This window comes from Phyllobates terribilis, unplaced genomic scaffold (assembly GCF_046119375.1).
Source record: "Phyllobates terribilis strain yellow unplaced genomic scaffold, ASM4611937v1 Scaffold_4__5_contigs__length_816908805, whole genome shotgun sequence".
Classification (NCBI taxonomy): Eukaryota; Metazoa; Chordata; class Amphibia; order Anura; family Dendrobatidae; genus Phyllobates; species Phyllobates terribilis.
Window position 1 is genome coordinate 701,126,753 of NW_027362764.1, and position 144,179 is coordinate 701,270,931.

Genomic DNA, 144,179 nt, shown 5'->3' on the forward strand with positions numbered 1-144,179 from the left:
CAGCGATTTTGGTGCCAAATTTAAACACGCTCTCCATTCCTCACTAACACGGTTCGCTGATTGGTCACGGCCGCCGCCCGCGACCAATCAGCGATTTTGGCGCCAAATTTAAACACCGCTCTGCTGATTGGTCGCGGCCGCCATCCGCGACCAATCAGCGAGATTGGCGCCAAATTTAAACAACGCTCTGTTGATTGGTCGAGGCCGGCGACCGCGACCAATCAGCAGAGCGATGCAGAGCGGGGTTTAAATTTGGCCCCAAAGTCGCTGATTAGTCGCGTCTGACGGCCACGACCAATCATCAGAGCGTTGTTTAAATTTTGCGCCAAAATCGCTGATTGGTCGCGGCCGGTGGCCTCGACCAATCGGCGATTTTGGCGCCAAATTTAAACACCGCTCTGCTGATTGGTCGCGGCCGGAGACCAATCAGCGATTTTGGTGCCAAATTTAAACCCCGCTCTGTATCGCTCTGCTGATTGGTCGCGGTCGGCGGCCGCGACCAATCAGCAGTATTGGCGCCAAATTTAAACACCGCTCTGCTGATTGGTCGCGACTAATCAGCGATTTTGGTGCCAAATTTAAACACGCTCTCCAGTCCTCACTAACACGGTTCGCAGATTGGTCGCGGCCGCCGCCCGCGACCAATCACCGATATTGCCGCCAAATTTAAACACCGCTTTGCTGATTGGTCGCCGCTGCCTAACGCGACCGATCAGCGATTTGGGCGCCAAATTTAAACGCACCTCTGCTAATTGCGCCCCGTCGGCCGCATACCTATTCTAGAATACCCGATGCGTTCGAAACGGGCCACCATCTAGTAAACATATAAAAACCGATTAAAGGCTGTGAATACTGCACTGAAATATTTTTTTATCTTCAATTGTTTTCTAAATATAAAATTTAAGTTATCTGGCACTTTATTTTTTTTTCTATTGGGCCAAGAACTTACCAACAGGTAGTCGCTGACTACTTACCTGTTCTGCCCTGTGATGATCTTTTCCTGCCTGCGATTCATCAACTGAGCAGCTATTCCTCTTCCTCTCTGCTCGGTCCGGTGATGTCACATCGACTGAGCAGCTCTTTCTGTTCCACTGTACTTTGCCAATGTCATGTGGCCAGCTGTCAACCAGCATGATATTGACAGTGACACCCCATCGACAGAGCAGATGGGGAGAGAAAGAGTTGTTCTATTGACATGAGGTCAAAGGAAGCAGAAGAATCGCCGCCTGACCTGGGAGAGATCGTTGTAGGGCAGAACAGGCAGGTAGTTAGCAACTATCTGTTGGTAAGTTCTTAGCCCAATAGAAAACAAATCAAAGTCACGGATCACCCTTCAAGCAACTTTCTAAATAGTCTTTATTAAAAAAGTCCTATTATTTTGCTGCCCTATTAATGGCTCATTTAGACAGGCCAATAATCAGGGAATGAGCGATCATAGGAACACTCATTCCTGACTATGAGACTTGTCTAAACAGGCCAGCAAACACCCGCTACATGATAAAAATGCTTGTTCCTCGGCCACAATGATTCATAACCCCTTCGCGACCTTGGGATTTTACGTTTTTGGTCTTTCGTTTTTTGCTCCCCTTCTTCCCAGAGCCATAACTTTTTTATTTTTCAGTCAATATGGCCATGTGAGGGCTTCTTTTTTGCGGAACGAGTTGTACTTTTGAACTACACCATTCCAAGTGCGGTGAAAAAAGTGCAATTCCACAATAGTTGTTTTTTTTTACCATGTTCACTAAATGGTAAAACTGACCTGCCATTATGATTCCACAGGTCATTACGAGTTTGTAGATACCAAACATGTATAGGTTCTTTTTTTATTTAAGTGGGGGAAAAAATCCAAAATTTGTAAAAAATAAAATGGCTCCATTTCCCAAGACCTGTAGCATCTCCATTTTTTTGGGATCTGGGGCCGGCTGAGGCCTTATTTTTTGCGCGCCAAGTTGACGCTTTTATTGATACCATTTTGGGGTAGATACGATGTTTTAATCGCCTGTTATTACATTTCATTGCAATGTTGTGGCAACCAAAAAAACGTAATTCTGTCGTTTTGATTCTCTTTCTCGTTATATTGTTTACCTATCGGATTAATTTTTATATTAAAATATTTTGGTATTTTGATAGATCAGGCGATTCGGAACGCAGCCATACTAAATGTATATTTTTATTTTATTGTTTTGTTTTGAATGGGGCAAAAGGGGGTTTACTGGCTTCAACAGTCACCTTAAAAGCATTCAAGGTATTAGGGAGGGCAGTTTGCTCAGGCTGGAATAGGGAGGAAAGTATATGATCCTTCTTGAGGTGTGAAATTAGATATTTATGACATTTGCTATCTGGGCTGAGTTCAAGGAAGATGGAAAGCTACTGTGGCGCCCCTGAGGGTTCAGTCGCCACAGAGGTACTGCACCTCACCCAGAGGTGTGGTGTCTCCCTTCTCTCAGGTAAGGTGGGAGTGCTGCACGGAACCCCAACACACCTGCATCCAACACTACACTACTCCAGGCCGGCTGGAGGGGCAAGACGCAATGTATGTTTCTGCTGAGCCCTGACCCTGGCTGGAGTGGGGGGAACCCAAAGGTAGGGGGAACCAGTAGTGGGTGTGGGTGGAGGAAGTAGTTAGAGGGAAGCCATCTTAGGGTGGCAGTTCAGTTCAGTGGTGGAGTAGTCGTGTCAGTTATAGGGAGCTGTTCAGAAGAACAGCTCAGGACTGTTCGGAGGAACAGTCCGGGAGCAGAGTCTCATTAGGAGATCTGCTCCACAGTTAGGGCCAGGTCAGAAGGCCCCGGAGGGGAGCAGGGAGTAGGCTCCGTTCTACAGAAAGGATCCCAGGGGGTACGGCGCGTGCAGGATGGCACCCGTACGCCCCGCATCTGTCAGAAGACAGAGGGATCGCTGCGGCATTCTAATCCCCCAGGAGGGTCAAGTAGGTCCCGGATCCGACGTACTGGAAGGACTTCAGAGCACCCGAGCGGGATTGAGAGTGGGCAGCGCATAGCAGGAGGGAGAAGGACCAGAGTAAAGACGGTAAAAATAGGAACATGAGAAAGTGGGGTTCTGCCAGGTACTCCCAAGCTGTCTGAGGAAGGATTGAACCTCGGCCTCGTGAATGCAGCGCGACGTGGGAGGACTTTACATGTATAGTGCACCTGTGAAGTGTCTAAAGAACTGTGAGTAAAATCTTGGATGACTGCACTGCCTCTGTCTATTCTTCATCGGCACTATCGTTCCCCCTGCACTACAACGCCCAGCGTGACCCACTCTCTACTACCACACTGCCCTGAGGCCTGCTCCACCTGTGGGGAGCCGTCCCATCTCAAGCTGCCCTAACATCTGCCTCAGAGGACTGTCGCAGCGCTGGTGAACCTCACCAGACACCACAGGTGGCGTCACAAACTTTCCAGTCCCATATAATAATCTTCCCCTTTTGTTGACCGCCCTGGGCCACGGACCGGGCCAGCCACCGTGATATCCCCCGGCAACCAGGTGCCCGGCTGCCGAGTACCCCATGGCCCTGGGGGCGAGTCACTACATTACTTTTTCTATAAAGTCTACATTACTAGATGCTATGTTATAGCTATACTAATAATTTTTTTTGGTTTGATCTTTTGCATTATAGCTGAAAATAAAGTGAATCCTCTAAATTGTGTGTAATAATTAGCAGAGATAGTAGAATGTATTTACCAGAAAATTAATATTGTATAAGGGAACAGGACACCAAGGTAATTTTCTACCTTCATATCCAAAAAAAAGTAACATTACCCGAAACGTTCCTTGCTGTAATTCACTTTGCGGTGTAATAACTTTTCTTAGTTTTGGGGGAAGAAAATTAAAAGCATTCAAAAATGCATTCTGTTTTGTGCCCATTCTTTGTGTGATATTCCCTTATACAATATTAATTTTCTAATGAAGTACAGAGTAATGTGGTCTGCTCCATGGGAATAAGCACCCAAGCTCTTCCTTGTAACATAAATTGGAGGTTGATCAACCCACCTTTTGTCTAATGTGAATCTTTTTACCAGTCCTGAAATTTACAACAAAGATTCTAAATAAATAGAATTTTGGAGAATCAGTGAAAAACAGGCGATTCGTTCCTCTCATGAGTTTTGCCCAATGAGAAAGTTCACTCTTGTCTTGGTGTAAAATTAGAGTGATGGCAATATGAAAACCTGGCTCCACCTAGTGGTGATCTGGGTTCATCTGACCCCAGAGAATTGAATGGCAAATGTAATCTTGAAACAATATTCAGCTTTTTTCTTTTCTTCGCTATAACTGTTTTTGCAATTCAATCATCTGTCTTCTAAATTTTGGTTATTTATTTATTTTTTACTAATTATACAAAATAGAATGCCAACATTGTTCTCTTCACATCTTACAATACTCTATATACTGTTATATGACAGATATAGAACTTTCAGTTTTGGAGTAAAGAACATTCTGCACAGAAATATTATTAGGTAGTTTAGTTACGATTCCCAATACATAAAATGTTATAGATTTAATTTTTTGCCATTGAAGTCTGCTTTCTATTGTACTAAATGTTATGTGAAAAGGTGCTCGGCTCATAAACAGATTGTATTTACAACTTTTAAACCTTTTATTACTCTAATGAACTGTAACAGATCTGGGAACACACACTATTAAGTATTATTAACTTGTTACATTTTACACTTACGTCTCCCATATTTATATTGAGTATTTCACATACAATGTAATTCTAAACGTATCACTATTTTACATGCCCTTTAGGTGTTTTTTACAGTCTGCCAAGGCAAGTGAGATTCTATGCTATAATAAATTTTGTTAGTGCGTTTAGGGAGTACATCATCCATGGTAAAATCAATAAGAATTACTCTCCCTTGAAATTTTATTATAGATTTTAACAAACAAATTCTGGTTAAAGAACTTTGGAAATAGAAGAAAAGAATATAACAAATAGGACAACTCACTGCTCTATCTATCTATTTGACCAAGTCAGAGTAAGTGTGACATGCAGAAGTAGTGCTGTTGCTTCAAAAGCATCCAGCAACTATAAGAGTTAACATAGTCACAAGAGACAGGAAGTGTTGTGCTTCAGAAGCATCAAGCAACAAGAGGGGTTAACACAGTCACAGGAGACAGGGAGTGTTTTAGCAGAGCCCCTGGGGGATTGTGGGGAAGTTGTTTACTGTTCTGGCTGGAGCTGAAGAGAAAGGTGGTGTATTATCTGTATCTCACAGATGGCAACTGAACAGGATTAAAATCAGGAAAGAAACTAAACACAGGTCAGATAAACTCCCTGAACTAACAGTGCAGAGTATTATTGGGCAGGAAGATAAGGACTGGAAGGAATTGTGTCACAGGGATCATCTACCTCATCTACCACCCCCCCCATATCCATGCAGGATAAAGAATGCTGTGTACTAGTGAGTCCTTGTGAAGGAAAAGCCTACTATTTATACATAGAAGTGTGCTGCCAAGAGATCTAATCTGTGCTGAATTATGCTACTGAAGAGACTGACGTTACTGTGCCTGCTTTATGAGACCGTACTGTAATGAAGATTGTTGCTGTAATATCCCTGAATTGCACTGGCCGTGCTTCAGATTAAATTCCACTGTTAAACTGTTGAAAAAGACTCTTGTCAGATGTGTCTGGTCAGCAACTGAATCTATCGTGTGCCTGAGAGAAGCTGCAGCCTATGGTCGCCCTGAGTAACGGTTCCCCCAGGATTCCAATGAATTCATGAAACTCGTTCGCCCTATCTGGACCTAGTGGCGTGCATCTAACCTAAGAAAACCTGATGTGGGCTTTTATTTTTGAGTGATCTACAGGATGGTAGTGGGGTGGATCACTCCCTCCAGCCCGGGTCTTACAAGTGGCTCATGGCCACAGGTTCCCATTTAAACCTCAGCAAAGCACCTCAGAGCCAAACAGCGCTACCTTCGCCAACGGCAAACAGTTTATATGGACTGTTTGGACCACCCCGCTGCGATCCAGAGGACATCATTTGCATTTAAATTGTGAGTTTTTGCAAATAAAGACATTTACTTTGAACTTTCCTTGGGTCACTGCCTCATTACCACACAGTATGAACACCGCCGCACTACAATATATATTTATTTAAAGACAAAAATGGAAGCTGCACTCAAAAAATAGTGTCAATTATAGGACTTTAACCCCTTTACTCCCGAAGGTGGTTTGCACGCTAATGACCAGGCCAATTTTTGCAATTCTGACCACTGTTACTTTATGAGGTAATAAAGATCCCACTGATTCTCAGATTGTTATTTTCATGACATATTGTACTTCATGATAGTGGTAACATTTCTTCAATATGACTTGCGTTACTTTGTGAAAAAATCGGAAATTTGGCGAAAATTTAGAAAATTTTGCAATTTTCAAACTTTGAATTTTCATGCTCTTAAATTAGAGAGATATGTGACTCGCCCCCTGGGCCGTGGGGTACTCGGAACCGGGCCTTTAGGGCAATGCTGGGAGTAGTAGTGGCAACCCGGTCCGTGGCTCAGGGTGGTCAGACCAGTGGCAGTGTAATTATGTGGTTTGCAATGTCCGACTACGCCACCCGTGGATTGCGGTCAGGGAGGACCGCCGCTGCAAGGCAGACCGCTGAGACTGATGTGGATATGCAGCACAGGGATAGGATAACTCCCCACGGGAAGAGTGTAGCCTCAGGGCAGTGTAAGTGAATGCTGGGGGTGGTGGTGCAGGGCGTCCCAGTACCGTTAGTGCTGGCGAGGTAAGAAACACAAAGACAATGTGTTGCAGTCCAGGGTCTTTTACTCACAGTTCATATACTCCAAGCCACTTCTGTACAGGTAGTGACCGCCCAAGCCGTGCTGCGTCCACCAGGTGAGGGGCTCGGTCAACCCCCAGGCAATTCAGGAGCATGGCACAGAACTCCCTTCTATCCTTTCTCTGGCCGTGCCCCACCAGTGACCAATCTTCTGTCCGGCTGCCTCAGGCCTTCTCTGGGAGAACTTGGCGCCAGCTTCCCTGGCCCTATGCGGTGCCTTCCTAGTAAGTTTAGCGAGGGGTCGCACCAATAAATGATCACGACCTCCGGTTCATGGCTGAGGATTATTTGCCTCCACCAACTTGGGATCCGGTACCCTTTTCTTGCCTGACCCATCACCCGTAATCTCCTGGGTCCTTAGGGTCCCTTCTACCTTTGTGTTCCTGGGCCTTTCTATTCTTTTCCTTTCTCTTTCTGTTCTGTTCCTTTTCCTTCTCTGTTCCGTTCCTTTTCCTTCGCTCCCTCTCGCCCTGCCTGTGTCCCTAGGCCTGGCTCTGGAGCAGAACTCCAGCGGAGCCTCTGCTCCCCTTCTCCTCCACTCTCACTTCCTCCTCACAGACTGAACTTCTTCCTAGAACTAAGATGGTGCCCACCTTTTATACCTCCTCCTCCGTGTCTGAGCTCAGGTGACCTGCATCCAATGAGCTCCTTCCTATGCCCAGAAACAAGCCCCTATCTGCTCCCACATCACTAGGGTTCCCCCCCTCCCCACTCCAGCCAGGGACATAGTCAGTTGTGCCTGCATACTAATGGGAGCACCGAAGAGCTGACCCCCGGAAATGAGGAGTGTATATGTGTGCAGCTAACTGAGCCCTGGTCCATACTCCATCCTTACCCAGGAGTGGAATACCACACCTCTGGTTGAGGTGCAATACCCCTGTAGGGGCCGAACCCTCGGGGCGCTACATATGTCACATAAAATAGTTAATAAATACTATTTCCCACATGTCTACTTTCATCAGCACAATTTTGGAACCAAAATGTTTTTCAGTTAGGAAGTTATAAGGGTTAAAAGTTGACCAGCGATTTCTCATTTTTCCAACAAAATTTACAAAACCATTTTTTTAGGGACCACATCACATTTGAAGTCACTTTGAAGGGTCTATATGACAGATAATACCCAAAAGTGACACCATTCTAAAAACTGCACCCCTCAAAGTGCTCAAAACCACATTCAAGAAGTTTATTAACCCTTCAGGTGCTTCACAGGAATTTTTGGAATGTGGAAGAGAACAATGAACATTTAACTTTTTTTCACAAAAATGTTACTTTAGACCCAATTTTTTTTATTTTTGCAAGTGTAACAGGAAAAAATGGACCACAAAATTTGTTGTGCAATTTCTCCTGAGCACAAAAATGTTTTTCAGCCCCCAATTTTGCATTTTCATAAGGGTAACAGGAGAAATTACCCCATACCATTTGTTGTGCAATTTCTCCAGAGTAAGCCGATACCCCAAATGTGGGGGAAAACCACTGTTTGGGCACACAGCAGGGTTCGGAAGGGAAGGAGTGCCGTTTGACCTTTTGAATGTAAAATTTGCTTGAATAATTAGCAAACGCCATGTCGTGTTTGGGGAACCCCTGATGTGCCTAAATAGTGGAAACCCCCCACAAGTGACACCGATACCTCATGTGTGGGGAAAAAACATTGTTTGGGCGCACGGCAGGGCTCAGAAGGGAAGGAGCACTGTGTGACTTTTTGAACGCAAAATTGGCTGGAATCGAGAGAGGACGCCATGTTTTCAGAGCCCCTGATGTGCCTAAACAGTGGAAACCCCCCACAAGTGACAGCATTTTGGAAACTAGACCCCTCAGGGATTTTATCAAGGGGTATAGTGAACATTTTGAACCCAGAGGTACGACACAGAATTTGATAACATTAGGTCATCATATTGAATATGTTGTCATTAGTCTTGAGCGCAAGTGCTCGCTACTTGAATTTGCATCGGGTACTCGGGTATGCACCAAGTATCACAGGGGCTCGAGTGACATGCTCGAGTCCCCGCCCTGCATGTTTCACGGTTGTTAGACACCCAAAAAACGCATACAGGGATTGCTCATGTATGGCAGGCAGTCCCTGCATGTTTTTTTTGGCTGTATAACAGCCGCAAAACATGTGGGGTGGGACTCGATCATATCACTCGAGCACCCGTGATACTCGGTGCATATCCGAGCACCTGATACAAATTCAAGTAGCGAGCACTTGCGCTCAACACTAGTCGCCATATCGTCATTATTTTTTTTTCCTTAACTTTTGAAAAAATCCCAACCCCAACACAACCCTAATCCTAACCGTAACCCAAATCCTAACCCCAACACAACCCTAACCCTAACACAACCCTAACACAACCATATCCCTAACACAACCCTAACACAACCCTGTCCCTAATACAACCCTAACCCTAACACAACCCTAACCCCAACACAACCCTAACCCTATCCCGAGGGATCCATTCACTATAATGAGACAGCAGAGTTACTCTGGACTCCGTCTGGCCTCTGCTTAGCAGTGTCCTTTTTTTCAAAGGTTAACAAAACTGTGGCCCACAGCACTTTTATGCACATCTAGTAAAAAGACAGACACTGTGGGATCACAGGCCAGACGGCGTCCATGGGGCCTTTATCTGCCTCATTACAGGGAGTCTTCTGCCGGGGGTTCTGTCTGAATTATGTATTTAAGAGATTTACATGGAAACCCCAATGTAAGCACTCAGCACAAAGCACAGGATAAATGTGAGCCGAGCCATACTGCGATCTTTGGGATCTTTTACTTTGTCCCACTATGAGACTTTCACTTTCTGCAGTCTGATCACAGTTATAATGTACAGCAGTGCAGGATCACTTCTATACATTATAACTTGTCAGCCCTGCAGACACAAGTTACTTTGATCATGCACTGCGCATGATCAAAGTAACTTGCTGGTGTCTGGTGACCCTCATGACGACATCAGGTCACCATGGCAACGATCGGGACCCCGCGTTGATGGCGCGGGGTCTCTGATCCAAGAGCAGAGGGGCTGATGTCCCTTTGCAGCCTCTCTGTTCTCTCACTAAATGCTGCGATCGCACCAATCGCAGCATTTAGGGGGTTAATGTGCCAGGATTCTAACAGCTGACACCCGCCTGTGTGCGGGCGCGATCGCCATGTCGTAATAGTATGTACCTGGTCCATAAGTACCAGGTCACAGGGATGTACTATTACTGAATATGTCAGAAAGAGGTTAATGGCCCATGTGGTGACGTTTCAGTTCGTAGTGTGAACCTTTCTCAAAACCCGAAATGTCGCCACATGAGCCATTAAAGTCCTATAATTTACACTATTTTTGGAGTGCTGCTTATGGTTTTATTATTCAGGTTAAGCAAATGCCTGGGAAGTTCTGCACCCCCATTTGCTCTTTTTGATATATACAGTCATATGAAAAAGTTTGGGCACCCCTATTAATCTTAAGCTTAATATTTTATAAAAATTGGTGTTTTTGCAACAGCTATTTCAGTTTGATATATGTAATAACTGTTGGACACAGTAATGTTTCTGCCTTGAAATGAGGTTTATTGTGCTAACAGAAAATGTGCAATCTGCATTCAAACAAAATTTGACCGGTGCATAAGTATGGGCACCCTTATCATTTTCTTGTTTTAAATACTCCTGCCTACTTTTTACTGACTTACTAAAGCACTTTTTTTGGTTTTGTAACCTCATTGAGCTTTGAACTTTATAGCCAGGTGTATGCAATCATGAGAAAAGCTACTTAAAGTGGCCACTTGCAAGTTGTTCTCCTGTTTGAATCTCCTCTGAAGAGTGGCATCATGGGCTCCTCAAAACAACTGTCAAATGATCTGAAAACAAAGATTATTCAACATAGTTGTTCAGGGGAAGGATACAAAAAGCTGTCTCAGAGATTTAACCTGTCAGTTTCCACTGTGAGGAACATAGTAAGGAAATGGAAGAACATACGGACAGTTCTTGTTAAGGCCAGAAGTGGCAGGCCAAGAAAAACATCAGAAAGGCAGAGAAGAAGAATGGTGAGATCAGTCAAGGACAATCCTCAGACCACCTCCAGAGAGCTGCAGCATCAACTTTGCTGCAGATGGTGTCACTGTGCATCGGTCAACTATACAACGCACTTTGCACAAGGAGAAGCTGTATGGGAGAGTGATGCGAAAGAAGCCGTTTCTGCAAGTACGCACAAACAGAGTCGGCTGAGGTATGCAAAAGCACATTTGAAGAAGCCTATTTCTTTTTGGAAGAAGGTCCTGTGGACTGATGAAACCAAGATTGAGTTGTTTGGTCATACAAAAAGGCGTTATGCATGGTGGCAAAAAAACACAGCATTCCAAGAAAAACACTTGCTACCCACAGTAAAATTTGGTGGAGGTTCCATCATGCTTTGGGGCTGTGTGGTCAATGCCGGCACTGGGAATCTTGTTAAAGTTGAGGGACGCATGGATTCCACTCAGTATCAGCAGATTCTTGGCAATAGTGTTCAAGAATCAGTGATAAAGTTGAAGTTACGCAGCGGATGGATCTTTCAGCAAGACAATGATCCAAAACACCGCTCCAAATCTACTCAGGCATTCATGCAGAGGAACAATTATAATGTTCTGGAATGGCCATCCCAGTCCCCAGACCTGAATATCATTGAACATCTGTGGGATCATTTGAAGAGGCTGTCCATGCTCGGCGACCATCAAACTTAACTGAACTGGAATTGTTTTGTAAAGAGGAATGGTCAAAAATACCTTCATCCAGGATCCAGGAACTCATTAAAAGCTACAGGAAGCGACTAGAGGCTGTTATTTTTGCAAAAGGAGGATCTACTAAATATTAATGTCACTTTTCTGGTGAGGTGCCCATACTTATTTACCTGTCAAATTTTGTTTGAATGCAGATTGCACATTTTCTGTTAGTACAATAAACCTCATTTCAAGGCAGAAACATTACTGTATCCAACAGTTATTACATATATCAAACTGAAATAGCTGTTGCAAAAACACCAATTTTTATAAAACATTAAGCTTAAGATTAATAGGGGTGCCCAAACTTTTTCATATGACTGTAACTGGAGCTGTTTTCTTTCATCTATCTATCTATCTATCTATCTATCTATCTATCTATCTATCTATCTATCTATCTATCTTAATGCACCAATGTAAAAGTCCCAGACAATCCCTGTAATTGAGTTATTTATTTAATGGCATTCAGTTTGAACTTCAAGTAACCCAGGTGCATAACTACAATAGGGGTTGCAATCGTGCCCGAGCCCTGGATCCTAAGGGACACAAAAAATCCCTTTGGCCTATATGAAAAGACCAATACTATTAAAGACTTGCAATACTTGAGGGGCCCTTTGGAGCTTTTGCATTGGGGCACATTTGTTTCAGGTTGCGCCACTGAAAAACCCGTATTCATATAAACAGGGATGTTAAAAGTAACTATGGGGACTGTGACAAAGTCACTGACAAAGTACTGGAGGGGAGATATGCATCACTGAGGTTGTTAGCTTCAGTAATATAAACATAGGAAAATTCTCCAGCACACTAAGTGCTGAGATGGGTTAATCAGCCATGCTTAGTGCTAGGTTAATTAAACAGCTGTAGAGTGGGAGGAGTCCAGAGGATAAATACCCAGTATTCTAGAGCATTCAGTGTTGAGTGGGCCTGGAGGTACATGCTCTGGAGCTGTGTTTTTATGTTAAGGAAAGCTGAACCTTGCGTTGTTTGTTCCCCAAGGGGACAGATTCCCTTAGTAACAAGGACTATGACATATATTATGTTTTTGTTTTCATGTTAGGCTGGGAAGGCCTTGTTTGTTTTGCTAACACTGCACTGGTTTATGCAATACTCTTAATAAACCAGTGAAAGATTTAAAGAGACAGTGTGTAACGGGTCCGGGAGGCGGAACCTCTGAGCTACTATACAAGGGGGCGGCCCTTGTAAGGGAGCGGGTGGCAGTCTCTGGGTGAACGGACAGGGAGTTACGGCAAGTGATCAGGGCAGTCTCTGGGTAAGGGGTAGGTACGACCTGTGATGGCAGAGCCTCCGGGTAGGCTAGCAGGCAGATGGTAGATGTGTGCTCCCAGGTGAGCAAGCGAGAGTCTCTGGAATAGCAGGTGGTCACGGCACGTGACGGCGGAACCTCCGGGCTGGCAGGCAGGTAGGTAACGGAGAAGCGCTCCCAGGTGAGCGGGCAAGAGTCTCTGGAATAGCTGGTGGTCACCGCACGTGACAACGGGACCTCCGGGCTGGCAAGCAGGCAGGTAACGGAGATGCGCTCCCAGGTGAGCGGGCAAGAGTCTCTGAGATAGCTGGTGGTCACAGCACGTGACAACGGAGCCTCCGGGCTGGCAAGCAGGCAGATAACGGAGAAGCGCTCCCAGGTGAGCGGGCAAGCTGGTCCATAGACAGACTGACCGGAGTAGTAAGGCAGACCGTCGGACCTCAGGCAAGCAGGCAGGTAGCTGATATGCGCTCCCAGGTGAGCGGGCAGGCTGGTCCTTTAGACAGACTGACAGGAGTAGTAAGGCAGACCGTCGGACCTCAGACTGGCAGACAGGTAACAAGTATTCAGGCAGGAATCAGGCAGGTAACTGGCAGGTAACTAGCAGGAAACTGGCAGGTAACTGGCAACGGGACCTGAGGGCTGAAGCACAGGTGAGACACAGGTGCAAACAACATTGCTCGGGCACCTCCATTTTGGAGGAGGTGCCTTATATATGATGAAGTCCTCCGGCCATTGGCCGGGGACTCTTTAGGGCGGCGCGCGCGGCCCCTTTAAGAGGAGGGGAGCGCGCGCGCGCGCGCCCTAAGCACAGGGGCCGGGAAGGAGCGCGCGCTGAGAGCAGAGCAGGAGGAGGACGCCGGGACGGAGCGCGCGCTGACAGCAGAGCGGGGGGAAGATGCCGGGCACGGAGCAGAGCGGTGAGGGGAGCAGCGTCCCTGCCTAGCAGAGGGCAGGGACGCCGGCACTACAGTACCCCCCCCTTTAGGCCCCCCCTTTTTTAGGCCAGACAGAAATTTAGCAAGGATGAGAGGGGCATGGATGTTCTCCCGGGGCTCCCACGTTCTCTCCTCAGGACCAAACCCCTTCCAATCTACCAGAAAAAAGGTCTTTCCTCTTACCCTTTTGGTGGCAAGAATGTTCTCTACCTCAAACTCGTCCTCAGCAGAAACCGGAGCAGGAGGCGTACCTGTAGACTTGGAAAAAGAGTTAAGCACCACAGGTTTGAGGAGAGACACATGGAAGGAGTTAGGGATCCGTAAGTTGGCCGGGAGTTTCAATTTATAGGCCACCGGATTGATCTGACTGATGACCTCCAGTGGGCCGATGAACCGAGGCCCTAACTTATAGGAAGGGATCTTGAGCCGGACATATTTGGACGAGAGCCAGACTTTATCCCCAGGGCGGAATTGAGGAGGGTCCAGACGTTTTTTGTCAGCGTGTCTTTTCATACGCTCGGATGACAGAAGGAGTGCGGACCGGGTACTCTCCCATATGGAGGAAAATTTGTTAACAAGAGATTCCGCAGCCGGATTGTCCGCCGAGGTGGAGACGGGAAACGGGATCCGAGGATGCTGACCGTAGACTACAAAAAACGGGGATTTGGAGGAAGACTCGCTCTCGTGATTGTTGTACGAGAATTCGGCCCATGGCAGGAGATCCACCCAGTCAGAATGGTGGGCATTAACGAAGTGCCGAAGGTAACTGGTCAGGTTCTGATTGATCCGCTCCACTTGACCATTAGACTGTGGGTGGTAAGCGGAGGAGAAGTCCAGGGTGACGTCCAGCAATTTACAAGTGGCTCTCCAGAAACGGGAAGTGAACTGTACCCCACGATCCGACACGATGTGACGGGGCAGGCCATGAAGACGGAAGATGTGGCGGATAAAGTCTTTAGCCAGCTCGGGTGCAGACGGAAGACCTGGCAGTGGAATGAAGTGAGCCATCTTGGAGAAGCGGTCAGCGACCACCCAAATGACCGTACAACCGGCAGAGACGGGCAGATCAGTAATGAAGTCCATCGCTATATGCTGCCAGGGGGCAGCAGGTACTGGCAGAGGTAGGAGGCGGCCGGCCGGCAGGTGTCTCGGAACTTTGTTGCGGGCGCAGGACACACAGGCAGAAACAAAGTCTATTACATCCTTGTGCAGGTTAGGCCACCAGTAGTGCCGGGTAATAAGCTGGAGGGTCTTTTTCTGACCGGCGTGGCCAGCTAGTTTAGACGAATGACCCCAGTGTAGGATCTTCTCCCGATCAGGTACTGGTACGAACGTCTTACCAGGAGGAAGACGATTTAGACTCACGGGAGCCACCTGCATTACTCTGGCGGGATCGATGATATGTTTCAGATCCTCCTCGAGATCAGACACCAGAAAGGACCGAGACAAGGCGTCCGCCTTGACGTTTTTGTCAGCCGGGCGAAAATGAAGGACAAAATCAAAACGAGCAAAAAACAAGGACCACCGGGCTTGGCGCGGGTTAAGTCTCTGGGCATGCTGGAGGTAAGCCAAGTTCTTGTGGTCAGTGTAAATTATTACCGGGTGAAGAGCCCCCTCGAGCAGGTAACGCCACTCCTCCAATGCCAGTTTGATGGCCAATAACTCTCGGTCTCCTATGGAATAGTTGCGCTCAGAGGAGGAGAAGAGTTTAGAGAAGAAGCCACAAGTTACCATCCTCCCGGAAGATGATTTTTGAGTAAGTACCGCTCCGGCTCCAGAGGAGGAGGCGTCAACTTCCAGGAAGAACTGCTTGTTGCCATCTGGGCGATGCAGCACCGGGGCGGAAGAGAAGGCCTGTTTAAGGGAAAGAAAGGCCTCCTCTGCTTCGGGTGGCCACTCTTTGGGATTAGTACCTTTACGGGTGAGCGCAGAAATTGGGGCCGTCCGGGAAGAGAAGTGTGGTATGAAGAGGCGGTAGTAGTTGGCGAAGCCCAGGAATCGCTGAATGGCCTTCAACCCCTCCGGTCGGGGCCATTTCTCGATGGCAGACAGTTTCTCAGGATCCATTTGTAGGCCGGTCTGAGAGATAATGTAGCCCAGAAACGGAAGCGAGGTCTGCTCAAAGAGGCACTTCTCAAATTTAGCGTAGAGATGGTTCTGCCTTAGCCTGAGCAGGACCTGACGAACGTCCCTCCGGTGAGTCTGGAGATCCGGAGAGAAGACCAAGATGTCGTCCAGGTACACCACTACGCAGGAGTAGAGAAGGTCCCGGAAGATGTCATTGACCAACTCTTGAAAGACGGCAGGAGCGTTACAGAGACCAAAGGGCATTACCAGGTATTCATAGTGGCCGTCCCGGGTGTTGAATGCCGTCTTCCATTCATCCCCCTGACGAATACGAACCAGGTTGTACGCCCCACGAAGGTCCAATTTGGTGAAGATCCTAGCCCCCCTCAGACGATCAAATAATTCTGGAATGAGCGGAAGGGGGTACTTATTCTTCACCGTGATCAGGTTTAGGCCTCTATAGTCTATACAGGGACGGAGAGAGCCGTCCTTCTTTTTGACGAAAAAGAAGCCTGCTCCCGCCGGGGAGGTAGATTTCCGGATGAATCCTCTGGCCAGATTCTCCTCAATATATTCGGACATTGACCGGGTCTCAGCAGCGGATAAAGGATAGATACGCCCACGGGGAGGAGTAGTACCGGGTAGCAGATCGATGGGACAGTCGTATGGTCTATGTGGTGGTAATGTCTCTGCCTCCTTTTTATTAAAGACATCTGCATAAGACCAATAAGGAATCGGAAGTCCAGGTAGATTAGCTGGGGTAGGAGAGGGACGGACGGGATGGACGGGAACCAGGCAGGTTTTATGACAGTCTTGTCCCCAGCGAAGGACCTCTCCGGTTTGCCAGTCTAGCACGGGTGCATGTCTCTGGAGCCAGGGCAGACCTAGCAAGAGGGCGTGAGAGAGTCCAGGCAGAACATGAAAGGAGATACTTTCAGAATGCAGCATTCCCACCTGCAGGGTAATGGATTCGGTGATGAGTTGAATGGGGCGAGATAAGAGGCCCCCATCCACGGCAGCGACAGACAAGGGTACAGCCAGAGGTTTGGTGGGGATGCGGTATTTCTCAACCAGGGACTGTGAAATAAGGTTCCCGGCTGCTCCAGAGTCAAGTTGGGCTAGTTCGAAATAACGGTTCTCCCCGTAGATGATCGAAACTGACAACAGCAGGGATGGAGAGGATTTATTCTTGTCTAGGTGGACCTCTCTGAGCGAACCTAGACACAGGCGTTTCCCGACCTCTCCGGGCAGGCACGGATCCGGTGCTCCTTACTGCCACAGTAGAAGCAGCTCCCCTCGGCACGGCGTGAGTCCTGACGGGTTTTGACCATCTTGGTCTGGTCGACCTGCATAGGCTCAGGAGAGTGTACCTGGGGAGAGATGGAGGGAATGACGGGTTTCTGGAAAGTAGGAGCTAAACGTGGAATCCTTCTCTCACGGGTGACCTCTTTGGCACGCTCCTGGAACCGTAGGTCAATCCGGGTGGCAAGGGTTATTAGATCATCGAGAGAGGTAGGAATGTCCCGACCAGCAAGTTCATCTTTAATACGACCGGACAGACCCTCCCAGAAGACGGATACCAGAGCGTCGTTATCCCAAGCCAGCTCCGAGGCAAGGGTGCGGAACCGTATGGCATATTGGCCCACGGTGAGACCCTCCTGACGGAGGCGTAGCAGAGAGGATGCGGATGAGGTCTTCCGTCCGGGTTCGTCGAAGACTTTCCGGAAAGCCGAGAGAAAAGCAGGCAAGTTGGACACCAGGGGGTCTCCTCTCTCCCATAGAGGATTTAGCCAGGCCAGGGCCTCCCCGGTGAGATGGGACATGATAAAGGCAATTTTGGCCCGGTCGGAATTAAACTGATGGGACAAAAGTTCAAAGTGCAGGGTGCACTGATTTATGAAGCCCCGAGCCTGGACGGAGTCGCCTCCGAAGCGAGGAGGTGCAGACAGCCGGGGACCGGGATAGGTTACCATGGTATTAGTGGGTAGCGGAGCTGCCGGGTTGCGAGTCATGGTACTGGCAGTGGCTGCAGGTGGTGCAATCAGAGTGTCCAGGCGAGTATTGACATTCCGCAGGTGACCCAGGATGGACTCCTGTTGGGACCTTTGACGGGACAGTTCATGACACAGGTCCGTGAGCGAGGGAGCTTGGGTGCCACCGGGTTCCATGGCCCGAGCAAACTGTAACGGGTCCGGGAGGCGGAACCTCTGAGCTACTATACAAGGGGGCGGCCCTTGTAAGGGAGCGGGTGGCAGTCTCTGGGTGAACGGACAGGGAGTTACGGCAAGTGATCAGGGCAGTCTCTGGGTAAGGGGTAGGTACGACCTGTGATGGCAGAGCCTCCGGGTAGGCTAGCAGGCAGATGGTAGATGTGTGCTCCCAGGTGAGCAAGCGAGAGTCTCTGGAATAGCAGGTGGTCACGGCACGTGACGGCGGAACCTCCGGGCTGGCAGGCAGGTAGGTAACGGAGAAGCGCTCCCAGGTGAGCGGGCAAGAGTCTCTGGAATAGCTGGTGGTCACCGCACGTGACAACGGGACCTCCGGGCTGGCAAGCAGGCAGGTAACGGAGATGCGCTCCCAGGTGAGCGGGCAAGAGTCTCTGAGATAGCTGGTGGTCACAGCACGTGACAACGGAGCCTCCAGGCTGGCAAGCAGGCAGATAACGGAGAAGCGCTCCCAGGTGAGCGGGCAAGCTGGTCCATAGACAGACTGACCGGAGTAGTAAGGCAGACCGTCGGACCTCAGGCAAGCAGGCAGGTAGCTGATATGCGCTCCCAGGTGAGCGGGCAGGCTGGTCCTTTAGACAGACTGACAGGAGTAGTAAGGCAGACCGTCGGACCTCAGACTGGCAGACAGGTAACAAGTATTCAGGCAGGAATCAGGCAGGTAACTGGCAGGTAACTAGCAGGAAACTGGCAGGTAACTGGCAACGGGACCTGAGGGCTGAAGCACAGGTGAGACACAGGTGCAAACAACATTGCTCGGGCACCTCCATTTTGGAGGAGGTGCCTTATATATGATGAAGTCCTCCGGCCATTGGCCGGGGACTCTTTAGGGCGGCGCGCGCGGCCCCTTTAAGAGGAGGGGAGCGCGCGCGCGCGCGCCCTAAGCACAGGGGCCGGGAAGGAGCGCGCGCTGAGAGCAGAGCAGGAGGAGGACGCCGGGACGGAGCGCGCGCTGACAGCAGAGCGGGGGGAAGATGCCGGGCACGGAGCAGAGCGGTGAGGGGAGCAGCGTCCCTGACTAGCAGAGGGCAGGGACGCCGGCACTACACAGTGTTCCTGTGTCTACCTCTATGTGCAACCAAGTGAGCCGTTCTACCACAGGACCTATAGAAAAATTTGGAATGATGCTTTACCCTATTAGGACATGAAAAACAAATTACTTTGATCTTCACATTACCCTTGTGTCTTTCTCTCCTTTGCATAGTTTATCAGGTTTATATATTCTATTCCACACTTATCACAAAAGACACCCATACATATAAGATTAAGGTCAGCATGGTGGCTCAGTGGTTAGCACTGCAGTCTTGCAGCGCTGGGATCCTGGGTTCAAATCCCTCCAAGAACAACATCTGCAAGGAGTTTGTATGTTTTCCCTGTGTTTGTGTGGGTTTCCTCTGGGTTCTTCGGTTTCCTCCCACACTACAAAGACATATTGTTAAGGAATGTAGATTGTGAGCCCCAATGGGGACAGTGATGAAGATGTCTGTAACGCATTGCAGAGTATGATGATGCTATATTTGCAAACTATAATAATAATAAAGTCAGCCAAGCCCAATGATATCAGCAGGATCTGCTTACAGTATATTATGTATAGGGAACTTACAAGAAGATGTAAGTGTTGCCCACGTTTCCCCTGAAAGACATGTGTTTTGATGTAGTATATTTTATGTGCGACCTATTTAGTAATGTGTGTTTTTAGTAATAGGTTGTGTTCTCCCCAGCAGGAGGGAGTTAATAAGGACAGTTAGGGTTAATATTTGGGAAGGAATAGTCCAGAGTGCAAGGGGATAACGTGATGGGACAAAGACAGTTTCCTGTCAGGAAGGCAGATAGGGCCCGACCTGCAGCAGAAGCAGACCTACGGTCTGATAAGTAAGGAGATCCGCATGATGTAGGTGTCTCTGGCGTGAGTGGAGACCGAGAGAACAGATAGCAAGATCCAGGAAAGAGGCAAGAGAAAGTGACAGTGTGAGGAGAGATTGTTGTCTGCCGACAGTTATTTGTTCTTTATGGGGGCTTTAAAGGGGTTGTCTGGTCTAAATCGATTAGTCTGCAGTCACTCCATGTCAGCCGGAGCCCGACGAGTGGACGCGGCCTCGTTCCATACACTTATATTGAGCAAGGCCGTGCCCTGACTAGTGATGTGGCTGTCCAGTTGGCATAGCCGACTAGAGGGCATGGCCTCGCTCTATACACGTGTATGGAGCGAGGCAGCACTCACTGGACAGGCTTTGCCAAGAAGTATCTATAACTCATACATACCCTCCGGTCCGAGCTCAGAGACGGGCGAATCTACGCAGTGCACGCACTGTGCAATGGGGGAATTCTTAAGTCTGTAGTCACACAAAGTGACTGCAGACTTATCGATTTGGACCAGACAACCCCTTTAACTGCACTTTATTTCTGAATGGAGACAAGCCTTCATTAGTTTCTAAATACCATCGTACCTGCTATATCTGCTACTCTAGTATTTGTGCCCCAGCAAAGTATTTTACTAAAGGTCTCCTGAATCCCAAAATGTATTACCGATTTTCTGTGATTTAAAGCATAATTGTCATTTAAATTACTGTATTTTCCCCATAAATCAATGTTATACTGGAAAATAAGAAACTTTGTAATATATCTTTATCAGAGAAATCTGCTTCTTTCTCCTCCTGGACTGATCTTTCATTCTGAAAATTCTCAATTCACGGGTATAATCTGTCTTTGGTGAATACAGGCTTTCCCATTACTGAGATTGGAGATGAAAGCTGGTGCTTATAAAGTTCTATGGAGAACTGTAACTACCATTTCAGGAGAACTTGCAGCAAAATGTTTGTTTCTGGTTTTTGCTTCTCCTTCCCGCTCCCATCTCGATCGACTTTCAAAAGCACCAGCTGTCATTTCCTATCTCAGTAATGGAAAAATCCGTCTTCACTGAATACAGATCGTACAGATTTTACCCATGAACTGAGAGTGAAAGATTAATCCAGGAGGAGAAAGTAACAACTTTCTTATAAGCATGTGCACTATTGATTAATAAAATAAAAATTAAAATGATGGCTATCCTTTAAGGATTATAATATGTAATGAATGCTATGGTTTTAAGTCAAGCTGTATTTTCCTTTTTTTCCTGCAGTAATTACTTGCAAAAAGCAACATATGATGTCAACTTAGAACTGGGCACCGTCCTAATGCGTTTAATGACCTTCAGAATCTCCGGTAAATATATTTCTATTAACACTCTGAATATTTTACAAGCACACTCGTCTATCAGCTACTTTACAACCCAAAGGCGAGTTATTAATATAATAATAAAATGGCAGCAATTACAATAACCCCTTGAAAAAAAACAAAAACAATTGGGGGTGGAGAAGATGAGAAACATTACAATCTGGTCTCCCCTTAAAGGACCTTTCAACTGGAAAACAAGTCTAAAGTTTATGTCAGGCTTAATGATTTGGAACATGAATTATGAAAGCAAAGTGTTCACGTAGAAGACAGATCCCAGGCTGCAGCCGTGGGTAATCCAGCACCTTTGAAGAATTACTGATGATTTGAGTTTGAAAAAATGCACAACAAATTACAATGATTTTTTTCTTCTGTCAGTGTCTTGGTTGGCAAGACGTTTGCGCCTCAACCACAGCTGGAATCAATTTCTAATATTTAAAAGTAAAAAGAAAGCAAAATGTGAAACACACACATAGATCAGTCTGTTTCACATTTAGATTTTCCCAAACATTACAGTTTAGAAATAAACTTGGGAGATATTTCTTCTGTGTCCAACTGGCATCTAGCAATGGCACGTATTGTGCTGATACATCTCCTCACATCTGTCAGAGGGCTAACCATGTAACAAGATAGATTGCTAGATGCAACCTCGTGAATATTTTCACATAAGAGAATTGACGTTTCATGATAGAATTGTTCTGTGATCTAAATTGCAATATTATCACACTGGTCCTCAGGCATATTATTATTTAATACCTGTTTAAAAAATAACTTTAGTTTCAGGTGACCTTTAGAATAGGCTGTCGTTTGTAAATCTGATTAATAGCAGTATTTCTCATCAATATGTCATGGGTCCGGAATATCAGCAGTTCAAGCCTTTGCAGTTTTCCCTGGATTAATCTGCAATGATATTTCCCATGCACAGCATACAAAGAGAGGAGGAGATTCTGTTTCCCTGTATCTCTCTCACATATTCAGTAGCAGCGGCATGTATGACATTGTACATCAGTATTAAGCAGTGTTACTGTGCATCCAGTTCTGGCGTGAGATAGCAGAACACTTATTAAAAGCTGCAGCAGAATTTCTCTATGTATTCCTCCGTTCTCTGTAGCTGCTCCTTTCTCCTCTATCTTCACTCTCTATAGACTTCCATGAATAGCAGCTGTATATGGGCTCTTTGCAGTCCAATAGCTCATGATAATGTACAATTCGACATCTTCAAGCCTTTGCAGTTTTCCCTAAATTAATCTGCAATGATATTTCCCATGTACAGCATACACAGAGTAGAGGAGATCCTGCTCCCTCCCACTATATCCATCTCTCACATATTCTGTAGCAGAAGCATGTAGGACATTGTACAGCAGAAGTAAGCAGTGCTGTTGTGCATTCAATTCTGGTGGGAGATAGCAGAACACTTATTAAAAGCTGCAGCTGGATCTGTACTCCTCCATTCTCTGCAGCTGCTCCTTTCTCTTGCATCTTCATTCTTTATAGACTTCTATGGGTAGCAGCCATCTTCTGGTCGGTCAGAGCAGTGGCGTACACAGAAAAAATAGGGCCCCTGTGCAAAGACTGCATATGGTTCGTTTTCAGTCCAATAGCTCACGATAATGCACAATTCCACCTGTTCAAGCCTTTGTAGTTTTCCCTGAATTAATCTGCAATGATATTTCCCATGCACAGCATACACAGATAGGAGGAGATCCTGCTCCCCTATATCCATCTCTCACATATTCAGTATCAGCAGAATGTATGACATTATACAGCAGTATTAAGCAGTGCTACTGTGCATCCAGTTCTGGTGTGAGATAGCAGAACACTTATTAAAAGCTGCAGCAGGATCTCTCTATGTACTCTTCCGCTCTCTGAAGCTGCTCCTTTCTCATCCATCTTCATTCTCTATAGACTTCCATGAGTAGCAGTCATCTGCTCAGCGCAGTGGCGGACACAGACGGAATAGGTCCCCTGTGCGAGGACTTTAAATGGGCCATTTGCAGTCCAATAGCTCATGATAATGCACAATTTCACTTGCTTTTGAGGTAGAAGTGGACCCATCTATCTCTTGGGCCCCTGTGCGGCTGCACAGGTTTCACCAATAACATGTCCTCCCCTGGGTCAGCAAACTGATAATCCTATTATTTTTAGTCTGTCTGCAGAAACTTCCTGAAACAGGTGCAAGAAGCTCAAAGATGGCTACGAAAAAAACATTTAGAGACACATTGTTTACATTGCTCTGCAACCAAAATCTTAGGTTGGTACTTCTGACTTTTTTTGTGGAATGTATCTGTACAATTCTTTACCTCAAAGAAAGAATCATCTGCGATCCCCTGCTGTAATGTCTGTATACTCTTTTGCTTCCCCCCCTGCCCAGGAGATGTGGTATGATCAGACCATGTCCCTGCACGGTCATACACAGCCATTACACAGTACACAGCAGGGGCACATTTATAAGATTATCTCAGCGCAGGAACATTTTATTTAATCACATCCAATTGTGGAACTTATTATTATTCCAAGATCTATTGAGTAAAGTGTTGATTGACATTAACTTTATTCGTGGGAAAACCCCTTTAAGCTTCGCCCACTTTTCCAAATTTTTGGCAAAGCTGGTCAAAGTTGCACAATTTTTGCACAATTATGGTGTAATTTCAAGCAAGAAAACTGGTGAAATTTTTTTAATAAATAGGTGCCTTAGGGCCAGTCTTAATAAAGGGCAACAGTGGAGCAATATGTACCCAATCATTAAGACGTACCCCACACTACTTAATAAATTAGGAGCATCTTATCACTTGCGTGCGCCTCCGTGCGCCTCCGTGCACCTGGCCGGAAATATTATTTCACTCAAGGATTGTAGTTCACTTCTGGAGTAAGTTAAAGTGACAATCTTTTGAAGAATTTGTCGGACAGGCTAAGGCCAGTCTCGCCCATGCTCTGCCAACTTTGGTGGTTCATGCCTGAGTTTCATGAAAACTTTGAGTTGCACAAACGTTTTCCAACTTTTCGAAGTGTTTTACTCCAAAATCAGTCGAAAACACTTTGATGAATCAGGGCCCTGGTGTTTTCTTAGCGTTACATACTGTAGTTCAGTATTACTTATTACTCTATATTCTCATTGTTCTGTATTCAGGGGTTGACAGTCATATAAATGAGGTAAGTTTTTTCCATTAATTTTAATACTGCAAACAATTTCAGTAAATAATGCTAAAAGTCTTACAAAAGATTAATACCATGATCAAAATATTTAGTGGAAGCCAGAAAATCTGATGACTTGATAGGCAGATGATGTTTTCCACATGGAAACTTTGGCAGAGCCAGAAATGTAGGCAGAGAAAGTCTGGCAGCTGGGTTGGATGAGGTATATATCTATCCATGTATGTGAATTTTTGAATCTGCTCACTGGCTAGGGAAAATACTTGCTGACAAACATGTTTTGTCTTATTTCTCTGCCAGGCAAGTAACTACTCCAAATTACACCCATATAACACAGTCTTGGTTCACCCAATAAAATGGGCATTGGCTTTGGGTTTAGCAGCCAAAGCTTTTAGTTACGGGTTAGGGTTTGACCTAATCTGGATGCAATCAAATTTTATTAGGAAGTTGTCTGAAATATGGAATTAGGAATAAGAAAGTGGATGTTGTTTTTTTTGCAAATAATGTTACTTGAAGGAATAACTACAGTACTGTATATGTTGTCTTACTTAGTCATACAATCATGTGAAAATCTAAGGATACTCCATATAAGGTCTTTTAATATTTTAATATACAGTACTGTGAAAAAGTTGTAGGCAGGTGTGCAACAAAGTGTTTTCAAAAATAATTTCAAAAATAGAAGTGTTAATAACAAAATGCAAAGTGAAGGAGTAAAAGAGAAATATAATTCACATCAATACTTAGTGTCACCGCCCTTTGCCTTCAAAACAGCATCAATTCTTCTAGTTACACTTGCATACAGTTTTAGAAGGAACTCAGCAGAGAAGTTGTTCCAAACAACTTGGAGAACCAACCACAGATCTTCTTGTGCTTGTGAAAACCCTTCTGTCTCTTCATCTGATCACCCTTTTTTTACTTTTTTCTGTATATATACCATGTATGTTTGTACCACCTCGCTATTTTTGAGGAAGGAGTCGATGGACTCTGAAACGTGTCGACAATAAACCTGCAATTTCATCTACTATAACTCATGTCATAATTCCAGAGAGCACAGAAACACTTCCAATCCAGTTACCTTTATTGATATTCTATGGACGCTGCTGTATCTGGTCTTTAGGCTCTCTAAGTATCACACAACCTTAGAAGGTGAGTGGTTTTACCTTTATTCATCAAACTTTTAACCTGGATAAGACCCTATTGCACTCTTGCATATCTTTACAGTTCATGTAATCCCAGACTGACTCGATGATGATGAGATCAGGTCTCTGAGGGAGCCATGTAATCACTTCCAGGGCTCCTTGTTCTTCCTTACACTGAAGATAGTTCATAATGACATTATATTTATGTTTAGGGTTGCTATTGTTATGATCTGCTACAAGCACTAAGGAAAAACAGGAGATCTGTCCCTACAATAGAACTAAACTGGATCCCTACGATGTAACGGGGAACCTGATCCTGCGATCAGACCCGCTAAAGTCCTCGGCTAGTCTGTACGAAGACCTATAGATGCAAGGGAGGGATCCCTACAAGAACTAGGGACTGGGATAAAGTTGGACACCTCCTAGCAGAAATTGTAGCAGAAAAAGACAAACACACAACATAGAACATAGAGGTCAGAAGACCTAGCAAAACTAACAGAGAAAGGTAACAGAGTACCAAGCTAGCTCAAGAGTAGAAAATACAATGAAGTCCAGCAAGGCCAGGAGGGCAGAGCCGGATTAAATAGGCAAAAATGGTCATGTGACCAGCAAACTAGAAAAAACCTAACAGGAGAGTTCTAACAGTACCCCCTCTTCTAAGAGGATCCTCCGGATCCCCTAGGACCGGGCTTATCAGGAAACCTCCTGTGAAACGCTCTGACAAGTCTGGAAGCAGAAACATCATCCGCCCTCACCCATGAGTTATCCTCGGGTCCGAAACCCTTCCAAGCGACGAGATACTGCAAACTCCCTCTATACCGTCTAGAATTTAGGATGCGGGAAATTTCATATTCCCCGTCCTCCACCACCGGAGGAACAGTGGCAGAGGCGTCACCTACCGACACATCAGCTTTTTTCAACAGAGAAACATGAAACACCGGATTAATCTTCCAGGAGGTAGGAACCTCCAACCTAACAGCAGATTGGTTAACTACCTGAAGCACCTTAAAGGGCCCTACAAACTTGGGACCCAATTTTTCGAAGGAATCCTCAATCGCAGATTCTTAGAGGACAACCAAACCATGTCACCAATAGCAAACGAAACCTCTTGCCGTTTCCTATCAAAGTACCTCTTAGATTTTTTGTTAGCCTCCTGAAGATTATCACGCACATCCGTCCAAACTCTCTCCAAATCACCGGAAAAACTCTCCTCCTCAGGCACAGCCGATACCAATTTGGAGAATGACCCAAAAGACGGATGTCTCCCAGAACAACAAAAAAAAGGCGAACACCCAGCAGAAGAGGATGTATGGTTGTTAAGAGCAAATTCAGCAAGTGGCAGAAACTCAGACCACCCCTCTTGATTGTCTGCCACAAAGCAACGCAAGAACTGCTCAACATCTTGGTTCTTTCTTTCTGTCTGGCCATTAGACTCAGGATGATATCCGGATGAAAACGACAAATGAACTCCCAACCTGTCACAAAAGGCACGCCAAAAACGAGCCACGAACTGAGGTCCCCTATCAGAAACAATGTCAGTAGGAACGCCATGTAGTCTGACAATTTCCTTGACAAAGGCCTTAGCGAGTGTCTTAGCGCAAGGCAGTTTGATGAAGGGAACCAAGTGACACATCTTGCTAAAACGGTCCACGACCACCCAGATGACCGTGAAACCTTCAGAGGGGGGAAGGTCAGTAATAAAGTCCATAGCCAGATGTGTCCAAGGTGCACTAGGAACCTCCAGAGGGCAAAGCAACCCCGCAGCAGGAGCATGCGAAGACTTAGATCTAGCACACAAAGTACATTGACGCACCCATGTAATGACTTCCTTCTGCCATCCAGGCCACCAAAAACTGCGACCCACAAGTCTCTTGGTCTCAGAAATTCCTGGATGACCTGCCAACCAAGACTCATGACACTCAACAAACAAATCTCTCCTAAAGGTCCTAGGCACAAACAACCTCCCATGGGGAGTGTTAGATGGGGCATTCTCCTGAGCTTTAAGAATCTCATCCTCCAAAACGGAGTCCAAAGCAGCAATCACAACACCTTCTTGTAAAATGCTCTCCTCCTCCTCCTCAGCACTGACCATGGGAGAAAAGCTGCGAGACAAAGCATCCGCTTTAACATTCTTGGTGCCCGGGATGTAAGTAACGGAAAAATTAAACCGCGAGATAAAAAGTGCCCACCTAGCCTGACGGGCATTCAAGCGCTTGGCAGCATCAAGATAGATCAGATTTTTATGATCAGTGAAAACTTGAATGGGAAATTCAGCACCTTCCAAGAGATGACGCCAGTGTTCAAATGCGAGTTTAATAGCCAGCAATTCCCGATTACCAATATCGTAATTAAGTTCAGTCTCAGAAAAATTTTTTGAAAATAAGGCACAGGGATGTACTCCATCCTTGCTTTCCTGAGACAACACCGCACCAACCCCCACAGAAGAAGCATCAACCTCAACCAAAAACGGCTTAGTCACATCAGGCTGCATAAGGATGGGAGCAGAGGTGAACCTCTCCTTTAGAAACACAAAAGCTTCAAAGGCCTCAGAAGTCCACTGAACCGCATTAGCACCTTTCCTAGTGAGATCGGTCAACGGTTTGACAATAATAGAAATTTTTTTTATGAATTTTCTGTAATAATTGGCGAAACCCAAAAACCTCTGTATCGATTTCAAACCAATAGGCCTAGGCCATTCCTGCACAGCTTGAACTTTAACCGGGTCCATCTCAAAGCCTTCACTGGAGATAATGTAACCCAAAAAACTAATTCTCTGTACAGCGAACTCACATTTCTCTAACTTAGCAAAAAGCGAATTGTCCATTAATAACTGTAAAACCTCACGTACGCTCCGCCAATGAGACTCCAGATCAGGCGAATAAATCAGAATGTCATCCAAATACACAACCACATTTTTGCCGATCAAAGGTCTAAGGATGTCATTAATAAGATTCTGAAAAAATGCTGGAGCATTGGTGAGACCAAAAGGCATAACCAGATTCTCAAAATGACCCACAGGAGTGTTAAAAGCAGTCTTCCATTCATCAACCTCCTTCATGCGCAACAAATTGTATGCCCCCCGGAGATCAATTTTAGAGAACCACTTGGCCCCCACTAACTGGTTAAACAAATCAGGAATCAATGGCAGTGGGTAAGGATTGCGTACAGTAATTTTATTAATCTCACGAAAGTCCAGACAAGGACGTAAACCGCCATCTTTTTTTTTAACAAAAAAAAATCCAATAGCCACAGGAGACTTGGAAGGCCTAATGTGACCGGCGGCCAAGCTTGTCTGAATTTATTCCTCCAAAGCCTTTCTCTCAGGAATAGTAAGATTAAATAAACGACTTTTAGGAAGAGTCGCTCCAGGGACAAATTCAATGGTACAATCATAGTCTCTATGGGGAGGCAAAACCTGCGACTCCTCCTCAGAAAAAACTCTCCAAAAATCCTGAATAGGTACAGGTAATTCCCCTCTATCCACAGCAGCAATGCGCCCGTTACAACACTTGTCATAACACTTAGGGCTCCAGGACTTAAATTCATTGGTAGACCAATCCAGTACAGGATTATGCAATTTTAACCAGGGCAACCCCAATATTACTGGAGAAGGCAAATTATTCAATACTACCAAATCCAAATTCTCTTGATGAACACCATTAATAGTGAGGGGAAACTCACAGACCTTGTGAGTAACACTCTTCAAGGGAAAGCCATCAACAGAAACCACAGCAATAGGGGATGACAAAGGTTTAGGTTTTAATGTAAGTTTTTCCAAGAATCCCCCATCAATCACATTCAGAGTAGAACCACAATCCACAAATACCCGAAATTCAATTAATTCTTCCTGAGCAGCGGTAGTAGCAGATAGGAATACTCCCTTAGTATTTAAACAGGCTATACATGCATAACTGACCATTTTTTTTTCTTTGTTCATACGAAGCACACAGTTCTTAATAAAATGACCAGAATTTCCGCAATAGAAGCACAAACCTTCAGAAAACCTGCAGTATTTTTCCTGAGAGCGGGGTGTCATCGCCCCAATCTCCATCGGCTCGCCTTTGTCAGCACAGACCCTCTCAAGACTCGGAGCTGACATAGCAGAGGATTTGCTCTCATTAACCCTTGCACGCAGTCTCCTGTCCACCCGTATAGCTAATTGCATAGCCTCCTGCAAGTTTCCAGGTGTGGGATAAGCAATCAGCAAATCTTTAACCCTTTCACCTAGCCCCGCAAGAAACAAACTTTTCAAGGCTGAATCGTTCCACCCCACCTGGGCAGACCACCGACGGAAGTGAAAACAATATTTTTCCACATTACCTGATCCCTGCCTCAAACGTCTCAATTCAGACTCAGCAGATGAGACACGATCAGGATCATCGTACAACAAACCCAAAGCAGAAAAAAAACTATCCACTGATCTAAAGCACGGATCACTAGGTTGGAGAGAAAAAGCCCATCCCTGAGGATCCTTGCGCAAAAGTGACATTATGAACCCTATGCGCTGTGATTCATCACCAGAGGATCCGGGTCTTAAACGAAAATACAATAAACAAGCATTTTTAAAAGAAAAAAAATCTTGTTGTTCACCAAAAAATAGATCAGGCAGACGTACCTTTGGCTCCAAAAAATGTGCTCCAGAACAGCTACTCACGTGTTGTTGGAGCTCGGCCACCTCCAGAGAGAGTCCCTGCAAGCGTTGAGCCAAATCTTGAACCGAGACCTTGATGGAAACTGGAGGTCTTTCCTTACAAAAATTTTTTGGGCTGGACTTACTGTTATGATCTGCTACAAGCACTAAGGAAAGACAGGAGATCTGTCCCTACAATAGAACTAAACTGGATCCCTACGATGTAACGGGGAACCTGATCCTGCGATCAGACCCGCTAAAGTCCTCGGCTAGTCTGTACGAAGACCTATAGATGCAAGGGAGGGATCCCTACAAGAACTAGGGACTGGGATAAAGTTGGACACCTCCTAGCAGAAATTGTAGCAGAAAAAGACAAACGCACAGCATAGAACATAGAGGTCAGAAGACCTAGCAAAACTAACAGAGAAAGGTAACAGAGTACCAAGCTAGCTCAAGAGTAGAAAATACAATGAAGTCCAGCAAGGCCAGGAGGGCAGAGCCGGATTAAATAGGCAAAAATGGTCATGTGACCAGCAAACTAGAAAAAAACTAACAGGAGAGTTCTAACAGCTATACTGCTGCCATGTTTCAGAAACATTTTTGAGCCAATCAGACACCTCCCTGATAGTATACCATCATGGATAAGTTTCTGACTTTATTTTTCAGCAAAGAGGACACCATTAGTCTTGACCAATTTCCCAATTCCTTTTGCTAAAATCCAGCCCCAAATTTGCAAAGCTCCTTCAACATATATCACTGTTGCCTCCAGACACTCATTATTGTACCACTCTCCAGCCCTTCAGAGATCACATTGCCTTCTATTATAGCCAAACATTATTATTATTATTTATTATTATAGCGCCATTTATTCCATGGCACTTTACATGTGAAGAAGGGGTATACATACAAGAACAATTACAATAATCTTGAACACAATGTGACAGCGACTGGTACAGGAGGAGCGAGCTCCCTGCCCGTGAGGGCTCACAATCTACAAGGGATGGGTGAGGATACAGTAGGTGAGGGTAGAGCTGGTCGTGCAGCGGTGTTGTGGATCAGTGGTTACTGCAGGTTGTAGGCTTGTTGGAAGAGGTGGGTCTTCAGGCTCCTTTTGAAGGTTTCCACGGTAGGCGAGAGTCTGACGTGTTGGAGTAGAGAGTTCCGGAGTAGGGGGGAAGCATGGGAGAAATCTTGTATGCGATTGTGGGAGGAGGAGATAAGAGGGAAGTAGAGAAGGAGATCTTGTGAGGATCGGAGGTTGCGTGCGGGTATGTAACGGGAGACTAGGTCAGAGATATATGGAGGAGATAGGTTGAGAATGGCTTTGTATGTCATGGTTAGGGTTTTGACTGGACTCTCTGAGCAATGGGGAGCCAGTGAAGAGATTGACAGAGAGGAGAGGCCGGGGAATAGCGGGGGGACAGGTGGATTAGTCGGGCAGCAGAGTTTAGGATGAATTGGAGGGGTGCAAGAGTGTTGGAAGGGAGGCCACAGAGCAGGAGGTTGCAGTAGTCAAGGCGGGAGATGATGAGGGTGTGCACTAGTGTTTTTGCAGATTCATGGTTGAGGAATGTGCGGATCCAATAGATATTTTTGAGTTGGAGTCGGCAGGAAGTGGAAAGGGCTTGGATATGTGGTTTGAAGGAGAGTTCAGAGTCCAGGGTCACCCCAAGGCAGCTTGATGGACTGGGGAGAGTGGACAGCCATTCACGTTGATAGATAGGTCAGTTGGGAGGGGTGAATGAGATGGTGGAAAGATGATGAATTCTGTTTTGTCCATGTTAAGTTTTAGAAATCTAGCAGAGAAGAAGGATGAAATAGCAGACAGACATTTGGTTAGTAAGGAGGTGACATCGGGTCCAGAGAGGTAGATCTGTGTGTCATCAGCATAGAGGTGATAATGAAAGCCATGAGACTCTATGAGCTGGCCGAAGGTGTAGATGGAGACGAGCAGGGGTCCTAGAACTGAGTGGGAGACACTGAATGTCCTGTCTGTTAGGTATGAGGAGATCCAGGATAGGGCCAAGTCTGTGATGCCGAGAGATGAGAGAGTTTGTACTAAAAGGAAATGGTCCACTGTGTCGAAGGCAGATGACAGGTCTAGGAGGAGGAGGACAGAGTAGTGTCGCTTAGATTTGGTGGTTAGTAGGTCGTTGGTGACATTAGTCAGTGCAGTTTTAGTAGAATGGTGCGGTCGGAAACCAGATTGTAGGCGGTCGAAGAGGGAGCAGGAGGAGAGGTGGGAGGACAGCTCAGAATGGAGGTGTTGTTCTAGTAGTTTTGAGGCATAGGGGAGAAGTGATATGGGGCGGTAGCTAGTCAGAGAGGATGGGTCAAGGGAGGGCTTTTTGAGGATGGGTGCAATTGAGGCATGTTTGAAGCATGAGGGGATGACACCAGTTGTTAATGACAGGTTGAAGAGGTGGGTTAGGGCTGGGATGAAGATAGTGGTAAGGTTTGGGATGAGGTGGGATGGGATTGGGTCAAGTTTACAGGTGGTGAGGTGTGATTTGGAGAATAAAGAGGAAAGTTGATCTTCCGTAATGGTGGAGAAGGTGGTTTTGGAGGAGGAGGGTTGAGTAGGTGTGGGGAGGAGCTGTGGGGGCTTTAGGCAAAAGCTTTGTCTGATGGTGTCAATCTTCTGCTTGAAGAATGAGGCAAAGTCTTCGGCTGAAATAAGAGGAGAGGGAGGAGGCACGGAGGAGAGAATTGAAGGTGTTGAATAGTTGTTTGGGGTTGTGAGACAGGGAGTATATGAGAGATGCGAAGTATGTTTGTTTTGCTGCAGTGAGTGTGGACTTGAAGGTAGTGAGGGACTGTTTGAATGCGATGAAGTGCTCAGTGGAGTGGGACCTTTTCCAATAGGCAAAAATGGTCATGTGACCAGCAAACTAAAAAAACCTAACAGGAGAGTTCTAACAGTACCCCCTCTTCTAAGAGGATCCTCCGGATCCCCTAGGCCCAGGCTTACCAGGAAACCTCCTGTGAAAAGCTCTGACAAGTCTGGAAGCAGAAACATCATCCGCCCTCACCCATGAGTTATCCTCAGGTCTGAAACCCTTCCAAGCGACGAGATACTGCAAACTCCCTCTATACCGTCTAGAATTTAGGATGCGGGAAATTTCATATTCCCCGTCCTCCACCACCGGAGGAACAGTGGCAGAGGCGTCACCATCCGACACATCAGCTTTTTTCAACAGAGAAACATGAAACACCGGATTAATCCTCCAGGACGTAGGAACCTCCAGTCTAACAGCAGATTGGTTAACTATCTGAAGTACCTTAAAGGGCCCTATGAACTTGGGACCCAGTTTTTTAGAAGGAATCTTCAATCGCAGATTCCTAGAGGACAACCAAACCATGTCACCAACAGCAAACAAAACCTCTTGCCGTTTCCTATCAAAGTACCTCTTAGATTTTTTGTTAGCCTCCTGAAGATTACCACGCACATCCGTCCAAACTCTCTCCAAATCACCGGAAAAACTCTCCTCCTCAGGCACAGCCGAAACCAATTTGGAGAATGACCCAAAAGACGGATGTCTCCCAGAACAACAAAAAAAAGGCGAACACCCAGCAGAAGAGGATGTATGGTTGTTAAGAGCAAATTCAGCAAGTGGCAGAAACTCAGACCACCCCTCTTGATTGTCTGCCACAAAACAACGCAAGAACTGCTCAAAATCCTCGTTCTTCCTTTCTGTCTGGCCATTAGACTCAGGATGATATCCGGATGAAAACGACAAATGAACTCCCAACCTGTCACAAAAGGCACGCCAAAAACGAGCCACGAACTGAGGTCCCCTATCAGAAACAATGTCAGTAGGAACACCATGTAGTCTGACAATTTCCTTGACAAAGGCCTTAGCGAGTGTCTTAGCGCAAGGCAGTTTGATGAAGGGAACCAAGTGACACATCTTGCTAAAACGGTCCACGACCACCCAGATGACCGTGAAACCTTCAGAGGGGGGAAGGTCAGTAATAAAGTCCATAGCCAGATGTGTCCAAGGTGCACTAGGAACCTCCAGAGGGCAAAGCAACCCCGCAGCAGGAGCATGCGAAGACTTGGATCTAGCACACACAGTATATTGGCGCACCCACTTAATGACTTCCTTCTGCCGTCCAGGCCACCAAAAACTGCGACCCACAAGTCTCTTGGTCTCAGAAATTCCTGGATGACCTGCCAACCGAGACTCATGACACTCAACAAACAAATCTCTCCTAAAGGTCCTAGGCACAAACAACCTCCCATGGGGAGTGTTAGATGGGGCATTCTCCTGAGCTTTAAGAATCTCATCCTCCAAAACGGAGTCCAAAGCAGCAATCACAACACCTTCTTGTAAAATGCTCTCCTCTTCCTCCTCAACACCGACCATGGGAGAAAAGCTGCGAGACAAAGCATCTGCTTTAACATTCTTGGTACCCGGGATGTAAGTAACGGAAAAATTAAACCGTGAGAAAAAAAGTGCCCACCTAGCCTGACGGGCATTCAAGCGCTTGGCAGCATCAAGATAGATCAGATTTTTATGATCAGTGAAAACCTGAATGGGAAATTCAGCACCTTCCAAGAGGTGACGCCAGTGTTCAAATGTGAGTTTAATCGCCAGCAATTCCCGATTACCAATATCGTAATTAAGTTCAGTCTCAGAAAATTTTTTTGAAAAAAAGGCACAGGGATGTACTCCATCCTTGTTTTCCTGAGACAACACCGCACCGACCCCCACCGAAGAAGCATCAACCTCAACCAAAAACGGATTAGTCACATCAGGCTGCATAAGGATGGGAGCAGAGGTGAACCTCTCCTTTAGAAACATAAAAGCTTCAATGGCCTCAGAAGTCCACTGAACCGCATTAGCACTAGTGTTGAGCCACCCCCGTAGTGTTCGAGTTCGGTTCGGTTCGTCGAACACCCGTGTGTTCGCCGAACTGTTCGTCGAACTGTTCGTCGAACACCTTCGAACACCGTTAAAACCAATGGCAGGCAAACAAAAACACATAGAAACACATAGAAAACACCTTCAAAGGTGTCCAAAAGCTGACAAACTGCTCAGAAGACACAACTAACACATGGAAAAGTGACAAGTACATATAGTCATGCGAAAAGAAAAGAGGTGGAGGAGTAAAAGGAGGGGGAGACACAGATATAGGCATGTCATGCCCTTCTAAAATCCAAAAAGTGAGAAGCCGAGACGGCCAGTCCGCTCCTGCCCGTGCCACCTCCGTGTCGCCGGGTTTGTGCCAGAGCCGCGGTGAACCCTGACGGCCAGCCCCCCTCTCCCAATACTGGTGCCTGTCCGCTGGTGGGTCGAGAGAGCCCCCCTGTGGTGGAGGCAGCTCTAAGCTTTTTAATTTAAATTGTCCCTCTAATTTGAATGAATACACTTTAAATCCATTTACAAGGATCTATTGGAGGGCAAGTCTCATGCCAGCAGCCGCGTAATTCCAGCTCCAGTAGCGTCCACTAAAGCTGCTGCAGTTAAAAAGCTTTTATAAGGATCGAGCTCGGCTGTCCACCGCAAGGCATCCTAGTGCCAGTCCCAGCCCCTATGCCTTGGGGTGCCTCCTGATGCTCTTCACTAAGTATCCCGTGGTCCCGAAGCATTTCCTTTGAAAAAATTAAGTGTCCAAACTACAGGTGGTGTAGCTTGCTTAACAGCCGGGATAATCCGCTGACTAGCAGACACTGCTACTAGGCACAAAGTATTTCCTGGGCTAGATGCAGTTAAAAATTTGTAAGTAGATACTCTCGTTGGATGCTGAGAAAGCATTCCATAGAGTCTCCTGGCACGCCATATATGATTCTCTTAAAAAGCTTGGGGTAGGGGTCTAGGGGACCCTTTTATAGCCAAAATCACGGCCCTGTATCACAATACGTCACCTAGGCTGAAGATAAATGGAACTGTAGCACCGAGGGCTCGGTTGCTACAGACGTATTGCACCTCACCCAGAGGTGTGATATCTCACTCTCAGATAAGGATGGAGTGTGGATCAGGACCCGACACCTGCATGCATTACACCACATTGCCGTGGGGCAGGGCGACCAATATGCCCCTGAGATGGGCACGACAGTCCCTGTCCCTGGCTGGAGTGGGGGGAGGGAACACTGAGGAAGGGGAACCCTGCAGTGCAGGAGCAGGGAGGAAGCAGTTCCTGGGTGCATTGAGAAGGGAGTATAAAAGGTGGGCACCATCTTAGTTCAGTGCAGAGAAGTCTGAGCAGAAGTGGCAGGGAGCAGGGGCTCTGCATGAGCTCTGCTCCGGAGGCGGGCCTAGTAACAGAGGCCCAGGCCTGCAAGAGGGAGAAGGAAGGAAGAGGAGCGGAGAAGGCTCCAGGAACGAGGAATGAAGGGATCCCAGGGGTGCGGACGGGCGAGTCGCCACCGCACGCCCGAATCCACCTGCGTGGAGGGGTCAGGCCAAAGGGGGAGACCGGTCCCCGAACTAGTGGAGGCAGGAAACGACCCTCAGCTAGAAACCGGAGGCTCTGACATTTTATGTGGCGCAGCCCCTTGCTCCACCCGCTAGGAAGGCACCACATAGGGTCAGGGAAACTGGCGCCAAGTTTACCAAGAGGAGGCCCGAGGCAGCCGGACAGAAGTGTTGGTAAGAAAGGCCAGACAAAGGACACACAAAGGGGGTCCTGTGAAGTGCTCCAAAGTTATCTTGGAGTTGTCTGAGCCCCTCACCTGGTGAGCACAGTACGACGTGGGCAGCCGTTACCTGCAGACGTGGTCTGGATAATAAGAACTGTGAGTAAAGGCCCTGAACTGCATCACTGACTCCGTGTCGTTACTGCTGCTGCCCTGCACCATCACCCCCATCCTCCGCATACACTGCCCTGAGGCTATACTCCTCCCGTGGGGAGTTATGCTACGCTCTGCTGCACCCACAACACCAGCCTTAGCGGTCTGCCCTGTAGCGGCGGTTCACTCTGACCGCAATCCACGGGTGGCGTAGTCGGACATTTAAACATCAAAACCACATAAATAGTTCCGCCACTGGTTTGACCGCCCTGAGCCATGGAACCGGATCGCCGCCACGAAGACTACAACCACCAGCATCCACCAAAAAGGGTCCGGCTCCGGGTGTCCCAAGGCCCAGGGGGTGCGTCAGAACATTTTCATCACCTTTCACAATCACCAATGGGACAAGGCAGGGATGTCCTCTGTCCCCTCTCTTATACATCCTAGTGACGGAGCACCTGCTCTCATCAATTCGCCATAACCCCAATATTAGGTGGATTGAGGTGGGAGGCACCGAGTACAAGTGCTCTCTATTTGCTGATGATGTCCTAGTATATATCACTCAATCACATATATCCATCCCTGCTGTTATGGCTGAAATAGATCACTTTGTTACATGGTAAAATTTTAAAATCAATGCAGCGAAGTCTGAGGCCCTCGGTGTCTCCCTCCCTAAATCCATATAGGATTCCATCCAGTCCAACTTTCCCTTTGCCTGGCCCTCACAGGGTATCAAATACTTAGGAATTCCTATTCATAGAGACCTCTCCCATCTATGTTATCTTAATTTTGGGCCCTTTATTGAACAATTCCATACAGACCACGGTTGGCAAGTTAGAACTGTAAGATTCACTACGTGAACCACTGGTGTTTTGTGGAAAAGCACATGTACACCGCGTTCCAAATTATTATACAAAAAGTGTTTAGGAGTGATAAGGGAAGAATTTGTTTGTTTGTCAGTTAAACTCATTGATGGTGATGTGTGTCAGGGCTCTTTATATCACTGTAAGCAATTGCAGACACCTGTGCTAATTAGTTTGGCAGGTGTGTCCAATGAAAGGCAAGACTACTTAAGAAGGCTCTCTCACATTATTAAGCAGCCTACATTTTCTGCCAAAATGGGAAAGAAAAAGGATGTGTCGGCTGCTGAGAAGCAACAAATTGTGGAGTGTTTAGGTCAAGGCATGACTACAATCAACATTGTGCGATGATCAGGATGAAGTGTCTTGGCAATCAAGAAGTATGTAGCTGATTCACAGTACACACGTGTGCGTGCTGATAAGGGCAAATTGAGGACTCTTTCCTACAGGCAATTACGTCAGGTTGAAAGAGCAGCGGCAAAAAAGCCTTGTCATAGCAGCAGACAAGTTTTTGAAGCTGCTTGTGCCTCCAACGTCCCCCGAACAACAAGATGCAGGGTCCTTCAGAGGTTTGCAGCTGTGCATACGCCATCCTGTCGACCTCCTCTATCCACTTCACACAAGCAGAAACGGCTCCAGTGGGCCAAACATTACATGAAGACTGATTTCAAAACTGTTTTGTTCACGGATGAGTGCCGTGCAGCGCTCGATGGTCCAGATGAATGGAGTGGAGGATGGCTGGTTGATGGACACCCCACGCAAACACGGCTACAGCGCCAACAAGGAGGAGGTGGAGTAATGTTTTGGGCTGGAATCATGGGGAGAGAGATTGTCGGCCCCTTTAGGATCCCTGAAGGCGCTAAAGATGAACTCCATAATGTATGTGGATTTTCTCAAACAGCACTTCCTGCCATGGTTCAAGAAGAAGAACCGTGCATTTCACAGCAAGATCATTTTTCTGCATGATAATGCACCATCTCATGCTGCACATAAAACATCTGCATCTCTGGCTGATATGGGCATAAAAGGGGACAAACTTATGGTGTGACCCCCATGCTCCCCTGACCTCTACCCCATTCAGAACCTTTGGAGCATCATTAAAAGGAGTGTCTATGATGGCGGGAGGCAGTTCACATCTAAGCAACAGCTCTGGGAGGGTATTCTGTCCTCATGCAAAACAATTGAAGCAGAAACCATCCAAAACCTGACAAATTCAATGGACGAGAGAGTTCAGAAGCTCCTTTTGAACAAGGGGTCCTATGTGAAAATGTAACATCACCTAGAATAAAGTTTTGAGTTGAAAACTGTTTGATTTCAGTTTCTAACAACCTGCTAATGCTTATAATTTCAAAAATGACCATTTTTTTGGTCTTTATTAAAATGAAAAGGTTGATCGAAAAGTTTGGGGGATCTAAGAGTGTGGCAACCCAGTAGTCATGATTACTTCGAATTCTGACAATATGAGGGTCATGCTGCAGGTAGTGCAGCAAGAAGGCACTTATGTGTCTTGCGCATCTCGGAGCCCCAAAATTATTTTCCGGGCTAGATGCAGCTAAAAATTATTTTTAATTTTAAATCTGGTGAAGCTTATTATAGATGGCCTAATAGGATCAGTGCTGCACACTGCTACAAAGCCCAAATTATTTTCCAGTCAAGATACAGATAAACATGATTAGTAATTTGAAAGCTTAAAACGGTTGGTAGGGTGATTTTAACCAATCATCAAGCTTTTACTCTCCCCAGGATGACACAGGGGTAGAAAAGTCGTTTCGGATCCATGATTTGTTCATCTTTATGAACGTGAGTCTGTCTACATTATCAGTGGAGAGCCGCGTGCGCTTATCTGTCAGCACACCACCAGCAGCGCTGAACACACGTTCAGACAGAACGCTGGCTGCGGGGCATGACAAGATCTCCAAGGCGTAAGTGGCTAGCTCCGGCCATTTATCCAGATTGGAAGCCCAAAAAGAGCAAGGGTCCAGTGACACAGTCGTGGCTTCAATGTTTACTTGGAGATACTCCTGTACCATCGTCTCTAGGCGTTGACTATGTGTCAGACTTCTTGTCTCCTGTGGCCTTGCAAAGGATGGGCTAAAAAAGTGGTGAAATGATTCCGCAAAATTGATGTTACCAGCAGATACTGTGGTTCTGTTACGGTTTGAGTGCTGAACACTTGACGGTCCCACGGTTGGCAAGTTGGAACTGTGAGATTCACTACGTGCACCACTGGTATTTTGTGGAAAAGCACATGTAAGATTCTGCAACAGTCTCTGCTGATACTCCTGCATGCGTGCATCCCTTTCTATGGCAGGAATAATTTCTGCAAATTTACTTTTGTACCGGGGATCTAACAGTGTGGCAACCCAGTAGTCAGGATTATTTCTAATTCTCACAATTCGAGGGTCATGTTGCAGGTAGTGCAGCAAGAAGGCACTCATGTGTGTTGCGCATCCAGGAGCACCAAGTCCCTGTTGTGTTGGTGGCGAGGTAACAATCATGCTTCCTTCCTCTGTCCTCTCCCCCCAACCTCGCACAACAGAAATGTGATCAAGGTCTCCCTCATCTGATGAGTCTTCCATCAGTTCGTCCTCCACTTCTTCCTGGGCTCCTGCACCTTCCTCACTAGTTTGGCTGCTACCATGCGCCCTGGTAAAACCATCTCCCCCACCCTCACATGCCTGCCGCCTTGGTGCTGCCGACCGTCTGGACCTTGCAGATGTTAGCCCTTCCGCATACAACTCCTCCTCCTCTACTTCCTCCACCTCCTCTTGTGCCACCACCTGACTCCGAATTCTGTTTAACATGTGCTCCAGCATGTAAATCACCGGAATAGTCATGCTGATAATGGCATCGTCAGCACTAAACATCTTCGTCGCCATTTCAAAACTGTGCAGAAGGGTGCATAGGTCCCTGATCTGAGACCACTCCTCCAGCGTGATTTGCCCCACCTCTGAATCTCGTTGGCCCAGGCTATACGTCAGAACGTATTGCACCAGGGCTTGTCGGTGCTGCCACAGTCGCTGCAACATGTGCAGAGTTGAATTCCACCGGGTAGGCACATCGCATTTTAGCCGGTGAAGTGGCAGGCCCAACGACTTCTGTAGAGATGTAAGTCGCTGAGCTGCGGGATGCGAACGGCGGAAGTGAGCACACAGCGACCGTGCCCTCTGCAGAAGGCCATCTAGTCTGGGATAGTGGGCTAAAAATTGCTGGACAACCAGGTTCAACACGTGAGCCATACAAGGCACGTGTGTGACATTGCCCCGGCGAAGGGCCGCACCCAGGTTTGCAGCATTGTCGCACACGGCCTTCCCTGGTTTCAGGTCCAGTGGAGACAACCATTCATGAAATTGGTTCTCCAGAGCTGACCACAACTCCTCAGCTGTGTGACTCACATTTCCCAGACATTTCAATGTAAAAACCGCCTGATGACGTTGAGCCCTACTGCCAGCATAGTAAGGAGGTGTGCAGGATCCCTTCTGCGCAGTTAGAAAGCTTGTGGCATGACCAGACAGGCTTTGGGTGCAGGTGGAAGACCGAGAGGAGGTTGAGGAGGCAGAAGCAGTGGAGGAAAAATGACATAAAGAGGATTGACGCACAACTCGTGGGGACGGCAAGACTTGGACAGCAGCCCCTTGTCCTGCTGTCACCATAGTTACCCAGTGCCCAGTCAGCGACATGTAACGCCCCTGTCCATGCCTACTCGTCCAAGTGTCTGTGGTGAAATGCACCCTGTCACACACAGAGTTTCTCAAAGAAGCGGTGATGTTGTGTGCGACATGCTGGTGGAGCGCAGGCACACCTTTCTTTGAGAAGTAGTGCCGACTGGGCATCTGGTACTGGGGCACTGCGACGGACATAAGGTCTCGAAAATCCTCTGTGTCCACCAGGCGGAAAGGCAGCATTTCTGTAGCCAAGAGCTTGCAGATGGTGAAATTCAACCTCTTAGCTTTCTCATGGCTAGGAGGAAATGGTCTTTTACTTGTCCACATCTGAGGGACCGAGGGCTGGCTATTGTGCTTAGACGGGGTTGATAAGGGTGTCCCCGGCAAACTGCCGGTCTGTGAGGAAGATGCAGGCAGACATGTTAGGTTGCCTTGATCCAAAGGTGGTGCTATCGATGTCGGACAGCGCTCAAGACCAGCTGGTGTTACCACCTCCAAAGAAAATGATGACCTGCCAATCACGCTGGCTGTTGCGGGTAAAGAGGTGGCAGGTCTGCGCCCCAAAACAGGTGTGACTGCTGTCCTCCCAGTCACAGAGGATGAAGAGGCCGCGGATGCACAAGATATGGCAGACGGTGGTTGGCCCGGCCGGCTAGACTGCATTGTAGCACACTGAGCTTCCCACTGCAACTTATGCTTCATGTCCATGTGCCGGTTCATGCATGAAGTACTCAAACTATGTATTTTTTGGCCTCTACTTAGCTTTTGCTGACAAATGTTACAGATAACACGAGTTGGGTCATCTTTATCGATCTGAAAAAATGCCCAGGCTATGCAAGGCTTAGCACCCATGCGACCTGAAGAGCCACCACGACTTGTGGTGAGAGGCAGAGTTGTGTTTGAGGATGCAGTTGTTGACGAGCTTCCAGTACTACGTCTCTGTCCAGGAAGGCGCAACCTGACCTCGTCGTCACTAGCATCTTCCTCCACCTCCTCTGCTGACCTCATCTCTTGGCTGACTGTGGGTTGACAGTAAGTGGGATCTCCGACCTCATCATCATCACCCTGTGCGTTATCACACCCGTCGTCCTCAGAGCCAACCTGTTCCTGCCCTGACAAAAAACTAAAGTTGTCGCTCCAATCAGGTATTTGAGTCTTATCATCGTCTTCCTCATTGTCTCCACCAACAGGAGTTACAGTTTGGGAATGAGGGTCTACATTATGGTCAGAACCTTCTGCGTCTGGTCCTGGATCCGACTCATAAAGATTCTGGGCATCAGTGCAGATCATTTCCTCGTCTGGATTCACAGAAGCGCTGGAGTCGACCTCTGATTCCCAGGCTATAGTATGAGTAAACAGCTCTGCAGACTCAACCATCTGTTCTACCTCATACTCAGACGGGCAGCTGGAGATTTGGGAGCTGTGAGGAAGCAAGTGCGATTTGGGTGACACCTTTGAGGACTGGAGTATTTGTGATGTTGAAGTTGATGTGGAGGAGAGCCCACTTAAAGGAGCACTTGATATCCGTTGAAGCACCTGCTGTTTTTGTGCCTCATCTGGAATTTGTAGCGATTGGCGTGGCCGTAAGAAAGGGATCTTATCACATTGTCCGCTAAAAGAAGTAGACATTTTAGTTTGGCTGGAAGATGGTCTTTCTTCTGCACCTACCCCACGGACACAACCTTTTTTCCCCTTCCCAACACGCCTATTCCCCTTTCCACCAGCAGCAGGCCTTTTTCCACTCATTTTGGTGGTTAACTAATTCACAACTCTGGAGTTGTTTGCACAAAAAAACAATGGATGGTAACCGAGCAGAGCTGAGTGGCCAAACTGTGGTATTAGGCCAAAACTATTGGCTGGGTTAGATGCAGAAAAAAAATATTTTTAATTTGCAACCTGATGGAGGTCAGTATAGATGGACTAATAGACCAAGTCCCACACACCGCTAGAAGCCCAAATATTTTTTCAGAGCTAGATGCAGAAAATTTTTTTATTCAATTTGCAACCTGATGGAGGTCAGTATAGATGGACTAATAGACCAAGTCCCACACACTGCTAGAAGCCCAAATATTTTTTCAGAGCTAGATGCAGAAAAAAATTATTTTTAATTTGCAACCTGATGGAGGTCAGTATAGATGGACTAATAGACCAAGTCCCACACACCGCTAGAAGCCCAAATATTTTTTCAGAGCTAGATGCAGAAATTTTTTTTATTCAATTTGCAACCTGATGGAGGTCAGTATAGATGGACTAATAGACCAAGTCCCACACACTGCTAGAAGCCCAAATATTTTTTCAGAGCTAGATGCAGAAAAAAATTATTTTTAATTTGCAACCTGATGGAGGTCAGTATAGATGGACTAATAGACCAAGTCCCACACACTGCTAGAAGCCCAAATATTTTTTCAGAGCTAGATGCAGAAAAAAATTATTTTTAATTTGCAACCTGATGGAGGTCAGTATAGATGGACTAATAGAACAAGTCCCACACGCTGCTAGAAGCCCAAATATTTTTTCAGAGATAAATGAAGAAAAAAATTATTTTTAATTTGCAACCTGATGGAGGTCAGTATAGATGGACTAATAGACCAAGTCCCACACACTGCTAGAAGCCCAAATATTTTTTCAGAGCTAGATGCAGAAAAAAATTATTTTTAATTTGCAACCTGATGGAGGTCAGTATAGATGGACTAATAGACCAAGTCCCACACACCGCTAGAAGCCCAAATATTTTTTCAGAGCTAGATGCAGAAAAAAATTATATTCAATTTGCAACCTGCTGGATGTCAGTATAGAAGGACTAATAGAACAAGTCCCACACACTGCTAGAAGCCCAAATATTTTTTCAGAGCTAAATGAAGAAAAAAATTATTTTTAATTTGCAACCTGATGGAGGTCAGTATAGATGGACTAATAGACCAAGTCCCACACACTGCTAGAAGCCCAAATATTTTTTCAGAGCTAGATGCAGAAAAAAATTATATTCAGTTTGCAACCTGATGGAGGTCAGTATAGATGGACTAATAGAATGATGCTATGCCCAAAAGATTTTACTTCACTAGGTGCAGTAAAAAAATTGGTATTCTATACACAGGTGGTATATCTTGCAACACAGATAGGCTACTCCACTGACTAACACACTCTGCAATAGGCCAAAAAGGATTAGCTTTGCTAGATTCAGCCAAATGCTGTGAAAAAAACTTGCACAGCACTGGCACAGACCTGCCTGGCAAAAACTGATAGGAACTGATGTAAGCTAGTCCTGAAAAGGACTCCAATTACAATTAGTCTTTACTCCCACAATCTATCTATTTAAGAGCACAGACCTGCCTGATAAAAGTCGTAGGAAATGCTGTAACCTAGTCCTTAAAAGGACTGCAATCACGACTATTCCCTACTCCCAAGCTATCTGTATATTTGTGCGAAAATTGGCTTGAAATTAACAAGGTATAGCGCACACAGCAACAGCGGTGCCGTCTAACACGCAGCTGCAGCAGTGAGAAAATGGTGGCGACGGGGAAAATGGCTTGGTCTTATAGGGCAAGGACATGTGACATACACTGCCAATCACACATGCCCTTGCTTGTGTGAAAAAAAGCACTTCGCTCCGTGTGTGCGCTCCTGATAGGCTGACAGATTGCACCTCCCCACTGCAAATGCGGGAAAGAGAAAAAAAAATGGAGATCTTCATTGTTCCTGCAGAGATCCATCCCCTGCCCCTCCCCCCGCCCCGCTGTACACTCAAACTGCGTATTAACATTAATTTTCATCATTACTGAGAAAAAATCAGTTATGATTTTGGTGCACGAACAGTTATCGAACATAACCTCGAACAGCCGAATTTTTCTCAAATTGTTCGTGTTCGCCGACCGGCTCGAACACCGCCCAAAACAGCTCGAATTTGAGATTGGCGAACAGTTCGAGTAGAACAACGCTCATCTCTAATTAGCACCTTTCCTGGTGAGATCGGTCAGCGGTTTGACAATAATAGAAATTTTTTTTATGAATTTTCTGTAATAATTGGCGAAACCCAAAAACCTCTGTATCGATTTCAAACCAATAGGCCTTGGCCATTCCTGCACAGCTTGAACTTTAACCGGGTCCATCTCAAAACCTTCACTGGAGATAATGTAGCCCAAAAAACTAATTCTCTGTACAGCGAACTCACATTTCTCCAGCTTAGCAAAAAGCGAATTGTCCATTAATAACTGTAATACCTCACGTACGCTCCGCCAATGAGACTCCAGATCAGGCGAATAAATCAGAATGTCATCCAAATACACAACCACATTTTTGCCGATTAAAGGTCTAAGGATGTCATTAATAAGATTCTGAAAAAATGCTGGAGCATTGGTAAGACCAAAAGGCATCACCAGATTCTCAAAATGACCCACAGGAGTGTTAAAAGCAGTCTTCCATTCATCACCCTCCTTCATGTGCAACAAATTGTATGCCCCCCGGAGATCAATTTTAGAGAACCACTTGGCCCCCACTAACTGGTTAAATAAATCAGGAATCAATGGCAGTGGGTAAGGATTGCGTACAGTAATTTTATTAATCTCACGAAAGTCCAGACAAGGACGTAAACCGCCATCTTTTTTTTTTACAAAAAAAAATCCAACAGCCACAGGAGACTTGGAAGGCCTAATGTGACCGGCGGACAAGCTTGTCTGTATGTATTCCTCCAAAGCCTTTCTCTCAGGAATAGCAAGATTAAATAAACGACTTTTAGGAAGAGTCGCTCCAGGGACAAATTCAATGGTACAATCATAGTCTCTATGGGGAGGCAAAATTTGTGACTCCTCCTCAGAAAAAACTCTCCAAAAATCCTGAATAGGTACAGGTAATTCCCCTTTTTCCACCGCAGCAATGCGTCCGTTACAAAACTTGTCATAACACTTAGGGCTCCAGGACTTAATTTCATTGGTAGACCAATCCAGTACAGGAGTGTGCAATTTTAACCAGGGTAACCCCAATATTACTGGAGAAGGCAAATTATCCAATACCACCAAATCCAAATTCTCTTGATGAATACCATTAATAGTGAGGGGATATTCACAGACTTTATGAGTAACACTCTTCAAGGGAGAGCCATCAACAGAAACCACAGCAATAGGGGATGACAAAGTTTTAGGTTCTAATCTAAGTTTTTCCAAGAATCCCCCATCAATCACATTCAGAGTAGAACCACAATCCACAAATACCCGAAATTCAATTAATTCATCCTGAGCAGCGGTAGTAGCAGATAGGAATACCCCCTTAGAATTTAAACAGGCAATACGTGCATGACTGACCATTTTTTTTTCTTTCTTCATGCGAAGCACACAGTTCTTAATAAAATGACCAGAATTTCCGCTATAGAAGCACAAGCCTTCAGAAAGCCTGCGGTCTTTTTCCTGAGAGCGGGGTTCCATCGCCCCAATCTCCATCGGCTCTCCATTGTCAGCACAGACCCTCTCAGGACTCGGAGCTGACATAGCAGAGGATTTGCTCTCATTAACCCTTGCACGCAGTCTCCTGTCCACCCGTATAGCTAATTGCATTGCCTCCTGAAAGTTTCCAGGTGTGGGATAAGCAATCAGTAAATCCTTAACCCTTTCACCTAGCCCTGCACGAAACAAGCTTTTCAAAGCTGAATCGTTCCACCCCACCTGGGCAGACCACCGACGGAAGTGAGAACAATATTTTTGCACATTATCTGATCCCTGCCTCAAACGTCTCAATTCAGACTCAGCAGATGAGACACGATCAGGATCATCGTACAACAAACCCAAAGCAGAAAAAAAACTATCCACTGATCTAAAGCACGGAACACTAGGTTGGAGAGAGAAGGCCCACCCCTGAGGATCTTTGCACAAAAGTGACATTATGAATAGAGATGAGCGTTGTTCTACTCGAACTGTTCGCCAATCTCAAATTCGAGCTGTTTTGGGCGGTGTTCGAGCCGTTCGGCGAACACGAACAATTTGAGAAAAATTCGGCTGTTCGAGGTTATGTTCGATAACTGTTCGTGCACCAAAATCATAACTGGATTTTTTCTCAGTAATGATGAAAATTAATATTAATACGCAGTTTGAGTGTACAGCGGGGTGGGGGGAGGGGCAGGGGATGGATCTCTGCAGGAACAATGAAGATCTCCATTTTTTTTTCTCTTTCCCGCATTTGCAGTGGGGAGGTGCAATCTGTCAGCCTATCAGCAGCGCACACACGGAGCGAAGTGCTTTTTTTCACACAAGCAAGGGCATGTGTCATTGGCAGTGTATGTCACATGTCCTTGCCCTATAAGACCAAGCCATTTTCCCCGTCGCCACCATTTTCTCACTGCTGCAGCTGCGTGTTAGACGGCACCGCTGTTGCTGTGTGCGCTATACCTTGTTAATTTCAAGCCAATTTTCGCACAAATATACAGATAGCTTGGGAGTAGGGAATAGTTGTGATTGCAGTCCTTTTAAGGACTAGGTTACAGCATTTCCTACGACTTTTATCAGGGAGGTCTGTGCTCTTAAATAGATAGATTGTGGGAGTAAAGACTAATTGTAATTGGAGTCCTTTTCAGGACTAGGTTACATGAGTTCCTATCAGTTTTTGCCAGGCAGGTCTGTGCCAGTGCTGTGCAAGTTTTTTTCACAGCATTTGGCTGAATCTAGCAAAGCTAATCCTTTTTGGCCTATTGCAGAGTGTGTTAGTCAGTGGAGTAGCCTATCTGTGTTGCAAGATATAACACCTGTGTATAGAATACCAATTTTTTTACTGCACCTAGTGAAGTAAAATCTTTTGGGCATAGCATCATTCTATTAGTCCATCTATACTGACCTCCATCAGGTTGCAAACTGAATATAATTTTTTTCTGCATCTAGCTCTGAAAAAATATTTGGGCTTCTAGCAGTGTGTGGGACTTGGTCTATTAGTCCATCTATACTGACCTCCATCAGATTGCAAATTAAAAATAATTTTTTTTCTTCATTTAGCTCTGAAAAAATATTTGGGCTTCTAGCAGTGTGTGGGACTTGTTCTATTAGTCCTTCTATACTGACCTCCAGCAGGTTGCAAATTGAATATAATTTTTTTCTGCATCTAGCTCTGAAAAAATAGTTGGGCTTCTAGCGGTGTGTGGGACTTGGTCTATTAGTCCATCTATACTGACCTCCATCAGGTTGCAAACTGAATATAATTTTTTTCTGCATCTAGCTCTGAAAAAATATTTGGGCTTCTAGCAGTGTGTGGGACTTGGTCTATTAGTCCATCTATACTGACCTCCATCAGGTTGCAAATTAAAAATAATTTTTTTCTTCATTTAGCTCTGAAAAAATATTTGGGCTTCTAGCAGTGTGTGGGACTTGTTCTATTAGTCCTTCTATACTGACCTCCAGCAGGTTGCAAATTGAATATAATTTTTTTCTGCATCTAGCTCTGAAAAAATAGTTGGGCTTCTAGCAGTGTGTGGGACTTGGTCTATTAGTCCATCTATACTGACCTCCATCAGGTTGCAAATTAAAAATAATTTTTTTCTGCATCTAGCTCTGAAAAAATATTTGGGCTTCTAGCAGTGTGTGGGACTTGGTCTATTAGTCCATCTATACTGACCTCCATCAGGTTGCAAATTAAAAATAATTTTTTTCTTCATTTAGCTCTGAAAAAATATTTGGGCTTCTAGCAGTGTGTGGGACTTGTTCTATTAGTCCTTCTATACTGACCTCCAGCAGGTTGCAAATTGAATATAATTTTTTTCTGCATCTAGCTCTGAAAAAATAGTTGGGCTTCTAGCGGTGTGTGGGACTTGGTCTATTAGTCCATCTATACTGACCTCCATCAGGTTGCAAATTAAAAATAATTTTTTTCTGCATCTAGCTCTGAAAACATATTTGGGCTTCTAGCAGTGTGTGGGACTTGGTCTATTAGTCCATCTATACTGACCTCCATCAGGTTGCAAACTGAATATATTTTTTTCTGCATCTACCTCTGAAAAAATATTTGGCCTTCTAGTAGTGTGTCGGACTTTCTCTATTAGTCCATCTATACTGACCTCCATCAGGTTGCAAATTAAAACTAATTTTTATCTGCATCTACAGTACCTCTGAAAAAATATTTGGGCTTCTAGCTGTGTGTGGGACTATTTGTATTAGTCCATCTATACTGACCTCCATCAGGTTGCAAATTCAAAATAATTTTTTTCTGCATCTAACCCAGCCAATAGTTTTGGCCTAATACCACAGTTTGGCCACTCAGCTCTGCTCGGTTACCATCCATTGTTTTTTTGTGCAAACAACTCCAGAGTTGTGAATTAGTTAACCACCAAAATGAGTGGAAAAAGGCCTGCTGCTGGTGGAAAGGGGAATAGGCGTGTTGGGAAGGGGAAAAAAGGTTGTGTCCGTGGGGTAGGTGTTAAAGCAACAGTAACATCTGCAGAAGAAAGACCATCTTCCAGCCAAACTAAAATGTCTACTTCTTTTAGCGGACAATGTGATAAGATCCCTTTCTTACGGCCACGCCAATCGCTACAAATTCCAGATGAGGCACAAAAACAGCAGGTGCTTCAACGGATATCAAGTGCTCCTTTAAGTAGGCTCTCCTCCACATCAACTTCAACATCACAAATACTCCAGTCCTCAAAGGTGTCACCCAAATCGCACTTGCTTCCTCACAGCTCCCAAATCTCCAGCTGCCCGTCTGAGTATGAGGTAGAACAGATGGTTGAGTCTGCAGAGCTGTTTACTCATATTATAGCCTGGGAATCAGAGGTCGACTCCAGCGCTTCTGTGAATCCAGACGAGGAAATGATCTGCACTTATGCCCAGAATCTTTATGAGTCGGATCCAGGACCAGACGCAGAAGGTTCTGACCATAATGTAGACCCTCATTCCCAAACTGTAACTCCTGTTGGTGGAGACAATGAGGAAGACGATGATAAGACTCAAATACCTGATTGGAGCGACAACTTTAGTTTTTTGTCAGGGCAGGAACAGGTTGGCTCTGAGGACGACGGGTGTGATAACGCACAGGGTGATGATGATGAGGTCGGAGATCCCACTTAATGTCAACCCACAGTCAGCCAAGAGATGAGGTCAGCAGAGGAGGTGGAGGAAGATGCTAGTGACGACGAGGTCAGGTTGCGCCTTCCTGGACAGAGACGTAGTACTGGAAGCACGTCAACAACTGCATCCTCAAACACAACTCTGCCTCTCACCACAAGTCGTGGTGGCTCTTCAGGTCGCATGGGTGCTAAGCCTTGCATAGCCTGGGCATTTTTTCAGATCGATAAAGATGACCCAACTCGTGTTATCTGTAACATTTGTCAGCAAAAGCTAAGTAGAGGCCAAAAAATACATAGTTTGAGTACTTCATGCATGAACCGGCACATGGACATGAAGCATAAGTTGCAGTGGGAAGCTCAGTGTGCTACAATGCGGCCTAGCCGGCCGGGCCAATCACCGTCTGCCATATCTTGTGCATCCGCGGCCTCTTCATCCTCTGTGACTGGGGGGACAGCAGTCACACCTGTTTTGGGGCGCAGACCTGCCACCTCTTTACCCGCAACAGCCAGCGTGATTGGCAGGTCATCATTTTCTTTGGAGGTGGTAACACCAGCTGGTGTTGAGCGCTATCCGACATCGATAGCACCACCTTTGGATCAAGGCAACCTAACATGTCCGCCTGCATCTTCCTCACAGACCGGCAGTTTGCCGGGGACACCCTTATCTTGGCTACAGAAATGCTGCCATTCCGCCTGGTGGACACAGAGGATTTTTGAGACCTTATGTCCGTCGCAGTGCCCCAGTACCAGATGCCCAGTCGGCACTACTTCTCAAAGAAAGGTGTGCCTGCGCTCCACCAGCATGTCGCACACAACATCACCGCTTCTTTGAGAAACTCTGTGTGTGACAGGGTGCATTTCACCACAGACACTTGGACGAGTAGGCATGGACAGGGGCGTTACATGTCACTGACTGGGCACTGGGTAACTATGGTGACAGCAGGACAAGGGGCTGCTGTCCAAGTCTTGCCGTCCCCACGAGTTGTGCGTCAATCCTCTTTATGTCAAAGTTCCTCCACTGCTTCTGCCTCCTCAACCTCCTCTCGGTCTTCCACCTGCACCCAAAGCCTGTCTGGTCATGCCACAAGCTTTCTAACTGCGCAGAAGGGATCCTGCACACCTCCTTACTATGCTGGCAGTAGGGCTCAACGTCATCAGGCGGTTGTTACATTGAAATGTCTGGGAAATGTGAGTCACACAGCTGAGGAGTTGTGGTCAGCTCTGGAGAACCAATTTCATGAATGGTTGTCTCCACTGGACCTGAAACCAGGGAAGGCCGTGTGCGACAATGTTGCAAACCTGGGTGCGGCCCTTCGCCGGGGCAATGTCACACACGTGCCTTGTATGGCTCACGTGTTGAACCTGGTTGTCCAGCAATTTTTAGCCCACTATCCCAGACTAGATGGCCTTCTGCAGAGGGCACGGTCGCTGTGTGCTCACTTCCGCCGTTCGCATCCCGCAGCTCAGCGACTTACATCTCTACAGAAGTCGTTGGGCCTGCCACTTCACCGGCTAAAATGCGATGTGCCTAACCGGTGGAATTCAACTCTGCACATGTTGCAGCGACTGTGGCAGCACCGACAAGCCCTGGTGCAATACGTTCTGACGTATAGCCTGGGCCAACGAGATTCAGAGGTGGGGCAAATCACGCTGGAGGAGTGGTCTCAGATCAGGGACCTATGCACCCTTCTGCACAGTTTTGAAATGGCGACGAAGATGTTTAGTGCTGACGATGCCATTATCAGCATGACTATTCCGGTGATTTACATGCTGGAGCACATGTTAAACAGAATTCGGAGTCAGGTGGTGGCACAAGAGGAGGTGGAGGAAGTAGAGGAGGAGGAGTTGTATGCGGAAGGGCTAACATCTGCAAGGTCCAGACGGTCGGCAGCACCAAGGCGGCAGGCATGTGAGGGTGGGGGAGATGGTTTTACCAGGGCGCATGGTAGCAGCCAAACTAGTGAGGAAGGTGCAGGAGCCCAGGAAGAAGTGGAGGACGAACTGATGGAAGACTCATCAGATGAGGGAGACCTTGATCACATTTCTGTTGTGCGAGGTTGGGGGGAGAGGACAGAGGAAGGAAGCATGATTGTTACCTCGCCACCAACACAACAGGGACTTGGTGCTCCTGGATGCGCAACACACATGAGTGCCTTCTTGCTGCACTACCTGCAACATGACCCTCGAATTGTGAGAATTAGAAATAATCCTGACTACTGGGTTGCCACACTGTTAGATCCCCGGTACAAAAGTAAATTTGCAGAAATTATTCCTGCCATAGAAAGGGATGCACGCATGCAGGAGTATCAGCAGAGACTGTTGCAGAATCTTACATGTGCTTTTCCACAAAATACCAGTGGTGCACGTCGTGAATCTCACAGTTCCAACTTGCCAACCGTGGGACCGTCAAGTGTTCAGCACTCAAACCGTAACAGAACCACAGTATCTGCTGGTAACATCAATTTTGCGGAATCATTTCACCACTTTTTTAGCCCATCCTTTGCAAGGCCACAGGAGACAAGAAGTCTGACACATAGTCAACGCCTAGAGACGATGGTACAGGAGTATCTCCAAGTAAACATTGAAGCCACGACTGTGTCACTGGACCCTTGCTCTTTTTGGGCTTCCAATCTGGATAAATGGCCGGAGCTAGCCACTTACGCCTTGGAGATCTTGTCATGCCCCGCAGCCAGCGTTCTGTCTGAACGTGTGTTCAGCGCTGCTGGTGGTGTGCTGACAGATAAGCGCACGCGGCTCTCCACTGATAATGTAGACAGACTCACGTTCATAAAGATGAACAAATCATGGATCCGAAACGACTTTTCTACCCCTGTGTCATCCTGGGGAGAGTAAAAGCTTGATGATTGGTTAAAATCACCCTACCAACCGTTTTAAGCTTTCAAATTACTAATCATGTTTATCTGTATCTTGACTGGAAAATAATTTGGGCTTTGTAGCAGTGTGCAGCACTGATCCTATTAGGCCATCTATACTAAAGCTTCACCAGATTTAAAATTAAAAATAATTTTTAGCTGCATCTAGCCCGGAAAATAATTTTGGGGCTCCGAGATGCGCAAGGCACATAAGTGCCTTCTTGCTGCACTACCTGCAGCATGACCCTCATATTGTCAGAATTCGAAGTAATCATGACTACTGGGTTGCCACACTCTTAGATCCCCCAAACTTTTCGATCAACCTTTTCATTTTAATAAAGACCAAAAAAATGGTCATTTTTGAAATTATAAGCATTAGCAGGTTGTTAGAAACTGAAATCAAACAGTTTTCAACTCAAAACTTTATTCTAGGTGATGTTACATTTTCACATAGGACCCCTTGTTCGAAAGGAGCTTCTGAACTCTCTCGTCCATTGAATTTGTCAGGTTTTGGATGGTTTCTGCTTCAATTGTTTTGCATGAGGACAGAATACCCTCCCAGAGCTGTTGCTTAGATGTGAACTGCCTCCCGCCATCATAGACACTCCTTTTAATGATGCTCCAAAGGTTCTGAATGGGGTAGAGGTCAGGGGAGCATGGGGGTCACACCATAAGTTTGTCCCCTTTTATGCCCATATCAGCCAGAGATGCAGATGTTTTATGTGCAGCATGAGATGGTGCATTATCATGCAGAAAAATGATCTTGCTGTGAAATACACGGTTCTTCTTCTTGAACCATGGCAGGAAGTGCTGTTTGAGAAAATCCACATACATTATGGAGTTCATCTTTAGCGCCTTCAGGGATCCTAAAGGGGCCGACAATCTCTCTCCCCATGATTCCAGCCCAAAACATTACTCCACCTCCTCCTTGTTGGCGCTGTAGCCGTGTTTGCGTGGGGTGTCCATCAACCAGCCATCCTCCACTCCATCCATCTGGACCATCGAGCGCTGCACGGCACTCATCCGTGAACAAAACAGTTTTGAAATCAGTCTTCATGTAATGTTTGGCCCAATGGAGCCGTTTCTGCTTGTGTGAAGTGGATAGAGGAGGTCGACAGGATGGCGCATGCACAGCTGCAAACCTCTGAAGGACCCTGCATCTTGTTGTTCGGGGGACGTTGGAGGCACAAGCAGCTTCAAAAACTTGTCTGCTGCTATGACAAGGCTTTTTTGCCGCTGCTCTTTCAACCTGACGTAATTGCCTGTAGGAAAGAGTCCTCAATTTGCCCTTATCAGCACGCACACATGTGTACTGTGAATCAGCTACATACTTCTTGATTGCCAAGACACTTCATCCTGATCATCGCACAATGTTGATTGTAGTCATGCCTTGACCTAAACACTCCACAATTTGTTGCTTCTCAGCAGCCGACACATCCTTTTTCTTTCCCATTTTGGCAGAAAATGTAGGCTGCTTAATAATGTGAGAGAGCCTTCTTAAGTAGTCTTGCCTTTCATTGGACACACCTGCCAAACTAATTAGCACAGGTGTCTGCAATTGCTTACAGTGATATAAAGAGCCCTGACACACATCACCATCAATGAGTTTAACTGACAAACAAACAAATTCTTCCCTTATCACTCCTAAACACTTTTTGTATAATAATTTGGAACGCAGTGTACATGTGCTTTTCCACAAAACACCAGTGGTTCACGTAGTGAATCTTACAGTTCTAACTTGCCAACCGTGGTCTGTATGGAGTTGTTCAATAAAGGGCCCAAAATTAAGATAACATAGATGGGAGAGGTCTCTATGAATAGGAATTCCTAAGTATTTGATACCCTGTGAGGGCCAGGCAAAGGGAAAGTTGGACTGGATGGAATCCTATATGGATTTGGGGAGGGAGACATCGAGGGCCTCAGACTTCGCTGCATTGATTTTAAAATTTGACCATGTAACAAAGTGATCTATTTCAGCCATAACAGCATGGATGGATATATGTGATTGAGTGATATATACTAGGACATCATCAGCAAATAGAGAGCACTTGTACTCGGTGCCTCCCACCTCAATCCACCTAATATTGGGGTTATGGCGAATTGATGAGAGCAGGTGCTCCGTCACTAGGATGTATAAGAGAGGGGACAGAGGACATCACTGCCTTGTCCCATTGGTGATTGTGAAAGGTGATGAAAATGTTCTGACGCACCCCCTGGGCCTTGGGACACCCGGAGCCGGACCCTTTTTGGTGGATGCTGGTGGTTGTAGTCTTCGTGGCGGCGACCCAGTTCCGTGGCTCAGGGCGGTCAAACCAGTGGCGGAACTATTTATGTGGTTTTCATGTTTAAATGTCCGACTACGCCACCCGTGGATTGCGGTCAGAGTGAACCGCCGCTACAGGGCAGACCACTGAGGCTGGTGTTGTGGGTGCAGCAGAGCGTAGCATAACTCCCCACGGGAGGAGTATAGCCTCAGGGCAGTGTATGCGGAGGATGGGGGTGATGGTGCAGGGCAGCAGCAGTAACGACACGGAGTCAGTGATGCAGTTCAGGGCCTTTACTCACAGTTCTTATTATCCAGACCACGTCTGCAGGTAACGGCTGCCCACGTCGTACTGTGCTCACCAGGTGAGGGGCTCAGACAACTCCCAGATAACTTTGGAGCACTTCACAGGACCCCCTTTGTGTGTCCTTTGTCTGGCCTTTCTTACCAACACTTCTGTCCGGCTGCCTTGGGCCTCCTCTTGGTAAACTTGGCGCCAGTTTCCCTGACCCTATGTGGTGCCTTCCTAGCGGGTGTAGCGAGGGGCTGCGCCACATAAAATGTCAGAGCCTCCGGTTTCTAGCTGAGGGTCGTTTCCTGCCTCCACTAGTTCGGGGACCGGTCTCCCCCTTTGGCCTGACCCCTCCACGCAGGTGGATTCGGGCGTGCGGTGGCGACTCGCCCGTCCGCACCCCTGGGATCCCTTCATTCCTCGTTCCTGGAGCCTTCTCCGCTCCTCTTCCTTCCTTCTCCCTCTTCTAGGCCTGGGCCTCTGTTACTAGGCCCGCCTCCGGAGCAGAGCTCATGCAGAGCCCCTGCTCCCTGCCACTTCTGCTCAGACTTCTCTGCACTGAACTAAGATGGTGCCCACCTTTTATACTCCCTTCTCAATGCACCCAGGAACTGCTTACTCTCTGCTCCTGCACTACAGGGTTCCCCTTCCTCAGTGTTCCCTTCCCCCACTCCAGCCAGGGACAGGGACTGTCGTGCCCATCTCAGGGGCATATTGGTCGCCCTGCCCCACGGCAATGTGGTGTAATGCATGCAGGTGTCGGGTCCTGATCCACACTCCATCCTTACCTGAGAGTGAGATATCACACCTCTGGGTGAGGTGCAATACGTCTGTAGCAACCGAGCTCTCAGGGTGCTACAGTTCCATTTATCTTCAGCCTAGGTGACGTATTGCGATACAGGGCCGTGATTTTGGCTATAAAAGGGTCCCCTAGACACCTACCCCAAGCTTTTTAAGAGAATCATATATGGCGTGCCAGGAGACTCTATGGAATGCTTTCTCAGCATCCAACGAGAGTATCTAATTACAAATTTTTAACTGCATCTAGCCCAGGAAATACTTTGTGCCTAGTAGCAGTGTCTGCTAGTGAGCGGATTATCCCGGCTGTTAAGCAAGCTGCACCACCTGTAGTTTAGACACTTAATTTTTTCAAAGGAAATGCTTCGGGACCATGGGATACTTAGTGAAAAGCATCAGGAGGCACCCCAAGGCATAGGGGCTGGGACTGGCAGTAGGATGCCTTGCTGTGGACAGCCGAGCTCGATCCTTATAAAAGCTTTTTAACTGCAGCAGCTTTAGTGGACGCTACTGGAGCTGGAATTACCGCGGCTGCTGGCATGAGACTTGCCCTCCAATAGATCCTTGTAAATGGATTTAAAGTGTATTCATTCAAATTAGAGAGACAATTTAAATTAAAAAGCTTAGAGCTGCCTCCACCACAGGGGGGCTCGCTCGACCCACCAGCGGACAGGCACCAGTATTGGGAGAGGGGGGCTGGCCGTCAGGGTTCACCGCGGCTCTGGCACAAACCCGGCGACACGGAGGTGGCACGGGCAGGAGCGGACTGGCCGTGTCGGCTTCTCACTTTTTGGATTTTAGAAGAGCATGACATGCCTATATCTGTGTCTCCCCCTCCTTTTACTCCTCCACCTCTTTTATTTTCGCATGACTATATGTACTTGTCACTTTTCCATGTGTTAGTTATGTCTTCTGAGCAGTTTGTCAGCTTTTGGACACCTTTGAAGGTGTTTTCTATGTGTTTCTATGTGTTTTTGTTTGCCTGCCATTGGTTTTAACGGTGTTCGAAGGTGTTCGACCAACAGTTCGACGAACAGTTCGGCGAACACACGGGTGTTCGACGAACCGAACCGAACTCGAACACTACGGGGGTGGCTCAACACTAATTATGAACCCTATGCGCTGTGATTCATCACCAGAGGATCCGGGTCTCAAACGAAAATACAATAAACAAGCATTTTTAAAAGAAAAAAAATCTTGTTGTTCGCCAAAAAATAAATCAGGCAGACGTACCTTTGGTACCACAAAATGTGCTCCAGAACAGCTACTCACGTGTTGTTGGAGCTTGGCCACCTCCAGAGAGAGTACCTGCAAGCGTTGAGCCAAATCTTGAACCGAGACCATGATGGAAAACTGGAGGTCTTTCCTTAGAGAAAATTTTTTTTTTTTTTTTTTTAGGGCTGGACTTACTGTTATAATCTGCTACAGAGACTAAGGAAAGACAGGAGATCTGTCCCTACAATAGAACTAAACTAGATCCCTACGATGTAACGGGGAACCTGATCCTGCGATCAGACCCGCTAAAGTCCTCGGCTAGTCTGTACGAAGACCTATAGATGTGAGGGAGGGATCCCTACAAGAACTAGGGACTGGGATAAGTTGGACACCTCCTAGCAGAAATAGTAGCAGTCAAAGACAAACACACAACAAGAAGCATAGAGGTCAGAAGACCTAGCAAAACTAACAGAGAACGGCAACAGAGCACCAAGCTAGCTCAAGAGTAGTAAATACAATGAAGTCCAGCAAGGCCAGGAGGGCGGAGCCGGATTAAATAGGCAAAAATGGTCATGTGACCAGCAAACTAAAAAAAACCTAACAGGAGAGTTCTAACACCAGGGTTGTCTGTTGATTGTGCGAGCTTTGGGATGTGTGAGGGGGGCGACCGAATCGAGAGCTGCAGCTGTTGTGGTGTTGTATAAAGTGGCAGCAACATCAGCATCATGTAAGGAACTAATGTCTGTAAGAGGGAGGAGGGATTCAGAGAGTGAGTGTAGGTCAAGGTGTTTGAGATTTCTGCGAGGGTACGCAAGTTTGTGGAGTGGGGATTGTTGCCCTGGAGAGGAGAGGGTAGAGAATGTAAGTAGGTTGTGGTCAGAGAGAGTGAGAGGTGAGTTAGAGAGGTTAGATAGGGAACAGAGGCAGGTGAAGATGAGGTCCAGTGTGTGGCTGTCTTTGTGGGTGGGTGTGGAAGACCACTGAGTAAGACTGAAGGAGGAAGTGAGGGATAGAAGCTTAGAGGCAGCTGAGAGGTAAGTGTCAATGGGGATGTTAAAGTCACCCATGAGGATAGTGGAGATGTCAACGGAGAGGAAATGAAGTAACAAAGTGGTGAAGTGGTCAAAAAAAAGTAGTGGTTGATCCTGGGGGTTGGTAAATGACAGCCAGTTGGAGGTTGGAGGGGGAGTAGATACGCACGCAGTGCACTTCAAAAGAGGGGAGAGTAATGGAGGGCGGCAGTGGGATATGGGTGAAGGAGCAGTTATCTGAGAGGAGGAAACCTATTACTCCACCATGCTTGCCAGTGGGGCGGGGGGTATGGGAGAGGTGGAATCCGCTGTATGAAAGTGCAGCAGGAGAGGCCGTGTCAGAGGGGGTGAGCCAGGTTTCAGTGATGCCGAGGAAGGAAAGCTTGTTAGTGATGAAGAGGTCGTGAATGTAGGAAAGTTTGTTGCAGACAGAGCGAGCGTTCCATAGAGCTCCTGTTAGAGGGATTGGGGAAGTGGGGGCTGGGTGGATGGGTATAAGGTTAGAAGGGTTACGAGAGTTTGGGATAGATCGTGGTTAGGAGGTGGAAGTGATTGTAGGGATGTGGTGAGGAGGACCGGGATGTGGAGAGATGTCGCCAGCAGTGAGGAAGAGCAGAGAAAGCGTTAGTAGGTGGGAGCAGGAGAGGGCATGAGGTGGCTGTCTGTGTTTGGAGACAAAGGATTGTATGTTGAGGAATAGCTCTGAGGAGGAGGTGAGATGGGTGGGGAGAATGGAGAGAGAGATGAAAAGTTCATTACTAGGTGTAGGGATTAGGGGTGTTTGGAAAAGGTGAAGGATTAAGGGGGTGAGAGTGAAAACAAACACAAACATTGTTTACTGTGACTTAGTATCCAGTTACCTTCAGTTCACTCCAGGTTCAATTCAGGATTAATTGATATTTCTCACACTTCAGCAATGGCCACACATAAGGTGATGGACACAGACTAGAGAGGTATAGGGAAGTCTGCATGGAAGTCAGAATGGGAAAGCTGAGTCACGTACCTGTAAGAGGAATGGATAAACAGAGATGCTGATTAGAGTGCGGTGGTGGCAGGTAAGGTACAGTCTGCATGCATCATATTATTCAGGATTAATTCATAAATCTCACACTTCAGCAATGGCCACACTTAAGGTGATGGACACAGACTAAAGTCTAACAGACTCCTGGCACACAATATATTTGTAACAGAATGCATTCAGCTGTGAACCAGAGGGGAGTGGTATGTGCTCATCTTGAGCAGCTGATTAAGGCTGAATCAGATGCTGGATAGTCAAAGGCTAAGTAAACAAGGTCATAAATGAAAGTGGGGGTAGCTGGTGTAACTTGAAGAACATACCATTAGTAAATAGGAGCAGAGAGGTATAGAGAAGTCTGCATGGAAGTCAGGATGGGAAAGCTGAGTCACGTACAATTAGTAAATAGGAGCAAAGAGGTATAGAGAAGTCTGCATGGAAGTCAGGATGGGAAAGCTGAGCCACGTACCATTAGTAAATAGGAGCAGAGAGGTATAGAGAAGTATGCATGGAAGTCAGAATGGGAAAGCTGAGTCACGTACCTGTAAGAGGAATGGATAAACAGAGATGCTGATTAGAGTGCGGTGGTGGCAGGTAAGGTACAGTCTGCATGCATCATATTATTCAGGATTAATTCATATTTCTCACACTTCAGCAATGGCCACACTTAAGGTGATGGACACAGACTAAAGTCTAACAGACTCCTGGCACATAATATATTTGTAACAGAATGCATTCAGCTGTGAACCAGAGGGGAGTGGTCTGTGCTCATCTTGATCAGCTGATTAAGGCTGAATCAGATGCTGGATAGTCAAAGGCTAAGTAAACAAGGTCATAAATGAAAGTGGGGGGTAGCTGGTGTAACTTGAAGAACATACCATTAGTAAATAGGAGCAGAGAGGTATAGAGAAGTCTGCATGGAAGTCAGGATGGGAAAGCTGAGTCACATACCATTAGTTAATAGGAGCAGAGAGGTATAGAGAAGTCTGCATGGAAGTCAGGATGGGAAAGCTGAGTCACGTACCTGTAAGAGGAATGGATAAACAGAGATGCTGATTAGAGTGCGGTGGTGGCAGGTAAGGTACAGTCTGCATGCATCATATTATTCAGGATTAATTCATATTTCTCACACTTCAGCAATGGTCACACTTAAGGTGATGGACACAGACTAAAGTCTAACAGACTCCTGGCAGACAATATATTTGTAACAGAATGCATTCAGCTGTGTACCAGAGGGGAGTGGTCTGTGCTCATCTTGATCAGCTGATTAAGGCTGAATCAGATGCTGGATAGTCAAAAGCTAAGTAAACAAGGTCATAAATGAAAGTGGGGGTTAGCTGGTGTAAATTGAAGAACATACCATTAGTAAATAGGAGCAGAGAGGTATAGAGAATAGTGTTGAGCCACCCCCGTAGTGTTCAAGTTCGGTTCGGTTCGTCGAACACCCGTGTGTTCGCCGAACTGTTCGTCGAACTGTTCGTCGAACACCTTCGAACACCGTTAAAACCAATGGCAGGCAAACAAAAACACATAGAAACACATAGAAAACACCTTCAAAGGTGTCCAAAAGCTGACAAACTGCTCAGAAGACACAACTAACACATGGAAAAGTGACAAGTACATATAGTCATGCGAAAAGAAAAGAGGTGGAGGAGTAAAAGGAGGGGGAGACACAGATATAGGCATGTCATGCCCTTCTAAAATCCAAAAAGTGAGAAGCCGAGACGGCCAGTCCGCTCCTGCCCGTGCCACCTCCGTGTCGCCGGGTTTGTGCCAGAGCCGCGGTGAACCCTGACGGCCAGCCCCCCTCTCCCAATACTGGTGCCTGTCCGCTGGTGGGTCGAGAGAGCCCCCCTGTGGTGGAGGCAGCTCTAAGCTTTTTAATTTAAATTGTCCCTCTAATTTGAATGAATACACTTTAAATCCATTTACAAGGATCTATTGGAGGGCAAGTCTCATGCCAGCAGCCGCGTAATTCCAGCTCCAGTAGCGTCCACTAAAGCTGCTGCAGTTAAAAAGCTTTTATAAGGATCGAGCTCGGCTGTCCACCGCAAGGCATCCTAGTGCCAGTCCCAGCCCCTATGCCTTGGGGTGCCTCCTGATGCTCTTCACTAAGTATCCCGTGGTCCCGAAGCATTTCCTTTGAAAAAATTAAGTGTCCAAACTACAGGTGGTGTAGCTTGCTTAACAGCCGGGATAATCCGCTGACTAGCAGACACTGCTACTAGGCACAAAGTATTTCCTGGGCTAGATGCAGTTAAAAATTTGTAAGTAGATACTCTCGTTGGATGCTGAGAAAGCATTCCATAGAGTCTCCTGGCACGCCATATATGATTCTCTTAAAAAGCTTGGGGTAGGGGTCTAGGGGACCCTTTTATAGCCAAAATCACGGCCCTGTATCACAATACGTCACCTAGGCTGAAGATAAATGGAACTGTAGCACCGAGGGCTCGGTTGCTACAGACGTATTGCACCTCACCCAGAGGTGTGATATCTCACTCTCAGATAAGGATGGAGTGTGGATCAGGACCCGACACCTGCATGCATTACACCACATTGCCGTGGGGCAGGGCGACCAATATGCCCCTGAGATGGGCACGACAGTCCCTGTCCCTGGCTGGAGTGGGGGGAGGGAACACTGAGGAAGGGGAACCCTGCAGTGCAGGAGCAGGGAGGAAGCAGTTCCTGGGTGCATTGAGAAGGGAGTATAAAAGGTGGGCACCATCTTAGTTCAGTGCAGAGAAGTCTGAGCAGAAGTGGCAGGGAGCAGGGGCTCTGCATGAGCTCTGCTCCGGAGGCGGGCCTAGTAACAGAGGCCCAGGCCTGCAAGAGGGAGAAGGAAGGAAGAGGAGCGGAGAAGGCTCCAGGAACGAGGAATGAAGGGATCCCAGGGGTGCGGACGGGCGAGTCGCCACCGCACGCCCGAATCCACCTGCGTGGAGGGGTCAGGCCAAAGGGGGAGACCGGTCCCCGAACTAGTGGAGGCAGGAAACGACCCTCAGCTAGAAACCGGAGGCTCTGACATTTTATGTGGCGCAGCCCCTTGCTCCACCCGCTAGGAAGGCACCACATAGGGTCAGGGAAACTGGCGCCAAGTTTACCAAGAGGAGGCCCGAGGCAGCCGGACAGAAGTGTTGGTAAGAAAGGCCAGACAAAGGACACACAAAGGGGGTCCTGTGAAGCGCTCCAAAGTTATCTGGGAGTTGTCTGAGCCCCTCACCTGGTGAGCACAGTACGACGTGGGCAGCCGTTACCTGCAGACGTGGTCTGGATAATAAGAACTGTGAGTAAAGGCCCTGAACTGCATCACTGACTCCGTGTCGTTACTGCTGCTGCCCTGCACCATCACCCCCATCCTCCGCATACACTGCCCTGAGGCTATACTCCTCCCGTGGGGAGTTATGCTACGCTCTGCTGCACCAACAACACCAGCCTTAGCGGTCTGCCCTGTAGCGGCGGTTCACTCTGACCGCAATCCACGGGTGGCGTAGTCGGACATTTAAACATCAAAACCACATAAATAGTTCCGCCACTGGTTTGACCGCCCTGAGCCACGGAACCGGATCGCCGCCACGAAGACTACAACCACCAGCATCCACCAAAAAGGGTCCGGCTCCGGGTGTCCCAAGGCCCAGGGGGTGCGTCAGAACATTTTCATCACCTTTCACAATCACCAATGGGACAAGGCAGGGATGTCCTCTGTCCCCTCTCTTATACATCCTAGTGACGGAGCACCTGCTCTCATCAATTCGCCATAACCCCAATATTAGGTGGATTGAGGTGGGAGGCACCGAGTACAAGTGCTCTCTATTTGCTGATGATGTCCTAGTATATATCACTCAATCACATATATCCATCCCTGCTGTTATGGCTGAAATAGATCACTTTGTTACATGGTAAAATTTTAAAATCAATGCAGCGAAGTCTGAGGCCCTCGATGTCTCCCTCCCTAAATCCATATAGGATTCCATCCAGTCCAACTTTCCCTTTGCCTGGCCCTCACAGGGTATCAAATACTTAGGAATTCCTATTCATAGAGACCTCTCCCATCTATGTTATCTTAATTTTGGGCCCTTTATTGAACAATTCCATACAGACCACGGTTGGCAAGTTAGAACTGTAAGATTCACTACGTGAACCACTGGTGTTTTGTGGAAAAGCACATGTACACCGCGTTCCAAATTATTATGCAAAAAGTGTTTAGGAGTGATAAGGGAAGAATTTGTTTGTTTGTCAGTTAAACTCATTGATGGTGATGTGTGTCAGGGCTCTTTATATCACTGTAAGCAATTGCAGACACCTGTGCTAATTAGTTTGGCAGGTGTGTCCAATGAAAGGCAAGACTACTTAAGAAGGCTCTCTCACATTATTAAGCAGCCTACATTTTCTGCCAAAATGGGAAAGAAAAAGGATGTGTCGGCTGCTGAGAAGCAACAAATTGTGGAGTGTTTAGGTCAAGGCATGACTACAATCAACATTGTGCGATGATCAGGATGAAGTGTCTTGGCAATCAAGAAGTATGTAGCTGATTCACAGTACACACGTGTGCGTGCTGATAAGGGCAAATTGAGGACTCTTTCCTACAGGCAATTACGTCAGGTTGAAAGAGCAGCGGCAAAAAAGCCTTGTCATAGCAGCAGACAAGTTTTTGAAGCTGCTTGTGCCTCCAACGTCCCCCGAACAACAAGATGCAGGGTCCTTCAGAGGTTTGCAGCTGTGCATATGCCATCCTGTCGACCTCCTCTATCCACTTCACACAAGCAGAAACGGCTCCAGTGGGCCAAACATTACATGAAGACTGATTTCAAAACTGTTTTGTTCACGGATGAGTGCCGTGCAGCGCTCGATGGTCCAGATGAATGGAGTGGAGGATGGCTGGTTGATGGACACCCCACGCAAACACGGCTACAGCGCCAACAAGGAGGAGGTGGAGTAATGTTTTGGGCTGGAATCATGGGGAGAGAGATTGTCGGCCCCTTTAGGATCCCTGAAGGCGCTAAAGATGAACTCCATAATGTATGTGGATTTTCTCAAACAGCACTTCCTGCCATGGTTCAAGAAGAAGAACCGTGCATTTCACAGCAAGATCATTTTTCTGCATGATAATGCACCATCTCATGCTGCACATAAAACATCTGCATCTCTGGCTGATATGGGCATAAAAGGGGACAAACTTATGGTGTGACCCCCATGCTCCCCTGACCTCTACCCCATTCAGAACCTTTGGAGCATCATTAAAAGGAGTGTCTATGATGGCGGGAGGCAGTTCACATCTAAGCAACAGCTCTGGGAGGGTATTCTGTCCTCATGCAAAACAATTGAAGCAGAAACCATCCAAAACCTGACAAATTCAATGGACGAGAGAGTTCAGAAGCTCCTTTCGAACAAGGGGTCCTATGTGAAAATGTAACATCACCTAGAATAAAGTTTTGAGTTGAAAACTGTTTGATTTCAGTTTCTAACAACCTGCTAATGCTTATAATTTCAAAAATGACCATTTTTTTGGTCTTTATTAAAATGAAAAGGTTGATCGAAAAGTTTGGGGGATCTAAGAGTGTGGCAACCCAGTAGTCATGATTACTTCGAATTCTGACAATATGAGGGTCATGCTGCAGGTAGTGCAGCAAGAAGGCACTTATGTGTCTTGCGCATCTCGGAGCCCCAAAATTATTTTCCGGGCTAGATGCAGCTAAAAATTATTTTTAATTTTAAATCTGGTGAAGCTTATTATAGATGGCCTAATAGGATCAGTGCTGCACACTGCTACAAAGCCCAAATTATTTTCCAGTCAAGATACAGATAAACATGATTAGTAATTTGAAAGCTTAAAACGGTTGGTAGGGTGATTTTAACCAATCATCAAGCTTTTACTCTCCCCAGGATGACACAGGGGTAGAAAAGTCGTTTCGGATCCATGATTTGTTCATCTTTATGAACGTGAGTCTGTCTACATTATCAGTGGAGAGCCGCGTGCGCTTATCTGTCAGCACACCACCAGCAGCGCTGAACACACGTTCAGACAGAACGCTGGCTGCGGGGCATGACAAGATCTCCAAGGCGTAAGTGGCTAGCTCCGGCCATTTATCCAGATTGGAAGCCCAAAAAGAGCAAGGGTCCAGTGACACAGTCGTGGCTTCAATGTTTACTTGGAGATACTCCTGTACCATCGTCTCTAGGCGTTGACTATGTGTCAGACTTCTTGTCTCCTGTGGCCTTGCAAAGGATGGGCTAAAAAAGTGGTGAAATGATTCCGCAAAATTGATGTTACCAGCAGATACTGTGGTTCTGTTACGGTTTGAGTGCTGAACACTTGACGGTCCCACGGTTGGCAAGTTGGAACTGTGAGATTCACTACGTGCACCACTGGTATTTTGTGGAAAAGCACATGTAAGATTCTGCAACAGTCTCTGCTGATACTCCTGCATGCGTGCATCCCTTTCTATGGCAGGAATAATTTCTGCAAATTTACTTTTGTACCGGGGATCTAACAGTGTGGCAACCCAGTAGTCAGGATTATTTCTAATTCTCACAATTCGAGGGTCATGTTGCAGGTAGTGCAGCAAGAAGGCACTCATGTGTGTTGCGCATCCAGGAGCACCAAGTCCCTGTTGTGTTGGTGGCGAGGTAACAATCATGCTTCCTTCCTCTGTCCTCTCCCCCCAACCTCGCACAACAGAAATGTGATCAAGGTCTCCCTCATCTGATGAGTCTTCCATCAGTTCGTCCTCCACTTCTTCCTGGGCTCCTGCACCTTCCTCACTAGTTTGGCTGCTACCATGCGCCCTGGTAAAACCATCTCCCCCACCCTCACATGCCTGCTGCCTTGGTGCTGCCGACCGTCTGGACCTTGCAGATGTTAGCCCTTCCGCATACAACTCCTCCTCCTCTACTTCCTCCACCTCCTCTTGTGCCACCACCTGACTCCGAATTCTGTTTAACATGTGCTCCAGCATGTAAATCACCGGAATAGTCATGCTGATAATGGCATCGTCAGCACTAAACATCTTCGTCGCCATTTCAAAACTGTGCAGAAGGGTGCATAGGTCCCTGATCTGAGACCACTCCTCCAGCGTGATTTGCCCCACCTCTGAATCTCGTTGGCCCAGGCTATACGTCAGAACGTATTGCACCAGGGCTTGTCGGTGCTGCCACAGTCGCTGCAACATGTGCAGAGTTGAATTCCACCGGGTAGGCACATCGCATTTTAGCCGGTGAAGTGGCAGGCCCAACGACTTCTGTAGAGATGTAAGTCGCTGAGCTGCGGGATGCGAACGGCGGAAGTGAGCACACAGCGACCGTGCCCTCTGCAGAAGGCCATCTAGTCTGGGATAGTGGGCTAAAAATTGCTGGACAACCAGGTTCAACACGTGAGCCATACAAGGCACGTGTGTGACATTGCCCCGGCGAAGGGCCGCACCCAGGTTTGCAGCATTGTCGCACACGGCCTTCCCTGGTTTCAGGTCCAGTGGAGACAACCATTCATGAAATTGGTTCTCCAGAGCTGACCACAACTCCTCAGCTGTGTGAGTCACATTTCCCAGACATTTCAATGTAAAAACCGCCTGATGACGTTGAGCCCTACTGCCAGCATAGTAAGGAGGTGTGCAGGATCCCTTCTGCGCAGTTAGAAAGCTTGTGGCATGACCAGACAGGCTTTGGGTGCAGGTGGAAGACCGAGAGGAGGTTGAGGAGGCAGAAGCAGTGGAGGAAAAATGACATAAAGAGGATTGACGCACAACTCGTGGGGACGGCAAGACTTGGACAGCAGCCCCTTGTCCTGCTGTCACCATAGTTACCCAGTGCCCAGTCAGCGACATGTAACGCCCCTGTCCATGCCTACTCGTCCAAGTGTCTGTGGTGAAATGCACCCTGTTACACACAGAGTTTCTCAAAGAAGCGGTGATGTTGTGTGCGACATGCTGGTGGAGCGCAGGCACACCTTTCTTTGAGAAGTAGTGCCGACTGGGCATCTGGTACTGGGGCACTGCGACGGACATAAGGTCTCGAAAATCCTCTGTGTCCACCAGGCGGAAAGGCAGCATTTCTGTAGCCAAGAGCTTGCAGATGGTGAAATTCAACCTCTTAGCTTTCTCATGGCTAGGAGGAAATGGTCTTTTACTTGTCCACATCTGAGGGACCGAGGGCTGGCTATTGTGCTTAGACGGGGTTGATAAGGGTGTCCCCGGCAAACTGCCGGTCTGTGAGGAAGATGCAGGCGGACATGTTAGGTTGCCTTGATCCAAAGGTGGTGCTATCGATGTCGGACAGCGCTCAAGACCAGCTGGTGTTACCACCTCCAAAGAAAATGATGACCTGCCAATCACGCTGGCTGTTGCGGGTAAAGAGGTGGCAGGTCTGCGCCCCAAAACAGGTGTGACTGCTGTCCCCCCAGTCACAGAGGATGAAGAGGCCGCGGATGCACAAGATATGGCAGACGGTGGTTGGCCCGGCCGGCTAGACTGCGTTGTAGCACACTGAGCTTCCCACTGCAACTTATGCTTCATGTCCATGTGCCGGTTCATGCATGAAGTACTCAAACTATGTATTTTTTGGCCTCTACTTAGCTTTTGCTGACAAATGTTACAGATAACACGAGTTGGGTCATCTTTATCGATCTGAAAAAATGCCCAGGCTATGCAAGGCTTAGCACCCATGCGACCTGAAGAGCCACCACGACTTGTGGTGAGAGGCAGAGTTGTGTTTGAGGATGCAGTTGTTGACGTGCTTCCAGTACTACGTCTCTGTCCAGGAAGGCGCAACCTGACCTCGTCGTCACTAGCATCTTCCTCCACCTCCTCTGCTGACCTCATCTCTTGGCTGACTGTGGGTTGACAGTAAGTGGGATCTCCGACCTCATCATCATCACCCTGTGCGTTATCACACCCGTCGTCCTCAGAGCCAACCTGTTCCTGCCCTGACAAAAAACTAAAGTTGTCGCTCCAATCAGGTATTTGAGTCTTATCATCGTCTTCCTCATTGTCTCCACCAACAGGAGTTACAGTTTGGGAATGAGGGTCTACATTATGGTCAGAACCTTCTGCGTCTGGTCCTGGATCCGACTCATAAAGATTCTGGGCATCAGTGCAGATCATTTCCTCGTCTGGATTCACAGAAGCGCTGGAGTCGACCTCTGATTCCCAGGCTATAGTATGAGTAAACAGCTCTGCAGACTCAACCATCTGTTCTACCTCATACTCAGACGGGCAGCTGGAGATTTGGGAGCTGTGAGGAAGCAAGTGCGATTTGGGTGACACCTTTGAGGACTGGAGTATTTGTGATGTTGAAGTTGATGTGGAGGAGAGCCCACTTAAAGGAGCACTTGATATCCGTTGAAGCACCTGCTGTTTTTGTGCCTCATCTGGAATTTGTAGCGATTGGCGTGGCCGTAAGAAAGGGATCTTATCACATTGTCCGCTAAAAGAAGTAGACATTTTAGTTTGGCTGGAAGATGGTCTTTCTTCTGCACCTACCCCACGGACACAACCTTTTTTCCCCTTCCCAACACGCCTATTCCCCTTTCCACCAGCAGCAGGCCTTTTTCCACTCATTTTGGTGGTTAACTAATTCACAACTCTGGAGTTGTTTGCACAAAAAACAATGGATGGTAACCGAGCAGAGCTGAGTGGCCAAACTGTGGTATTAGGCCAAAACTATTGGCTGGGTTAGATGCAGAAAAAAATTATTTTTAATTTGCAACCTGATGGAGGTCAGTATAGATGGACTAATAGACCAAGTCCCACACACCGCTAGAAGCCCAAATATTTTTTCAGAGCTAGATGCAGAAAATTTTTTTATTCAATTTGCAACCTGATGGAGGTCAGTATAGATGGACTAATAGACCAAGTCCCACACACTGCTAGAAGCCCAAATATTTTTTCAGAGCTAGATGCAGAAAAAAATTATTTTTAATTTGCAACCTGATGGAGGTCAGTATAGATGGACTAATAGACCAAGTCCCACACACCGCTAGAAGCCCAAATATTTTTTCAGAGCTAGATGCAGAAATTTTTTTTATTCAATTTGCAACCTGATGGAGGTCAGTATAGATGGACTAATAGACCAAGTCCCACACACTGCTAGAAGCCCAAATATTTTTTCAGAGCTAGATGCAGAAAAAAATTATTTTTAATTTGCAACCTGATGGAGGTCAGTATAGATGGACTAATAGAACAAGTCCCACACGCTGCTAGAAGCCCAAATATTTTTTCAGAGATAAATGAAGAAAAAAATTATTTTTAATTTGCAACCTGATGGAGGTCAGTATAGATGGACTAATAGACCAAGTCCCACACACTGCTAGAAGCCCAACTATTTTTTCAGAGCTAGATGCAGAAAAAAATTATTTTTAATTTGCAACCTGATGGAGGTCAGTATAGATGGACTAATAGACCAAGTCCCACACACCGCTAGAAGCCCAAATATTTTTTCAGAGCTAGATGCAGAAAAAAATTATATTCAATTTGCAACCTGCTGGAGGTCAGTATAGAAGGACTAATAGAACAAGTCCCACACACTGCTAGAAGCCCAAATATTTTTTCAGAGCTAAGTGAAGAAAAAAATTATTTTTAATTTGCAACCTGATGGAGGTCAGTATAGATGGACTAATAGACAAAGTCCCACACACTGCTAGAAGCCCAAATATTTTTTCAGAGCTGGATGCAGAAAAAAATTATATTCAGTTTGCAACCTGATGGAGGTCAGTATAGATGGACTAATAGAATGATGCTATGCCCAAAAGATTTTACTTCACTAGGTGCAGTAAAAAAATTGGTATTCTATACACAGGTGGTATATCTTGCAACACAGATAGGCTACTCCACTGACTAACACACTCTGCAATAGGCCAAAAAGGATTAGCTTTGCTAGATTCAGCCAAATGCTGTGAAAAAAACTTGCACAGCACTGGCACAGACCTGCCTGGCAAAAACTGATAGGAACTGATGTAACCTAGTCCTGAAAAGGACTCCAATTACAATTAGTCTTTACTCCCACAATCTATCTATTTAAGAGCACAGACCTGCCTGATAAAAGTCGTAGGAAATGCTGTAACCTAGTCCTTAAAAGGACTGCAATCACAACTATTCCCTACTCCCAAGCTATCTGTATATTTGTGCGAAAATTGGCTTGAAATTAACAAGGTATAGCGCACACAGCAACAGCGGTGCCGTCTAACACGCAGCTGCAGCAGTGAGAAAATGGTGGCGACGGGGAAAATGGCTTGGTCTTATAGGGCAAGGACATGTGACATACACTGCCAATCACACATGCCCTTGCTTGTGTGAAAAAAAGCACTTCGCTCCGTGTGTGCGCTGCTGATAGGCTGACAGATTGCACCTCCCCACTGCAAATGCGGGAAAGAGAAAAAAAAATGGAGATCTTCATTGTTCCTGCAGAGATCCATCCCCTGCCCCTCCCCCCGCCCCGCTGTACACTCAAACTGCGTATTAACATTAATTTTCATCATTACTGAGAAAAAATCCAGTTATGATTTTGGTGCACGAACAGTTATCGAACATAACCTCGAACAGCCGAATTTTTCTCAAATTGTTCGTGTTCGCCGACCGGCTCGAACACCGCCCAAAACAGCTCGAATTTGAGATTGGCGAACAGTTCGAGTAGAACAACGCTCATCTCTAATAGAGAAGTCTGCATGGAAGTCAGGATGGGAAAGCTGAGTCACGTACCATTAGTAAATAGGAGCAGAGAGGTATAGAGAAGTCTGCATGGAAGTCAGGATGGGAAAGCTGAGTCACGTATCATTAGTAAATAGGAGCAGAGAGGTATAGAGAAGTCTGCATGGAAGTCAGGATGGGAAAGCTGAGTCACGTACCTGTAAGAGGAATGGATAAACAGAGATGCTGATTAGAGTGCGGTGGTGGCAGGTAAGGTACAGTCTGCATGCATCATATTATTCAGGATTAATTCATATTTATCACACTTCAGCAATGGCCACACTTAAGGTGATGGACACAGACTAAAGTCTAACAGACTCCTGGCACACAATATATTTGTAACAGAATGCATTCAGATGTGAACCAGAGGGGAGTGGTCTGTGCTCATCTTGATCAGCTGATTAAGGCTGAATCAGATGCTGGATAGTCAAAGGCTAAGTAAACAAGGTCATAAATGAAAGTGGGGGGTAGCTGGTGTAACTTGAAGAACATACCATTAGTAAATAGGAGCAGAGAGGTATAGAGAAGTCTGCATGGAAGTCAGGATGGGAAAGCTGAGTCACGTATCATTAGTAAATAGGAGCAGAGAGGTATAGAAAAGTCTGCATGGAAGTCAGGATGGGAAAGCTGAGTCACGTACCATTAGTAAATAGGAGCAGAGAGGTATAGAGAAGTCTGCATGGAAGTCAGGATGGGAAAGCTGAGTCACGTATGTAACGGGTCTGGGAGACGGAACCTCTGAGCTACTGTACAAGGGGGCAGTCCTTGTAAGGGAGCGGGTGGCGACCAGGGAAGACGGGCAGGAGGTCACAGCAGGTGACCGGGACAGTCTCTGAGTGAACGGGCTGGAGGTCACGGCAAGTGACCGGGGCAGTCTCTGGATGAACGGGCTGATGGTCACGGCAAGTGACCGGGGCAGTCTCTGAATGAAAGGGCAGATGGTCACGGCAAGTGACCGGGGCAGTCTCTGGATGAACGGGCAGATTGTCACGGCAAGTGACCGGGGCAGTCTCTAGGTAAAGGGTTGGTACGACCTGTGGCGGCTGATGATAGACGTGAGCTCCCAGGTGAGCAGGCGAGAGTCTCTGGAAGAACGGGTGGTCACAGCATGTGACGGTGGAGCCTCCAGGAAGACCAACAGACAGGCGGCAGATGAGCGCTCCCAGGTGAGCGGGCAGAAGACTCTGGACAGGCGGGTGGTCACAGCACGTGACGGCAGAGCCTCCAGGTAGGCTAGCAGACAGGCAGCAGATGAGCGCTCCCAGGTGAGCGAGCAGGAGTCACTGGACAGGCAGGTGGTCACAGCACTTGACGGCGGAGCCTCCAGGTAGACTAGCAGGCAGGTAGCAGGTGTGTGCTCCCAGGTGAGCGGGCAAGCTGGTCCATAGACAGACTGACAGGAGTTGGAAGGCAGACCGTCGGACCTCGGGCAAGCAGGCAGGTGGCTGATGTGCGCTCCCAGGTGAGCGGGCAGACTGGTCCTTAGACAGACTGACAGGAGTAGTAAGGCAGACCGTCGGACCTCAGACTAGCAGGCAGGTAGCAGATAATCAAGCAGGAATCTGGCAGGTAACTGGCAGGTAACTGGCAGGTAACTGGCAACGGGACCTGAGGGCTGAAGCAGAGTAGTAAACAGTGCAACAACATTGCTCGGGCACCTCCATTTTGGAGGAGGTGCCTTATATATGGTGAAGTCCTCCGGCCATTGACCGGGGACTCCTTAGGACGGCGTGCGCGGCCCCTTTAAGAGGGAGGGAGAGCGCGCGCGCCCTAAGCACAGTGGACGGGAAGGAGCACGCGCTGCCAGCAGAGCAGGAGGAGGACGCCGGGCACGGAGCAGGGAGGTGAGGGGAACAGCGTCCCTGCCTAGCAGAGGGCAGGGACGCCGGCGCTACAGTACCCCCCCCTTTAGGCCCCCCCTTTTTTAGGCCAGACAGAAATTTAGCTAGGATAAGAGGGGCATGGATGTTCTCCCGGGGCTCCCACGTTCTCTCCTCAGGACCAAACCCCCTCCAATCTACTAGAAAAAAGGTCTTTCCTCTTACCCTTTTGGTGGCAAGAATGTTCTCTACCTCAAACTCGTCCTCAGCAGAAACCGGAGCAGGAGGCGTACCTGTAGACTTGGAAAAAGAGTTAAGTACCACAGGTTTGAGGAGAGATACATGGAAGGAGTTAGGGATCCGTAAGTTGGCCGGGAGTTTTAATTTATAGGCCACCGGGTTGATCTGACTGATGACCTCCAGAGGACCGATGAACCGAGGCCCTAACTTGTAAGAAGGTATCTTGAGTCGGACATATTTAGACGAGAGCCAGACTTTATCTCCAGGACGAAATTGTGGAGGATCCAGGCGTTTTTTGTCAGTGTGTCTTTTCATCCGTTCGGACGACTGGAGGAGTGCGGATCGGGTACTCTCCCAAATGGAGGAAAATTTGCTAACAAGAGATTCCGCAGCCGGGTTGTCCACAGAGGTGGAGACAGGAAAAGGAATCCGAGGATGCTGACCCAAGACTACAAAAAACGGGGATTTGGAAGAGGATTCGCTCTCGTGATTGTTATAGGAGAACTCGGCCCATGGCAGGAGATCCACCCAGTCAGAATGATGGGCATTAACGAAGTGCCGGAGGTAACTGGTCAGGTTCTGATTGATCCGCTCCACTTGACCATTAGACTGTGGGTGGTAAGCGGAAGAGAAGTCCAGGGTGACGTCTAGCAGTTTACAAGTGGCTCTCCAGAAACGTGAGGTGAACTGTACCCCACGATCCGACACGATGTGGAGGGGCAGGCCATGAAGACGGAAGATGTGGCGGATAAAGTCTTTAGCCAGCTCGGGTGCAGACGGGAGACCAGGCAGGGGAATAAAGTGAGCCATCTTGGAAAAGCGGTCAGCGACCACCCAAATGACCGTACAACCGGCAGAGACGGGGAGATCAGTTATGAAGTCCATAGCAATATGCTGCCAGGGGGCAGCAGGCACAGGAAGCGGAAGAAGGCGACCGGCTGGCAGGTGTCTCGGGACTTTGTTGCGGGCGCAGGACACACAGGCAGAAACAAAGTCTATTACGTCCTTGTGCAGGGTAGGCCACCAGTAGTGCCGGGCAATAAGCTGGAGGGTCTTTTTCTGACCGGCGTGGCCAGCTAGTTTAGACGAGTGACCCCAGTGTAGGATCTTCTCCCGATCAGGTACTGATACGAACGTCTTACCGGGAGGGAGACGATTTAGGCTCACGGGAGCCACCTGCATTACTCTGGCGGGATCGATGATATGTTTAGGTTCTTCCTCGAGATCGGACACCAAAAAGGATCGGGACAAGGCATCTGCTTTGACGTTTTTGTCAGCCGGGCGAAAATGAAGAACAAAATCAAAGCGAGCAAAAAACAAGGACCACCGGGCTTGGCGCGGGTTAAGTCTCTGGGCATGCTGGAGGTAAGCCAAGTTCTTGTGGTCAGTGTAAATTATTACCGGGTGAAGAGCCCCCTCGAGTAGGTAACGCCACTCCTCCAATGCCAGTTTGATGGCCAATAACTCTCGGTCTCCTATGGAATAGTTGCGCTCAGAAGAGGAGAAGAGTTTGGAGAAGAAGCCACAAGTTACCATTCTCCCGGAAGATGATTTTTGAGTAAGTACCGCTCCGGCTCCAGAGGAGGAGGCGTCAACTTCCAGGAAGAACTGCTTGTTGCCGTCCGGACGATGCAGCACCGGGGCGGAAGAGAAGGCCTGTTTTAGGGAAAGAAAGGCCTCCTCTGCTTCGGGCGGCCACTCTTTGGGATTAGTACCCTTACGGGTGAGCGCGGAAATTGGGGCAGTCCGGGAAGAGAAGTGTGGTATGAAGAGGCGGTAGTAGTTGGCGAAGCCCAGGAATCGCTGAATGGCCTTCAACCCCTCCGGTCGAGGCCATTTCTCGATGGCAGACAGTTTCTCTGGATCCATTCGTAGGCCGGTCTGAGAAATAATGTAGCCCAAAAACGGAAGCGAGGTCTGCTCAAAGAGGCATTTCTCGTATTTAACGAAGAGGTGATTCTGCCTGAGCCTGAGCAGGACCTGACGAACGTCCCTCCGGTGAGTCTGGAGATCCGGAGAGAAGACCAAGATGTCGTCCAGGTACACCACTACGCAGGAGTAGAGAAGGTCCCGGAAGATGTCATTGACCAACTCTTGAAAGACGGCAGGAGCGTTACAGAGACCAAAGGGCATTACCAGATATTCATAGTGGCCGTCCCGGGTGTTGAATGCCGTCTTCCATTCATCCCCCTGACGGATACGAACCAGGTTGTACGCCCCACGGAGGTCCAGTTTGGTGAAGATTCTAGCCCCCCTCAGACGATCAAATAACTCCGGAATGAGCGGAAGGGGGTACTTATTCTTCACCGTGATCTGGTTAAGGCCTCTATAGTCTATACAGGGACGGAGAGAGCCGTCCTTCTTTTTGACGAAAAAGAAGCCTGCTCCCGCCGGGGAGGTAGATTTCCGGATGAATCCCCTGGCCAGATTCTCCTCAATATATTCGGACATCGACCGGGTCTCAGCAGCGGATAAAGGATAAATACGCCCACGGGGAGGAGTAGTACCAGGTAACAGGTCGATAGGGCAGTCGTATGGTCTATGAGGAGGTAGTGTCTCTGCTTCCTTTTTATTAAAGACATCAGCATAAGACCAATAAGGAATCGGAAGTCCAGGTAGATTAGCTGGGGTAGGAGAAGGACGGACGGGATGGACGGGAAGCAGACAGGTATTATGGCAGTCCTGTCCCCAGCGAAGGACCTCTCCGGTCTGCCAGTCAAGCACGGGTGCATGTCTCTGGAGCCAAGGTAGGCCTAGCAAGAGGGCGTGAGAGAGTCCAGGCAGAACATGAAAGGAGATACTCTCAGAATGCAGCATTCCCACCTGCAGAGTAATGGATTCGGTGATGAGTTGGATGGGGCGTGGTAAGAGGCCCCCATCCACGGCAGCAACAGACAAGGGTACAGCCAGAGGTTTGGTGGGGATGCGGTATTTCTCTACCAGGGACTGTGAAATAAGATTCCCGGCTGCTCCAGAGTCAAGTTGGGCTAGTTCGAAATAACGGTTCTCCCCGCAGACGATTGAGACTGACAGCAGCAGAGATGGAGAGGATTTATTCTTGTCTAGGTTGGCCTCTCTGATCGAACCTAGACACAGGCGTTTCCCGACCTCTCCGGGCAGACACGGATCCGGTGCTCCTTACTGCCACAGTAGAAGCAGCTCCCTTCGGCACGGCGTAAGTCCTGACGGGTTTTGACCATCTTGGTCTGGTCAACCTGCATAGACTCAGGAGAGTGTACCTGGGTAGAGACGGAGGGAGTGACGGGTTTCTGAAAAGTAGGAGCTAGACATGGTAACCTCCTCTCACGGGTGACCTCTTTGTCACGCTCCTGGAACCGTAGGTCAATCCGGGTGGCAAGAGTTATTAGGTCATCGAGAGTGGTAGGAATGTCCCGACCGGCAAGTTCATCTTTAATATGGCCGGACAGACCCTCCCAGAAGACGGATACCAGAGCGTCGTTATCCCAGGCCAGCTCCGAGGCAAGGGTACGGAACCGTATGGCATATTGGCCCACGGTGAGACTTCCCTGACGGAGGCGTAGCAGTGATGATGCGGATGAGGTCTTCCGTCCGGGTTCGTCGAAGACTTTCCGGAAAGCCGTGAGAAAAGCAGGCAAGTTGGACACCAGGGGGTCTCCTCTCTCCCATAGAGGATTTAGTCAGGCCAGGGCCTCCCCGGTGAGATGGGACATGATGAATGCAATTTTGGCCCGGTCGGAGTTAAACTGGTGGGACAATAGTTCAAAGTGCAGGGTGCACTGATTTATGAAGCCCCGAGCCTGGGCGGAGTCGCCTCCGAAGCGAGGAGGTGCAGAAAGCCGGGGTCCGGGGTAGGATACCATGGCATTAGTGGGCAGCGGAGCTGCCGGATTGCGAGACATGGCACTGGCGGAGGTTGCTGGTGGAGCAGTCAGAGTGTCCAGGCGAGTATTGACATTCCGCAGGTGACCCAGGATGGACTCCTGTTGGGACCTTTGACGGGACAGTTCATGACACAGGTCCGAGAGCGAGGGAGCTTGGGTGCCACCGGGTTCCATGGCCCGAGCAAACTGTAACGGGTCTGGGAGGCGGAACCTCTGAGCTACTATACAAGGGGGCAGTCCTTGTAAGGGAGCGGGTGGCGACCAGGGAAGACGGGCAGGAGGTCACAGCAGGTGACCGGGGCAGTCTCTTGATGAACGGGCTGATGGTCACGGCAAGTGACCGGGGCAGTCTCTGAATGAACGGGCAGATGGTCACGGCAAGTGACCGGGGCAGTCTCTGAATGAACGGGCAGATGGTCACGGCAAGTGACCGGGGCAGTCTCTAGGTAAAGGGTTGGTATGACCTGTGGCGGCTGATGATAGACGTGAGCTCCCAGGTGAGCAGGCGAGAGTCTCTGGAAGAACGGGTGGTCACAGCATGTGACGGTGGAGCCTCCAGGAAGACCAACAGACAGGCGGCAGATGAGCGCTCCCAGGTGAGCGGGCAGAAGACTCTGGACAGGCGGGTGGTCACAGCACGTGACGGCAGAGCCTCCAGGTAGGCTAGCAGACAGGCAGCAGATGAGCGCTCCCAGGTGAGCGAGCAGGAGTCACTGGACAGGCAGGTGGTCACAGCACGTGACGGCGGAGCCTCCAGGTAGACTAGCAGGCAGGTAGCAGGTGTGTGCTCCCAGGTGAGCGGGCAAGCTGGTCCATAGACAGACTGACAGGAGTTGGAAGGCAGACCGTCGGACCTCGGGCAAGCAGGCAGGTGGCTGATGTGCGCTCCCAGGTGAGCGGGCAGACTGGTCCTTAGACAGACTGACAGGAGTAGTAAGGCAGACCGTCGGACCTCAGACTAGCAGGCAGGTAGCAGATAATCAAGCAGGAATCTGGCAGGTAACTGGCAGGTAACTGGCAGGTAACTGGCAACGGGACCTGAGGGCTGAAGCAGAGTAGTAAACAGTGCAACAACATTGCTCGGGCACCTCCATTTTGGAGGAGGTGCCTTATATATGGTGAAGTCCTCCGGCCATTGGCCGGGGACTCCTTAGGACGGCGCGCGCGGCCCCTTTAAGAGGGAGGGAGAGCGCGCGCGCCCTAAGCACAGTGGAAGGGAAGGAGCGCGCGCTGCCAGCAGAGCGGGAGGAGGACGCCGGGCACGGAGCAGGGAGGTGAGGGGAACAGCGTCCCTGCCTAGCAGAGGGCAGGGACGCCGGTGCTACAACGTACCTGTAAGAGGAATGGATAAACAGAGATGCTGATTAGAGTGCGGTGGTGGCAGGTAAGGTACAGTCTGCATGCATCATATTATTCAGGATTAATTCATATTTCTCACACTTCAGCAATGGCACCACTTAAGGTGATGGACACAGACTAAACTCTAACAGACTCCTGGCACACAATATATTTGTAACAGAATGCATTCAGCTGTGAACCAGAGGGGAGTGGTCTGTGCTCATCTTAATCAGCTGATTAAGGCTGAATCAGATGCTGGATAGTCAAATGCTAAGTAAACAAGGTCATAAATGAAAGTGGGGGGTAGCTGGTGTAACTTGAAGAACATACCATTAGTAAATAGGAGCAGAGAGGTATAGAGAAGTCTGAATGAAAGTCAGGATGGGAAAGCTGAGTCACGTACCATTAGTAAATAGGAGCATAGAGGTATAGAGAAGTCTGCATGGAAGTCAGGATGGGAAAGCTGAGTCACGTACCATTAGTAAATAGGAGCAGAGAGGTATAGAGAAGTCTGCATGGAAGTCAGGATAGGAAAGCTGAGTCACGTACCTGTAAGAGGAATGGATAAACAGAGATGCTGATTAGAGTGCGCTGGTGGCAGGTAAGGTACAGTCTGCATGCATCATATTATTCAGGATTAATTCATATTTCTCACACTTCAGCAATGGCCACACTTAAAGTGATGGACACAGACTAAAGTCTAACAGACTCCTGGCACACAATATATTTGTAACAGAATGCATTCAGCTGTGAACCAGAGGGGAGGGGTCTGTGCTCATCTTGATCAACTCATTAAGGCTGAATCAGATGCTGGATAGTCAAAGGCTAAGTAAACAAGGTCATAAATGAAAATGGGGGTAGCTGGTATAACTTGAAGAACATACCATTAGTAAATAGGAGCAGAGAGGTATAGAGAAGTCTGCATGGAAGTCAGGATGGGAAAGCTGAGTCACGTACCATTAGTAAATAGGAGCAGAGAGGTATAGAGAAGTCTGCATGGAAGTCAGGATGGGAAAGCTGAGTCACGTACCATTAGTAAATAGGAGCAGAGAGGTATAGAGAAGTCTGCATGGAAGTCAGGATGGGAAAGCTGAGTCACGTACCTGTAAGAGGAATGGATAAACAGAGATGCTGATTAGAGTGCAGTGGTGGCAGGTAAGGTACAGTCTGCATGCATCATATTATTCAGGATTAATTCATATTTCTCACACTTCAGCAATGGCCACACTTAAGGTGATGGACACAGACTAAAGTCTAACAGACTCCTGGCACACAATATATTTGTAACAGAATGCATTCAGATGTGAACCAGAGGGGAGTGGTCTGTGCTCATCTTGATCAGTGATTAAGGCTGAATCAGATGCTGGATAGTCAAAGGCTAAGTAAACAAGGTCATAAATGAAAGTGAGGGGTAGCTGGTGTAACTTGAAGAACATACCACTAGTTAATAGGAGCAGAGAGGTATAGAGAAGTCTGCATGGAAGTCAGGATGGGAAAGCTGAGTCACGTACCATTAGTAAATAGGAGCAGAGAGGTATAGAGAAGTCTGCATGGAAGTCAGGATGGGAAAGCTGAGTCACGTATCATTAGTAAATGGGAGCAGAGAGGTATAGAGAAGTCTGCATAAAAGTCAGGATGGGAAAGCTGAGTCACGTACCTGTAAGAGGAATGGATAAACAGAGATGCTGATTAGAGTGCGGTGGTGGCAGGTAAGGTACAGTCTGCATGCATCATATTATTCAGGATTAATTCATATTTCTCACACTTCAGCAATGGCCACACTTAAGGTGATGGACACAGACTAAAGTCTAACAGACTACTGGCACACAATATATTTGTAACAGAATGCATTCAGCTGTGAAGCAGAGGGGAGTGGTCTGTGCTCATTTTGAGCAGCTGATTAAGGCTGAATCAGATGCTGGATAGTCAAAGGCTAAGTAAACAAGGTCATAAATGAAAGTGGGGGTAGCTGGTGTAACTTCAAGAACATACCATTAGTAAATAGGAGCAGAGAGGTACAGAGAAGTCTGCATGGAAGTCAGGATGGGAAAGCTGAGTCACGTACCATTAGTAAATAGGAGCAGAGAGGTATAGAGAAGTCTGCATGGAAGTCAGGATGGGAAAGCTGAGTCACGTACCATTAGTAAATAGGAGCAGAGAGGTATAGAGAAGTCTGCATGGAAGTCAGGATGTGAAAGCTGAGTCACGTACCATTAGTAAATAGGAGCAGAGAGGTATAGAGAAGTCTGCATGTAAGTCAGGATGGGAAAGCTGAGTCACGTACCTGTAAGAGGAATGGATAAACAGAGATGCTGATTAGAGTGCGGTGCTGGCAGGTAAGGTACAGTCTGCATGCATCATATTATTCAGGATTAATTCATATTTCTCACACTTCAGCAATGGCCACACTTAAGGTGATGGACACAGACTAAAGTCTAACAGACTCCTGGCACACAATATATTTGTAACAGAATGCATTCAGCTGTGAACCAGAGGGGAGTGGTCTGTGCTCATCTTGATCAGCTGATTAAGACTGAATCAGATGCTGGATAGTCAAAGGCTAAGTAAGCAAGGTCATAAATGAAAGTGGGGGGTAGCTGGTGTAACTTGAAGAACATACCATTAGTAAATAGGAGCAGAGAGGTATAGAGAAGTCTGCATGGAAGTCAGGATGGGAAAGCTGAGTCACATACCATAAGTTAATAGGAGCAGAGAGGTATAGAGAAGTCTGCATGGAAGTCAGGATGGGAAAGCTGAGTCACGTACCTGTAAGAGGAATGGATATACAGAGATGCTGATTAGAGTGCGGTGGTGGCAGGTAAGGTACAGTCTGCATGCATCATATTATTCAGGATTAATTCATATTTCTCACACTTCAGCAATGGTCACACTTAAGGTGATGGACACAGACTAAAGTCTAACAGACTCCTTGCACACAATATGTTTGTAACAGAATGCATTCAGCTGTGTACCAGAGGGGAGTGGTCTGTGCTCATCTTGATCAGCTGATTAAGGCTGAATCAGATGCTGGATAGTCAAAAGCTAAGTAAACAAGGTCATAAATGAAAGTGGGGGTTAGCTGGTGTAAATTGAAGAACATACCATTAGTAAATAGGAGCAGAGAGGTATAGAGAAGTCTGCATGGAAGTCAGGATGGGAAAGCTGAGCCACGTAACATTAGTAAATAGGAGCAGAGAGGTATAGAGAAGTCTGGATGGAAGTCAGGATGGGAAAGCTGAGTCACGTACCATTAGTAAATAGGAGCAGAGAGGTATAGAGAAGTCTGCATGGAAGTCAGGATGGGAAAGCTGAGTCACGTACCTGTAAGAGGAATGGATAAACAGAGATGCTGATTAGAGTGCGGTGGTGGCAGGTAAGGTACAGTCTGCATGCATCATATTATTCAGGATTAATTCATATTTATCACACTTCAGCAATGGCCAAACTTAAGGTGATGGACACAGACTAAAGTCTAACAGACTCCTGGCACACAATATATTTGTAACAGAATACATTCAGATGTGAACCAGAGGGGAGTGGTCTGTGCTCATCTTGATCAGCTGATTAAGGCTGAATCAGATGCTGGATAGTCAAAGGCTAAGTAAACAAGGTCATAAATGAAAGTGGGGGGTAGCTGGTGTAACTTGAAGAACATACCACAAGTAAATAGGAGCAGAGAGGTATAGAGAAGTCTGCATGGAAGTCAGGATGGGAAAGCTGAGTCACGTACCATTAGTAAATAGGAGCAGAGAGGTATAGAGAAGTCTGCATGGAAGTCAGGATGGGAAAGCTGAGTCACGTATCATTAGTAAATAGGAGCAGAGAGGTATAGAGAAGTCTGCATGGAAGTCACGATGGGAAAGCTGAGTCACGTACCTGTAAGAGGAATGGATAAACAGAGATGCTGATTATAGCGCGGTGGTGGCAGGTAAGGTACAGTCTGCATGCATCATATTATTCAGGATTAATTCATATTTCTCACACTTCAGCAATGGCCACACTTAAGGTGATGGACACAGACTAAAGTGTAACAGACTACTGGCACACAAGATATTTGTAACAGAATGCATTCAGCTGTGAACCAGAGGGGAGTGGTCTGTGCTCATTTTGATCAGCTGATTAAGGCTGAATCAGATGCTGGAGAGTCAAAGGCTAAGTAAACAAGGTCATAAATGAAAGTAGGGGGTAGCTGGTGTAACTTGAAGAACATACCATTAGTAAATAGGAGCAGAGAGGTATAGAGAAGTCTGCATGGAAGTCAGGATTGGAAAGCTGAGTCACGTACCATTAGTAAATAGGAGCAGAGAGGTATAGAGAAGTCTGCATGGAAGTCAGGATGGGAAAGCTGAGTCACGTACCATTAGTAAACAGGAGCAGAGAGGTATTGAGAAGTCTGAATGAAAAACAGGATGGGAAAGCTGAGTCACGTACCTGTAAGAGGAATGGATAAACAGAGATGCTGATTAGAGTGCGCTGGTGGCAGGTAAGGTACAGTCTGCATGCATCATATTATTCAGGATTAATTCATATTTCTCACACTTCAGCAATGGCCACACTTAATGTGATGGACACAGACTAAAGTCTAACAGACTTCTGGCACACAAAATATTTGTAACAGAATGCATTCAGCTGTGAACCAGAGGGGAGTGGTCTGTGCTCATCTTGATCAGCTGATTAAGGCTGAATCAGATGCTGGATAGTCAAAGGCTAAGCAAACAAGGTCATAAATGAAAGTGGGGGGTAGCTGGTGTAACTTGAAGAACATACCATTAGTAAATAGGAGCAGAGAGGTATAGAGAAGTCTGCATGGAAGTCAGGATGGGAAAGCTGAGTCACGTACCATTAGTAAATAGGAGCAGAGAGGTATAGAGAAGTCTGCATGGAAGTCAGGATGGGAAAGCTGAGTCACGTAAAATTAGTAAATAGGAGCAGAGAGGTATAGAGAAGTCTGCATGGAAGTCAGGATGGGAAAGCTGAGTCACGTACCTGTAAGAGGAATGGATAAACAGAGATGCTGGTTAGAGTGCGGTGGTGGCAGGTAAGGTACAGTCTGCATGCATCATATTATTCAGGATTAATTCATATTTCTCACACTTCAGCAATGGCCACACATAAGGTGATGGACACAGACAAAAGTCTAACAGACTCCTGGCACACAATTATTTGTAACAGAATGCATTCAGTTGTGAACCAGAGGGGAGTGGTCTGTGTTCATCTTGATCAGCTGATTAAGGCTGAATCAGATGCTGGATAGTCAAAGGCTAAGTAAACAAGGTCATAAATGAAAGTGGGGCGTAGCTGGTGTAACTTGAAGAACATACCATTAATAAATAGGAGCAGAGATGTATAGAGAAGTCTGCATGGAAGTCAGGATGGGAAAGCTGAGTCACGTACCATTAGTAAATAGGAGCAGAGAGGTATAGAGAAGTCTGCATGGAAGTCAGGATGGGAATGATGAGTCACGTACCATTAGTAAATAGGAGCAGAGAGGTATAGAGAAGTCTGCATGGAAGTCAGGATGGGAAAGCTGAGTCACGTACCATTAGTAAATAGGAGTAGAGAGGTATAGAGAAGTCTGCATGGAAGTCAGGATGGGAAAGCTGAGTCACGTACCTGTAAGAGAAATGGATAAACAGAGATGCTGATTAGAGTGTGGTGCTGGCAGGTAAGGTACAGTCTGCATGCATCATATTATTCAGGATTAATTCATATTTCTCACACTTCAGCAATGGCAACACTTAAGGTGATGGACACAGACTAAACTCTAACAGACTCCTGGCACACAATATATTTGTAACAGAATGCATTCAGCTGTGAACCAGAGGGGAGTGGTCTGTGCTCATCTTGATCAGCTGATTAAGCTTAAATCAGATGCTGGATAGTCAAATGCTAAGTAAACAAGGTCATAAATGAAAGTGGGGGGTAGCTGGTGTAACTTGAAGAACATACCATTAGTAAATAGGAGCAGAGAGGTATAGAGAAGTCTGCATGAAAGTCAGGATGGGAAAGCTGAGTCACGTACCATTAGTAAATAGGAGCAGAGAGGTATAGAGAAGTCTGCATGGAAGTCAGGATGGGAAAGCTGAGTCACGTACCATTAGTAAATAGGAGCAGAGAGGTATAGAGAAGTCTGCATGGAAGTCAGGATGGGAAAGCTGAGTCACGTACCTATAAGAGGAATGGATAAACAGAGATGCTGATTAGAGTGCGCTGGTGGCAGGTAAGGTACAGTCTGCATGTATCATATTATTCAGGATTAATTCATATTTCTCACACTTCAGCAATGGCCACACTTAAAGTGATGGACACAGACTAAAGTCTAACAGACTCCTGGCACGCAATATATTTGTAACAGAATGCATTCAGCTGTGAACCAGAGGGGTGTGGTCTGTGCTCATCTTGATCAGCTGATTAAGGCTGAATCAGATGCTGGATAGTCAAAGGCTAAGTAAACAAGGTCATAAATGAAAGTGGGAGGTAGCTGGTGTAACTTGAAGAACATACCATTAGTAAATAGGAGCAGAGAGGTATAGACAAGTCTGCATGGAAGTCAGGATGGGAAAGCTGAGTCACGTACCATTAGTAAATAGGAGCAGAGAGGTATAGAAAAGTCTGCATGGAAGTCAGGATGGGAAAGCTGAGTCACGTACCATTAGTAAATAGGAGCAGAGAGGTATAGAGAAGTCTGCATAGAAGTCTGGATCGGGAAGCTGAGTCACGTACCATTAGTAAATAGGAGCAGAGAGGTAAAGAGAAGTCGGCATGGAAGTCAGGATGGGAAAGCTGAGTCACGTACCATTAGTAAATAGGAGCAGAGAGGTATAGAGAAGTCTGCATGGAAGTCAGGATGGGAAAGCTGAGTCACGTAGCTGTAAGAGGAATGGATAAACAGAGATGCTGATTAGAGTGCGGTGGTGAGAGGTAAGGTACAGTCTGCATGCATCATATAATTCAGGATTAATTCATATTTCTCACACTTCAGCAATGGCCACACTTAAGGTGATGGACACAGACTAAACTCTAACAGACTCCTGGCACACAATATATTTGTAACAGAATGCATTCAGCTGTGAAACAGAGGGGAGTGGTCTGTGCTCATCTTGATCAGCTGATTAAGGCTGAATCAGATGCTGGATAGTCAAAGGCTAAGTAAACAAGGTCATAATTGAAAGTGGGGGTAGCTGGTGTAACTTGAAGAACATACCATTAGTAAATAGGAGCAGAGAGGTATAGAGAAGTCTGCATGGAAGTCAGGATGGGAAAGCTGAGTCACGTACCATTAGTAAATAGGAGCAGAGAGGTTTAGAGAAGTCTGCATGGAAGTCAGGATGGGAAAGCTGAGTCATGTACCATTAGTAAATAGGAGCAGAGAGGTATAGAGAAGTCTGCATGGAAGTCAGGATGGGAAAGCTGAGTCACGTACCTGTAAGAGGAATGGATAAACAGAGATGCTGATTAGAGTGCGGTGGTGGCAGGAAGGTACAGTCTCCATGCATCATATTATTCAGGATTAATTCATATTTCTCAAACTTCAGCAATGGCAACACTTAAGGTGATGGACACAGACTAAAGTCTAACAGACTCCCGGCACACAATATATTTGTAACAGAATGCATTCAGCTGTGAACCAGAGGGGAGTGGTCTGTGCTCATCTTGATCAGCTGATTAAGACTGAATCAGATGCTGGATAGTCAAAAGGTAAGTAAACAAGGTCATAAATGAAAGTGGGGGGTAGCTGGTGTAACTTGAAGAACATACCATTAGTAAATAGGAGCAGAGAGGTATAGAGAAGTCTGCATGGAAGTCAGGATGGGAAAGCTGAGTCACGTACCATTAGTAAATAGGAGCAGAGAGGTATAGAGAAGTCTGCATGGAAGTCAGGATGGGAAAGCTGAGTCACGTACCTGTAAGAGGAATGGATAAACAGACATGCTGATTAGAGTGCGGTGGTGGCAGGTAAAGTACAGTCTGCATGCTTCATATTATTCAGGATTAATTCATGTTTCTCACACTTCAGCAATGGCCACACTTAAGGTGATGGACACAGACTAAAGTCTAACAGACTCCTGGCACACAATATATTTGTAACAGATTGCATTCAGCTGTGAACCAGAGGGGAGTGGTCTGTGCTCATCTTGATCAGCTGATTGAGTCTGAATCAGATGCTGGATAGTCAAAAGCTAAGTAAAGAAGGTCATAAATGAAAGTGGGGGGTAGCTGGTATAACTTGAAGAACATACCATTAGTAAATAGGAGCAGAGAGGTATAGAGAAGTCTGCATAGAAGTCTGGATCGGGAAGCTGAGTCACGTACCATTAGTAAATAGGACCAGAGAGGTATAGAGAAGTCGGCATGGAAGTCAGGATGGGAAAGCTGAGTCACGTACCATTAGTAAATAGGAGCAGAGAGGTATAGAGAAGTCTGCATGGAAGTCAGGATGGGAAAGCTGAGTCACGTACCTGTAAGAGGAATGGATAAACAGAGATGCTGATTAGAGTGCGGTGGTGAGAGGTAAGGTACAGTCTGCATGCATCATATAATTCAGGATTAATTCATATTTCTCACACTTCAGCAATGGCCACACTTAAGGTGATGGACACAGACTAAACTCTAACAGACTCCTGGCACACAATATATTTGTAACAGAATGCATTCAGCTGTGAAACAGAGGGGAGTGGTCTGTGCTCATCTTGATCAGCTGATTAAGGCTGAATCAGATGCTGGATAGTCAAAGGCTAAGTAAACAAGGTCATAATTGAAAGTGGGGGTAGCTGGTGTAACTTGAAGAACATACCATTAGTAAATAGGAGCAGAGAGGTATAGAGAAGTCTGCATGGAAGTCAGGATGGGAAAGCTGAGTCACGTACCATTAGTAAATAGGAGCAGAGAGGTTTAGAGAAGTCTGCATGGAAGTCAGGATGGGAAAGCTGAGTCATGTACCATTAGTAAATAGGAGCAGAGAGGTATAGAGAAGTCTGCATGGAAGTCAGGATGGGAAAGCTGAGTCACGTACCTGTAAGAGGAATGGATAAACAGAGATGCTGATTAGAGTGCGGTGGTGGCAGGAAGGTACAGTCTCCATGCATCATATTATTCAGGATTAATTCATATTTCTCACACTTCAGCAATGGCAACACTTAAGGTGATGGACACAGACTAAAGTCTAACAGACTCCCGGCACACAATATATTTGTAACAGAATGCATTCAGCTGTGAACCAGAGGGGAGTGGTCTGTGCTCATCTTGATCAGCTGATTAAGACTGAATCAGATGCTGGATAGTCAAAAGGTAAGTAAACAAGGTCATAAATGAAAGTGGGGGGTAGCTGGTGTAACTTGAAGAACATACCATTAGTAAATAGGAGCAGAGAGGTATAGAGAAGTCTGCATGGAAGTCAGGATGGGAAAGCTGAGTCACGTACCATTAGTAAATAGGAGCAGAGAGGTATAGAGAAGTCTGCATGGAAGTCAGGATGGGAAAGCTGAGTCACGTACCTGTAAGAGGAATGGATAAACAGACATGCTGATTAGAGTGCGGTGGTGGCAGGTAAAGTACAGTCTGCATGCTTCATATTATTCAGGATTAATTCATGTTTCTCACACTTCAGCAATGGCCACACTTAAGGTGATGGACACAGACTAAAGTCTAACAGACTCCTGGCACACAATATATTTGTAACAGATTGCATTCAGCTGTGAACCAGAGGGGAGTGGTCTGTGCTCATCTTGATCAGCTGATTGAGTCTGAATCAGATGCTGGATAGTCAAAAGCTAAGTAAAGAAGGTCATAAATGAAAGTGGGGGGTAGCTGGTATAACTTGAAGAACATACCATTAGTAAATAGGAGCAGAGAGGTATAGAGAAGTCTGCATAGAAGTCTGGATCGGGAAGCTGAGTCACGTACCATTAGTAAATAGGACCAGAGAGGTATAGAGAAGTCGGCATGGAAGTCAGGATGGGAAAGCTGAGTCACGTACCATTAGTAAATAGGAGCAGAGAGGTATAGAGAAGTCTGCATGGAAGTCAGGATGGGAAAGCTGAGTCACGTACCTGTAAGAGGAATGGATAAACAGAGATGCTGATTAGAGTGCGGTGGTGAGAGGTAAGGTACAGTCTGCATGCATCATATAATTCAGGATTAATTCATATTTCTCACACTTCAGCAATGGCCACACTTAAGGTGATGGACACAGACTAAACTCTAACAGACTCCTGGCACACAATATATTTGTAACAGAATGCATTCAGCTGTGAAACAGAGGGGAGTGGTCTGTGCTCATCTTGATCAGCTGATTAAGGCTGAATCAGATGCTGGATAGTCAAAGGCTAAGTAAACAAGGTCATAATTGAAAGTGGGGGTAGCTGGTGTAACTTGAAGAACATACCATTAGTAAATAGGAGCAGAGAGGTATAGAGAAGTCTGCATGGAAGTCAGGATGGGAAAGCTGAGTCACGTACCATTAGTAAATAGGAGCAGAGAGGTTTAGAGAAGTCTGTATGGAAGTCAGGATGGGAAAGCTGAGTCATGTACCATTAGTAAATAGGAGCAGAGAGGTATAGAGAAGTCTGCATGGAAGTCAGGATGGGAAAGCTGAGTCACGTACCTGTAAGAGGAATGGATAAACAGAGATGCTGATTAGAGTGCGGTGGTGGCAGGAAGGTACAGTCTCCATGCATCATATTATTCAGGATGAATTCATATTTCTCACACTTCAGCAATGGCAACACTTAAGGTGATGGACACAGACTAAATTCTAACAGACTCCCGGCACACAATATATTTGTAACAGAAGGCATTCAGCTGTGAACCAGAGGGGAGTGGTCTGTGCTCATCTTGATCAGCTGATTAAGACTGAATCAGATGCTGGATATTCAAAAGGTAAGTAAACAAGGTCATAAATGAAAGTGGGGGGTAGCTGGTATAGCTTGAAGAACATACCATTAGTAAATAGGAGCAGAGAGGTATAGAGAAGTCTGCATAGAAGTCTGGATCGGGAAGCTGAGTCACGTACCATTAGTAAATAGGAGCAGAGAGGTATAGAGAAGTCGGCATGGAAGTCAGGATGGGAAAGCTGAGTCACGTACCATTAGTAAATAGGAGCAGAGAGGTATAGAGAAGTCTGCATGGAAGTCAGGATGGGAAAGCTGAGTCACGTACCTGTAAGAGGAATGGATAAATAGAGATGCTGATTAGAGTGGTGGTGGCAGGTAAGGTACAGTCTGCATGCATCATATTATTTAGGATTAATTCGTATTTCTCACACTTCAGCAATGGCCACACTTAAGGTGATGAACACAGACTAAAGTCTAACAGACTCCTGGCACACAATATATTTGTAACAGAATGCATTCAGCTGTGAACCAGAGGGGAGTGGTCTGTGCTCATCTTGATCAGCTGATTAAGGCTGAATCAGATGCTGGATAGTCAAAGGCTAAGTAAACAAGGTCATAAATGAAAGTGGGGGGTAGCTGGTGTAACTTGAAGAACATACCATTAGTAAATAGGAGCAGAGAGGTATAGAGAAGTCTGCATGGAAGTCAGGATGGGAAAGCTGAGTCACGTACCATTAGTAAATAGGAGCAGAGAGGTATAGAGAAGTCTGCATGGAATTCAAGATGGGAAAGCTGAGTCACGTACCATTAGTAAATAGGAGCAGAGAGGTATAGAGAAGTCTGCATGGAAGTCAGGATGGGAAAGCTGAGTCACATGCCTGTAAGAGGAATGGATAAACAGTGATGCTAATTAGAGTGCGGTGGTGGCAGGTAAGGTACAGTCTGCATGCATCATATTATTCAGGATTAATTCATATTTCTCACACTTCAGCAATGGCCACACTTAAGATGATGGACACAGACTAAAGTCTAACAGACTCCTGGCACACAATATATTTGTAACAGAATGCATTCAGCTGTGAACCAGAGGGGAGTGGTCTGTGCTCATCTTGATCAGCTGATTATGGCTGAATCAGATGCTGGATAGTCAAAAGCTAAGTAAACAAGGTCATAAATGAAAGTGGGGGGTAGCTGGTGTAACTTGAAGAACATACCATTAGTAAATAGGAGCAGAGAGGTATAGAGAAGTCTGCATGGAAGTCAGGATGGGAAAGCTGAGTCACGTACCATTAGTAAATAGGAGCAGAGAGGTATAGAGAAGTCTGCATGGAAGTCAGGATGGGAAAGCTGAGTCACGTACCATAAGTAAATAGGAGCAGAGAGGTATAGAGAAGTCTGCATGGAAGTCAGGATGGGAAAGCTGAGTCACGTACCATTAGTAAATAGGAGCAGAGAAGTATAGAGAAGTCTGCATGGAAGTCAGGATGGGAAAGCTGAGTCACATACCATTAGTAAATAGGAGCAGAGAGGTATAGAGAAGTCTGCATGGTAGTCAGGATGGGAAAGCTGAGTCACATACCATTAGTAAATAGGAGCAGAGAAGTATAGAGAAGTCTGCATGGAAGTCAGGATGGGAAAGCTGAGTCACGTACCATTAGTAAATAGGAGCAGAGAAGTATAGAGAAGTCTGCATGGAAGTCAGGATGGGAAAGCTGAGTCACGTACCTGTAAGGGGAATGGATAAACAGAGATGCTGATTAGAGTGCGGTGGTGGCAGGTAAGGTACAGTTTGCATGCATCATATTATTCAGGATTAATTCATATTTCTCACACTTCAGCAATGGCCACACTTAAGGTGATGGACACAGACTAAAGTCTAACAGACTCCTGGCACACAATATATTTGTAACAGAATGCATTCAGCTGTGAACCAGAGGGGAGTGGTGTGTGCTCATCTTGATCAGTTGATTAAGGCTGAATCAGATGCTGGACAGTCAAAAGCTAAGTAAACAAGGTCATAAATGAAAGTGGGGGGTAGCTGGTGAAACTTGAAGAACATACCATTAGTAAATAGGAGCAGAGAGGTATAGAGAAGTCTGCATGGAAGTCAGGATGGGAAAGCTGAGTCACGTACCATTAGTAAATAGGAGCAGAGAGGTATAGAGAAGTCTGCATGAAGTCAGGATGGGAAAGCTGAGTCACGTACCTGTAAGAGGAATGGAAAAACAGAGATGTTGATTAGAATGCGGTGCTGGCAGTTAAGGTACAGTCTGCATGCATCATATTATTCAGGATTAATTCATTTTTCTCACACTTCAGCAATGGCCACACTTAAGGTGATGGACACAGACTAAAGTCTAACAGACTCCTGGCACACAATATATTTGTAACAGAATGCATTCAGCTGTGAACCAGAGGGGAGTGGTCTGTGCTCATCTTGATCAGCTGATTAAGGCTGAATCAGATGCTGGATAGTCAAAAGCTAAGTAAACAAGGTCATAATTGTAAATGGGGGTAGCTGGTGTAACTTGAAGAACATACCATTAGTAAATAGGAGCAGAGAGTTATAGAGAAGTCTGCATGGAAGTCAGGATGGGAAAGCGGAGTCACGTACCATTAGTAAATAGGAGCAGAGAGGTATAGAGAAGTCTGCATGGAAGTCAGGATGGGAAAGCTGAGTCACGTACCATTAGTAAATAGGAGCAGAGAGGTATAGAGAAGTCTGCATGGAAGTCAGGATGGGAAAGCTGAGTCACGTACCTGTAAGAGGAATGGATAAACAGAGATGCTGATTAGAGTGTGGTGGTGGCACGTAAGGTACAGTCTGCATGCATCATATTATTCAGGATTAATTCATATTTCTCACACTTCAGCAATGGCCACACTTAAGGTGATGGACACAGACTAAAGTCTAACAGACTCCTGGCACACAATATATTTGTAACAGAATGCATTCAGCTGTGAACGAGAGGGGAGTGGTCTGTGCTCATCTTGATCAGCTGATTAAGGCTGAATCAGATGCTGGATAGTCAAAGGCTAAGTAAACAAGGTCATAAATGAAAGTGGGGGGTAGCTGGTGTAACTTGAAGAACATACCATTAGTAAATAGGAGCAGAGTGGTATAGAGAAGTCTGCATGGAAGTCAGGATGGGAAAGCTGAGTCACGTACCATTAGTAAATAGGAGCAGAGAGGTATAGAGAAGTCTGTATGGAAGTCAGGATGGGAAAGCTGAGTCACATACCATTAGTAAATAGGAGCAGAGAGGTAAAGAGAAGTCTGCATGGAAGTCAGGATGGGAAAGCTGAGTCACGTACCTGTAAGAGTTATGGATAAACAGAGATGCTGATTAGAGTGCGTTGGTGGCAGGTAAGGTACAGTCTGCATGCATCATATTATTCAGGATTAATTCACATTTCTCACACTTCAGCAATGGCCACACTTAAGGTGATGGACAAAGACTAAAGTCTAACAGACTCCTGGCACACAATATATTTGTAACAGAATGCAGTCACCTGTGAACCAGAGGGGAGTGGTCTGTGCTCATCTTGATCATCTGATTAAGGCTGAATCACATGCTGGATAGTCAAAAGCTAAGTAAACAAGGTCATAAATGAAAGTGGGGGGTAGCTGGTGTAACTTGGAGAACATACCATTAGTAAATAGGAGCAGAGAGGTATAGAGAAGTCTGCATGGAAGTCAGGATGGGAAAGCTGAGTCACGTACCTGAAAGAGGAATGGATAAACAGAGATGCTGATTACAGTGCGGTGATGGCAGGTAAAGTACAGTCTGCATGCATCATATTATTCAGGATTAATTCATATTTCTTACACTTCAGCAATGGCCACACTTAAGGTGATGGACACAGACTAAAGTCTAACAGACTCCTGGCACACAATATATTTGTAACAGAATGCATTCAGCTGTGAACCAGAGGGGAGTGGTCTGTGCTCATCTTGATCAGCTGATTAAGGCTGAATCAGATGCTGGATAGTCAAAAGCTAAGTAAACAAGGTCATAAATGAAAGTGGGGGGTAGCTGGTGTAACTTGAAGAACATACCATTAGTAAATAGGAGCAGAGAGGTATAGAGAAGTCTGCATGGAAGTCAGGATGGGAAAGCTGAGTCACATACCATTAGTAAATAGGAGCAGAGAGGTATAGAGAAGTTTGCATGGAAGTCAGGATGGGAAAGCTGAGTCACGTACCATTAGTAAATAGGAGCAGAGAGGTATAGAGAAGTCTGCATGGAAGTCAGGATGGGAAAGCTGAGTCACGTACCTGTAAGAGGAATGGATAAACAGAGATGCTGATTAGAGTGCGGTGGTGGCAGGTAAGGTACAGTCTGCATGCATCATATTATTCAGGATTAATTCATATTTCTCACACTTCAGCAATGGCCACACTTAAGGTGATGGACACAGACTAAAGTCTAACAGACTCCAGGCACACAATATATTTGTAACAGAATGCATTCAGCTGTGAACCAGAGGGGAGTGGTCTGTGCTCATCTTGATCAGCTGATTAAGGCTGAATCAGATGCTGGATAGTCAAAGGCTAAGTAAACAATGTTATAAATGAAAGTGGGGGGTAGCTGGTGTAACTTGAAGAACATACCATTAGTAAATAGGAGCAGAGAGGTATAGAGAAGTCTGCATGGAAGTCAGGATGCGAAAGCTGAGTCACGTACCATTAGTAAATAGGAGCAGAGAGGTATAGAGAAGTCTGCATGGAAGTCAGGATGGGAAAGCTGAGTCACATACCATTAGTAAATAGGAGCAGAGAGGTATAGAGAAGTCTGCATGGAAGTCAGGATGGGAAAGCTGAGTCACGTACCTGTAAGAGGAATGGATAAACAGAGATGCTGATTAGAGTGCGTTGGTCGCAGGTAAGGTACAGTCTGCATGCATCATATTATTCAGGAATAATTCATATTTCTCACACTTCAGCAATGGCCACACTTAAGGTGATGGACACAGACTAAAGTCTAACAGACTCCTGGCACACAATATATTTGTAATAGAATGCATTCAGCTGTGAACCAGGGGGGAGTGGTCTGTGCTCATCTTGATCAGCTGATTAAGGCTGAATCAGATGCTAGATAGTCAAAGACTAAGTAAACAAGGTCATAAATGAAAGTGGGGGGTAGCTGGTGTAACTTGAAAAACATACCATTAGTAAATAGGAGCAGAGAGGTATAGAGAAGTCTGCATGGAAGTCAGGATGGGAAAGCTGAGTCACGTACCATTAGTAAATAGGAGCAGAGAGGTATAGAGAAGTCTGCATGGAAGTCAAGATGGGAAAGCTGAGTCACGTACCATTAGTAAATAGGAGCAGAGAGGTATAGAGAAGTCTGCATGGAAGTCAGGATGGGAAAGCTGAGTCACGTACCTGTAAGAGGAATGGATAAACAGAGATGCTGATTAGAGTGCGGTGGTGTCAGGTAAAGTACAGTCTGCATGCATCATATTATTCAGGATTAATTCATATTTCTCACACTTCAGCAATGGCCACACTTAAGGTGATGGACACAGACTAAAGTCTAACAGACTCCTGGCACACAATATATTTGTAACAGAATGCATTCAGCTGTGAACCAGAGGGGAGTGGTCTGTGCTCATCTTGATCAGCTGATTAAGGCTGAATCAGATGCTGGATAGTCAAAAGCTAAGTAAACAAGGTCATAAATGAAAGTGGGGGGTAGCTGGTGTAACTTGAAGAACATACCATTAGTAAATAGGAGCAGAGAGGTATAGAGAAGTCTGCATGGAAGTCAGGATGCGAAAGCTGAGTCACATACCATTAGTAAATAGGAGCAGAGAGGTATAGAGAAGTCTGCATGGAAGTCAGGATGGGAAAGCTGAGTCACATACCATTAGTAAATAGGAGCAGAGAGGTATAGAGAAGTCTGCATGGAAGTCAGGATGGGAAAGCTGAGTCACGTACCTGTAAGAGGAATGGATAAACAGAGATGCTGATTAGAGTGCGTTGGTGGCAGGTAAGGTACAGTCTGCTGCATCATATTATTCAGGATTAATTCATATTTCTCACACTTCAGCAATGGCCACACTTAAGGTGATGGACACAGACTAAAGTCTAACAGACTCCTGGCACACAATATATTTGTAATAGAATGCATTCAGCTGTGAACCAGGGGAGAGTGGTCTGTGCTCATCTTGATCAGCTGATTAAGGCTGAATCAGATGCTGGATAGTCAAAGGCTAAGTAAACAAGGTCATAAATGAAAGTGGGGGGTAGCTGGTGTAACTTGAAGAACATACCATTAGTAAATAGGAACAGAGAGGTATAGAGAAGTCTGCATGGAAGTCAGGATGGGAAAGCTGAGTCACGTACCATTAGTAAATAGGAGCAGAGAGGTATAGAGAAGTCTGCATGGAAGTCAGGATGGGAAAGCTGAGTCACGTACCATTAGTAAATAGGAGCAGAGAGGTATAGAGAAGTCTGCATGGAAGTCAGGATGGGAAAGCTGAGTCATGTACCTGTAAGAGGAATGGATAAACAGAGATGCTGATTAGAGTGCGTTGGTGGCAGGTAAGGTACAGTCTGCTGCATCATATTATTCAGGATTAATTCATATTTCTCACACTTCAGCAATGGCCACACTTAAGGTGATGGACACAGACTAAAGTCTAACAGACTCCTGGCACACAATATATTTGTAACAGAATGCATTCAGCTGTGAACGAGAGGGGAGTGGTCTGTGCTCATCTTGATCAGCTGATTAAGGCTGAATCAGATGCTGGATAGTCAAAGGCTAAGTAAACAAGGTCATAAATGAAAGTGGGGGGTAGCTGGTGTAACTTGAAGAACATACCATTAGTAAATAGGAGCAGAGTGGTATAGAGAAGTCTGCATGGAAGTCAGGATGGGAAAGCTGAGTCACGTACCATTAGTAAATAGGAGCAGAGAGGTATAGAGAAGTCTGTATGGAAGTCAGGATGGGAAAGCTGAGTCACATACCATTAGTAAATAGGAGCAGAGAGGTATAGAGAAGTCTGCATGGAAGTCAGGATGGGAAAGCTGAGTCACGTACCTGTAAGAGGAATGGATAAACAGAGATGCTGATTAGAGTGCGTTGGTGGCAGGTAAGGTACAGTCTGCATGCATCATATTATTCAGGATTAATTCACATTTCTCACACTTCAGCAATGGCCACACTTAAGGTGATGGACAAAGACTAAAGTCTAACAGACTCCTGGCACACAATATATTTGTAACAGAATGCAGTCACCTGTGAACCAGAGCGGAGTGGTCTGTGCTCATCTTGATCATCTGATTAAGGCTGAATCAGATGCTGGATAGTCAAAAGCTAAGTAAACAAGGTCATAAATGAAAGTGGGGGATATCTGGTGTAACTTGGAGAACATACCATTAGTAAATAGGAGCAGAAAGGTATAGAGAAGTCTGCATGGAAGTCAGGATGGGAAAGCTGAGTCACGTACCTGTAAGAGGAATGGATAAACAGAGATGCTGATTAGAGTGCGGTGATGGCAGGTAAAGTACAGTCTGCATGCATCATATTATTCAGGATTAATTCATATTTCTTACACTTCAGCAATGGCCACACTTAAGGTGATGGACACAGACTAAAGTCTAACAGACTCCTGGCACACAATATATTTGTAACAGAATGCATTCAGCTGTGAACCAGAGGGGAGTGGTCTGTGCTCATCTTGATCAGCTGATTAAGGCTGAATCAGATGCTGGATAGTCAAAAGCTAAGTAAACAAGGTCATAAATGAAAGTGGGGGGTAGCTGGTGTAACTTGAAGAACATACCATTAGTAAATAGGAGCAGAGAGGTATAGAGAAGTCTGCATGGAAGTCAGGGTGGGAAAGCTGAGTCACATACCATTAGTACATAGGAGCAGAGAGGTATAGAGAAGTTTGCATGGAAGTCAGGATGGGAAAGCTGAGTCACGTACCATTAGTAAATAGGAGCAGAGAGGTATAGAGAAGTCTGCATGGAAGTCAGGATGGGAAAGCTGAGTCACGTACCTGTAAGAGGAATGGATAAACAGAGATGCTGATTAGAGTGTGGTGGTGGCAGGTAAGGTACAGTCTGCATGCATCATATTATTCAGGATTAATTCATATTTCTCACACTTCAGCAATGGCCACACTTAAGGTGATGGACACAGACTAAAGTCTAACAGACTCCAGGCACACAATATATTTGTAACAGAATGCATTCAGCTGTGAACCAGAGGGGAGTGGTCTGTGCTCATCTTGATCAGCTGATTAAGGCTGAATCAGATGCTGGATAGTCAAAGGCTAAGTAAACAATGTTATAAATGAAAGTGGGGGGTAGCTGGTGTAACTTGAAGAACATACCATTAGTAAATAGGAGCAGAGAGGTATAGAGAAGTCTGCATGGAAGTCAGGATGCGAAAGCTGAGTCACGTACCATTAGTAAATAGGAGCAGAGAGGTATAGAGAAGTCTGCATGGAAGTCAGGATGGGAAAGCTGAGTCACATACCATTAGTAAATAGGAGCAGAGAGGTATAGAGAAGTCTGCATGGAAGTCAGGATGGGAAAGCTGAGTCACGTACCTGTAAGAGGAATGGATAAACAGAGATGCTGATTAGAGTGCGTTGGTGGCAGGTAAGGTACAGTCTGCATGCATCATATTATTCAGGATTAATTCACATTTCTCACACTTCAGCAATGGCCACACTTAAGGTGATGGACAAAGACTAAAGTCTAACAGACTCCTGGCACACAATATATTTGTAACAGAATGCAGTCACCTGTGAACCAGAGCGGAGTGGTCTGTGCTCATCTTGATCATCTGATTAAGGCTGAATCAGATGCTGGATAGTCAAAAGCTAAGTAAACAAGGTCATAAATGAAAGTGGGGGATATCTGGTGTAACTTGGAGAACATACCATTAGTAAATAGGAGCAGAAAGGTATAGAGAAGTCTGCATGGAAGTCAGGATGGGAAAGCTGAGTCACGTACCTGTAAGAGGAATGGATAAACAGAGATGCTGATTAGAGTGCGGTGATGGCAGGTAAAGTACAGTCTGCATGCATCATATTATTCAGGATTAATTCATATTTCTTACACTTCAGCAATGGCCACACTTAAGGTGATGGACACAGACTAAAGTCTAACAGACTCCTGGCACACAATATATTTGTAACAGAATGCATTCAGCTGTGAACCAGAGGGGAGTGGTCTGTGCTCATCTTGATCAGCTGATTAAGGCTGAATCAGATGCTGGATAGTCAAAAGCTAAGTAAACAAGGTCATAAATGAAAGTGGGGGGAAGCTGGTGTAACTTGAAGAACATACCATTAGTAAATAGGAGCAGAGAGGTATAGAGAAGTCTGCATGGAAGTCAGGGTGGGAAAGCTGAGTCACATACCATTAGTACATAGGAGCAGAGAGGTATAGAGAAGTTTGCATGGAAGTCAGGATGGGAAAGCTGAGTCACGTACCATTAGTAAATAGGAGCAGAGAGGTATAGAGAAGTCTGCATGGAAGTCAGAATGGGAAAGCTGAGTCACGTACCTGTAAGAGGAATGGATAAACAGAGATGCTGATTAGAGTGTGGTGGTGGCAGGTAAGGTACAGTCTGCATGCATCATATTATTCAGGATTAATTCATATTTCTCACACTTCAGCAATGGCCACACTTAAGGTGATGGACACAGACTAAAGTCTAACAGACTCCAGGCACACAATATATTTGTAACAGAATGCATTCAGCTGTGAACCAGAGGGGAGTGGTCTGTGCTCATCTTGATCAGCTGATTAAGGCTGAATCAGATGCTGGATAGTCAAAGGCTAAGTAAACAATGTTATAAATGAAAGTGGGGGGTAGCTGGTGTAACTTGAAGAACATACCATTAGTAAATAGGAGCAGAGAGGTATAGAGAAGTCTGCATGGAAGTCAGGATGCGAAAGCTGAGTCACGTACCATTAGTAAATAGGAGCAGAGAGGTATAGAGAAGTCTGCATGGAAGTCAGGATGGGAAAGCTGAGTCACATACCATTAGTAAATAGGAGCAGAGAGGTATAGAGAAGTCTGCATGGAAGTCAGGATGGGAAAGCTGAGTCACGTACCTGTAAGAGGAATGGATAAACAGAGATGCTGATTAGAGTGCGTTGGTGTCAGGTAAGGTACAGTCTGCATGCATCATATTATTCAGGATTAATTCATATTTCTCACACTTCAGCAATGGCCACACTTAAGGTGATGGACACAGACTAAAGTCTAACAGACTCCTGGCACACAATATATTTGTAATAGAATGCATTCAGCTGTGAACCAGGGTGGAGTGGTCTGTGCTCATCTTGATCAGCTGATTAAGGCTGAATCAGATGCTGGATAGTCAAAGGCTAAGTAAACAAGGTCATAAATGAAAGTGGGGGGTAGCTGGTGTAACTTGAAGAACATACCATTAGTAAATAGGAGCAGAGAGGTATAGAGAAGTCTGCATGGAAGTCAGGATGGGAAAGCTGAGTCACGTACGATCAGTAAATAGGAGCAGAGAGGTATAGAGAAGTCTGCATGGAAGTCAAGATGGGAAAGCTGAGTCACGTACCATTAGTAAATAGGAGCAGAGAGGTATAGAGAAGTCTGCATGGAAGTCAGGATGGGAAAGCTGAGTCACGTACCTATAAGAGGAATGGATAAACAGAGATGCTGATTAGAGTGCGGTGGTGTCAGGTAAAGTACAGTCTGAATGCATCATATTATTCAGGATTAATTCATATTTCTCACACTTCAGCAATGGCCACACTTAAGGTGATGGACACAGACTAAAGTCTAACAGACTCCTGGCACACAATATATTTGTAACAGAATGCATTCACCTGTGAACCAGAGGGGAGTGGTCTGTGCTCATCTTGATCAGCTGATTAAGGCTGAATCAGATGCTGGATAGTCAAAAGCTAAGTAAACAAGGTCATAAATGAAAGTGGGGGGTAGCTGGTGTAACTTGAAGAACATACCATTAGTAAATAGGAGCAGAGAGGTATAGAGAAGTCTGCATGGAAGTCAGGATGGGAAAGCTGAGTCACATACCATTAGTAAATAGGAGCAGAGAGGTATAGAGAAGTCTGCATGGAAGTCAGGATGGGAAAGCTGAGTCACGTACCATTAGTAAATAGGAGCAGAGAGGTATAGAGAAGTCTGCATGGAAGTCAGGATGGGAAAGCTGAGTCACGTACCTGTAAGAGGAATGGATAAACAGAGATGCTGATTAGAGTGTGGTGGTGGCAGGTAAGGTACAGTCTGCATGCATCATATTATTCAGGATTAATTCACATTTCTCACACTTCAGCAATGGCCACACTTAAGGTGATGGACAAAGACTAAAGTCTAACAGACTCCTGGCACACAATATATTTGTAACAGAATGCAGTCACCTGTGAACCAGAGCGGAGTGGTCTGTGCTCATCTTGATCATCTGATTAAGGCTGAATCAGATGCTGGATAGTCAAAAGCTAAGTAAACAAGGTCATAAATGAAAGTGGGGGATATCTGGTGTAACTTGGAGAACATACCATTAGTAAATAGGAGCAGAGAGGTATAGAGAAGTCTGCATGGAAGTCAGGATGGGAAAGCTGAGTCACGTACCTGTAAGAGGAATGGATAAACAGAGATGCTGATTAGAGTGCGGTGATGGCAGGTAAAGTACAGTCTGCATGCATCATATTATTCAGGATTAATTCATATATCTTACACTTCAGCAATGGCCACACTTAAGGTGATGGACACAGACTAAAGTCTAACAGACTCCTGGCACACAATATATTTGTAACAGAATGCATTCAGCTGTGAACCAGAGGGGAGTGGTCTGTGCTCATCTTGATCAGCTGATTAAGGCTGAATCAGATGCTGGATAGTCAAAAGCTAAGTAAACAAGGTCATAAATGAAAGTGGGGGGTAGCTGGTGTAACTTGAAGAACATACCATTAGTAAATAGGAGCAGAGAGGTATAGAGAAGTCTGCATGGAAGTCAGGATGGGAAAGCTGAGTCACGTACCTGTAAGAGGAATGGATAAACAGAGATGCTGATTAGAGTGCGTTGGTCGCAGGTAAGGTACAGTCTGCATGCATCATATTATTCAGGAATAATTCATATTTCTCACACTTCAGCAATGGCCACACTTAAGGTGATGGACACAGACTAAAGTCTAACAGACTCCTGGCACACAGTATATTTGTAATAGAATGCATTCAGCTGTGAACCAGGGGGTAGTGGTCTGTGCTCATCTTGATCAGCTGATTAAGGCTGAATCAGATGCTGGATAGTCAAAGACTAAGTAAACAAGGTCATAAATGAAAGTGGGGGGTAGCTGGTGTAACTTGAAAAACATACCATTAGTAAATAGGAGCAGAGAGGTATAGAGAAGTCTGCATGGAAGTCAGGATGGGAAAGCTGAGTCACGTACCATTAGTAAATAGGAGCAGAGAGGTATAGAGAAGTCTGCATGGAAGTCAAGATGGGAAAGCTGAGTCACGTACCATTAGTAAATAGGAGCAGAGAGGTATAGAGAAGTCTGCATGGAAGTCAGGATGGAAAAGCTGAGTCACGTACCTGTAAGAGGAATGGATAAACAGAGATGCTGATTAGAGTGCGGTGGTGTCAGGTAAAGTACAGTCTGCATGCATCATATTATTCAGGATTAATTCATATTTCTCACACTTCAGCAATGGCCACACTTAAGGTGATGGACACAGACTAAAGTCTAACAGACTCCTGGCACACAATATATTTGTAACAGAATGCATTCAGCTGTGAACCAGAGGGGAGTGGTCTGTGCTCATCTTGATCAGCTGATTAAGGCTGAATCAGATGCTGGATAGTCAAAAGCTAAGTAAACAAGGTCATAAATGAAAGTGGGGGGTAGCTGGTGTAACTTGAAGAACATACCATTAGTAAATAGGAGCAGAGAGGTATAGAGAAGTCTGCATGGAAGTCAGGATGCGAAAGCTGAGTCACATACCATTAGTAAATAGGAGCAGAGAGGTATAGAGAAGTCTGCATGGAAGTCAGGATGGGAAAGCTGAGTCACATACCATTAGTAAATAGGAGCAGAGAGGTATAGAGAAGTCTGCATGGAAGTCAGGATGGGAAAGCTGAGTCACGTACCTGTAAGAGGAATGGATAAACAGAGATGCTGATTAGAGTGCGTTGGTGGCAGGTAAGGTACAGTCTGCTGCATCATATTATTCAGGATTAATTCATATTTCTCACACTTCAGCAATGGCCACACTTAAGGTGATGGACACAGACTAAAGTCTAACAGACTCCTGGCACACAATATATTTGTAATAGAATGCATTCAGCTGTGAACCAGGGGAGAGTGGTCTGTGCTCATCTTGATCAGCTGATTAAGGCTGAATCAGATGCTGGATTGTCAAAGGCTAAGTAAACAAGGTCATAAATGAAAGTGGGGGGTAGCTGGTGTAACTTGAAGAACATACCATTAGTAAATAGGAACAGAGAGGTATAGAGAAGTCTGCATGGAAGTCAGGATGGGAAAGCTGAGTCACGTACCATTAGTAAATAGGAGCAGAGAGGTATAGAGAAGTCTGCATGGAAGTCAGGATGGGAAAGCTGAGTCACGTACCATTAGTAAATAGGAGCAGAGAGGTATAGAGAAGTCTGCATGGAAGTCAGGATGGGAAAGCTGAGTCATGTACCTGTAAGAGGAATGGATAAACAGAGATGCTGATTAGAGTGCGTTGGTGGCAGGTAAGGTACAGTCTGCTGCATCATATTATTCAGGATTAATTCATATTTCTCACACTTCAGCAATGGCCACACTTAAGGTGATGGACACAGACTAAAGTCTAACAGACTCCTGGCACACAATATATTTGTAACAGAATGCATTCAGCTGTGAACGAGAGGGGAGTGGTCTGTGCTCATCTTGATCAGCTGATTAAGGCTGAATCAGATGCTGGATAGTCAAAGGCTAAGTAAACAAGGTCATAAATGAAAGTGGGGGGTAGCTGGTGTAACTTGAAGAACATACCATTAGTAAATAGGAGCAGAGTGGTATAGAGAAGTCTGCATGGAAGTCAGGATGGGAAAGCTGAGTCACGTACCATTAGTAAATAGGAGCAGAGAGGTATAGAGAAGTCTGTATGGAAGTCAGGATGGGAAAGCTGAGTCACATACCATTAGTAAATAGGAGCAGAGAGGTATAGAGAAGTCTGCATGGAAGTCAGGATGGGAAAGCTGAGTCACGTACCTGTAAGAGGAATGGATAAACAGAGATGCTGATTAGAGTGCGTTGGTGGCAGGTAAGGTACAGTCTGCATGCATCATATTATTCAGGATTAATTCACATTTCTCACACTTCAGCAATGGCCACACTTAAGGTGATGGACAAAGACTAAAGTCTAACAGACTCCTGGCACACAATATATTTGTAACAGAATGCAGTCACCTGTGAACCAGAGCGGAGTGGTCTGTGCTCATCTTGATCATCTGATTAAGGCTGAATCAGATGCTGGATAGTCAAAAGCTAAGTAAACAAGGTCATAAATGAAAGTGGGGGATATCTGGTGTAACTTGGAGAACATACCATTAGTAAATAGGAGCAGAAAGGTATAGAGAAGTCTGCATGGAAGTCAGGATGGGAAAGCTGAGTCACGTACCTGTAAGAGGAATGGATAAACAGAGATGCTGATTAGAGTGCGGTGATGGCAGGTAAAGTACAGTCTGCATGCATCATATTATTCAGGATTAATTCATATTTCTTACACTTCAGCAATGGCCACACTTAAGGTGATGGACACAGAATAAAGTCTAACAGACTCCTGGCACACAATATATTTGTAACAGAATGCATTCAGCTGTGAACCAGAGGGGAGTGGTCTGTGCTCATCTTGATCAGCTGATTAAGGCTGAATCAGATGCTGGATAGTCAAAAGCTAAGTAAACAAGGTCATAAATGAAAGTGGGGGGTAGCTGGTGTAACTTGAAGAACATACCATTAGTAAATAGGAGCAGAGAGGTATAGAGAAGTCTGCATGGAAGTCAGGGTGGGAAAGCTGAGTCACATACCATTAGTACATAGGAGCAGAGAGGTATAGAGAAGTTTGCATGGAAGTCAGGATGGGAAAGCTGAGTCACGTACCATTAGTAAATAGGAGCAGAGAGGTATAGAGAAGTCTGCATGGAAGTCAGGATGGGAAAGCTGAGTCATGTACCTGTAAGAGGAATGGATAAACAGAGATGCTGATTAGAGTGCGTTGGTGGCAGGTAAGGTACAGTCTGCTGCATCATATTATTCAGGATTAATTCATATTTCTCACACTTCAGCAATGGCCACACTTAAGGTGATGGACACAGACTAAAGTCTAACAGACTCCTGGCACACAATATATTTGTAACAGAATGCATTCAGCTGTGAACGAGAGGGGAGTGGTCTGTGCTCATCTTGATCAGCTGATTAAGGCTGAATCAGATGCTGGATAGTCAAAGGCTAAGTAAACAAGGTCATAAATGAAAGTGGGGGGTAGCTGGTGTAACTTGAAGAACATACCATTAGTAAATAGGAGCAGAGTGGTATAGAGAAGTCTGCATGGAAGTCAGGATGGGAAAGCTGAGTCACGTACCATTAGTAAATAGGAGCAGAGAGGTATAGAGAAGTCTGTATGGAAGTCAGGATGGGAAAGCTGAGTCACATACCATTAGTAAATAGGAGCAGAGAGGTATAGAGAAGTCTGCATGGAAGTCAGGATGGGAAAGCTGAGTCACGTACCTGTAAGAGGAATGGATAAACAGAGATGCTGATTAGAGTGCGTTGGTGGCAGGTAAGGTACAGTCTGCATGCATCATATTATTCAGGATTAATTCACATTTCTCACACTTCAGCAATGGCCACACTTAAGGTGATGGACAAAGACTAAAGTCTAACAGACTCCTGGCACACAATATATTTGTAACAGAATGCAGTCACCTGTGAACCAGAGCGGAGTGGTCTGTGCTCATCTTGATCATCTGATTAAGGCTGAATCAGATGCTGGATAGTCAAAAGCTAAGTAAACAAGGTCATAAATGAAAGTGGGGGATATCTGGTGTAACTTGGAGAACATACCATTAGTAAATAGGAGCAGAAAGGTATAGAGAAGTCTGCATGGAAGTCAGGATGGGAAAGCTGAGTCACGTACCTGTAAGAGGAATGGATAAACAGAGATGCTGATTAGAGTGCGGTGATGGCAGGTAAAGTACAGTCTGCATGCATCATATTATTCAGGATTAATTCATATTTCTTACACTTCAGCAATGGCCACACTTAAGGTGATGGACACAGAATAAAGTCTAACAGACTCCTGGCACACAATATATTTGTAACAGAATGCATTCAGCTGTGAACCAGAGGGGAGTGGTCTGTGCTCATCTTGATCAGCTGATTAAGGCTGAATCAGATGCTGGATAGTCAAAAGCTAAGTAAACAAGGTCATAAATGAAAGTGGGGGGTAGCTGGTGTAACTTGAAGAACATACCATTAGTAAATAGGAGCAGAGAGGTATAGAGAAGTCTGCATGGAAGTCAGGGTGGGAAAGCTGAGTCACATACCATTAGTACATAGGAGCAGAGAGGTATAGAGAAGTTTGCATGGAAGTCAGGATGGGAAAGCTGAGTCACGTACCATTAGTAAATAGGAGCAGAGAGGTATAGAGAAGTCTGCATGGAAGTCAGGATGGGAAAGCTGAGTCACGTACCTGTAAGAGGAATGGATAAACAGAGATGCTGATTAGAGTGTGGTGGTGGCAGGTAAGGTACAGTCTGCATGCATCATATTATTCAGGATTAATTCATATTTCTCACACTTCAGCAATGGCCACACTTAAGGTGATGGACACAGACTAAAGTCTAACAGACTCCAGGCACACAATATATTTGTAACAGAATGCATTCAGCTGTGAACCAGAGGGGAGTGGTCTGTGCTCATCTTGATCAGCTGATTAAGGCTGAATCAGATGCTGGATAGTCAAAGGCTAAGTAAACAATGTTATAAATGAAAGTGGGGGGTAGCTGGTGTAACTTGAAGAACATACCATTAGTAAATAGGAGCAGAGAGGTATAGAGAAGTCTGCATGGAAGTCAGGATGGGAAAGCTGAGTCACATACCATTAGTAAATAGGAGCAGAGAGGTATAGAGAAGTCTGCATGGAAGTCAGGATGGGAAAGCTGAGTCACGTACCTGTAAGAGGAATGGATAAACAGAGATGCTGATTAGAGTGCGTTGGTGGCAGGTAAGGTACAGTCTGCATGCATCATATTATTCAGGATTAATTCATATTTCTCACACTTCAGCAATGGCCACACTTAAGGTGATGGACACAGACTAAAGTCTAACAGACTCCTGGCACACAATATATTTGTAATAGAATGCATTCAGCTGTGAACCAGGGTGGAGTGGTCTGTGCTCATCTTGATCAGCTGATTAAGGCTGAATCAGATGCTGGATAGTCAAAGGCTAAGTAAACAAGGTCATAAATGAAAGTGGGGGGTAGCTGGTGTAACTTGAAGAACATACCATTAGTAAATAGGAGCAGAGAGGTATAGAGAAGTCTGCATGGAAGTCAGGATGGGAAAGCTGAGTCACGTACGATTAGTAAATAGGAGCAGAGAGGTATAGAGAAGTCTGCATGGAAGTCAAGATGGGAAAGCTGAGTCACGTACCATTAGTAAATAGGAGCAGAGAGGTATAGAGAAGTCTGCATGGAAGTCAGGATGGGAAAGCTGAGTCACGTACCTATAAGAGGAATGGATAAACAGAGATGCTGATTAGAGTGCGGTGGTGTCAGGTAAAGTACAGTCTGCATGCATCATATTATTCAGGATTAATTCATATTTCTCACACTTCAGCAATGGCCACACTTAAGGTGATGGACACAGACTAAAGTCTAACAGACTCCTGGCACACAATATATTTGTAACAGAATGCATTCAGCTGTGAACCAGAGGGGAGTGGTCTGTGCTCATCTTGATCAGCTGATTAAGGCTGAATCAGATGCTGGATAGTCAAAAGCTAAGTAAACAAGGTCATAAATGAAAGTGGGGGGTAGCTGGTGTAACTTGAAGAACATACCATTAGTAAATAGGAGCAGAGATGTATAGAGAAGTCTGCATGGAAGTCAGGATGGGAAAGCTGAGTCACATACCATTAGTAAATAGGAGCAGAGAGGTATAGAGAAGTCTGCATGGAAGTCAGGATGGGAAAGCTGAGTCACGTACCATTAGTAAATAGGAGCAGAGAGGTATAGAGAAGTCTGCATGGAAGTCAGGATGGGAAAGCTGAGTCACGTACCTGTAAGAGGAATGGATAAACAGAGATGCTGATTAGAGTGTGGTGGTGGCAGGTAAGGTACAGTCTGCATGCATCATATTATTCAGGATTAATTCACATTTCTCACACTTCAGCAATGGCCACACTTAAGGTGATGGACAAAGACTAAAGTCTAACAGACTCCTGGCACACAATATATTTGTAACAGAATGCAGTCACCTGTGAACCAGAGCGGAGTGGTCTGTGCTCATCTTGATCATCTGATTAAGGCTGAATCAGATGCTGGATAGTCAAAAGCTAAGTAAACAAGGTCATAAATGAAAGTGGGGGATATCTGGTGTAACTTGGAGAACATACCATTAGTAAATAGGAGCAGAGAGGTATAGAGAAGTCTGCATGGAAGTCAGGATGGGAAAGCTGAGTCACGTACCTGTAAGAGGAATGGATAAACAGAGATGCTGATTAGAGTGCGGTGATGGCAGGTAAAGTACAGTCTGCATGCATCATATTATTCAGGATTAATTCATATTTCTTACACTTCAGCAATGGCCACACTTAAGGTGATGGACACAGACTAAAGTCTAACAGACTCCTGGCACACAATATATTTGTAACAGAATGCATTCAGCTGTGAACCAGAGGGGAGTGGTCTGTGCTCATCTTGATCAGCTGATTAAGGCTGAATCAGATGCTGGATAGTCAAAAGCTAAGTAAACAAGGTCATAAATGAAAGTGGGGGGTAGCTGGTGTAACTTGAAGAACATACCATTAGTAAATAGGAGCAGAGAGGTATAGAGAAGTCTGCATGGAAGTCAGGATGGGAAAGCTGAGTCACATACCATTAGTACATAGGAGCAGAGAGGTATAGAGAAGTTTGCATGGAAGTCAGGATGGGAAAGCTGAGTCACGTACCATTAGTAAATAGGAGCAGAGAGGTATAGAGAAGTCTGCATGGAAGTCAGGATGGGAAAGCTAAGTCACGTACCTGTAAGAGGAATGGATAAACAGAGATGCTGATTAGAGTGCGTTGGTGGCAGGTAAGGTACAGTCTGCTGCATCATATTATTCAGGATTAATTCATATTTCTCACACTTCAGCAATGGCCACACTTAAGGTGATGGACACAGACTAAAGTCTAACAGACTCCTGGCACACAATATATTTGTAATAGAATGCATTCAGCTGTGAACCAGGGGGGAGTGGTCTGTGCTCATCTTGATCAGCTGATTAAGGCTGAATCAGATGCTGGATAGTCAAAGGCTAAGTAAACAAGGTCATAAATGAAAGTGGGGGGTAGCTGGTGTAACTTGAAGAACATAACATTAGTAAATAGGAACAGAGAGGTATAGAGAAGTCTGCATGGAAGTCAGGATGGGAAAGCTGAGTCACGTACCATTAGTAAATAGGAGCAGAGAGGTATAGAGAAGTCTGCATGGAAGTCAGGATGGCAAAGCTGAGTCACGTACCATTAGTAAATAGGAGCAGAGAGGTATAGAGAAGTCTGCATGGAAGTCAGGATGGGAAAGCTGAGTCACGTACCTGTAAGAGGAATGGATAAACAGAGATGCTGATTAGAGTGTGGTGGTGGCAGGTAACGTACAGTCTGCATGCATCATATTATTCAGGATTAATTCATATTTCTCACACTTCACCAATGGCCACACTTAAGGTGATGTACACAGACTAAAGTCTAACAGACTCCTGGCACACAATATATTTGTAACAGAATGCATTCAGCTGTGAACCAGAGGGGAGTGGTCTGTGCTCAACTTGATCAGCTGATTAAGGCTGAATCAGATGCTGGATAGTCAATGGCTAAGTAAACAATGTTATAAATGAAAGTGGGGGGTAGCTGGTGTAACTTGAAGAACATACCATTAGTAAATAAGAGCAGAGAGGTATAGAGAAGTCTGCATGGAAGTCAGGATGCGAAAGCTGAGTCACGTACCATTAGTAAATAGGAGCAGAGAGGTATAGAGAAGTCTGCATGGAAGTCAGGATGGGAAAGCTGAGTCACGTACCATTAGTAAATAGGAGCAGAGAGGTATAGAGAAGTCTGCATGGAAGTCAGGATGGGAAAGCTGAGTCACGTACCTGTAAGAGGAATGGATAAACAGAGATGCTGATTAGAGTGCGTTGGTGTCAGGTAAAGTACAGTCTGCATGCATCATATTATTCAGGATTAATTCATATTTCTCACACTTCAGCAATGGCCACACTTAAGGTGATGGACACAGACTAAAGTCTAACAGACTCCTGGCACACAATATATTTGTAACAGAATGCATTCAGCTGTGAACCAGAGGGGAGTGGTCTGTGCTCATCTTGATCAGCTGATTAAGGCTGAATCAGATGCTGGATAGTCAAAAGTTAAGTAAACAAGGTCATAAATGAAAGTGGGGGGTAGCTGGTGTAACTTGAAGAACATACCATTAGTAAATAGGAGCAGAGAGGTATAGAGAAGTCTGCATGGAAGTCAGGATGGGAAAGCTGAGTCACGTACCATTAGTAAATAGGAGCAGAGAGGTATAGAGAAGTCTGCATGGAAGTCAGGATGGGAAAGCTGAGTCACGTACCATTAGTAAATAGGAGCAGAGAGGTATAGAGAAGTCTGCATGGAAGTCAGGATGGGAAAGCTGAGTCACGTACCTGTAAGAGGAATGGATAAACAGAGATGCTGATTAGAGTGTGGTGGTGGCAGGTAAGGTACAGTCTGCATGCATCATATTATTCAGGATTATTTCATATTTCTCACACTTCAGCAATGGCCACACTTAATGTGATGGACACAGACTAAAGTCTAACAGACTCCTGGCACACAATATATTTGTAACAGAATGCATTCAGCTGTGAACCAGAGGGGAGTGGTCTGTGCTCATCTTGATCAGCTGATTAAGGCTGAATCAGATGCTGGATAGTCAAAAGCTAAGTAAACAAGGTCATAAATGAAAGTGGGGGGTAGCTGGTGTAACTTGAAGAACATACCATTAGTAAATAGGAGCAGAGAGGTATAGAGAAGTCTGCATGGAAGTCAGGATGGGAAAGCTGAGTCACATACCATTAGTAAATAGGAGCAGAGAGGTATAGAGAAGTCTGCATGGAAGTCAGGATGGGAAAGCTGAGTCACGTACCATTAGTAAATAGGAGCAGAGAGGTATAGAGAAGTCTACATGGAAGTCAGGATGGGAAAGCTGAGTCACGTACCTGTAAGAGGAATGGATAAACAGAGATGCTGATTAGAGTGTGGTGGTGGCAGGTAAGGTACAGTCTGCATGCATCATATTATTCAGGATTAATTCATATTTCTCACACTTCAGCAATGGCCACACTTAAGGTGATGGACACAGACTAAAGTCTAACAGACTCCAGGCACACAATATATGTGTAACAGAATGCATTCAGCTGTGAACCAGAAGGGAGTGGTCTGTGCTCATCTTGATCAGCTGATTAAGGCTGAATCAGATGCTGGATAGTCAAAGGCTAAGTAAACAAGTTTATAAATGAAAGTGGGGGGTAGCTGGTGTAACTTGAAGAACATACCATTAGTAAATAGGAGCAGAGAGGTATAGAGAAGTCTGCATGGAAGTCAGGATGCGAAAGCTGAGTCACGTACCATTAGTAAATAGGAGCAGAGAGGTATAGAGAAGTCTGCATGGAAGTCAGGATGGGAAAGCTGAGTCACATACCATTAGTAAATAGGAGCAGAGAGGTATAGAGAAGTCTGCATGGAAGTCAGGATGGGAAAGCTGAGTCACGTACCTGTAAGAGGAATGGATAAACAGAGATGCTGATTAGAGTGTGGTGGTGGCAGGTAAGGTACAGTCTGCATGCATCATATTATTCAGGATTAATTCATATTTCTCACACTTCAGCAATGGCCACACTTAAGGTGATGGACACAGACTAAAGTCTAACAGACTCCAGGCACACAATATATTTGTAACAGAATGCATTCAGCTGTGAACCAGAAGGGAGTGGTCTGTGCTCATCTTGATCAGCTGATTAAGGCTGAATCAGATGCTGGATAGTCAAAGGCTAAGTAAACAAGTTTATAAATGAAAGTGGGGGGTAGCTGGTGTAACTTGAAGAACATACCATTAGTAAATAGGAGCAGAGAGGCATAGAGAAGTCTGCATGGAAGTCAGGATGCGAAAGCTGAGTCACGTACCATTAGTAAATAGGAGCAGAGAGGTATAGAGAAGTCTGCATGGAAGTCAGGATGGGAAAGCTGAGTCACATACCATTAGTAAATAGGAGCAGAGAGGTATAGAGAAGTCTGCATGGAAGTCAGGATGGGAAAGCTGAGTCACGTGCCTGTAAGAGGAATGGATAAACAGAGATGCTGATTAGAGTGCGTTGGTGGCAGGTAAGGTACAGTCTGCTGCATCATATTATTCAGGATTAATTCATATTTCTCACACTTCAGCAATGGCCACACTTAAGGTGATGGACACAGACTAAAGTCTAACAGACTCCTGGCACACAATATATTTGTAACAGAATGCATTCAGCTGTGAACCAGAGGGGAGTGGTCTGTGCTCATCTTGATCAGCTGATTAAGGCTGAATCAGATGCTGGATAGTCAATGGATAAGTAAACAATGTTATAAATGAAAGTGGGGGGTAGCTGGTGTAACTTGAAGAACATACCATTAGTAAATAGGAGCAGAGAGGTAAAGAGAAGTCTGCATGGAAGTCAGGATGCGAAAGCTGAGTCACGTATCATTAGTAAATAGGAGCAGAGAGGTATAGAGAAGTCTGCATGGTAGTCAGGATGGGAAAGCTGAGTCACATACCATTAGTAAATAGGAGCAGAGAGGTATAGAGAAGTCTGCATGGAAGTCAGGATGGGAAAGCTGAGTCACGTACCTGTAAGAAGAATGGATAAACAGAGATGCTGATTAGAGTGTGGTGGTGGCAGGTAAGGTACAGTCTGCATGCATCATATTATTCAGGATTAATTCACATTTCTCACACTTCAGCAATGGCCACACTTAAGGTGATGGACAAAGACTAAAGTCTAACAGACTCCTGGCACACAATATATTTGTAACAGAATGCAGTCACCTGTGAACCAGAGCGGAGTGGTCTGTGCTCATCTTGATCATCTGATTAAGGCTGAATCAGATGCTGGATAGTCAAAAGCTAAGTAAACAAGGTCATAAATGAAAGTGGGGGATATCTGGTGTAACTTGGAGAACATACCATTAGTAAATAGGAGCAGAGAGGTATAGAGAAGTCTGCATGGAAGTCAGGATGGGAAAGCTGAGTCACGTACCTGTAAGAGGAATGGATAAACAGAGATGCTGATTAGAGTGCGGTGATGGCAGGTAAAGTACAGTCTGCATGCATCATATTATTCAGGATTAATTCATATATCTTACACTTCAGCAATGGCCACACTTAAGGTGATGGACACAGACTAAAGTCTAACAGACTCCTGGCACACAATATATTTGTAACAGAATGCATTCAGCTGTGAACCAGAGGGGAGTGGTCTGTGCTCATCTTGATCAGCTGATTAAGGCTGAATCAGATGCTGGATAGTCAAAAGCTAAGTAAACAAGGTCATAAATGAAAGTGGGGGGTAGCTGGTGTAACTTGAAGAACATACCATTAGTAAATAGGAGCAGAGAGGTATAGAGAAGTCTGCATGGAAGTCAGGATGGGAAAGCTGAGTCACGTACCTGTAAGAGGAATGGATAAACAGAGATGCTGATTAGAGTGCGTTGGTCGCAGGTAAGGTACAGTCTGCATGCATCATATTATTCAGGAATAATTCATATTTCTCACACTTCAGCAATGGCCACACTTAAGGTGATGGACACAGACTAAAGTCTAACAGACTCCTGGCACACAGTATATTTGTAATAGAATGCATTCAGCTGTGAACCAGGGGGTAGTGGTCTGTGCTCATCTTGATCAGCTGATTAAGGCTGAATCAGATGCTGGATAGTCAAAGACTAAGTAAACAAGGTCATAAATGAAAGTGGGGGGTAGCTGGTGTAACTTGAAAAACATACCATTAGTAAATAGGAGCAGAGAGGTATAGAGAAGTCTGCATGGAAGTCAGGATGGGAAAGCTGAGTCACGTACCATTAGTAAATAGGAGCAGAGAGGTATAGAGAAGTCTGCATGGAAGTCAAGATGGGAAAGCTGAGTCACGTACCATTAGTAAATAGGAGCAGAGAGGTATAGAGAAGTCTGCATGGAAGTCAGGATGGGAAAGCTGAGTCACGTACCTGTAAGAGGAATGGATAAACAGAGATGCTGATTAGAGTGCGGTGGTGTCAGGTAAAGTACAGTCTGCATGCATCATATTATTCAGGATTAATTCATATTTCTCACACTTCAGCAATGGCCACACTTAAGGTGATGGACACAGACTAAAGTCTAACAGACTCCTGGCACACAATATATTTGTAACAGAATGCATTCAGCTGTGAACCAGAGGGGAGTGGTCTGTGCTCATCTTGATCAGCTGATTAAGGCTGAATCAGATGCTGGATAGTCAAAAGCTAAGTAAACAAGGTCATAAATGAAAGTGGGGGGTAGCTGGTGTAACTTGAAGAACATACCATTAGTAAATAGGAGCAGAGAGGTATAGAGAAGTCTGCATGGAAGTCAGGATGCGAAAGCTGAGTCACATACCATTAGTAAATAGGAGCAGAGAGGTATAGAGAAGTCTGCATGGAAGTCAGGATGGGAAAGCTGAGTCACATACCATTAGTAAATAGGAGCAGAGAGGTATAGAGAAGTCTGCATGGAAGTCAGGATGGGAAAGCTGAGTCACGTACCTGTAAGAGGAATGGATAAACAGAGATGCTGATTAGAGTGCGTTGGTGGCAGGTAAGGTACAGTCTGCTGCATCATATTATTCAGGATTAATTCATATTTCTCACACTTCAGCAATGGCCACACTTAAGGTGATGGACACAGACTAAAGTCTAACAGACTCCTGGCACACAATATATTTGTAATAGAATGCATTCAGCTGTGAACCAGGGGAGAGTGGTCTGTGCTCATCTTGATCAGCTGATTAAGGCTGAATCAGATGCTGGATTGTCAAAGGCTAAGTAAACAAGGTCATAAATGAAAGTGGGGGGTAGCTGGTGTAACTTGAAGAACATACCATTAGTAAATAGGAACAGAGAGGTATAGAGAAGTCTGCATGGAAGTCAGGATGGGAAAGCTGAGTCACGTACCATTAGTAAATAGGAGCAGAGAGGTATAGAGAAGTCTGCATGGAAGTCAGGATGGGAAAGCTGAGTCACGTACCATTAGTAAATAGGAGCAGAGAGGTATAGAGAAGTCTGCATGGAAGTCAGGATGGGAAAGCTGAGTCATGTACCTGTAAGAGGAATGGATAAACAGAGATGCTGATTAGAGTGCGTTGGTGGCAGGTAAGGTACAGTCTGCTGCATCATATTATTCAGGATTAATTCATATTTCTCACACTTCAGCAATGGCCACACTTAAGGTGATGGACACAGACTAAAGTCTAACAGACTCCTGGCACACAATATATTTGTAACAGAATGCATTCAGCTGTGAACGAGAGGGGAGTGGTCTGTGCTCATCTTGATCAGCTGATTAAGGCTGAATCAGATGCTGGATAGTCAAAGGCTAAGTAAACAAGGTCATAAATGAAAGTGGGGGGTAGCTGGTGTAACTTGAAGAACATACCATTAGTAAATAGGAGCAGAGTGGTATAGAGAAGTCTGCATGGAAGTCAGGATGGGAAAGCTGAGTCACGTACCATTAGTAAATAGGAGCAGAGAGGTATAGAGAAGTCTGTATGGAAGTCAGGATGGGAAAGCTGAGTCACATACCATTAGTAAATAGGAGCAGAGAGGTATAGAGAAGTCTGCATGGAAGTCAGGATGGGAAAGCTGAGTCACGTACCTGTAAGAGGAATGGATAAACAGAGATGCTGATTAGAGTGCGTTGGTGGCAGGTAAGGTACAGTCTGCATGCATCATATTATTCAGGATTAATTCACATTTCTCACACTTCAGCAATGGCCACACTTAAGGTGATGGACAAAGACTAAAGTCTAACAGACTCCTGGCACACAATATATTTGTAACAGAATGCAGTCACCTGTGAACCAGAGCGGAGTGGTCTGTGCTCATCTTGATCATCTGATTAAGGCTGAATCAGATGCTGGATAGTCAAAAGCTAAGTAAACAAGGTCATAAATGAAAGTGGGGGATATCTGGTGTAACTTGGAGAACATACCATTAGTAAATAGGAGCAGAAAGGTATAGAGAAGTCTGCATGGAAGTCAGGATGGGAAAGCTGAGTCACGTACCTGTAAGAGGAATGGATAAACAGAGATGCTGATTAGAGTGCGGTGATGGCAGGTAAAGTACAGTCTGCATGCATCATATTATTCAGGATTAATTCATATTTCTTACACTTCAGCAATGGCCACACTTAAGGTGATGGACACAGAATAAAGTCTAACAGACTCCTGGCACACAATATATTTGTAACAGAATGCATTCAGCTGTGAACCAGAGGGGAGTGGTCTGTGCTCATCTTGATCAGCTGATTAAGGCTGAATCAGATGCTGGATAGTCAAAAGCTAAGTAAACAAGGTCATAAATGAAAGTGGGGGGTAGCTGGTGTAACTTGAAGAACATACCATTAGTAAATAGGAGCAGAGAGGTATAGAGAAGTCTGCATGGAAGTCAGGGTGGGAAAGCTGAGTCACATACCATTAGTACATAGGAGCAGAGAGGTATAGAGAAGTTTGCATGGAAGTCAGGATGGGAAAGCTGAGTCACGTACCATTAGTAAATAGGAGCAGAGAGGTATAGAGAAGTCTGCATGGAAGTCAGGATGGGAAAGCTGAGTCACGTACCTGTAAGAGGAATGGATAAACAGAGATGCTGATTAGAGTGTGGTGGTGGCAGGTAAGGTACAGTCTGCATGCATCATATTATTCAGGATTAATTCATATTTCTCACACTTCAGCAATGGCCACACTTAAGGTGATGGACACAGACTAAAGTCTAACAGACTCCAGGCACACAATATATTTGTAACAGAATGCATTCAGCTGTGAACCAGAGGGGAGTGGTCTGTGCTCATCTTGATCAGCTGATTAAGGCTGAATCAGATGCTGGATAGTCAAAGGCTAAGTAAACAATGTTATAAATGAAAGTGGGGGGTAGCTGGTGTAACTTGAAGAACATACCATTAGTAAATAGGAGCAGAGAGGTATAGAGAAGTCTGCATGGAAGTCAGGATGGGAAAGCTGAGTCACATACCATTAGTAAATAGGAGCAGAGAGGTATAGAGAAGTCTGCATGGAAGTCAGGATGGGAAAGCTGAGTCACGTACCTGTAAGAGGAATGGATAAACAGAGATGCTGATTAGAGTGCGTTGGTGGCAGGTAAGGTACAGTCTGCATGCATCATATTATTCAGGATTAATTCATATTTCTCACACTTCAGCAATGGCCACACTTAAGGTGATGGACACAGACTAAAGTCTAACAGACTCCTGGCACACAATATATTTGTAATAGAATGCATTCAGCTGTGAACCAGGGTGGAGTGGTCTGTGCTCATCTTGATCAGCTGATTAAGGCTGAATCAGATGCTGGATAGTCAAAGGCTAAGTAAACAAGGTCATAAATGAAAGTGGGGGGTAGCTGGTGTAACTTGAAGAACATACCATTAGTAAATAGGAGCAGAGAGGTATAGAGAAGTCTGCATGGAAGTCAGGATGGGAAAGCTGAGTCACGTACGATTAGTAAATAGGAGCAGAGAGGTATAGAGAAGTCTGCATGGAAGTCAAGATGGGAAAGCTGAGTCACGTACCATTAGTAAATAGGAGCAGAGAGGTATAGAGAAGTCTGCATGGAAGTCAGGATGGGAAAGCTGAGTCACGTACCTATAAGAGGAATGGATAAACAGAGATGCTGATTAGAGTGCGGTGGTGTCAGGTAAAGTACAGTCTGCATGCATCATATTATTCAGGATTAATTCATATTTCTCACACTTCAGCAATGGCCACACTTAAGGTGATGGACACAGACTAAAGTCTAACAGACTCCTGGCACACAATATATTTGTAACAGAATGCATTCAGCTGTGAACCAGAGGGGAGTGGTCTGTGCTCATCTTGATCAGCTGATTAAGGCTGAATCAGATGCTGGATAGTCAAAAGCTAAGTAAACAAGGTCATAAATGAAAGTGGGGGGTAGCTGGTGTAACTTGAAGAACATACCATTAGTAAATAGGAGCAGAGATGTATAGAGAAGTCTGCATGGAAGTCAGGATGGGAAAGCTGAGTCACATACCATTAGTAAATAGGAGCAGAGAGGTATAGAGAAGTCTGCATGGAAGTCAGGATGGGAAAGCTGAGTCACGTACCATTAGTAAATAGGATCAGAGAGGTATAGAGAAGTCTGCATGGAAGTCAGGATGGGAAAGCTGAGTCACGTACCTGTAAGAGGAATGGATAAACAGAGATGCTGATTAGAGTGTGGTGGTGGCAGGTAAGGTACAGTCTGCATGCATCATATTATTCAGGATTAATTCACATTTCTCACACTTCAGCAATGGCCACACTTAAGGTGATGGACAAAGACTAAAGTCTAACAGACTCCTGGCACACAATATATTTGTAACAGAATGCAGTCACCTGTGAACCAGAGCGGAGTGGTCTGTGCTCATCTTGATCATCTGATTAAGGCTGAATCAGATGCTGGATAGTCAAAAGCTAAGTAAACAAGGTCATAAATGAAAGTGGGGGATATCTGGTGTAACTTGGAGAACATACCATTAGTAAATAGGAGCAGAGAGGTATAGAGAAGTCTGCATGGAAGTCAGGATGGGAAAGCTGAGTCACGTACCTGTAAGAGGAATGGATAAACAGAGATGCTGATTAGAGTGCGGTGATGGCAGGTAAAGTACAGTCTGCATGCATCATATTATTCAGGATTAATTCATATTTCTTACACTTCAGCAATGGCCACACTTAAGGTGATGGACACAGACTAAAGTCTAACAGACTCCTGGCACACAATATATTTGTAACAGAATGCATTCAGCTGTGAACCAGAGGGGAGTGGTCTGTGCTCATCTTGATCAGCTGATTAAGGCTGAATCAGATGCTGGATAGTCAAAAGCTAAGTAAACAAGGTCATAAATGAAAGTGGGGGGTAGCTGGTGTAACTTGAAGAACATACCATTAGTAAATAGGAGCAGAGAGGTATAGAGAAGTCTGCATGGAAGTCAGGATGGGAAAGCTGAGTCACATACCATTAGTACATAGGAGCAGAGAGGTATAGAGAAGTTTGCATGGAAGTCAGGATGGGAAAGCTGAGTCACGTACCATTAGTAAATAGGAGCAGAGAGGTATAGAGAAGTCTGCATGGAAGTCAGGATGGGAAAGCTAAGTCACGTACCTGTAAGAGGAATGGATAAACAGAGATGCTGATTAGAGTGCGTTGGTGGCAGGTAAGGTACAGTCTGCTGCATCATATTATTCAGGATTAATTCATATTTCTCACACTTCAGCAATGGCCACACTTAAGGTGATGGACACAGACTAAAGTCTAACAGACTCCTGGCACACAATATATTTGTAATAGAATGCATTCAGCTGTGAACCAGGGGGGAGTGGTCTGTGCTCATCTTGATCAGCTGATTAAGGCTGAATCAGATGCTGGATAGTCAAAGGCTAAGTAAACAAGGTCATAAATGAAAGTGGGGGGTAGCTGGTGTAACTTGAAGAACATAACATTAGTAAATAGGAACAGAGAGGTATAGAGAAGTCTGCATGGAAGTCAGGATGGGAAAGCTGAGTCACGTACCATTAGTAAATAGGAGCAGAGAGGTATAGAGAAGTCTGCATGGAAGTCAGGATGGCAAAGCTGAGTCACGTACCATTAGTAAATAGGAGCAGAGAGGTATAGAGAAGTCTGCATGGAAGTCAGGATGGGAAAGCTGAGTCACGTACCTGTAAGAGGAATGGATAAACAGAGATGCTGATTAGAGTGTGGTGGTGGCAGGTAACGTACAGTCTGCATGCATCATATTATTCAGGATTAATTCATATTTCTCACACTTCACCAATGGCCACACTTAAGGTGATGTACACAGACTAAAGTCTAACAGACTCCTGGCACACAATATATTTGTAACAGAATGCATTCAGCTGTGAACCAGAGGGGAGTGGTCTGTGCTCAACTTGATCAGCTGATTAAGGCTGAATCAGATGCTGGATAGTCAATGGCTAAGTAAACAATGTTATAAATGAAAGTGGGGGGTAGCTGGTGTAACTTGAAGAACATACCATTAGTAAATAAGAGCAGAGAGGTATAGAGAAGTCTGCATGGAAGTCAGGATGCGAAAGCTGAGTCACGTACCATTAGTAAATAGTAGCAGAGAGGTATAGAGAAGTCTGCATGGAAGTCAGGATGGGAAAGCTGAGTCACGTACCATTAGTAAATAGGAGCAGAGAGGTATAGAGAAGTCTGCATGGAAGTCAGGATGGGAAAGCTGAGTCACGTACCTGTAAGAGGAATGGATAAACAGAGATGCTGATTAGAGTGCGTTGGTGTCAGGTAAAGTACAGTCTGCATGCATCATATTATTCAGGATTAATTCATATTTCTCACACTTCAGCAATGGCCACACTTAAGGTGATGGACACAGACTAAAGTCTAACAGACTCCTGGCACACAATATATTTGTAACAGAATGCATTCAGCTGTGAACCAGAGGTGAGTGGTCTGTGCTCATCTTGATCAGCTGATTAAGGCTGAATCAGATGCTGGATAGTCAAAAGTTAAGTAAACAAGGTCATAAATGAAAGTGGGGGGTAGCTGGTGTAACTTGAAGAACATACCATTAGTAAATAGGAGCAGAGAGGTATAGAGAAGTCTGCATGGAAGTCAGGATGGGAAAGCTGAGTCACGTACCATTAGTAAATAGGAGCAGAGAGGTATAGAGAAGTCTGCATGGAAGTCAGGATGGGAAAGCTGAGTCACGTACCATTAGTAAATAGGAGCAGAGAGGTATAGAGAAGTCTGCATGGAAGTCAGGATGGGAAAGCTGAGTCACGTACCTGTAAGAGGAATGGATAAACAGAGATGCTGATTAGAGTGTGGTGGTGGCAGGTAAGGTACAGTCTGCATGCATCATATTATTCAGGATTATTTCATATTTCTCACACTTCAGCAATGGCCACACTTAATGTGATGGACACAGACTAAAGTCTAACAGACTCCTGGCACACAATATATTTGTAACAGAATGCATTCAGCTGTGAACCAGAGGGGAGTGGTCTGTGCTCATCTTGATCAGCTGATTAAGGCTGAATCAGATGCTGGATAGTCAAAAGCTAAGTAAACAAGGTCATAAATGAAAGTGGGGGGTAGCTGGTGTAACTTGAAGAACATACCATTAGTAAATAGGAGCAGAGAGGTATAGAGAAGTCTGCATGGAAGTCAGGATGGGAAAGCTGAGTCACATACCATTAGTAAATAGGAGCAGAGAGGTATAGAGAAGTCTGCATGGAAGTCAGGATGGGAAAGCTGAGTCACGTACCATTAGTAAATAGGAGCAGAGAGGTATAGAGAAGTCTACATGGAAGTCAGGATGGGAAAGCTGAGTCACGTACCTGTAAGAGGAATGGATAAACAGAGATGCTGATTAGAGTGTGGTGGTGGCAGGTAAGGTACAGTCTGCATGCATCATATTATTCAGGATTAATTCATATTTCTCACACTTCAGCAATGGCCACACTTAAGGTGATGGACACAGACTAAAGTCTAACAGACTCCAGGCACACAATATATGTGTAACAGAATGCATTCAGCTGTGAACCAGAAGGGAGTGGTCTGTGCTCATCTTGATCAGCTGATTAAGGCTGAATCAGATGCTGGATAGTCAAAGGCTAAGTAAACAAGTTTATAAATGAAAGTGGGGGGTAGCTGGTGTAACTTGAAGAACATACCATTAGTAAATAGGAGCAGAGAGGTATAGAGAAGTCTGCATGGAAGTCAGGATGCGAAAGCTGAGTCACGTACCATTAGTAAATAGGAGCAGAGAGGTATAGAGAAGTCTGCATGGAAGTCAGGATGGGAAAGCTGAGTCACATACCATTAGTAAATAGGAGCAGAGAGGTATAGAGAAGTCTGCATGGAAGTCAGGATGGGAAAGCTGAGTCACGTACCTGTAAGAGGAATGGATAAACAGAGATGCTGATTAGAGTGTGGTGGTGGCAGGTAAGGTACAGTCTGCATGCATCATATTATTCAGGATTAATTCATATTTCTCACACTTCAGCAATGGCCACACTTAAGGTGATGGACACAGACTAAAGTCTAACAGACTCCAGGCACACAATATATTTGTAACAGAATGCATTCAGCTGTGAACCAGAAGGGAGTGGTCTGTGCTCATCTTGATCAGCTGATTAAGGCTGAATCAGATGCTGGATAGTCAAAGGCTAAGTAAACAAGTTTATAAATGAAAGTGGGGGGTAGCTGGTGTAACTTGAAGAACATACCATTAGTAAATAGGAGCAGAGAGGCATAGAGAAGTCTGCATGGAAGTCAGGATGCGAAAGCTGAGTCACGTACCATTAGTAAATAGGAGCAGAGAGGTATAGAGAAGTCTGCATGGAAGTCAGGATGGGAAAGCTGAGTCACATACCATTAGTAAATAGGAGCAGAGAGGTATAGAGAAGTCTGCATGGAAGTCAGGATGGGAAAGCTGAGTCACGTGCCTGTAAGAGGAATGGATAAACAGAGATGCTGATTAGAGTGCGTTGGTGGCAGGTAAGGTACAGTCTGCTGCATCATATTATTCAGGATTAATTCATATTTCTCACACTTCAGCAATGGCCACACTTAAGGTGATGGACACAGACTAAAGTCTAACAGACTCCTGGCACACAATATATTTGTAACAGAATGCATTCAGCTGTGAACCAGAGGGGAGTGGTCTGTGCTCATCTTGATCAGCTGATTAAGGCTGAATCAGATGCTGGATAGTCAATGGATAAGTAAACAATGTTATAAATGAAAGTGGGGGGTACCTGGTGTAACTTGAAGAACATACCATTAGTAAATAGGAGCAGAGAGGTAAAGAGAAGTCTGCATGGAAGTCAGGATGCGAAAGCTGAGTCACGTATCATTAGTAAATAGGAGCAGAGAGGTATAGAGAAGTCTGCATGGTAGTCAGGATGGGAAAGCTGAGTCACATACCATTAGTAAATAGGAGCAGAGAGGTATAGAGAAGTCTGCATGGAAGTCAGGATGGGAAAGCTGAGTCACGTACCTGTAAGAGGAATGGATAAACAGAGATGCTGATTAGAGTGTGGTGGTGGCAGGTAAGGTACAGTCTGCATGCATCATATTATTCAGGATTAATTCACATTTCTCACACTTCAGCAATGGCCACACTTAAGGTGATGGACAAAGACTAAAGTCTAACAGACTCCTGGCACACAATATATTTGTAACAGAATGCAGTCACCTGTGAACCAGAGCGGAGTGGTCTGTGCTCATCTTGATCATCTGATTAAGGCTGAATCAGATGCTGGATAGTCAAAAGCTAAGTAAACAAGGTCATAAATGAAAGTGGGGGATATCTGGTGTAACTTGGAGAACATACCATTAGTAAATAGGAGCAGAGAGGTATAGAGAAGTCTGCATGGAAGTCAGGATGGGAAAGCTGAGTCACGTACCTGTAAGAGGAATGGATAAACAGAGATGCTGATTAGAGTGCGGTGATGGCAGGTAAAGTACAGTCTGCATGCATCATATTATTCAGGATTAATTCATATATCTTACACTTCAGCAATGGCCACACTTAAGGTGATGGACACAGACTAAAGTCTAACAGACTCCTGGCACACAATATATTTGTAACAGAATGCATTCAGCTGTGAACCAGAGGGGAGTGGTCTGTGCTCATCTTGATCAGCTGATTAAGGCTGAATCAGATGCTGGATAGTCAAAAGCTAAGTAAACAAGGTCATAAATGAAAGTGGGGGGTAGCTGGTGTAACTTGAAGAACATACCATTAGTAAATAGGAGCAGAGAGGTATAGAGAAGTCTGCATGGAAGTCAGGATGGGAAAGCTGAGTCACGTACCTGTAAGAGGAATGGATAAACAGAGATGCTGATTAGAGTGCGTTGGTCGCAGGTAAGGTACAGTCTGCATGAATCATATTATTCAGGAATAATTCATATTTCTCACACTTCAGCAATGGCCACACTTAAGGTGATGGACACAGACTAAAGTCTAACAGACTCCTGGCACACAGTATATTTGTAATAGAATGCATTCAGCTGTGAACCAGGGGGTAGTGGTCTGTGCTCATCTTGATCAGCTGATTAAGGCTGAATCAGATGCTGGATAGTCAAAGACTAAGTAAACAAGGTCATAAATGAAAGTGGGGGGTAGCTGGTGTAACTTGAAAAACATACCATTAGTAAATAGGAGCAGAGAGGTATAGAGAAGTCTGCATGGAAGTCAGGATGGGAAAGCTGAGTCACGTACCATTAGTAAATAGGAGCAGAGAGGTATAGAGAAGTCTGCATGGAAGTCAAGATGGGAAAGCTGAGTCACGTACCATTAGTAAATAGGAGCAGAGAGGTATAGAGAAGTCTGCATGGAAGTCAGGATGGGAAAGCTGAGTCACGTACCTGTAAGAGGAATGGATAAACAGAGATGCTGATTAGAGTGCGGTGGTGTCAGGTAAAGTACAGTCTGCATGCATCATATTATTCAGGATTAATTCATATTTCTCACACTTCAGCAATGGCCACACTTAAGGTGATGGACACAGACTAAAGTCTAACAGACTCCTGGCACACAATATATTTGTAACAGAATGCATTCAGCTGTGAACCAGAGGGGAGTGGTCTGTGCTCATCTTGATCAGCTGATTAAGGCTGAATCAGATGCTGGATAGTCAAAAGCTAAGTAAACAAGGTCATAAATGAAAGTGGGGGGTAGCTGGTGTAACTTGAAGAACATACCATTAGTAAATAGGAGCAGAGAGGTATAGAGAAGTCTGCATGGAAGTCAGGATGCGAAAGCTGAGTCACATACCATTAGTAAATAGGAGCAGAGAGGTATAGAGAAGTCTGCATGGAAGTCAGGATGGGAAAGCTGAGTCACATACCATTAGTAAATAGGAGCAGAGAGGTATAGAGAAGTCTGCATGGAAGTCAGGATGGGAAAGCTGAGTCACGTACCTGTAAGAGGAATGGATAAACAGAGATGCTGATTAGAGTGCGTTGGTGGCAGGTAAGGTACAGTCTGCTGCATCATATTATTCAGGATTAATTCATATTTCTCACACTTCAGCAATGGCCACACTTAAGGTGATGGACACAGACTAAAGTCTAACAGACTCCTGGCACACAATATATTTGTAATAGAATGCATTCAGCTGTGAACCAGGGGAGAGTGGTCTGTGCTCATCTTGATCAGCTGATTAAGGCTGAATCAGATGCTGGATTGTCAAAGGCTAAGTAAACAAGGTCATAAATGAAAGTGGGGGGTAGCTGGTGTAACTTGAAGAACATACCATTAGTAAATAGGAACAGAGAGGTATAGAGAAGTCTGCATGGAAGTCAGGATGGGAAAGCTGAGTCACGTACCATTAGTAAATAGGAGCAGAGAGGTATAGAGAAGTCTGCATGGAAGTCAGGATGGGAAAGCTGAGTCACGTACCATTAGTAAATAGGAGCAGAGAGGTATAGAGAAGTCTGCATGGAAGTCAGGATGGGAAAGCTGAGTCATGTACCTGTAAGAGGAATGGATAAACAGAGATGCTGATTAGAGTGCGTTGGTGGCAGGTAAGGTACAGTCTGCTGCATCATATTATTCAGGATTAATTCATATTTCTCACACTTCAGCAATGGCCACACTTAAGGTGATGGACACAGACTAAAGTCTAACAGACTCCTGGCACACAATATATTTGTAACAGAATGCATTCAGCTGTGAACGAGAGGGGAGTGGTCTGTGCTCATCTTGATCAGCTGATTAAGGCTGAATCAGATGCTGGATAGTCAAAGGCTAAGTAAACAAGGTCATAAATGAAAGTGGGGGGTAGCTGGTGTAACTTGAAGAACATACCATTAGTAAATAGGAGCAGAGTGGTATAGAGAAGTCTGCATGGAAGTCAGGATGGGAAAGCTGAGTCACGTACCATTAGTAAATAGGAGCAGAGAGGTATAGAGAAGTCTGTATGGAAGTCAGGATGGGAAAGCTGAGTCACATACCATTAGTAAATAGGAGCAGAGAGGTATAGAGAAGTCTGCATGGAAGTCAGGATGGGAAAGCTGAGTCACGTACCTGTAAGAGGAATGGATAAACAGAGATGCTGATTAGAGTGCGTTGGTGGCAGGTAAGGTACAGTCTGCATGCATCATATTATTCAGGATTAATTCACATTTCTCACACTTCAGCAATGGCCACACTTAAGGTGATGGACAAAGACTAAAGTCTAACAGACTCCTGGCACACAATATATTTGTAACAGAATGCAGTCACCTGTGAACCAGAGCGGAGTGGTCTGTGCTCATCTTGATCATCTGATTAAGGCTGAATCAGATGCTGGATAGTCAAAAGCTAAGTAAACAAGGTCATAAATGAAAGTGGGGGATATCTGGTGTAACTTGGAGAACATACCATTAGTAAATAGGAGCAGAAAGGTATAGAGAAGTCTGCATGGAAGTCAGGATGGGAAAGCTGAGTCACGTACCTGTAAGAGGAATGGATAAACAGAGATGCTGATTAGAGTGCGGTGATGGCAGGTAAAGTACAGTCTGCATGCATCATATTATTCAGGATTAATTCATATTTCTTACACTTCAGCAATGGCCACACTTAAGGTGATGGACACAGAATAAAGTCTAACAGACTCCTGGCACACAATATATTTGTAACAGAATGCATTCAGCTGTGAACCAGAGGGGAGTGGTCTGTGCTCATCTTGATCAGCTGATTAAGGCTGAATCAGATGCTGGATAGTCAAAAGCTAAGTAAACAAGGTCATAAATGAAAGTGGGGGGTAGCTGGTGTAACTTGAAGAACATACCATTAGTAAATAGGAGCAGAGAGGTATAGAGAAGTCTGCATGGAAGTCAGGGTGGGAAAGCTGAGTCACATACCATTAGTACATAGGAGCAGAGAGGTATAGAGAAGTTTGCATGGAAGTCAGGATGGGAAAGCTGAGTCACGTACCATTAGTAAATAGGAGCAGAGAGGTATAGAGAAGTCTGCATGGAAGTCAGGATGGGAAAGCTGAGTCACGTACCTGTAAGAGGAATGGATAAACAGAGATGCTGATTAGAGTGTGGTGGTGGCAGGTAAGGTACAGTCTGCATGCATCATATTATTCAGGATTAATTCATATTTCTCACACTTCAGCAATGGCCACACTTAAGGTGATGGACACAGACTAAAGTCTAACAGACTCCAGGCACACAATATATTTGTAACAGAATGCATTCAGCTGTGAACCAGAGGGGAGTGGTCTGTGCTCATCTTGATCAGCTGATTAAGGCTGAATCAGATGCTGGATAGTCAAAGGCTAAGTAAACAATGTTATAAATGAAAGTGGGGGGTAGCTGGTGTAACTTGAAGAACATACCATTAGTAAATAGGAGCAGAGAGGTATAGAGAAGTCTGCATGGAAGTCAGGATGGGAAAGCTGAGTCACATACCATTAGTAAATAGGAGCAGAGAGGTATAGAGAAGTCTGCATGGAAGTCAGGATGGGAAAGCTGAGTCACGTACCTGTAAGAGGAATGGATAAACAGAGATGCTGATTAGAGTGCGTTGGTGGCAGGTAAGGTACAGTCTGCATGCATCATATTATTCAGGATTAATTCATATTTCTCACACTTCAGCAATGGCCACACTTAAGGTGATGGACACAGACTAAAGTCTAACAGACTCCTGGCACACAATATATTTGTAATAGAATGCATTCAGCTGTGAACCAGGGTGGAGTGGTCTGTGCTCATCTTGATCAGCTGATTAAGGCTGAATCAGATGCTGGATAGTCAAAGGCTAAGTAAACAAGGTCATAAATGAAAGTGGGGGGTAGCTGGTGTAACTTGAAGAACATACCATTAGTAAATAGGAGCAGAGAGGTATAGAGAAGTCTGCATGGAAGTCAGGATGGGAAAGCTGAGTCACGTACGATTAGTAAATAGGAGCAGAGAGGTATAGAGAAGTCTGCATGGAAGTCAAGATGGGAAAGCTGAGTCACGTACCATTAGTAAATAGGAGCAGAGAGGTATAGAGAAGTCTGCATGGAAGTCAGGATGGGAAAGCTGAGTCACGTACCTATAAGAGGAATGGATAAACAGAGATGCTGATTAGAGTGCGGTGGTGTCAGGTAAAGTACAGTCTGCATGCATCATATTATTCAGGATTAATTCATATTTCTCACACTTCAGCAATGGCCACACTTAAGGTGATGGACACAGACTAAAGTCTAACAGACTCCTGGCACACAATATATTTGTAACAGAATGCATTCAGCTGTGAACCAGAGGGGAGTGGTCTGTGCTCATCTTGATCAGCTGATTAAGGCTGAATCAGATGCTGGATAGTCAAAAGCTAAGTAAACAAGGTCATAAATGAAAGTGGGGGGTAGCTGGTGTAACTTGAAGAACATACCATTAGTAAATAGGAGCAGAGATGTATAGAGAAGTCTGCATGGAAGTCAGGATGGGAAAGCTGAGTCACATACCATTAGTAAATAGGAGCAGAGAGGTATAGAGAAGTCTGCATGGAAGTCAGGATGGGAAAGCTGAGTCACGTACCATTAGTAAATAGGAGCAGAGAGGTATAGAGAAGTCTGCATGGAAGTCAGGATGGGAAAGCTGAGTCACGTACCTGTAAGAGGAATGGATAAACAGAGATGCTGATTAGAGTGTGGTGGTGGCAGGTAAGGTACAGTCTGCATGCATCATATTATTCAGGATTAATTCACATTTCTCACACTTCAGCAATGGCCACACTTAAGGTGATGGACAAAGACTAAAGTCTAACAGACTCCTGGCACACAATATATTTGTAACAGAATGCAGTCACCTGTGAACCAGAGCGGAGTGGTCTGTGCTCATCTTGATCATCTGATTAAGGCTGAATCAGATGCTGGATAGTCAAAAGCTAAGTAAACAAGGTCATAAATGAAAGTGGGGGATATCTGGTGTAACTTGGAGAACATACCATTAGTAAATAGGAGCAGAGAGGTATAGAGAAGTCTGCATGGAAGTCAGGATGGGAAAGCTGAGTCACGTACCTGTAAGAGGAATGGATAAACAGAGATGCTGATTAGAGTGCGGTGATGGCAGGTAAAGTACAGTCTGCATGCATCATATTATTCAGGATTAATTCATATTTCTTACACTTCAGCAATGGCCACACTTAAGGTGATGGACACAGACTAAAGTCTAACAGACTCCTGGCACACAATATATTTGTAACAGAATGCATTCAGCTGTGAACCAGAGGGGAGTGGTCTGTGCTCATGTTGATCAGCTGATTAAGGCTGAATCAGATGCTGGATAGTCAAAAGCTAAGTAAACAAGGTCATAAATGAAAGTGGGGGGTAGCTGGTGTAACTTGAAGAACATACCATTAGTAAATAGGAGCAGAGAGGTATAGAGAAGTCTGCATGGAAGTCAGGATGGGAAAGCTGAGTCACATACCATTAGTACATAGGAGCAGAGAGGTATAGAGAAGTTTGCATGGAAGTCAGGATGGGAAAGCTGAGTCACGTACCATTAGTAAATAGGAGCAGAGAGGTATAGAGAAGTCTGCATGGAAGTCAGGATGGGAAAGCTGAGTCACGTACCTATAAGAGGAATGGATAAACAGAGATGCTGATTAGAGTGCGGTGGTGGCAGGTAAGGTACAGTCTGCATGCATCATATTATTCAGGATTAATTCATATTTCTCACACTTCAGCAATGGCCACACTTAAGGTGATGGACACAGACTAAAGTCTAAAAGACTCCTGGCACACAATATATTTGTAACAGAATGCATTCAGCTGTGAACCAGAGGGGAGTGGTGTGTGCTCATCTTGATCAGTTGAGTATGGCTGAATCAGATGCTGGATAGTCAAAGGCTAAGTAAACAAGGTCATAAATGAAAGTGGGGGGTAGCTGGTGTAACTTGAAGAACATACCATTAGTAAATAGGAACAGAGAGGTATAGAGAAGTCTGCATGGAAGTCAGGATGGGAAAGCTGAGTCACGTACCATTAGTAAATAGGAGCAGAGAGGTATAGAGAAGTCTGCATGGAAGTCAGGATGGGAAAGCTGAGTCACATACCATTAGTAAATAGGAGCAGAGAGGTATAGAGAAGTCTACATGGAAGTCAGGATGGGAAAGCTGAGTCACGTACCTGTAAGAGGAATGGATAAACAGAGATGCTGATTAGAGTGCGTTGGTGGCAGGTAAGGTACAGTCTGCATGCATCATATTATTCAGGATTAATTCATATTTCTCATACTTCAGCAATGGCCACACTTAAGGTGATGGACACAGACTAAAGTCTAACAGACTCCTGGCACACAATATATTTGTAATAGAATGCATTCAGCTGTGAACCAGGGGGGAGTGGTCTGTGCTCATCTTGATCAGCTGATTAAGGCTGAATCAGATGCTGGATAGTCAAAGGCTAAGTAAACAAGGTCATAAATGAAAGTGGGGGGTAGCTGGTGTAACTTGAAGAACATACCATTAGTAAATAGGAACAGAGAGGTATAGAGAAGTCTGCATGGAAGTCAGGATGGGAAAGCTGAGTCACGTACCATTAGTAAATAGGAGCAGAGAGGTATAGAGAAGTCTGCATGGAAGTCAGGATGGGAAATCTGAGTCACGTACCTATAAGCGGAATGGATAAACAGAGATGCTGATTAGAGTGCGTTGGTGGCAGATAAGGTACAGTCTGCATGCATCATATTATTCAGGATTAATTCATATTTCTCACACTTCATCAATGGCCACACTTAAGGTGATGGACACAGACTAAAGTCTAACATACTCCTGGCACACAATATATTTGTAACAGAATGCATTCAGCTGTGAACCAGAGGGGAGTGGTGTGTGCTCATCTTGATCAGTTGAGTAAGGCTGAATCAGATGCTGGATAGTCAAAAGCTAAGTAAACAAGGTCATAAATGAAAGTGGGGGGTAGCTGGTGTAACTTGAAGAACATACCATTAGTAAATAGGAACAGAGAGGTATAGAGAAGTCTGCATGGAAGTCAGGATGGGAAAGCTGAGTCACGTACCATTAGTAAATAGGAGCAGAGAGGTAAAGAGAAGTCTGCATGGAAGTCAGGATGGGAAAGCTGAGTCACATACCATTAGTAAATAGGAGCAGAGAGGTATAGAGAAGTCTGCATGGAAGTCAGGATGGGAAAGCTGAGTCACGTACCATTAGTAAATAGGAGCAGAGAGGTATAGAGAAGTCTGCATGGAAGTCAGGATGGCAAAGCTGAGTCACGTACCATTAGTAAATAGGAGCAGAGAGGTATAGAGAAGTCTGCATGGAAGTCAGGATGGGAAAGCTGAGTCACGTACCTGTAAGAGGAATGGATAAACAGAGATGCTGATTAGAGTGTGGTGGTGGCAGGTAACGTACAGTCTGCATGCATCATATTATTCAGGATTAATTCATATTTCTCACACTTCACCAATGGCCACACTTAAGGTGATGTACACAGACTAAAGTCTAACAGACTCCTGGCACACAATATATTTGTAACAGAATGCATTCAGCTGTGAACCAGAGGGGAGTGGTGTGTGCTCATCTTGATCAGTTGAGTAAGGCTGAATCAGATGCTGGATAGTCAAAAGCTAAGTAAACAAGGTCATAAATGAAAGTGGGGGGTAGCTGGTGTAACTTGAAGAACATACCATTAGTAAATAAGAGCAGAGAGGTATAGAGAAGTCTGCATGGAAGTCAGGATGCGAAAGCTGAGTCACGTACCATTAGTAAATAGGAGCAGAGAGGTATAGAGAAGTCTGCATGGAAGTCAGGATGGGAAAGCTGAGTCACATACCATTAGTAAATAGGAGCAGAGAGGTATAGAGAAGTCTGCATGGAAGTCAGGATGGGAAAGCTGAGTCACGTACCTGTAAGAGGAATGGATAAACAGAGATGCTGATTAGAGTGCGTTGGTGGTAGGTAAGGTACAGTCTGCATGCATCATATTATTCAGGATTAATTCATATTTCTCACACTTCATCAATGGCCACACTTAAGGTGATGGACACAGACTAAAGTCTAACAGACTCCTGGCACACAATATATTTGTAATAGAATGCATTCAGCTGTGAACCAGGGGGGAGTGGTCTGTGCTCATCTTGATCAGCTGATTAAGGCTGAATCAGATGCTGGATAGTCAAAGGCTAAGTAAACAAGGTCATAAATGAAAGTGGGGGGTAGCTGGTGTAACTTGAAGAACATACCATTAGTAAATAGGAGCATAGAGGTATAGAGAAGTCTGCATGGAAGTCAGGATGGGAAAGCTGAGTCACGTACCATTAGTAAATAGGAGCAGAGAGGTATGGAGAAGTCTGCAAGGAAGTCAGGATGGGAAAGCTGAGTCACGTACCATTAGTAAATAGGAGCAGAGAGGTATAGAGAAGTCTGCATGGAAGTCAGGATGGGAAAGCTGAGTCACGTACCTGTAAGAGGAATGGATAAACAGAGATGCTGATTAGAGTGTGGTGGTGGCAGGTAAGGTACAGTCTGCATGCATCATAATATTCAGGATTAATTCATATTTCTCACACTTCAGCAATGGCCACACTTAAGGTGATGGACACAGACTAAAGTCTAACATACTCCTGGCACACAATATATTTGTAACAGAATGCATTCAGCTGTGAACCAGAGGGGAGTGGTCTGTGCTCATCTTGATCAGCTGATTAAGGCTGAATCAGATGCTGGATAGTCAAAGGCTAAGTAAACAAGGTTATAAATGAAAGTGGGGGGTAGCTGGTGTAACTTGTAGAACATACCATTAGTAAATAGGAGCAGAGAGGTATAGAGAAGTCTGCATGGAAGTCAGGATGCGAAAGCTGAGTCACGTACCATTAGTAAATAGGAGCAGAGAGGTATAGAGAAGTCTGCATGGAAGTCAGGATGGGAAAGCTGAGTCACATACCATTAGTAAATAGGAGCAGAGAGGTATAGAGAAGTCTGCATGGAAGTCAGGATGGGAAAGCTGAGTCACGTACCTGTAAGAGGAATGGATAAACAGAGATGCTGATTAGAGTGCGTTGGTGGCACGTAAGGTACAGTCTGCATGCATCATATTATTCAGGATTAATTCATATTTCTCACACTTCAGCAATGGCCACACTTAAGGTGATGGACACAGACTAAAGTCTAACAGACTCCTGGCACACAATATATTTGTAATAGAATGCATTCAGCTGTGAACCAGGGGGGAGTGGTCTGTGCTCATCTTGATCAGCTGATTAAGGCTGAATCAGATGCTGGATAGTCAAAGGCTAAGTAAACAAGGTCATAAATGAAAGTGGGGGGTAGCTGGTGTAACTTGAAGAACATACCATTAGTAAATAGGAGCAGAGAGGTATAGAGAAGTCTGCATGGAAGTCAGGATGGGAAAGCTGAGTCACGTACCATTAGTAAATAGGTGCAGAGAGGTATAGAGAAGTCTGCATGGAAGTCAGGATGGGAAAGCTGAGTCACATACCATTAGTAAATAGGAGCAGAGAGGTATAGAGAAGTCTGCATGGAAGTCAGGATGGGAAAGCTGAGTCACGTACCTGTAAGAGGAATGGATAAACAGAGATGCTGATTAGAGTGCATTGGTGGCAGGTAAGGTACAGTGTGCATGCATCATATTATTCAGGATTAATTCATATTTCTCACACTTCAGCAATGGCCACATTCAAGGTGATGGACACAGACTAAAGTCTAACAGACTCCTGGCACACAATATATTTGTAACAGAATGCAGTCACCTGTGAACCAGAGGGAAGTGGTCTGTGCTCATCTTGATCAGCTGATTAAGGCTGAATCAGATGCTGGATAGTCAAAAGCTAAGTAAACAAGGTCATAAATAAAAGTGGGGGGTAGCTGGTGTAACTTGAAGAACATACCATTAGTAAATTGGAGCAGAGAGGTATAGAGAAGTCTGCATGGAAGTCAGGATGGGAAAGCTGAGTCACGTACCTGTAAGAGGAATGGATAAACAGAGATGCTGATTAGAGTGTGGTGGTGGCAGGTAAGGTACAGTCTGCATGCATCATATTATTCAGGATTAATTCATATTTCTCACACTTCAGCAATAGCCACACTTAAGGTGATGGACACAGACTAAAGTCTAAAAGACTCCTGGCACACAATATATTTGTAACAGAATGCATTCAGCTGTGAACCAGAGGGGAGTGGTGTGTGCTCATCTTGATCAGTTGAGTAAGGCTGAATCAGATGCTGGATAGTCAAAAGCTAAGTAAACAAGGTCATAAATGAAAGTGGGGGGTAGCTGGTGTAACTTGAAGAACATACCATTAGTAAATAGGAGCAGAGAGGTATAGAGAAGTCTGCATGGAAGTCAGGATGGGAAAGCTGAGTCACGTACCATTAGTAAATAGGAGCAGAGAGGTATAGAGAAGTCTGCATGGAAGTCAGGATGGGAAAGCTGAGTCACGTACCTGTAAGAGGAACGGATAAACAGAGATGCTGATTAGAGTGGGGTGGTGGCAGATAAGGTACAGTCTGCATGCATCATATTATTCAGGGTTAATTCATATTTCTCACACTTCAGCAATGGCCACACTTAAGGTGATGGACACAGACTAAAGTCTAACAGACTCCTGGCACACAATATATTTGTAACAGAATGCATTCAGCTGTGAACCAGAGGGGAGTGGTCTGTTGTCATCTTGATCAGCTGATTAAGGCTGAATCAGATGCTGGATAGTCAAAGGCTAAGTAAACAAGGTCATAATTGAAAGTGGGGGTAGCTGGTGTAACTTGAAGAACATACCAATAGTAAATAGGAGCAGAGAGTTATAGAGAAGTCTGCATGGAAGTCAGGATGGGAAAGCTGAGTCACGTACCATTAGTAAATAGGAGCAGAGAGGTATAGAGAAGTCTGCATGGAAGTCAGGATGGGAAAGCTGAGTCATGTACCTGTAAGAGGAATGGATAAACAGAGATGCTGATTAGAGTGTGGTGGTGGCAGGTAAGGTACAGTCTGCATGCATCATATTATTCAGGATTAATTCATATTTCTCACACTTCAGCTATGGCCACACTTAAGGTGATGGACACAGACTAAAGTCTAACAGACTCCTGGCACACAATATATTTGTAACAGAATTAATTCAGCTGTGAACCAGAGGGGAGTGGTCTGTGCTCATCTTGATCAGCTGATTAAGGCTGAATCAGATGCTGGATAGTCAAAGGCTAAGTAAACAAGGTCATAAATGAAAGTGGGGGGTAGCTGGTGTAACTTGAAGAACATACCATTAGTAAATAGGAGCAGAGATGTATAGAGAAGTCCGCATGGAAGTCAGGATGGGAAAGCTGAGTCACGTACCATTAGTAAATAGGAGCAGAGAGGTATAGAGAAGTCTGCATGGAAGTCAAGATGGGAAAGCTTAGTCACGTACCATTAGTAAATAGGAGCAGAGAGGTATAGAGAAGTCTGCATGGAAGTCAGAATGGGAAAGCTGAGTCACGTACCTGTAAGAGGAATGGATAAACAGAGATGCTGATTAGAGTGCGGTGGTGGCAGGTAAAGTACAGTCTGTATGCATCATATTATTCAGGATTAATTCATATTTCTCACACTTCAGCAATGGCCACACTTAAGGAGATGGACACAGACTAAAGTCTAACAGACTCCTGGCACACAATATATTTGTAACAGAATGCAATCAGCTGTGAACCAGAGGGGAGTGGTCTGTGCTCATCTTGATCAGCTGATTAAGGCTGAATCAGATGCTGGATAGTCAAAAGCTAAGTAAACTAGGTCATAAATGAAAGTGGGGGGTAGCTGGTGTAACTTGAAGAACATACCATTAGTAAATAGGAGCAGAGAGGTATAGAGAAGTCTGCATGGAAGTCAGGATGGGAAAGCTGAGTCACGTACCATTAGTAAATAGGAGCAGAGAGGTATAGAGAAGTCTGCATGGAAGTCAAGATGGGAAAGCTGAGTCACATACCATTAGTAAATAGGAGCAGAGAGGTATAGAGAAGTCTGCATGGAAGTCAGAATGGGAAAGCTGAGTCACGTACCTGTAAGAGGAATGGATAAACAGAGAAGCTGATTAGAGTGCGGTGGTGGCAGGTAAAGTACAGTCTGTATGCATCATATTATTCAGGATTAATTCATATTTCTCACACTTCAGCAATGGCCACACTTAAGGTGATGGACACAGACTAAAGTCTAACAGACTCCTGGCACACAATATATTTGTAACAGAATGCATTCAGCTGTGAACCAGAGGGGAGTGGTCTGTGCTCATCTTGATCAGCTGATTAAGGCTGAATCAGATGCTGGATAGTCAAAGGCTAAGTAAATAAGGTCATAAATGAAAGTGGGGGGTAGCTGGTGTAACTTGAAGAACATACCATTAGTAAATAGGAGCAGAGAGGTATAGAGAAGTCTGCATGGAAGTCAGGATGGGAAAGCTGAGTCACGTACCATTAGTAAATAGGAGCAGAGAGGTATAGAAAAGTCTGCATGGAAGTCAAGATGGGAAAGCTGAGTCACGTACCATTAGTAAATAGGAGCAGAGAGGTATAGAGAAGTCTGCATGGAAGTCAGAATGGGAAAGCTGAGTCACGTACCTGTAAGAGGAATGGATAAACAGAGATGCTGATTAGAGTGCAGTGGTGGCAGGTAAAGTACAGTCTGTATGCATCATATTATTCAGGATTAATTCATATTTCTCACACTTCAGCAATGGCACAGTTAAGGTGATGGACACAGACTAAAGTCTAACAGACTCCTGGCACAGAATATATTTGTAACAGAATGCAATCAGCTGTGAACCAGAGGGGAGTGGTCTGTGCTCATCTTGATCAGCTGATTAAGGCTGAATCAGATGCTGGATAGTCAAAAGCTAAGTAAACAAGGTCAGAAATGAAAGTGGGGGGTAGCTGGTGTAACTTGAAGAACATACCATTAGTAAATAGGAGCAGAGAGGTATAGAGAAGTCTGCATGGAAGTCAGGATGGGAAAGCTGAGTCACGTACCATTAGTAAATAGGAGCAGAGAGGTATAGAGAAGTCTGCATGGAAGTCAGGATGAGAAAGCTGAGTCACGTACCATTAGTAAATAGGAGCAGAGAGGTATAGAGAAGTCTGCATGGAAGTCAGGATGGGAAAGCTGAGTCACGTACCTGTAAGAGGAATGGATAAACAGAGCTGCTGATTAGAGTGTGGTGGTGGCAGGTAAGGTACAGTCTGCATGCATCATATTATTCAGGATTAATTCATATTTCTCACACTTCAGCAATGGCCACACTTAAGGTGATGGACACAGACTAAAGTCTAACAGACTCCTGGCACACAATATATTTGTAACAGAATGCATTCAGCTGTGAACCAGAGGGGAGTGTTCTCTGCTCATCTTGATCAGCTGATTAAGGCTGAATCAGATGCTGGATAGTCAAAGGCTAAGTAAACAAGGTCATAAATAAAAGTGGGGGGTAGCTGGTGTAACTTGAAGAACATACCATTAGTAAATAGGAGCAGAGAGGTATAGAGAAGGCTGCATGGAAGTCAGGATGGGAAAGCTGAGTCACGTACCATTAGTAAATAGGAGCAGAGAGGTATAGAGAAGTCTGCATGGAAGTCAAGATGGGAAAGCTGAGTCACGTACCATTAGTAAATAGGAGCATAGAGGTATAGAGAAGTCTGCATGGAAGTCAGAATGGGAAAGCTGAGTCACGTACCTGTAAGAGGAATGGATAAACAGAGATGCTGATTAGAGTGCGGTGGTGGCAGGTAAAGTACAGTCTGTATGCATCATATTATTCAGGATTAATTCATATTTCTCACACTTCAGCAATGGCCACACTTAAGGTGATGGACACAGACTAAAATCGAACAGACTCCTGGCACACAATATATTTGTAACAGAATGCATTCAGCTGTGAACCAGAGGGGAGTGGTCTGTGCTCATCTTGATCAGCTGATTAAGGCTGAATCAGATGCTGAATAGTCAAAAGCTAAGTAAACAAGGTCATAAATGAAAGTGGGGGGTAGCTGGTGTAACTTGAAGAACATACCATTAGTAAATAGGAGCAGAGAGGTATAGAGAAGTGTGCATGGTAGTCAGGATGGGAAAGCTGAGTCACGTACCATTAGTAAATAGGAGCAGAGAGGTATAGAGAAGTCTGCATGGAAGTCAAGATGGGAAAGCTGAGTCACAGACCATTAGTAAATAGGAGCAGAGAGGTATAGAGAAGTCTGCATGGAAGTCAGAATGGGAAAGCTGAGTCACGTACCTGTAAGAGGAATGGATAAACAGAGATGCTGATTAGAGTGCGGTGGTGGCAGGTAAAGTACAGTCTGTATGCATCATATTATTCAGGATTAATTTATATTTCTCACACTTCAGCAATGGTAACACTTAAGGTGATGGACACAGACTAAAGTCTAACAGACTCCTGGCACACAATATATTTGTAACAGAATGCATTCAGCTGTGAACCAGAGGGGAGTGGTCTGTGCTCATCTTGATCAGCTGATTAAGGCTGAATCAGATGCTGGATCGTCAAAAGCTAAGTAAACAAGGTCATAAATGAAAGTGGGGGGTAGCTGGTGTAAATTGAAGAACATACCATTAGTAAATAGGAGCAGAGAGGTATAGAGAAGTCTGCATGGAAGTCAGGATGAGAAAGCTGAGTCACGTACCATTAGTAAATAGGAGCAGAGAGGTATAGAGAAGTCTGCATGGAAGTCAGGATGGGAAAGCTGAGTCACGTACCATTAGTAAATAGGAGCAGAGAGGTATAGAGAAGTCTGCATGGAAGTCAGGATGGGAAAGCTGAGTCACGTACCTGTAAGAGGAATGGATAAACAGAGCTGCTGATTAGAGTGTGGTGGTGGCAGGTAAGGTACAGTCTGCATGCATCATATTATTCAGGATTAATTCATATTTCTCACACTTCAGCAATGGCCACACTTAAGGTGATGGACACAGACTAAAGTCTAACAGACTCCTGGCACACAATATATTTGTAACAGAATGCATTCAGCTGTGAACCAGAGGGGAGTGGTCTGTGTTCATCTTGATCAGCTGATTAAGGCTGAATCAGATGCTGGATAGTCAAAGGCTAAGTAAACAAGGTCATAAATGAAAGTGGGGGTAGCTGGTGTAGCTTGAAGAACATACCATTAGTAAATAGGAGCAGAGAGGTATAGAGAAGTCTGCATGGAAGTCAGGATGGGAAAGCTGAGTCACGTACCATTAGTAAATAGGAGCAGAGAGGTATAGAGAAGTCTGCATGGAAGTCAGGATGGGAAAACTGAGTCACGTACCATTAGTAAATAGGAGCAGAGAGGTATAGAGAAGTCTGCATTTAAGTCAGGATGGGAAAGCTGAGTCACGTACCTGTAAGAGGAATGGATAAACAGAGATGCTGATTAGAGTGTGGTGGTGGCAGGTAAGGTACAGTCTGCATGCATCATATTATTCAGGATTAATTCATATTTCTCACACTTCAGCAATGGCCACACTTAAGGGGATGGACACAGACTAAAGTCTAACAGACTCCTGGCACACAATATATTTGTAACAGAATGCATTCAGCTGTGAACCAGAGGGGAGTGGTCTGTGCTCATCTTGATCAGCTGATTAAGGCTGAATCAGATGCTGGATAGTCAAAGGCTAAGTAAACATGGTCATAAATGAAAGTGGGGGGTAGCTCGTGTAACTTGAAGAACATACCATTAGTAAATAGGAGCAGAGAGGTATAGAGAAGTCTGCATGGAAGTCAGGATGGGAAAGCTGAGTCACGTACCATTAGTAAATAGGAGCAGAGAGGTATAGAGAAGTCTGCATTGAAGTCAGGATGGGAAAGCTGAGTCACATACCATTAGTAAATAGGAGCAGAGAGGTATAGAGAAGTCTGCATGGAAGTCAGGATGGGAAAGCTGAGTCACGTACCTGTAAGAGGAATGGATAAACAGAGATGCTGATTAGAGTGCGTTGGTGGCAGGTAAGGTACAGTCTGCATGCATCATATTATTCAGGATTAATTCATATTTCTCACACTTCAGCAATGGCCACATTTAAGGTGATGGACACAGACTAAAGTCTAACAGACTCCTGGCACACAATATATTTGTAACAGAATGCAGTCACCTGTGAACCAGAGGGGAGTGGTCTGTGCTCATCTTGATCAGCTGATTAAGGCTGAATCAGATGCTGGATAGTCAAAAGCTAAGTAAACAAGGTCATAAATGAAAGTGGGGGGTAGCTGGTGTAACTTGAAGAACATACCATTAGTAAATAGGAGCAGAGAGGTATAGAGAAGTCTGCATGGAAGTCAGGATGGGAAAGCTGAGTCACGTACCTGTAAGAGGAATGGATAAACAGAGATGCTGATTAGAGTGCGGTGGTGGCAGGTAAGGTACAGTCTGCATGCATCATATTATTCAGGATTAATTCATATTTCTCACACTTCAGCAATGGCCACACTTAAGGTGATGGACACAGACTAAAGTCTAAAAGACTCCTGGCACACAATATATTTGTAACAGAATGCATTCAGCTGTGAACCAGAGGGGAGTGGTGTGTGCTCATCTTGATCAGTTGAGTAAGGCTGAATCAGATGCTGGATAGTCAAAAGCTAAGTAAACAAGGTCATAAATGAAAGTGAGGGGTAGCTGGTGTAACTTGAAGAACATACATTAGTAAATAGGAGCAGAGAGGTATAGAGAAGTCTGCATGGAAGTCAGGATGGGAAAGCTGAGTCACGTACCATTAGTAAATAGGAGCAGAGAGGTATAGAGAAGTCTGCATGGAAGTCAGGATGGGAAAGCTGAGTCACGTACCTGTAAGAGGAATGGATAAACAGAGATGCTGATTAGAGTGGGGTGGTGGCAGGTAAGGTACAGTCTGCATGCATCATATTATTCAGGGTTAATTCATATTTCTCACACTTCAGCAATGGCCACACTTAAGGTGATGGACACAGACTAAAGTCTAACAGACTCCTGGCACACAATATATTTGTAACAGAATGCATTCAGCTGTCAACCAGAGGGGAGTGGTCTGTTGTCATCTTGATCAGCTGATTAAGGCTGAATCAGATGCTGGATAGTCAAAGGCTAAGTAAACAAGGTCATAAATGAAAGTGGGGGTAGCTGGTGTAACTTGAAGAACATACCATTAGTAAATAGGAGCAGAGAGGTATAGAGAAGTCTGCATGGAAGTCAGGATGGGAAAGCTGAGTCATGTACCATTAGTAAATAGGAGCAGAGAGGTATAGAGAAGTCTGCATGGAAGTCAGAATGGCAAAGCTGAGTCACGTACCTGTAAGAGGAATGGATAAACAGAGATGCTGATTAGAGTACGGTGGTGGCAGGTAAAGTACAGTCTGTATGCATCATATTATTCAGGATTAATTCATATTTCTCACACTTCAGCAATGGCCACACTTAAGGTGATGGACACAGACTAAAGTCTAACAGACTCCTGGCACACAATATATTTGTAACAGAATGCATTCAGCTGTGAACCAGAGGGGAGTGGTCTGTGCTCATTTTGATCAGCTGATTAAGGCTGAATCAGATGCTGGATAGTCAAAAGCTAAGTAAACAAGGTCATAAATGAAAGTGGGGGGTAGCTGGTGTAACTTGAAGAACATACCATTAGTAAATAGGAGCAGAGAGGTATAGAGAAGTCTGCATGGAAGTCAGGATGGGAAAGCTGAGTCACGTACCATTAGTAAATAGGAGCAGAGAGGTATAGAGAAGTCTGCATGGAATTCAAGATGGGAAAGCTGAGTCACATACCATTAGTAAATAGGAGCAGAGAGGTATAGAGAAGTCTGCATGGAAGTCAGAATGGGAAAGCTGAGTCACGTACCTGTAAGAGGAATGGATAAACAGAGATGCTGATTAGAGTGCGGTGGTGGCAAGTAAAGTACAGTCTGTATGCATCATATTATTCAGGATTAATTTATATTTCTCACACTTCAGCAATGGTCACACTTAAGGTGATGGACACAGACTAAAGTCTAACAGACTCCTGGCACACAATATATTTGTAACAGAATGCATTCAGCTGTGAACCAGAGGGGAGTGGTCTGTGCTCATCTTGATCAGCTGATTAAGGCTGAATCAGATGCTGGATAGTCAAAAACTAAGTAAACAAGGTCATAAATGAAAGTGGGGGGTAGCTGGTGTAACTTGAAGAACATACCATTAGTAAATAGGAGCAGAGAGGTATAGAGAAGTCTGCATGGAAGTCAGGATGGGAAAGCTGAGTCACGTACCATTAGTAAATAGGAGCAGAGAGGTATAGAGAAGTCTGCATGGAAGTCAGGATGGGAAAGCTGAGTCACGTACCTGTAAGAGGAATGGATAAACAGAGATGCTGATTAGAGTGGGGTGGTGGCAGGTAAGGTACAGTCTGCATGCATCATATTATTCAGGGTTAATTCATATTTCTCACACTTCAGCAATGGCCACACTTAAGGTGATGGACACAGACTAAAGTCTAACAGACTCCTGGCACACAATGTATTTGTAACAGAATGCATTCAGCTGTCAACCAGAGGGGAGTGGTCTGTTGTCATCTTGATCAGCTGATTAAGGCTGAATCAGATGCTGGATAGTCAAAGGCTAAGTAAACAAGGTCATAAATGAAAGTGGGGGTAGCTGGTGTAACTTGAAGAACATACCATTAGTAAATAGGAGCAGAGAGGTATAGAGAAGTCTGCATGGAAGTCAGGATGGGAAAGCTGAGTCACGTACCATTAGTAAATAGGAGCAGAGAGGTATAGAGAAGTCTGCATGGAAGTCAGAATGGCAAAGCTGAGTCACGTACCTGTAAGAGGAATGGATAAACAGAGATGCTGATTAGAGTACGGTGGTGGCAGGTAAAGTACAGTCTGTATGCATCATATTATTCAGGATTAATTCATATTTCTCACACTTCAGCAATGGCCACACTTAAGGTGATGGACACAGACTAAAGTCTAACAGACTCCTGGCACACAATATATTTGTAACAGAATGCATTCAGCTGTGAACCAGAGGGGAGTGGTCTGTGCTCATTTTGATCAGCTGATTAAGGCTGAATCAGATGCTGGATAGTCAAAAGCTAAGTAAACAAGGTCATAAATGAAAGTGGGGGGTAGCTGGTGTAACTTGAAGAACATACCATTAGTAAATAGGAGCAGAGAGGTATAGAGAAGTCTGCATGGAAGTCAGGATGGGAAAGCTGAGTCACGTACCATTAGTAAATAGGAGCAGAGAGGTATAGAGAAGTCTGCATGGAATTCAAGATGGGAAAGCTGAGTCACATACCATTAGTAAATAGGAGCAGAGAGGTATAGAGAAGTCTGCATGGAAGTCAGAATGGGAAAGCTGAGTCACGTACCTGTAAGAGGAATGGATAAACAGAGATGCTGATTAGAGTGCGGTGGTGGCAAGTAAAGTACAGTCTGTATGCATTATATTATTCAGGATTAATTTATATTTCTCACACTTCAGCAATGGTCACACTTAAGGTGATGGACACAGACTAAAGTCTAACAGACTCCTGGCACACAATATATTTGTAACAGAATGCATTCAGCTGTGAACCAGAGGGGAGTGGTCTGTGCTCATCTTGATCAGCTGATTAAGGCTGAATCAGATGCTGGATAGTCAAAAGCTAAGTAAACAAGGTCATAAATGAAAGTGGGGGGTAGCTGGTGTAACTTGAAGAACATACCATTAGTAAATAGGAGCAGAGAGGTATAGAGAAGTCTGCATAGAAGTCAGGATGGGAAAGCTGAGTCACGTACCATTAGTAAATAGGAGCAGAGAGGTATAGAGAAGTCTGCATGGAAGTCAGGATGGGAAAGCTGAGTCACGTACCATTAGTAAATAGGAGCAGAGAGGTATAGAGAAGTCTGCATGGAAGTCAGGATGGGAAAGCTGAGTCACGTACCTGTAAG